This window comes from Plecotus auritus (assembly GCF_963455305.1).
Source record: "Plecotus auritus genome assembly, chromosome: 11".
Classification (NCBI taxonomy): domain Eukaryota; kingdom Metazoa; phylum Chordata; class Mammalia; order Chiroptera; family Vespertilionidae; genus Plecotus; species Plecotus auritus.
Window position 1 is genome coordinate 26,962,402 of NC_137777.1, and position 130,649 is coordinate 27,093,050.

General features: G+C 39.7%; 1 protein-coding gene across 1 annotated transcript; it reads right to left on the bottom strand.

Annotated features, from left to right (window-relative positions):
* Window positions 1-1,334: 1,334 nt before the first annotated feature.
* ENPP2 (ectonucleotide pyrophosphatase/phosphodiesterase 2) lies at window positions 1,335-107,388 on the bottom strand (the record flags this gene model as incomplete). The annotated part of the gene is given in 28 exon segments (XM_080646927.1): window positions 1,335-1,628; window positions 6,416-6,572; window positions 8,571-8,703; window positions 12,343-12,420; window positions 13,418-13,553; window positions 14,739-14,875; window positions 16,206-16,280; window positions 23,122-23,173; window positions 26,748-26,920; window positions 27,967-28,054; window positions 28,199-28,286; window positions 30,454-30,581; window positions 31,278-31,309; window positions 34,629-34,754; window positions 38,235-38,343; window positions 44,887-44,959; window positions 45,767-45,832; window positions 51,536-51,591; window positions 58,675-58,794; window positions 59,762-59,841; window positions 60,067-60,164; window positions 62,605-62,665; window positions 65,074-65,199; window positions 69,262-69,417; window positions 79,103-79,205; window positions 107,145-107,287; window positions 107,290-107,331; window positions 107,334-107,388. Coding segments are annotated over 28 exon segments (2,862 nt in total). The 3' UTR covers window positions 1,335-1,457.
* Between the last annotated feature and the right edge of the window lie 23,261 nt (window positions 107,389-130,649).

A 130,649-nucleotide genomic window follows, 5' to 3' on the forward strand; every position in this document is an offset into this window, starting at 1 on the left:
TCTGAGCTTCTCACCTTTCAGTGTTTGGAGACAAGGCATATGAAGTGCTAGACATGCCTGGGACATAATGGCATCTCAATAAACATAGCTATCATTAGTATTACCATGCTTTCTCCTCCCAAAGTACTTCTGTAGCTGTATCCCAAACATCAGTTTTTCTCTTACCACTTACATGATTTCTCTCATATCCCTGTACCAACTGTTCTACTTTTGTTGTAATGCATTTTTGACACAATGTCTTCCTTCTTACATTTTTATAGAATTTTAAAGCCCATTTCACTGATCATAAAAGGGGAAACTATAAAAATTAACACAATGTAAATAAAACAATATGCTGTTCTATTTTTTTAAAAAAAATGGGGATTAGAACTGTTATAGAAAAGGCAACACTGTGAGTCTTCCCCATGACACAATCAGGACTGAAAATGTTTGAATGACTTCATTACTCTGTCATTCATTATTATTGAAAGGCATGAATGTTCATTTAAAATCACCCCACCTACCATTTGGACCCTTCTGTCATTGTGTATTGATATTATTATTAGAACTTTTTACTTGGCACTTATTAGTATCTACCTTGGATGGTCAATTATACTTTTATGTCTGTATCTCATCCCACTCTCTTAATTCTCTTCATATCCTCTATGATTAAGTTGGCACCTTATATAGAATATATGCTTAATACAGTCTCAGTTGAGTCTAATACTTAGAACCAACTTGACCAAAAAAGAACCTATTCTTCCAAACTTCAATGTATTTTAAAAAGAGGTAAGTGAGAAAGGGTATTAAGGAATTTTTCTGGTTTCCTTTTCCCTCTTCCCTTCTGCTTTTCCATAGATATGCACCTAAACTATCTTATCCAGGCCACTGTAACTGAACATCAAGCATGCCCCTTTGACTGTGTGAACTACATCCAACTAGAAAAAGGGCCCACCCAATGCAAGAAATGTATACCTTTCATGCATGAACATACCTGCAGCAAACACTCTAGTTCATAAGTAGAATAAAGGCCAAATAAAACCAGAAAAAAACCCTGAATGTGTGATTTATTATATTTAAGATTGGTTTATAAGGTTTAAATATGTCTGTTATCATCAACAGAAATAAATGCAACTTTACAAAATCAGTGTTTCAATACAGTACAGGACTAAATGTAGCAACTGTGCATTGGAAAATCAATATTTCCTCAATGCATGTATCAAATTTGCAGCACCATTTAGAAGCTTCCACTAAAAATCTCTAGCTGCAGTATTTCTTACAAGCTCTACGCAGCATACAAGTCTACCTAAATCAAGCATTAGAGAAAAACAGTGGAGTCATTCAGGCGTAATATGTAAGATTTGGTATAGGATTAAAATACTAACATTTTTTTAATGTCCTGGTTTCAAATTAATAAATACAAAACAATATAAAAATATACACCAGTTGATAAGACGGCACTGCAGATGATCAAAAAGTTAAATCTCGCTCTCATATGTATGCAGGTATGTCTTTAGTGCCAGGATTTCTGAATAGCTGCGGCTGGTCTTTCGGAAGAAATCCAGACTGGTGAGATGTTCAATGTCCCGCACCCGAGCTGTGTGCATCTTGATGAGTTCTTCTACCCATCTCGACTCGTCCTCTGAGCTCTGCAATGGAAATAGTATACAATCAGAGTCAGAATTTTCCAGAGGAGGTTCTTCAAATGGTCAGTTTGTTCCAAGTCCACGAATGACCTCTACGCACTCCTGCACCCAGAGCCAGTGTGTTATTCCTTCCTGGCCTCCCCGCCACTCTACCACATTCCTGTCAGTAATGCGCCACAAATACTTGCCCTTGGCTATAAACATTCTCAACAGCAATTAGCTGCACTAAATAAACGAAACATGTGGTATGAAAGGGCATTTGACTCAATAGGTTTTCAGAACATAAATCAAAATGAGGAAAACCAAAGGTCTTGGAGAATTCAGTAATTTGTCCCCCCCCCCGCCCCCTCCCCGTCAAATTACAGTGTTGAGCACAGAGCACAAGTGATTGGAATGCTCCTCTGCCTCCCCAGGAAAGTAAGAACTTTGTGTCCAATGCACAACATTATGTGCGTGCATTCCCAGTCTTTCAGAAGAACTCGCTGCATCAGCTACATCATCTATTAGACTCTAATGAATTGACATTTGAATAATGAGTTTGACTGGAAGCAGCTCAGTTGATACACCTGGCACTCTGGGGCCCAAGAGACCTAGGTTGGAATTGTGGCTGTATCACTTCCCGGCTGGGAGACTTTGGTTAAACTAGTTGATCTCTCTAGTCCTTAGTTTCTCCCTTGGTTCACAAGGAGAAATGCTTACCTCAGCAGCTCCCTGGGGGGTAGGAAGAAGAGGAAGGAAGAAAGGGTGGGGAGAGAGTAAGAAAGCAGTGCCATGGAAAAAAGAAAGAAAATCTCTCTGTGTCTTAACTACTTGCCTACAATAGCCCCGCCAGCACATATTTCAGAAGAAGGACAGTCAGATGTCTCACACCAATCAATTTATTTCATGTCTAAGTTGAAACCAAAAAGCAATTCAGGAGAAGCAGTACTTTACATTTTAAAAACAACTTATTTCACTTTTGAGAGCAAGAATGAAATCTGAGAGCTCTGAGGATTATGAAGAAATGCCTTCATTGGTAGACACGAAGCAGAAGAACCTTGGCAAATAATTTCATTCCCAAATGCCCCAGAAGTGCAATGGCTCCCAAGAGTCTTTCTACAAGTTGAAGGGTGGCTGTGTGTCCCAGGGCTGAGAATGTTCAGACCTGCCCTCGCCCAACTCTTTTACTGCTAGTGGGATCAATGAACCAAAGCCCAAGAACCTGCAATGGGTTTTCTCGAAAAGCTCCAACCCACAGCGACCTGGACAGGGAGCTAGAGCAGCTTGTGCCAGTGCTAAATATGTACCATGAGGGTGTTGGTTCAGGAAACTGATGCCCGGCCATCCCAGGCAAAATGAAGAAATAGGAAGAAATTGCTTTGCAGACTGGAGGAGTAAAGATTTTAACACTCCATGCCCCACCCTCCTAACCCAAGCTAACCATGATCTCTGAGATTCACAGGAAAGACCTAAATATAACTCTACCCACAACGGTACTGACCAGTCCTCAGTGCGACCATATAATTAACGAAGTAGGAGGTCTCCAAACCCTGCAGGACCCCCTCCGAGTAAGCAGAGTAAGCATGAAGCTATATTTTGGGAGAATTTTCATATTCAACTCATTTATTTGATTTTCAATGGTCAGTAAGTCTACTTGTTTCTTTGTAAATACAGCCATTTGAATGTGTGGACATGGGTGAAAAGGTTTTTCCTAATTTGAATTTATAAGAATTCAGGGAAAAAATCTGTGTTTTGCTATTTCTTCCCTTGGGAAGTGATTTGCCAAATTCATCTGACAGACATTCTCTTCTGGTTCTAACATGCTAAAATCTAGCCTCCAATTAATCATTAGAAAATACTAGCTATGCTAAACATGAAAAAAAAATGTCTCCTACCTAATGTTAGCAGGCAATCTACAGAAGCATTTGCAGAGGGAGAATCTAGTGTGAAATGCAAAACGAATAAAACTCAAATAAAAGTTCATGTGTACCGAGGGAGGGAAGGAAATGAAAACTTTAAGAATAAATAACTTAGAACACTAATTCAACCAAAAGCACAATCCATGAATTTGCTTATTGTCTCTATTACATGAAAATTTATTGTTCACCTGCCTGTTCTCCCTGATTTTATCCCAACTGAGTTTGAATTCAAGCCCTGGCAGTTTTAAGGTGAACCTCAAAGCAAGGACAGTTTTCAAAAAAAAAAAAAGAAGACATATGTACTACTATTTGTAATACTTCAAACAATTAAAAAAAAAAAAAAGCAAGGCCAGTTTTCTATGTGGATAGGGGGTTCTTAAATAAGAAGCTTGCTGGCCATGAACTCTAGAGGAAATCCCTCTAAGCTCTATGCAGAGCCAGGAACCAAGAAGAGAAAGACCTATGAGAACGTTAGTGGGTTTCATTTGTCAGATGAAAAATTTGCAGTAACTAAAGACCTGCTTTGACCTGAATTTAAAATAACATTTTCAAATTCTCCCATCATCAAATTCCTCTACTGACAGAGGAACTTGAACATGTATTCCCTAGGAACCTATGAATACCTTAAGTAGCCTATTAGTAGTCTTAAATGTTCTTTTTAGTTTCCACTTTATCTTAAAAATGCATGGCAATTTTGAATTTCACTCCACAATATGTGTATGTTTGTTTTTTGCAAAAAATTTACCTCCCCACAACAAATTTTTTGTAAATTTGCAGTTCAAAGAAAGCATATCCTGTTATACACTCTTCCGGTGGACCACTAGCTACTCTTGTGGTTCTAAACAATCAAAATTGAGATCTAGCCAATATGTTGATGAGAACTGGCCTCTCTTACAGTTCTCTTGCTTCTCCACTTCCCATCCAATAATTTATAAGATCTTAATGATCCTTTCAGTATAATATTGCTGCCTTCACCCTTCTTTTTCAATTTCTAAGGTCACAACCCCAGTTTAAGTTATTATCTCAATCCCATGAAATGAATCTTGCCAAACGCTATTGAGTACCATGCTTGACACCCTTTCATTCAAATTTATCTCCCTAAAGCAGAGCCTACAATGTTTCTCCTATGCTTAAACATTTTACATTGCTTTTTAATGCCTATGCAGTAAGAAAAATTTCTAAGGTCCCAAGGTTCCACCATGAAAATTTGATCAATTTGAAAGAGGATGGGCATTTGGAGTCAGAGGTCTTGATTCTAAAGTCCTGCTCTCCTATTGACTAAACAGGTTACCATCTAACATACTTTTCCTTTATTAGCTCTAGGTTTCTCAATAGTTAATAAAAGGGGCTAGGGGAGAGCATATATATCTGCCTCACAGGGTAATTAGATCATTAGAAATAATATATATAAAGGGCTTGCACAGGACTTGGATGGTCACATGTACTCAATAAACAGTACAGCTACTACTGATGGTAATGTGACTATTGTTACTATTTCTTTTATTTTAAATTTGATTTCAAGCAAGTTTTAAAACCAGATTGGCAGTTATAAAAATGGTCACAAGACTATAACGTAAAGTGTAGGGAATATAGTCCATAAATTGCAACGAATAGGTATTGTGTCAGAGGGGCACTAGACTTACTGGGATGATCCCTTCATAACGTATATAAATGTGTAATCACTATGTTGTACAGCTGAAACTAATGTAGTATTGGCTGTCAACTTAATTGAAAAATTTAAAAAAACAAACCTTACCTCCTACTATTACTCTTAGTTCCAATATTCCATCTGAACTTAATTAGCTTTCTTGGCCATCATTTCAATTTTCTTTCTTTTTTCCTGAATCCCTTATTTTGCTTTGGATATTCATAGCCTCAATCTTCTCCTATAGTTGAAACCATTGTCCAAAAGCCACCTTGGCCATGGAGCTGATAATCTCTGTTGAAGCTATTCTATGGCACTGTCCCTTTTACTGTAGCAATTTCTGTACCCGTTTCATTTATTCTCCCCATTTCATTTGCTCTCTCCCACTGAAGGCTGCCTAGGGTAGTGACTGTTTAATAGACTACTGTTTCTCCCAGAGTATCTTACTTAAGTTAGGAATTTGAATCCTGCTTGATGACAAAAAATCCTCTTGAGTAGGTTTTATCCCTGCTCTTTATATTACATGAAACCAAAGCATAAAGACTATTACTTCTAAAGTCAGCCTTGGAGCACAGACACTCAATCACATTAGTGAGACCTGGAATAGCTGTTATTTATCCCTGAGTGTAGAATTAGTTCAGGGCCAAGAGCATACAGCATGGCTCATGTCTACCTCCCTGGGGAGTTTTCAACATGCCATCCTGCCTCTACATGGAAATAAGAGAGTCAGGGGTCCCCTGTGCTATTTGAAAATGGGGTGACCCCCTCCCATAACTAGTAGCAAATGAATTCTGATTTGTAAAGAATATATTCCCATGTATCTTTTAAAAATGTTTTTATTATGGAAATTTTCAAACACCCATCAAAGTAGAGAGAACTCTTACCTAGTTTCAAAAATTATCAAAATTTCACTACTTTCCTCGTTCTTTTTATAAAATCTGAATATCTTTTGCAAAACTTAAAGCATTTGGGCACTTTTATCATCTGTCAAACTCAAATACATAAATAGAACTTCATTAAAGCACACACGCACATACACCCACACTCTTACACTGAAAAATAAAAAGCCATTAGAACACAGTTCCCAAGTGTTAAGCAAAGTTTTTTTGGATCCTTTCTTCTTTCCACTTGGTTGCATAGTCCAAGTGTCTTATAATAAGTATGTTCTGGTTCAACAGTGGAGATATAGATTGAGAAGTAAAGATGAATTATGTAACCACATCCTAAAGAGCTCTCTTTGAACTCACATTGCAGCTCTCCTCATTTTCAGGTCTGTGAGGAAGAATGAAGGAGGAGACAGAGAGGGGGCCATCACACTTGTCTGCAGGCTGAGTGAAATCCAGGCAGCTGGTAAGGATGCTGTAGTAGTGAGTTGGAACGGGAATGGAACTGCCTTCCACGTACCTGAAATAGGAAGATATTTACAACTGATGAATTGCTTTCCAAGTGGTGTAATACCCGTTTATTGCCTTGGTCACTAAAAATATTTCCCACTTAATTGAATTATTTTTTTCTTCTAAGGATTAGCCCACTTCTTTATCTCTGAACATAATGTTTTAGCTGCCTCAACTCTCCCTCTTTCAACTTGGCAGAGTAAAAAAGATATTCCAGGAAAATAAAACAGCTTGAATCAAGACTTGATTCTGGACATGATGAATAGACCAATATAGTAGAAAAGTGAGGCTGGAAGGGTCAACATATTTCAAATTATGAAGGGTTCTGAGTGCCAAGTTGTGGAGTTTGTGTTAAAAAGGATATATGAAATCTTATGCTAACTAACAAAATAACCTTCTTGATTAAGTAAAATATACTGAACAATGCTTCTCTCCAAATCAGGGAATAGGGTGTATGCCTTCAAAAAAACAATGCCTGATTAGTCATGCCTGCAATAAATCGCTAACAGCCTTTTGAGCATATTACAGGAACTAGCTTCAGGGAAGGAGGCTGACTCCAGCAACCAGACGTTCTGGCTCTAGGAGACTTGCTCTCAACCATAAAAAGCTTGACCAGTTTTAATATAATAATTGAAATGGATTCTTCTGACTTAGGTGTAAAGAACTTTCAACCTTCCCTCCCCCTAATTTCTTTGTTCTACTTTCCCTCTCCCTCCTGATAAAAATCCCTGCCGGCACTGAGATGTTAAAATTGGCTTTGGGATGACAGTCCTCCATTTTCTAAGGTTGCTGGCACTTAAATAAACCACTTTACTTTTTACCAGCACCTGTTTCATGATTTTAGATTTTGTTGTGACAAGCAGCCAAAACTGCATTCGGTTACATTATGGCATTATTGTTTAGGCAGTAACACAAGACTGAAGGTTTCTGTGCTAGGAATAGTCATTGTTAAATCCATGTTTCAGGGAGATAACTTTCATAGTTGTGTAAAATGGGCCAGAGAGAGGACACACTGAAGCTAGGGGTATAACAGTTCTTTCAAGCCACAATAAGATCCTGAACTGGGTACAGAAAACTTATTTACTAAAAAAAATACCAAGGACTGAGTGCTAGTGATAAACCTAGAGGTATTAAAAATCTTTTCCAGTAGAATGAAGTATACAAATCACAATCCCTTACCTGATATTCTATTATCTTAATTTTAATCATTTTCAAAATATTGAAAATTATCATTGAACTGATAACATAATTTTGGCTAAAAACTATAACAACAATCAACAATGAAGTAATTGTACAGTTATGATGAAATATAATGAATGACTGGAAAGGGAGTAAGATAACCTCTAATTTATTAATTGTCTATGTAAAAAATAGCATTTTCTCTAATTATCTGTAAATCACAATTAAACCTTCTTAATTTTTGTGCTGCTCTGATTATTTCATAATGAATTTAATTCTGATTATTTCATAAATGAATTTAATTTAACATATGAATTGTTCTATTTGTATCTTCTTACCTTCACCAACAGATTATAAGTTCCTTGTGAGCAGAGTATTCTGCATATCCTATTATGTCCCCAATAACACCACAGAAGGTAGAAACTAGATTCAATGAAAGTCTATATGCAATTTCCTACTGAGATGTACTAACTTGGAAAATCTAAGAAATTTTAAAAGTCCCCCAAATAATGAAGATATGTGAAAATTATCATTTTCCCACAGAAGAGTTGTTGAAGAGTAAGTGACAAAAAATTTTAAATCTTCAGATACATTTTCTTTCCTAGAATGGAAAAGTGCATTTATTTGCCACAAAACCCAATTTCATTCCAACCACCAATGCCATGCTTAATCAAAGGTCCACAAGAACTAAAGAAATCACAAGGAGATTCAAAGAGCAAAATATTTAAGGGGTATTAGCTCTTCTCCAGTACGTGATTCTTTGAAGAATAGTCGAGTGATATACGAGAATTAGAAAAAAACACACACCAAGTGGAAATGAAAAGCTTACTGTTTGATTTTGTCCTGTGTGTCATGTAAGCCATCGTAGTCATAGTCGAAAATGGGTCCACTTATCACGTTAACTCCATTCCTTTCTGAAGCATATTTCTTCACCAATACCCTTTGGAAATAATTCCAGACTCCTGTGCAAAGACAAAATCGGTACTTCATGAATAAAGCTCCTTGCTTTGGCTAAATTCTCTCTAGAGTACATTCTATAAGCCAAATGTCACAAACCAAGAGAAAATAGAGCTGGGAAGAATCCATCCTAAAGCATTAGCTGTGTGTGTGTCATTTATGGACCAGCAAAGAGAAAGATATGGAGACACTGGTAGGGGAGTTAGCCCAATAACTCAGGGAAGAATTTGTAGATGAAGTGGTTACTGAGTTGAGATCTGAAGGACAAGTGGATATTTCCTAGGCAAAGAGGTGGTGACAGGACATTCTGGGCAGAGGGAATAGTATGTACAAAAGAAGAAGTATAATACTTGTGAGAAATGGAAAAAAGGCTTTACTCTATAATCTATTCCTTCATAATCTCATAGGTATGCTAGCTCCCCTGTTTAGGTCTCCAGCCCTAAACAGAGCTTCAGACATGCTATCCAACTACCCATCTCATGGTCCACTTGAAAATCTAATAATCATGTAGATCAAAAATGTAACCAAACAGAATTCTTGATTTTCCTATCCAATCTTGCCCCAATTCTTATCTTCTCCATCATAGTTAATGGCACTCACACCCAGATGTTCAAGTCAAAATCCTCAGAGTCATCACTGGCTTCTCTCCTTAGTTCGTATACATGTGAACAAGATCCAACTGCGCTATCTCTAAAATACATCCCAGTCATCCAATCTAACCACTTCTCACCATTTTCACCCCATCCACCCTGGTCTAAGTTACTATCCTTGCTACTACAAAAGACTACTTCCTGGGCTCTCTGTAAGAAACTCTCACTTTCCTGTAGCCCATTCTCTATATAGACAGATTCTTTTACACCATAAATAGGCTGCATCAACTATCCCAACACACATTTCTAACACTCCAGATGATTTCTCACTGTATATAATTAGAATAAAATCCCAACTTTCCACTGTAGACCCCGCCTCCCTCCATGGCTTTGCTTCCTACCCCTTTCCCCTGAGGTACATGGCTTTCTTCCTGTCCCCAATCTTGCCAACTTGTTTCCAACTAAACTTTTGCCTTTGATCTTCTTTTTGCCTGGAAAAGTCATTCCCTGATCCGTGCAAGTCAGATTTCTTCTCCATTACTCATTTCTTGGTTTCAAGGTCACACGCTAGAGAGGACTTAATTGTCCACTCTAGCTCCATTTTGCATTACTAGGGGCAGGAAAGGAGAAGGCAAAAGAAGGAAATAAAAGAAGAAAACAGGAAAGGCAAACGATGCATTGGTTCTGAAAAGTTGGATTCAACTTGCTATGCTCTATTCCACACGGAGGTGATAAGGTGCAAGCTGTTATCATTCTTACCATTCCCATTCAAAAGTACTTGGCCATTTTGCCCATAGTACTTCTACTGCATATGATATCTCCTGATGCTCTGAGTGGTAAAGAGCAGGCCCCCAGAGCCACAGCACTACAGATAATCATTTGCAATAAAGAAAGGAGGACAGTAGGAGAGAAGTTCAAATGTTAACTTAAGCATAAAAACTGGAGAGGCAAATAGGGAAAGAAATAACAATGAGAACAGTCTAAAGGCCAAACCCGCAGAATTGTGGCATAAGAGAAAACCATTCCCCAGTGAAGAACAGTGAGCCCTCTGTGAAAGGCCGCCTGTCATGCCAGCTTCAGGGTGGTACCGAGTGTTTCCTTTATTACTTTGAATCCAACTTTTCAGAACCAATGCATTGTTTGCCTTTCCTGTTTTCTTCTTTTATTTCCTTCTTTTGCCTTCTCCTTTCCTACCCCTAGTAATGCAAAATGGAGTTGCTTGGTCAAAAGGCATCAGTAAGAATAAAGAAATCCAGTGAACCCTGATTTTTGGAAATTAAATGAAGCTGCATTTCATGTAATATTATGACATGTATCAAAATGGGTTTCTGAAACATTTCTCAGTTGGGTTGGAGAACAAACCAGGAAATCTTTGAAGAGCATACTTTAATTTTTCATGCATAAGCAGTGGATTTCACCTTTAAATACACCTTCATTTAATAACCTAGGCAGTGGTCGGCAAACTCATTAGTCAACAGAGCCAAATATCAACAGTGCAATGATTGAAATTTCTTTTGAGAGCCAAATTTTTTAAACTTAAACTTCTTCTAACACCACTTCTTCAAAATAGACTCGCCCAGGCCGTGGTATTTTGTGGAAGAGCCACACTCAAGGGGCCAAAGAGCTGCATGTGGCTCACGAACCACAGTTTGCCGACCACTGACCTAGGGCATCAAATAAATATTTTTCCCTCTAAACCATGTTGGCCATTTCACCAAAGTCAAGTTGGGGAGGCCTGCCCCTGTCAATGATACTCAATAAATCATTTGTCCCTATGGGTCCTATTTTGAGACTTTATTTCAGCCCTGAGAGTCCTGTAACACAGCCCAATGCTCCTGTACCAAGTAGGGAGAGACACCTCCTTTTCCTATCTTTCCTGTAAGCATATAGATCTGTTCACTGTAAATGAACTGAACGGAGGTAAAAGCTACTCTACACTGCTTTCTCTATGTTTGAATACATGCATGGATAAGCAAATGGATGGATAAATGAGAAAATGAATGAATTCTTTGTTATCAGAAATAGAAAATGGATTGTTTTGGCCAATTAAGCCATAAATCTATATATAAACCATAGAGACCATGCAATTAAATCTCTTAATTTTACAAATCAGATGTTAAATGACATCTATATGATCACATAGTTAGAGTTCACCCTTCTGGGACTAGAACCCAGTTTCTGGCCCAGGGCTTATTGTGATTTATCAGTCATATCACTATCATCCACAAATATTTATGCCATGTGCAAAGAAATAATGAGTGTTCAGAGAAACTAAGATAATTTGCAGAGCTCCAAAAGACATCTGAATTCAATACTCTGATGATTCAGAAGACAATTGAGCTCTTACTATGTTTCAGCGTCAACATTCAAAATACATTGTCACCATCATCCTGAAGGAGAGAGGTACTACCGTAGTAGCTTTTACTGGAGCATTCAATAAATACACATTAGATGCTGTTGAATGTCAAGTAGCTTCCAAAATACAGAGAATCCCCCCTTTTAATCAGCCATATAATCAGCACTGAAGCAGAAAGAACACCAGGTCAAAATGAAAACATGAGCTTGGTTTAGTTCAGCTTCTACCATTCATGATCTGGGTCACTTTTTTAAAAAGATATATTTTTTTATTGATTTCAGAAAGGAAGGGAGAGGAAGAGAGAAATAGCAACATTAATGATGAGAGAGAAAATAATCAATCGGCTGCCTCCTGTATGATCCCTCCTGGGGATCGAGCCCGAAACCCAGGCATGTGCCCTGACTGAGAATCGAACCGTGACCTTCTGGTTCATAGGTCGATGCTCAACCACTGAGCCACACCAGGTGATCTGGGTCACTTCTTGTGACTCAATTTCTTCATTTTAAACAATGGATAAAGAATCTGCTTACCGCTGTTACAGATTCATATTTTGGATTAATGGTAGAGAATTTACATGAAATGTCTTCAAATGTTGCAAAGCTAAACATAAAAGGTAATACAGAGGTAGAAAAGTTAAGTGGTAAATTTGAAAATATTTTTTCATAAATAATAGTTTACTAGGTAAATATTGGACTTACGTTTGAAAGCAGGATACATTGGAACCATATTGGTTACAAGGAATGTATCATATTTAGCTTCTGTTGAAGAGCTCAGATCTAAACATTAGAAAAACGAACAGTGTCCATTACTTACCAAAACCTATATCAATTTAAAAAATCAATCCTCTAAAATAATCCAAACAGCCGGAAGTGGATGAATCTACTCTTTTATTCCTACTCAATCCTTACTTTATATAGAATTTCCTACTTCCCACCCCCCACTGAATCTCTTTCCTTCAGTCAGAAGCTCTCTCTCAAAAAATTTTTATAATATTTTTTCTTCCTACCTAGTCTTGGGTCTCTTAAATATTGTGGAAAGAAGTCCTTGATTTCACTAGTGTAATTTGGACTTTAAAAAAATGTCATCAAGCTAATGAGAGATAATTAAAGGGCTTCATGTTATTTTTAAGAGATCACCTCTATACTATTATTTAAATAACTAGAGGTCCAGTGCACAACATCATGCACTGGTGGGGGGGGTTCCCTCAGCCCAGTCTGTACCCTTTAGTAGCCCTCGGGGGATGTCTGACACCCTTAGCGCTGCCACAGAGGCAGGAGAGGCTCCCACCACCACCACTGAGCTCACCAGCCGTCAGCCCGGCTTCTGGCTGAGTGGCGCTCCCCCTATGGAAGCACACTGACCACCAGGGGGCAGCTCCTGCATTGAGCATCTACCCCACTAGTGGTCAGTGCGCGTCATAGTAACCGGTCATTCGGCCGTTTGGTCGATTTACATATTACCCTTTTATTATACAGGATAATGTCTTAATGATTTACTATTTCACTTTCAGATTCCCATTTAATGATATGAGGAGGCACACAGAATATTCCCTTGCAGTTTAGAATTCCCCTGGAGAATAGGATTTGTGAAAGCTGGTCTCTTTTCTGGCCAGTTTTGGAAGGATCCCATAGAAGGTCATCCCTTCAGTCTCTTGAGCAGCTCTCCTGAAGAAAAGCTGAAACCGCTGAAGTCTTAAATACCAAGTTGCACACTCCAGACTCCACAAAATTACACCCCTCTAGGACGGTCAGATCCTGATACTTTGTAACTTACAAGGAGGGAAGAGGAATCCATAAGACATCTGTTTATCATTTTTGTAGGCCAAACAGCTCTGACTGAAACTTGGAGAAACACGAACATCAGGCCGGACACAATTGGTCAGATGCTCAGGGATGCTGGAGACCTCCGCCTGCATGGTGAGTCAGAGGTGGTCAGTAATGCCATCACAAAGACAACATCCAACTGACAGTGCCATGCTGAAACCAGTCTATTCTGTTGCAGCATCCAAACCCATCTAGCTTTTATTGTAACTCATATTCTGATATACTGACTCCTTAAAAATAAAAAAGACCTCAGTTCAAATATAGTAAGCCAGTAATTTTCAAACACTTATCTATTTAGCAGCAGAACTCTCTTGATAAAATCTTAAGTAAAACAATATATACAGCAGGAGTCCCACTGTTGAAATAATAAATGGGATGCCACAGAAGATAGTTAAAAAATAATACTCTGAGAAATAATGTAAACTTGGTCTCTATGAAAAGAAAGACTGTACATGCATATTGTACGCCGGAGCAGTACACACACACACAGTACAAATTAACAAGAAGCTGTGTTTGGGGTAAGTGGAAGTGCTCAGTTGTATTTAGAAATTAAAAACATATCTTCAACTGTCAAATAAAAGTGTCTAATTCCTGATATCAACTTATCTTCATCACAACTGAAACTCCAATATAAAACTTTTATTAACAAACAAATAGGGCCTGACCAGCAGGCTCAGTGGTTGAGCGTCGACCTATGAACCAGGAGGTCACAGTTTGATTGCCGGTCAAGGCATATGCCAAGGTTCCAGGCTTGATCACCAGTAGGGTGATCTCATCATTGATGTTTCTATCTCTCTTTCCCTTTCCCTTCCTCTCTGAAATCATTAAAAATATATTTTTTAAAAAAAACAAATAGGATGTTGATAGTGGGGAGGCTGTGTGTATGTAAGGGTGTAGATATATGGGAACTCTCTGTCTTTTCCACTCCATTTTGCTATAAACCTAAAACTACACTAAAAAATAAAGTCTATGAAAACAAACAAATCTTGGTGACTTCTGTAACTACTGGGCAATGACAAGCATAGTAAAAGTAACAAAAATAATTAGTATGTCCCCTTTAATATTTAACATATTACCAAGACATTATTAGAACATTGCATAAAGTCCAGTTCAAAATATCTTGCAATAGATTCAACATAGGATGTTTTTTCCATAAGAAAAAAATTTAAAATCTTTCCTAAGGCAAAATTCTGTTAAGCAAGCAATTATAATATGAATGCAAGGTATGTAATCACATGAAGAATTGTATAAAACCCAATTTTCTCAATGACCTGTTTGGAAACAGTGTATGATGTCCAGAGTGGCATTTGGAATATCTCACTATAACCGCTTTCAAAATCTGTATGATATAAGATATCATATCTAGTCCGATAAAGCACTGCAGGGCGTCCATAGAGGAGGTGTCTCTCTAGAAAAAAAAAATAAACTGTGTTAAACACAAATTAAACTTTACATCAAATGTTAAAGAAACATTGGAAGAGTCCAGTTATCCAAAATTTGCTTGCTTACTTATTAATAATGTAGAGCTCCTTCTCCTTAATTGAATCAAGTACTTTCCTAACACTTTGTGGTTTATCTGATTACCTAAGTATGGGTCAAGGCTTACAGTTATCAAAACTATTATGCAAGTGCCATATTTACTTTCATGCTTTTTTTCGGTTGTAAAGGATTTTCATCTGTATAGGAAGGAAACGTGGTTAGCGAATTTTGAAATGATTCAGCAGAATGAGCAGTCAATAGGATTGATTTTGGTGGAATTAATTCATTTGACCCCTGAAAAGGCTCATCAAATTAACCAATGATTTAATTAAGAGGAAGGCACCCTTTGATCATTAGTTGCAAACAGCAACTCAAATATGCATTATTTCGGCATAAACAGTGAGTAGTAATGAGCATTTAAAGTAAGCAGCTTCATCACATGGAGGAAAACTCTTTAGGTAAGAACTTAAAGAAACATGTATAGATAAAATAAGTGGGCATTTAGAAGCATCCTTTCAATACAGAAGAGGGGAGGTCATCAGTGACGAAAGAACTTGGTGAAGACCCCAGAATATAGATTCAGACCTCCAAGGGAAAGCTCTTCTCTTAGGGAAAAATAAGGTCTGAAATCTCACTCTTCCAGGAAGAGATAGCAGTTTCGTGTGCAAACTTTCATTCCACACCAGCAATAGCTGCCTGGAGCTTGATCTGCCCAGTTTGGATGGGCTGAAGTCAGCACTTCCATAGATTCTTGGAAATTGGGGTCTTACAGACCGAAATATTTAAAGATTGAGGTATTGAGTTTTAGGCAATTCACAATTCCCTAAGTGATCATCAAAAAAGTATATTTATGCTTATTTTTATTAGAGAAAATCAGTTCTGGCAGTCACTTATTAAATTATTTATACATGTTGCTTTAATTAAAGTATTGCCCATCTATGCAAGTAACAGAGGAAACTTTTCCTAGAATACTTTGCAAGACCCTCCCCAAGTAAAACTGCTGATTTGAGGCAAAGCGGCCCACACTGTTACAGCACAAGCCCGTTCTGCGTAGTCTGGTTTCAGCACTGCAGTAAATGTAGGAGCTTTGGTTAAGCAGCTAAATTTGGGGACCCATCCGGAAGAATTAGGACATAATATGATCATATTATATAAATGAAATATAATGAACAATTACAACAAAAAAGCCAGCAAATCATAACAGTAGTACTTGGGGGCAGTAAACAAAGTCAGACTTTCCTTCAAAACTCAAACCAAACCTTTTCTAGGTTCAAAATTTCCATTAACGTTTTCCTTGTTTTCACTTTTGTTGCCTCTGAATTTCCTGGTTTCAGCTGGAAGCAGAAGTATCAAAATTCTTTGAGAAGCTATTATTTTTTTTATCATTCAAATTTTAATGCTTACCAAACACATTCTTCCAAATTCAAATGTAAACCTAGCGTTCGGTCTATTCCATTAAGGGGTGGCAGCAGCCCTGTCTCTCCATGGAACACCCCTCCTTAGAGCAGCCACCAAATAATAGTTTGGGACAATCAATAGACTCTACCAACTCTGCCCCCCCACCCCCCACCAGTCCTCATCACCTATCGCCATTTTTCACCATGATACTCCATTCCACAAAGGCTGATTCATTTGCAACACTCAGCTCATAATCATTAGGAACGCTATGCTTTTATACATGTGAGCCCTTTCTCTCTACCAGGAATAATTTCTCCACCAATCCTGTCATCTATCTACCTTCACATTTTTCATTAATATATTCCCTCTCATCAATGCGTACATTTTTTGTGCCAGCCCTCGGGCTATAGAATAGAAATACTAGGCAAAGATAATTAAGATAGAGCTCTTACCCTCAAAAAGCTCACAGTTCAAGGGGAGAGACCAACATGGCACTCCATATTACAGATATCTACAGAGCGTAATGGGAACACAAAGCGTGATGAATGCCGTGGATGGGGGTGAGGTGGCATCAGTACAGTCCTCACAGAACATAGGAAGCTAAGCCAGGTTGACCCCACATCCCAGTTTATGCCATTGCCTTGGCATAATTGTTAATAGTGCTTCTTTCCATACTCAAAAGTGGATGACAAATAATATGGTCACATTGTTCAGCCCTCATGGAAAAGACATGAGAAAGGGGGGTGAGGGAGGAGGGGAAGAGGCATCTTAAGATTCACTTTCTCCTGAAAGATTTCCTCAGTTAAGTTACTCCATCTCTTCTGCTCCACATGTAGATTCAATTTTCTTCAGAAATGTGTGCTTCAGAGCTTCCAAACTATGCACAACTGCGATTTTTGGCACACAGCTGAAGCACAGATATATCATATGGACTACTTTTTTCTCAGTTGTTAACTGGGCAAATATGTCATGAAGAAAAAAAACAATGTGGTGGTTTCAGCGTTTTCTAAAATCCAACCAAGAAACACAAACTTTGAAATCCAGAATCAAAATTTAGATTTTCCTTTTCCAGTTTATCAGAGTTTCAAATAACCACAGATTCTTGGTCACAGCCTGACTGCTACTCTGTATGACATCACAACCTGACTCTGCTACTCTGGTAAGCCACCCATTGCATTTCTGTTTAGCAAATGTCCCTACCGTGAGCCATAAAGAGTGTGACTGAATCTCAGTCTGTGGACACATAAACTCTTTATCTTGAGACCAGTTACCTGGAGACACGTCCGAGAGTCTCTGCTTTGGAAATATATTTGTTGTGATTTCTTGATAGGGACCTAACACAGTCCATATCTTCCTAGTTAGGTCTCTACTCCATGAAATTTCAGATAGAGCCTTCATACCACACCCCAGTTCCCTGTTTACAATAGTCTCTGGCATTTGGGGTACATGCCAAGGTTCTCCCTCAGATACCACACTTGGCAAAATACTATGAGTCAAATCTTTTTAAGTGGTGTGGACTTCCCCAATGCTCATTCTTCATGTCTCCCAAAATTTGGCCACCTAGATTTGAGCTTGTGTTTCTCTTCCCTCCTCAGCTTCTTGATTCATAGTCTCAGACATTAGCTGGCTAATGTAAGAACCACATGAAAATTCATCCTTTTTGTGATTTTTAAAATGTCCACAATAATGTACTCTTACATTTTACCACAAAATCTCTACCCACGATCTTTCTTTTTCCTGCCTCCCTTTCTCCTCCTTGCCTTGCAAGTGCCTACTATCATTTACTACCATGTCAACCTCCTCTGGAATTAGATTCAATGCCTCTATTCATGTCTTCTTCTTGCTTACCTCAACCCTTAAGACACTACATTGTAATTCCTTAACTGGCTATATCTCACAATAAAATAAGAAGAAGAACAAGAATATCATTTTATTTATTTTATTTATTATCTCTCTAACTCCAATAATATCAACCACATACTATCTTCTTGGTAAATACTTGTTGGATAAATATCTACTTGGTAAATACTTGTTGAATGCTTGTTTTGTTTTTTAAAATACTATTCTTTATGACTCTAAAGAAGTAGATTTCTAATATGACCTGCCAAACATAACCCCAAGAGATAGACTAAGCAGATGAATTCATCTCCATTTTACTGAGAAAGAACTAGAGATGAATGATTTGCATAAAATAATTCAACTACATAACAATACCCAGATTCTCTCCCGACATAGTCTCTTAGAGTAAGGAGTTTTCACAAAACAGTACAGGGCCTTTAGTGTCATGTAGAACTAGAGTTAAAACCCATCTCAGCTCCTAATAGCTTTGTGATTCTGTAATTTAACCTCCCAAGGTCTCATCTCTTCCAGGGGTGTTGCACTGTTTGGAGACAAATATGTAAAGCTAGTCTTGACCCAAAGTAGTTGTAGTTGTAGTAGTTAGAGTTGCAGTTAAAGAAATATTGGTGGGTAAAGGTTATTAAAATTCAATGCTTATTCCATCTGATTCACCTTTGAATCCTACTATAATTCATAAACAATTATACTATATAATGATTTATCCCAACTCTTCCCCAAAACACACACAAGGATACACACACACACAGAAACACTTTAGCACAAGTAACAGAGACTCCCTCTCTAGTCATATTTAGACTATGCTTTAAAGTTAACAAGAATTACCAACGTGGAATTCAAAGTTCTGCGACTCAAATGTAGATTTCAATAAAAAAAAAATGAGATTTGACATAAAAAAAAAAGAATTACCAACGTGTAAGTCATTTATCTTATCCAAATGAATTGCTATTCTGTGTGACAGAGAGCCAAACATATATAGGTATAATTATTTTTAATTCCTTTTTTCACAAAGATAAGAGTGTATGTCAAACTGACTGAGAAAATATAAAACATTTTCATAGCAATGTAAGTAGAGAAAGATTAAGGTAAAAATAAATAGTGCAATTCTTTTTACAGTGAAAATTTACCTCGCTCGAGTGCCAGATTGCTTGCTGGGAGATTTTAAATTTCCATTTTGTCCATTCATTCATCCATTGATTCAATCTCTCAAACAAGTGAGTTTTCATTGCACAGTAAGTTTGCCAAGACATTAAGTACATGTGATTCAGAAACAACAGTCATCTAATTAAGATCCAGAATTCACCACATGTCTAGAAATATTAAGGCTTTAGCAAGCAGTTAAGATGACTGTTTTTTGAAGATTATGTATTCTTCCTCTTCATTTTTAGTAAAGGACTTTATTCTGTGATAGTTTAAAGATTTATAGCAAAATATTTATGGCAAAATATTGCCTAAGGTTAATCTACTATACCTTTCTTTTGTTACCTCAAATAGAACTCCTGGGTTGTTTCACTACTGTTACGTACAGTTTTTACACGTGGGTATTGTATACTAGATGTATATTTTTTTGGCAGATGACATTAAAATAGCCACATATGAATGTTACAAATGGAATGTGCATAGCACATCATTCATTCTGAAAAAAAATCAGCTACATACAGGTGTGTTTAAAAAAACTAGGAGTAAAAGTAATAAAACTTGATATTTGGATAGAACTTTAGGTCTGAAAAATGCCTAAAGGTTTCAATATATATTCACAGATATACAGAAAGGGGAAGCAATTACTCCTACCATGTACATGTACTCTCACACACACTGACTTGAATTCATGAGCTTCTACTCTAGTGGAGCAGACATTGAATACTTCAGGAGGGAGACTAGATTTAGGACCCAGGAAACACCATGAAGATGAGAAAGAACTCAGATCACGAAAAATGTCACTTTGCTGCTGAAGAAATGATGGAGGTAGGATCCTTAAGAAGACAGACAAAGACCAAGAGACAGAGAAACAGAAAGAGACAAGAAAGGGACTACTGAGGCTTATATACATTCTAGACACTAAATTAGGACATGCTTTGCACATAGTAAGAAAGGAAATATAATTATTTTTATTGCATGTGAGTTTTAAAGTCTCTCTTGTATCAATAAAGGCTATCCCAATAGGCCATGAACAGACAAAGGAGATGTGCCACTAGGATCCTCCCCTAATATTTTCGGTCACCAATGTGAAGTCATATCTAACTGAGATGACACAACGGACGGGAACCAGACGTTTCAGAGAAATTAGTTTCCAACCCACGGTGAGAACTCTACAAATGCCCTTGAGGGCCCATTTGCATGAACGTATATACATTTTAAGCTCCAGTGATGTAAAATCATCTTGAAATAAGACACTTAGGCTCACCTCTGAGCAGGGGGATGGATGGGTGAGGTCTAACTATAGTTCCGCCAGCTCTGAAAGGTAGTGACTCACCTTGAGACACACCTCTGGTTTTCACACTCAGAAGTCTGAGGCTACTGAGCATGAGTTGTGGGGCTGGTCTTGTCACATGAGCACACTGCCACCAACAAACTAAATGCAGATTTTTTCCCCCCCAGATGGAAATGTTTTAGTGCCAGGAAGAGCCAGAACTTGAATCAGCAAAAACAGGGGATTCAATTTAAAGTTATCATAATTCCCTGTTTCATTAGTGACTTTGGGAGAGAAACATCTCAGTATTATTTCTCTGTCTTGGTGATGGTATATTGAAAGACTCAAATCGTGAGCTTCCACACCCCTTGACCCTGGCAACATTCCAATACAGTGGAACCTTGGGTTTCGAACTTAATTCATTCCTGAAGGCTGTTAGAGAAGCGATATGTTTGAAAACTGAATCATATTTTCCCATTAGAAATAATGTAAATTTAATTAATCTCCTCCAGACCCCCAAATAATTCCATTTTAACTTTTCTTATATACAGTACATGTTTAATGTACTGTTTAATCTATAAATAAACAATTCCTTCCTTAAATTGATAGAGCCACCCCCTACAAGCCTTAAAGGAATCACCTTCAGCCCTTGTTGGGGGCGGGGGTGTCTTTCAGATCAGGATGCAGCATCTTTACTTGTTCTTGTATGGCTGTCACTGGCTAACAGCTTTTTGTTTATTCAAATAAACAACAGTTTTTCTACCTCTTCAATTGCCTGTGATCATTGTTTTTTTCACACCCTTAGCAACATTAGCACTCTCGATGGCCTCTTTATGTTTTAAAATTGTGCTAATCATTGACTTTACCAGCAACGAAAGCATTCTCTCCTTTGTTTGTTGCCTAAGAGACAATTTTTGTTGTGCTGAGGTATCAGCATGAAAGGGTTGTCAGGTCGAAACAAGTTTGGCTAAATAACCCAGACATTTTTTCTGTGAATAACTTGGTAAAGAACAGAACTGTTCGAGATGGGAGACATTTGAGACTGAGAGGTTTGACTGTATTTCTAATTATAATGACACTGAAGTGCACTAGGGGTTAGATGTCAAACATTTCAAATGACTTCTAGAATGTGTGAAGGATCTGTGTACCTTCCACCAACCAAACCCTATCTTCAAAGCTGTTTTCTTCCAATTATATGTCAGAGTCTGTGTTCTATGATCAAAGAAGAAGGGGGGCGGAAGGGGATGATGCAGAAAGGGAAGAAGAAACAAGATGAAGATCTTTATAAAGAGGGAAAATAAGTAAATAAAATCTTCTACTGGTTTCCTTAACCTTGACTTCATCAGATTGGAAACAGCACATGTGATAAACAGAACCACATGTCAGCTAATAACTCAAGTACTGCTCTCAGGAGACAGTGACTCCGCATCTTTACTGCATGACTGGGGGCTGCTGTGCTTAAGTTCCACTTACTTTTTAATAGACTTTTAGTCATTTCCTCGCTGTTACAAGATACTAACCCATCTACTGCAATAAACTGCATGGAAGTATTTTCCTCCCCTTCTGATTTCTTCTAATTTTCTGGAATTTCAAAACCAGATAAAAGGGCTTGTGGGGTAGATGCGTTATTGTCCTTAATTATTACTTCTGCCCACTGCCATGTGACTTCAGGACCATATCTCCATCAACAGAATATACTTATTCACTCCACTGTTTTCATGTGCCCTGCTTTTGCCAGTGAACTGTGAAGTTAACAAATGCCTCATAATGGCAGAAGTCTGAGACCCGTTCCATGGTTCTGTCATTCCTCCTTCCTTCAGCCATGAAAAGGGCACCTCTCAGCTAGGGGCTACTCCTTCTGCCTGGATTCCAGAATAATGAGGCAGACCCACACTTAGCCTATAGTCAACATGCTGAAATGTGAGCACAAAATACAGCTTTCTTGGTATAAATCACTGAAGTTATTTTTTTATCACAAGCTTGCAAAAGTTGACTAACACATGTGTATTAACATTAGACATAAAATAAGAGAATAAGTTAGGGCTCAATGTGATCCTTGTGTGAAAAGGGAGTTCTGATTTGGTTCCTTCTGTCTATCTCTCCCCACCACAACAGACACACTTGACTCTCCATGAACCAGGTAAGTGAGCTACAATATAGGTACCAGCGGCTACTATTTGTAATTGTGACTTTCAGTCCCTTCATCGAAGTTCCCATCAGCACCTTCTTTAACTTATGACCCATCAGCTACACAACTGTATGTTTGTTTTTTAAAGGGCTGAAAAGTTATTGAAGAAAAAATATATAATGCAATTTTTCTATTACACAGCTGGCATCTGTGTACATAGAATAAACCAATACCCTTTGCCAGATGGATATTGAAATCATTTTGCAATCCAAATTTGAATTTAAAAAATATTGTGCTTACACTATGAAGTAAAGAAGTCTCTTAAATTTTTGAAAACTAGAAAACAAAACGTATCTGATTGCTTTTTCCATCAACCCCTTACCTTCTGTGGACCCTTTTATATTAAGGCGTTTGTTGAGCTCATCCAATTTGTTCTTCATGTGTGAAATACAGAAAAAGGAAAGAGAAAAGAAAGCAAATCAGAAATATTCCTTCTTTTCTGCATCTTTGTCTCTACTTAATAGCTTGCTAAATTCAAATCAAGATCCTAAATCCTATCAATATGATAAACTCTGTAGAGGAATTACAATTTTATCTCAAGCCGAAACCGGTTTGGCTCAGTGGATAGAGCGTCGGCCTGTGGACTGAAGGGTCCCGGGTTCGATTCCGGTCAAGGGCATGTACCTTGGCTGCGGGCACATCCCCAGTGGGGGGTGTGCAGGAGGCAGCTGATCGATGTTTCTCTCTCATCAATGTTTCTAGCTTTCTATCCCTCTCCCTCTCTGTAAAAATATCAATAAAATATATTTTTAAAAAAAAACAAAAAACAATTTTATCTCAAATTGACATCCACTTCCTTGAAGTTCTATGGTCATGGGCATCTTCTGTAATCTCTCCATGACTTTGGTTTTTCCTTTTATTAAACTGAATAATCATGGTACCAACCTTCCATGCTGGTAATAATGATTATTTGGGCACAGGTAGGTAAATTAATTCAAATAGTGCCTAAATATTTCATATTAATCCCTAGGTACATTAAAGTGATTCCTCAACTAATTTATGGAATTGCTTTTTCAAAAGCTGAAAAGATAATGCCTCAGCAATTCTGAAAAGAAATGGCTCAGCAACTCTCTCCTTCACTATATATCTGAAAGATATATCTAGCATATGTGTACAAGAGGACTTTGCAATAATGTCTATTGTAGCATTATTGGAGGAGCTAACAATTGGAGATTACCAAATGTTCTCAAATAGAAAAATGAATAAAATCACTATGACATATTTTTCCAATTAAAAATTAACTACTAAAAGTAGAAGTGAGCCCTGGCTGGTGTAGCTCAGTTGGTTGGGCGTTGTCCCATGCACGGAAAGGTTGCCAGTTTATTCCGTTAGGTCACATACCCAGGTTGTGGGCTCAATTCCCAGTGGGGAGCCTGCAGGAGGTAGCCAATTGATGTTTCACTCTCACATCAATGTTTCTCTCTCTCTCTCTGTCCCTCTCCCTTCTTCTCTCTTTAAAAATCAATTAAAATATTTTTAAAAATAATCTATATATATAAAAGCCTAAGTGACTGTTTGACCATTAGTTATGACGTGCACTGACCACCAGGGGGCAGACGCTCAATGCACAGGCATGGAAACATGGAACAGACTGACGAATCTCAGAGGGAAGAGGGGAGGGTGGGGAGAGATTAACCAAAGATCTTATATGCATACTAGAGGCCCAGAGCATGGATTCATGCACCGGTGGGATCCCTTGGCCTGGTCTGTGGGGATTGGGTCAAAACTGGCAGTCTGACATCCCCTGAGGGGTCCCGGATTGTGAGAAGGCACAGGCCAGGCCAAGGGACCCCACCAGTGCACAAATCTGTGCACTGGGCCTCTAGTAATAAATAAAAGTAAAACTGAATTAGCTAAAACTTCATGTATTGACATGTATAAATCTCAAAAAAACACGATAATGAACAAATTTCAGAACACATAGTTTAACAGCACTTACATAAAAATTATAATATGCAAAACTCTACTATAAGTTATTTTAGGGAAATATGCTGAAGATTAATTAATATATCAATTAAGAGATGCATGTGTATAAAGTAAAAGTATAGATACCTGCATGACAATTATACACTATATTCAGAATACTAGTTACCTTTGGAATAGGCCAAAAGTGGGATTGGGGGGAGGGCAGGTACACAAGGAGCTTCCACTGAATCTGTAATGTTTTCTTTCTCATGATGTATGTATTGAGGTAGTCATTTTATTAATCTCTATACCTTTTCAATATGTCTGTGGTGTTGTTGTTTTTTAAATATATATTTTTATTGATTTCAGAGAGGAAGGGAAAGGGAAAGAGAGATAGAAACATCAATGATGATTTACCACCTGTATGCCCCCTACTGGGGATCAAGCCCACAACTCGGGCATGTGCCCTTGACCAGATCGAACCCAGGACCCTCCAGTCCGCAGGCCAACGCTCGATCCACTGAACCAAACCAGCTTGGACTGTTGTTGTGTTTTAAGAAAAGGAAGGTAGTCTTTTGGGGAAACCCATAGACAAAATAAAGACAATTCATTATTCCTCTAATATGGCTTAAGATAACATATCCAAAATATGTATTGTTCTCTACAAGAAAGTTAATTCGGAAAACAAGATTCAACTAATAGATTCCTCTAAGGTTATAACTGGATTCCACTTCCAAAACCACTTCCTGTTGACTTTGGCAATGCAACTTCTCCAGCTGAGGTCTGAGAGTAATTACCCTCATTGGTTCTTGTCAGGAGCAAAAATTAAGAACAACAAAAAAGGAGATGGGTGATAAAGGACAAATTGAATTCCTCCAGTGGTAAAATCTCAAACTGTGGCTCCTAAGCCTGTAGGGATTCTGGGAAATAACAAATGGTAGGGGGTGGGATGGGGCACTAGAAGAACTAGTTTACATTTCTTTGAGGTATAATAGAAAGATCACAGATTTACCCATAATAAAATCACACATGCAAAAATAACCCATTTCTTTGCTTTGTGTTGGAATCACATCAACTCAGTGTGGCAACACCATAGTTTCTTACTGTCAGAAGCACTGATTGGCAAATATAAAGGTCTTTGATAAATACAAAACTCAACTAATTATTGTTAACACTAGTAGTTTGGTATTCAAAACTGTCCAAACACGATGTGCTGAGTAGTCTCTATTTGCACCACCACCAGCACCATCACCATCCAGGTTGTACCTTTCCCTTCTCTTCTCTGTGCCTTGAGAAACTGACCTCTCAGAATAGATCAGAAGAGCAAGCTTGTTCTCTGGCATCTTGTTGGGCTTTACCAATAGGAGGCACAAGCAGGGGATTAAAGGAAAGACAACAGGGGTATGTATTCCCCAACTTTACTCCCTACAAGGTTATAGTAGGCTGCACCTATCTACCAAATTCCATAGTTCCTTCCTATAAGCTCTCACTCCATGTTTCTTAACTGCTCCGCCTCTAATTGTTCAGGCCTAGGACTGGTCCCCTGTTGGCCCCAGGGTTCTTCACTATCCCTTAATGACATCCCTCTATACTGCTCAGCCTTGAAATAGACCCTTTAAACTCTTAAAAACCCCTTTTGCATGGGCCATCTATTTCCTATTGGGACATGACTAATAGACACATGATCCAGGTTGAAAAAAAGAAAATTCCAAGTCATTCATTGGGAATTCTGAACCCACAAAATAGCTTAACAAATTTTACTTTTTGCCCTTCACTTTCTATACCTATAGTGGTACAGAAATGTGGTCCAATATGGTAGGCATAAGTCACATATGGCTCTTTCAACATAAATAATTAAATTAAGCAAAATTAAAAATTTCATTCCAAGTGCTCAAAAGCCACATCTGGCCAGTGGCTACCATTATGGACAGCACAGATATAGACCATTTACATATTACAGACAGTTCTAGTGGACAACACTGCTCTATACCCAACAACCTCCTCCACGATAAACATAACTATTATTTCTACCTTTGGCTCTACCTTATCATCACAGGTGCAGCCCAGGTCAAAATCAGACTGAAGATACATAATCCCTGGATAGCTGGGCCTGGTGACTTCCTCTGGAATGGTTGGCCTGAAGGTATTAGTACGCAGGAGATGATTCAAACTTCCATGGGTCCCATTGTTAGGAGCTGGCCTCAATCCCAAGAGATCTGATGAGAAGAAAAAAAGCCAGGGGCTTTGTAAATATTTTTGGATGAGATATGGTGGAAGCCAAAACCATTCACCTTCCAAGAGTCTGAAAACTCTGAACATAAATCAAAATGGGATAAAACTAAATTTAGATAGTAGACACTCCGTTCTTACTCTCTGAATCATTCTAGCCTGGCACGTCTTGCCACAGCTTTCTGAAACAGCATGTTCACTGCGTGGTCATAGACAGACATTCCCAAAAAGAAAAAGTGAAGAAACCCAAAGACTATCAGTGTCATGCTGTTCTGCATCTCTATGAAACTTTGTATCCCAAATGTTGAAATGAGTCTTATAATCAATAAATAACCTCTGGCCTGCCCTGTAATGCACTCCACAGAAGTACAGGGACAAGAGGAGGCTTTGGCCCTAGGCCTTGAAGTGTCACTGTGAAATGAACAGACTGACTTCATTGCAAGTGAATGGGTGCCAAGCAGGCACACAGTGACTTGCCTAAGCTGAGAGGCAGAGAGGGAGAGCTAGCAGCCAAGTTGGGAAAAGAACCCAGGAGACCCGACTTTCAGACTCCCCCTTTAACCACCAGACTGGCACTCCCTTACTAAATAGGAAAAGTTGTCCTCATTCAGCAACTAGAAGTTCAAGGAAGAAAAATAATTAGGAGTACATAAATAGCTGGCCAGGATGCAGGCTGGCAAAATTTTAACTGAACTGCAATACGATAGATGGAGGTGGGAGAGAGCTCTGTGCAGAACTCTTGCTTCACTAGGTCTCTGACCGGTGGTGTCAAACTGTAATGCTATGTTGGATCAGCCAAAGGCTGCCAACAGCAACATGATGAAAACCCCTCATTAGTCAACTGGTGGAGGAAGACAGAAGCCATAGTAGGGAATGGTATTCTGTCCTTCAAACCAATGGGCAGTATTATTTTTGCAGGGGGATGAGGTGGTCCCAAAAAAGAAGTCACCTCATTTCTTTCTCTGACTTTGAGGACATTCATATGTTAACTCAAGATTGCTTCATTGGCTTTGATTAATAGTAAGTGACTTACCACACATAACATTGTAAAGTTCAATGTTTTCAAATGGAGGCACTTTGGTCTTGTACTTAAATGTTGGACCATAACCTACAAAAACCGTCTTCCAAAGATAAGAAAAGAACAATTAGACATTGCTAATATCCAGTAGTAACTCTTCCCCTACTTATGAATACCGTGTACCTTCACTCACACCTCCATTCCCCATCATTCCTGAAAATCACCAATACCAGTTCTTTGCTCATACCTGCATGCTGTTGACCTTGTTATCAAAGCCATGGTCTCCCTGGAAAACACATTTTCCCGATGGTTTCTTATAAACATCCAAAGGTTTCCTACATCAAAATAATTGCACCATCAGTCAGGATTTCACATAAAATCACTCTGATAAAAAGCCAAGTTCAGTGCTCAAAGAATCTCTAAGAAGAGATGTTCCAAGCATATTTATCTCTATTTTAATTGCATCATCCCTGTGGTGATAAAAAGGCAATGCTGTTTGTTTCTCCCACATGCCTTTGCTTTGACAATCAGTCCAGGACAAATGTGTACCTCTGAACCGAAGTCACGGTGCCCTCCTTGTTGTACCTTGTGCTTTGTACATTGTGGACGAAGCAAAGCACCTGTCACAGGCAATGTTCTGTCTGCCTATGTGCTTCAGCTCAGAGATCATAAGATTCTCCAGTCTAGGACCATGTTTTCCAGCTCACTTCTCTATACTCGTCACTAGGCTCAATGCTAAACACATGGTAGGCACTTTTAAATATGTGATGTTTAATCAATGAATGAAGATCTGTGTTCTATAAAAATGTTTGCATTCAACTTTACCTATGATATAATACAACTAAAGAGTATAACTGAGTGGTAATAGTGACATATGTAACAAAAGCCCAGCCTCACCTATATAATTATCTCAATACAGAAACAGAAAATGAAAAACATCATTCTGTATACATCAAAACCATTTGACTTTCTTTGTGACAAGAAGACTCCTTTTGCTTAAGTGTCATGTAGCACTTTTCCAAAGAACTTTCATTTTTAAAAAATATTTTTATTGACTTCTTAGAGACAGAGAAAAGGAGAGAGAGAGAGAAACAACGATGTGAGAGCAAAACATCAATGGGCTGCCTCCTGCACGCTCCTTACCTGGGATGGAGCCCGCAACCCAGACATTCACCCTGACCAGGAATCAAACCATCAACTAACCTTTCAGTGCATGGAATGACTCCCACTGACCAGAGCTCATGTTTATTAATACAAATATTTGCTAAGTACATCACACTGAACTAAAATGCTTAGGGGAAAATAAAGAAATTAAGCATTTGGATCTCCACCCTTAAGAAAAATGCTTTCAGCTTAGGTTAATAAGATATGAACATATAATAACACAACAATGCAAGAGTTAAAAAATTTGCTGCTAATTAAAATGTCTGGCTTTAGTGCTAATTTGCTTAACTGTCATCATCTTTCATTCAACTTCCACTCAACAACCACATTTACTTCATATAAATCTATCAAGTGTGCCAAATTTGCTCTCTCTTCTAAGCCACCCATACATAAATGGTCCTGCAGAGGACATACTCAGCCAAGCCATTTGGTCATATCTTTGTCACTTTTCCATGAAGACTCCCCATGTCTGCCCTAAATTATTTCAATTATTTCTGGTCTTCATACATCTCTCTGCATATTCTTACATATTTAACTCTATGTACCCCCCTGACAGTCACAATGGACTATGATGTCATGTGTCTCTCCATGTGTTCCATATTGATGTAAGTTCCTAGAGAATACACATTTTCTCCTTATCTTCTCTCCCTCAGAAACTCATTAAAGAGCTCTGCTACAGTGCATATAGAAGCTGTTTAGTCATTACTACAGATTGATTCTCAGCACTTTTTTAAAAGGAGAAAGTCAGAATAAGAGTGAGTGGGAAGGGGCTGCTGTCAGGTTTGGGTGGAAAATGGATAAACTTTAAATGCTTAACTCTTTGGAAATGGTTAGAGCTTCCGGAAGGCACGTTTTACAAAAGATTCAAGAGCAGGAAATGGACTCTTCAATATTGGAATCTTTGGTAGTTCAAAAAAGATAAACAACTGAAAATTTTTAAGCTCAAATAAAACATGTCCACAGTAACAGAGGTTTTAAGATTAACAACATGTTCTGAACTCCTCTATAAACATTGCTATGGGCTAAGTCTTGCCAACTGAGACCAAATCTGTTCAGTGTGGCAAAGCAGTGCCCCAGTCACACTTTTCACTTACTCAAGTAATAAGAATAGAGGCTAGAATGTAAATTCAAAAATTGAAAAGGAGAGAAACACTGAGATGCTGAGACCCAAAAAATAGAAATGTATTATTATCTCAGCACGAATTTTTTATTTAGCATAGAAAACCCTTTGAAAAGGGTCAGAGTTCCTCTTAGGATGGCTGAGGACCTTATAGGCACTCCAGTTGCCAAAGAGCTGGTTATGCAGATAAGAAATTGGGCCAGCCAAGCCCACGTTACCTTGCAACATGCCATCTGCGCTCCACCAATAAATGGATGTCCTCAATTCTTCTGTTGTTGGCATAGTGCAATCGTTTGGGAAGGTGCTGCTTCATGTAAGGCTTAAAGTGCTGATCTGGTTTTTTACACTGAAATGTAAATGAAAACTGGACTTTAGATGGAGTGTCTTCTAGAAAAAGGTGTGGATAGTCTCTCTCTAGCAAGCTGAAGGAAGTTTTAAGCCAAAGAAAAGGTTAGTGAGTAAATGGGATTTGTTACCTTCTTTCAAATAATATAAACTGGAAAAAAAATAGGTTAAAAGAGGATCAGGTAACTTTGGAGATGGAAGGCTATTGTCAGAGGGGAGTAAGGCATTTTTAAGATACATTCCTGACTCACTAAGAGCAATTCAAGCTCCAAGGCCTTTCCCAGCAGCTTCAATCAAGGGTGGGAGGTGGAAAGAAAGGGAGGTGGACACATGTTGAAGACCATGTGATTACATCCTCATGTGCTTTTAAGGTCTCTATCCTGGATGGGGGAGTGATGGAACCGGGTGGTGGGCAGATCTGGTTCAGAGAGAGTAAGGATTTGTTTAATCTTGAATGAATACTGTTCAGTACTAATGAGGAAAGATCAAATACTGTCTGTTTGTATCATTGCCAAGACCATTAGGGAGCCTGCAGCTGTCCACAGGCCAGGAGTTTTGAAAGCTCTAAGGAGAACAAATATACAGGATGCAGGGCAATGGGGAAAGTGCTCCTCCCGCCCCACAGGGGAGGTGAACACAGGAGATGAGCATGTGGAAGCTGCTCTAATAGCAGAGGCCTGGTCACATCAGTACTTACCGTGAGATTGGCAATAATGGCTTTAGGGTCATCTGTTCAAAGAGAGAAGAAAAATGTCAAAAAGAGATGACAAGAATCAACGAGAGAAATCATTTTTGCAGCAAGAGACTCCATTCTTTTTTACCCCACTCCAGAAGGGCCGTCCCTTTAGTGTTTTGTTTAAAATATATTTACATTGCGTGTGGGTACTGAATATTTCAGTAAGTGAAAAGCAGTTAAATAAGTGGCACAATTCATACAGTGAACTTCCCTGCTGGGTCTGGGTCTCCTCTTCCACAAGGGAATTGCTCCTTCCAGAGCATCCAGAGGCTAAGTAATTGCTTCTTTAAGGTACTCCAAATGGTCCAAAATGGTCCCTCTGGAGCCTAGATTTAGTTTATTTGCAATTTAACATCAGGAACTAAACTGGGCATTTGGGGCTTTTCCTATAGCTTCCTATTTATCTGCGGATCTTTGAAACAAGCTATCATCCACTTTGAGATGAATGTCTAATCCACTGAGTTATGTTTTTTAAAGGGGATTTGGTTTCCTTGGTAATATCATGGGTCTAATTACATAGGTAGTGGCCCCTTCCAGCCACAGACACACACATGGATGCACCTCCTTTATTTTCACTACCAGCAAACAAAGGATATTTTAGTCAATACCCCGAACTAGCTAAAAGCAAAACTATGTAAATGACGGCTGTGTATAAACTGTGGACAGGATTATATTATCTGAAGGCCCCCTTTAGGGGGGTGCGGGGAGAAACAGGAGATTGTAGGTTGGTTGGACTTTGTTTTGTTTTCAAAAAATCTGCCTTAGTGTGTTATTATAGAATCAGCAGAAAAGGAAAACAGAGTTCAGAAGAGGTACCGACTATCACGACACAGCCCTCCCTGGAATATAAGCATCAGTGGGACAGGTCATGTCCGTGTCCTTTCCTGCTGTATCTCCAGGGCCTGTGCACAGTAGGCACTCCATAAACATTTAATGATAGATATAAATAAATATTTGTGGAAAATGCATAAATAAGCTTGCCTTGTGATATAAACATATACAATCAAAGACAGTGTTCAGAATCATAGTTCTAAAGCTATGAAATCCAAAGCTAAAAAGTAGGATTCCATTCTACTTAAATGGGGCTAAATTTTACTTGCATATTTTCATGGAAAGCAAATACAGTTATATGCTGTGTAACGATGTTTCAGTCAACGATGGACCGCATATACAACAGTGGTATGACGCTGGTGTGCCATACAGCCCCGGTGTGTAGTAAGCTAAGTGCAGTCTATGATGGCTGCATAATGATGAAACCACCTAACGGTGGATTTCAGAGTAGGTATCCCTGTTGTTAAGCAGTGTGTAACTGTAATGAGGGTAGCAATAATGGTTAACCCAAATTGTGTCCAAACCATGTGCACTCTGTCTGTAAGACTCTGTAGACACTTTCTCTCTGATCATTCATGACAACTCTGGGAGGTAAGTGCTAGAACTCTCACTAAACCAGTGGGCATTTAGAAGGTAGAGGGAGGGGCTTACATACTGGGACCCTAGCACTGACTGAGTAAGCCATGCTTTGAACCTCTTTACTCTGTGGCCTCATGAACCACAGTCCTCAGCAGGACCAGAGTAAGTTCATGTTCTTTGATAATGAAAGAAAACAAACAGCATGGAAAGTAACAAATGCCCGAGGCCACATTTGGGACACAAATCCATCATTTCCGAAGTAGTTGGTCCTCTCATGCTAGCAGTTCTCACATTGTGTGAGTAGAAGAGGTTCCCAGCTCAGGACAGTGGTTAAGAATCAGAGAATCTTGGTTTAAATCTTGGCTCTGCCACTTACTGTCATACTCTAAGCCCATTTCTTCACCTCTCTATGAGCCTTGATTTCTACTGTTTCTAAAAGCGGACAATAATACTTATCACACAGGGCCATTGGGAGGATTAAATAAGATGGTGCATATACTTAGCTAAAAGAGTGATGCCACCAAGACATCATTGTCATAGCTAACATTTATTTAGTTGGACTGCATGCTAAACACGAATCTAAGTGAGATGTAATCTTTCATTTACTCTTCCCAACAATCCGTATGTTGTAGATGAGGAAACTGAGGCAGAGAGGGTTTAAGCAGCCCGCCCAAGGTCCCAGTGAGCTGGTGGCAGAGCAGGGATTTGAGCTAGGACATCCTGTCACCATTGTCTGTGCTCTTAACCACCACTCCAATGTCTCTCATAAAATGAAATCACATGTACAAAACAATTATTTGGTAGTTATTGTTTCTTCCCCCCATAACAACCTCCCCATTACATTTACTGAGGTCTGAGATAGCTTTCAAAAATAGATAAAAGCTTTTGTGCATAAGAGCTACAAGGCAAATACTAACTCAAGGGTTGCCCTAGTGACTTGTATCCTGTCTCTGGAGAGGCCCTGCCCATCTCAAGTGGGCAGAGAAGGCAGGATGTGGAGGGCAGAAAGGACATTAAAAAGAGAGGGCAGAAACACTGATGTTTTGTTGATTTCACAACATTGCCTGCAGCTGACCTTGGAACAGTTCCCATTTGTGTTCACTCAAGAACATAGTTTGAGAAAAACTTAATTTTCCAAAGCTTTACTCTTGGTGCCAATGGTTTCTTATCCCCAAGGCTAAAAACTCTAAAAGTATTTTCCCCCCACTCCCCCGCCCCACAATGCAGCATGTCTCCAGTAAAACTATGGACTTCCCAAAAACTAGGTGGGCAGCATCTAAAACATCTTAGTTCATAAGTTAAAGTTCTTGTCGGTGGTATCTCAGAACCTGAATGTGCAGGACATAAGTGATAAGATTATTCCTGTTCATTTCTAATCTTTCAAAGCAGCAGCCACTTCTCAAGGGTGTAATAGTTTTCCCTCCTGGATTCTGTCAACCACTTTTATTAAGATAAAGACTCCTCTACAACCGGACTTGCAGGAATGCTTAGGGTCTCCATAATCTTGTCTTGGGCTCCCTAACTCCAGCTCAAGAGCAAGCCTGAACCTCTTACTGAAGAGTTATTTTCTTGTAAACAGAAGTTTATGGTTATACACATGCCTCAAAATGAAATGTATTTCTACATAATAAAAACAAGAGCAAATATTTATATAATGCTCCCATGTGCCAGCAACCACTCTAAGTGACATGCATAGATTCATTTTCACAGCATCCCCAGGTGATAGCTGTTATTATCATCCCCATTGTTCAGATGCAAAACTGAGGCTTAGAGTTTAAATGACTTATTCATTTAAATTCATTCTAAATCTTTGCAGAGCCAGGATTTTTACCCAAGTATTCAGAGAACAAGCCCTTACAATATTACTGCTCTAACAACTTAGTATTTTAAGGATCGACTTACATTTGGCATTATTGCTAAATTTGGGTCGAATTCTTCCTAGAGTTCCAGGCACTAAAGTAATATCATCCACATTAGTCAGGTAATTGCTCAAGAACTCGGTTCTATCACATGTGACATCTTCCATTCCTACGGGGACCGAAAAAAAAAAAAAATAAAAAGATTTTCAGGCAATCTTAAAATTAAAATCTTAACACAGCCACATCTTAATAACATCCAGGCATCTATTTAATTAGTTTTTAACAGCTACATGCAAGGATCTCTTCTTTTGAGATTTTTTAATTGACTTTACATTTTTTGATGCTTCTTTGTATAATTTTTGCATCAGGCTTTGATTTAATATTATCTTGCAGCGCTAGATGGTTAAAAATGCATCATCTCAATTACCATCTTATGTCATTCAGCAAGAACAGCAAGGAAAAGGAAGTAACCATAATCTTAAAAAAAAAAAAACACAAAAAACTATTTACACAATCCTTATGAAAAAGATCTTATTCTCCCCCCCCCCCCCCACCGCCCCGCGCTAGGGGTGGTGTAAATAACTAGAATATATAGTTCCAAGTCTCTTTTACAAAATGTCATTTTCCAACCCTCTCTCTCTCTAATATATCTCCTGACTTGAGTACATAATCACCAGTCCTTACTCTGTCTCCACTGGTGGCCTTGGATGGAACTGACAAAACAATACTGGCAACAACAGATGAGAAAGAAAAATGTCAGCCCCAGTGACCACCCAAACCGAAGAACAAAATAACACTGAAAAGCAAAATAAGACTGAAAACAAGTGGTAAATAATGTAATCAGTCAAAACTGAAAGTTAGCAACTAGAAGACAAAAGGGTCTAGGTAGGGAATTTTTTTCACCAACAAATATCCCCCCAGACCCAAGATTTGTTTCCTGCCTCGACAAGAATAATTTCTTGACCAATGTTTAAAATATATAAATAAAAACAAACTCAAGTCTTAGAATCATAGACCATGGAAGCTGGTAGAGAACTTTATTGTCATTTCAGAATGTATGAGATGACATGGAACTGCGAAAGTTTAATACATTGCTTTGCACAGTCCATTAGGTGCATATTCTCTAAGAGGGGGAAATAAGTGATTCTATAAAGAATGTCCTAAGGTTTTTGTAATAAACAATTATAACCCAAAGTGGCCTGGATCTAATAAAATTCAAATTATCACCTTCTGGGATCCCAGATCCAGACCTTTCTATTTTATAAACAAATTGAAATGAAGAGAGAAGAAAACAACATATCCCAATATAGCACAAGGGTTCTATAACTTGCTTTTTAACAAGAAGAAAAATAAAAACAATAAACAGCTGCTATGTTCTGGTACAATGTTAACCGAGGAAGGGGAAATCTACAAAAACATATTAATGGAAGATTGGAAGGCTCTTCCATTTGTTACATTTCTAGGAAGTCACCTACCCCACCTTAGTAGTGAACCATCTCTCTCACTTTCAAAAACCATATGGAAAGTGCTTCCGAATTACCATAACCCTTCACCCTCCAGACTAATCCCACGTAGGTGGTGTTAGTGTTTCCATTCTACAGACGAGGAGGCTAAGACTTCGAGAGGTCACATAACATCTACCACATCAAATGGCTCTTAAGTGGTGCAGTGCAATTTGAACACCAATGAAACACATTCTTATTCCAAAGCCCAGATTCTGAAACACTAGACCAATGGTCGGCAAACTCATTGGTCAACAGAACCAAATATCAACAGTACAACGATTGAAATTTCTTTTGAGAGCCGAAAACCGACTTCTGCGCATGGGCCACGAAGTTTCAATCGCCCGCACGTGGTATTTTGTGGAAGAGCCACACTCAAGGGGCCAAAGAGTCGCGTGTGGCTCACGAGCCGCAGTTTGTCGACCAATGCACTAGACCATACTACCTTTTATGTAAGAGATGCTGTGGCTTCCCCAAACCAAAGCAATCTACTCATCTCAGAAGCCTAAACCTGGCAACACAAGGTTTAATCTACCCAAGACCTTTACAATGCTCCATCAGGACCCATCTACTTCTACATCTGGCTCCAACCAACATGTAACCAAATGCTCTTGACCCCTCTGGGCAACTTCAATTGAATCAACTGTGTCCCATGCTCCAAAGTCTCTGTTCTATCTGAAGCTTTCCACAAAGTTAAACTTGTGGAGCATGATTTTGCAGAGGTTCACATTTAGTCCCTGCAAAAGAGCAAGTTAGTCCCACTGCCTTTTTTTAAAAAACTTTCTCATAGATCATCTAGAACAGTGGTTCTCAACCTTTCTAATGCCGCGACCCTTTAATACAGTTCCTCATGTTGTGGTGACCCCCAACCATAAAATTATTTTCGTTGCTACTTCATAACTGTAATTTTGCTACTGTTATGAATCGTAATGTAAATATCTGTGTTTTCCGATGGTCTTAGGCGACCCTGCTAGCGACCCACAGGTTGAAAACCGCTAGCAGGGTCGCCTAAGACCATCGGAAAACACAGATATTTACATTACGATTCATAACAGTAGCAAAATTACAGTTATGAAGTAGCAACGAAAATAATTTTATGGTTGGGGGTCACCACAACATGAGGAACTGTATTAAAGGGTCGCGGCATTAGAAAGGTTGAGAACCACTGATCTAGAGCATTCTAGAAAGAAAATTTCAGGCCCAGAGCAGAGCTGTTTACTAGGGAAATTTGCCTGTCATTCATTCTTAAACTATTAAATAGTCAACCAATGTTTCAGTTCCAGAAGAATGCAGCCGCATATTCCAGGGTCACTGTTTCAATTTAAGAGTTCTGGAATGTAGTTCCGGAACTCAATCTGAGCACTTGTGAAATAAGAAGGCTCTCTGAGGACCCCCTCCAGTCAGCCCTATAATCACGTAATGTTTATGACATTCTTGATCACCTCAAAAAAGGGGTCATGAATTTTTCTACTTTACACTGTGATTTAGAAAAACTGCCTCTTCCTCTCTTTCAACTGTCTTCTCCAATAGAGCAGCGTCCTCTGGTTTTGCCTTGAATCCCCTCAGTGGATGCAGAGACATATTTTTACTTATATACCACTTTGACAAGAATCTTAAGTCTCGCCTCCTTATCATGTTTGGATTTATCTTTTAGTCTCATAAACCCTGTGGACTCCTTTTGGGGATATGGCTATCAGAGATGGGGTATTATTGTCTAAAACATCACATTCACAGAGGAAGATATTAACATAACAAGCAAATTGCCTGCAACGTCTTAATAAGAGAAAGATTTCTGTAGAAAGGCTTTTCCTACAGAAAATAGGTAGATAGAGGAAGTGCCTGGTTTTGATCAAAATGAACTTGGGGTCACCTCAGGTCATCTCCTAGTTTGAGTCATGGTTTGATATCTTTCCCCATCCTGATGAAATGGGCAAGAGGTGAAGAACCCAACCTGGGATTCTGAGGGAAAGGATTCCTTCCTTTCCTCTACACCAGTGGTTGGCAAACTCATCAGTCAACAGAGCGGCAAACCGCGGCTCATGAGTCGCATGTGGCTCGTGAGCCGCAGTTTGCCGACCACTGCTCTACACCATCAGAAACTAGTTATCAATGACTATCCTAGTAACAAAGAAGAAACAAAGCTTTACCATGATCTCCAACGAAGATGACATTCACACAGCGATGCAGCTTCAGTTGTTTCAGGCCATCCATTAATTGCCCCACTGTTTTGTCAATTTCCCTCAGAGGATTTGTCATCTGGAAAATAGAGCAAATTAGTCCTTGCAAGTTTTTTTTTTTTTTTCCTTTCAGTTTCTCATAGATCTTCTACTCCTAGAACATTCTGGAAAGAAAACTTCAGGCCCAGAGGCAGAGCTTTGTCTAGGGGGATTTGCCTGCCATTCTTGATGGAAATCTGGTCTAAGCACTTTATTTGTATTCTTTCAGGAGCACAAAATCTCCTCTCATCCAATCCCTTTAAAGATACTTTGATATAAAAAATATATAAGAAATATTAAGGGAACTTGTTTTTTTAGAGATAAGATGCCTTTCTAAAATGTAACTATTTAAATACAAGAATTTTGAGAGTGAGCAGAAAGTCAGATGATTGTTTCAGTCTCTGGGTGAAGTCACATTAGGCGTTGAACTACAGCAAGAAGATTTAGGCTTTGAACCACTGCAAGAAGATAAAGGCTAAGTGAATCAAAAGCAATTCTGAGGTTAAAGGTAATCTTCACTGGATGCTAAATTAGAACATCATTAACACAATGCAATCTATCTAATGTTCCAAGTAACTGTCAATTTCTGAGAATAATAGGTTCTTAATAGAAGAACCTCTTCTGCATATCAATTTAGTCCCTTTCAAGCTGATTTTGAGTAAAATAAGAATCTACAAGAGTGCTAGCACACAAAAGTAAACCACTGATCTTATTTAGCCTAACAAAAACCCAAAAACTTAGTTCTCTGAAGAACATTTCCAAAGTCTAAGAAACATAATCCATCCCTTATGTTCTTGCTTCAAATGAAAGTGTCTAACAGTATGAATGCTCCCACATACTAGTGGCCTCTCCTTCACTTTCATCTCTGCAACAAAAAGATTTTCAAGAACCATAACATCAGACAAAGACTCGACAGTACTTTAGATGAATTTTAAAATTTAGCTACAATTATACACATGCACTCAAAATGACTAAGATAAGAACAGAAGGGATCTACATATCATTTTTCATCCCAACACACAATATTATCTTCCATTAGCATCTTGTCAGATGACTCAAGACCTTTCCTCATATCATGTCACTGGTAAAGTCAGTTGTTAACTTGTTTTTCTTCATGATGGGAGTCAATATTTCAAATTGTCCCAAGGAGGAAGTCACAAGTGAAGATTTCAGAATGACAGATGCATAATCTGAAGGGACTAAGATGGGGGATTGAGTGGTATTTGCTTCTGAGAACACGATGCTCTACTCTAAGATCTTTGCCTAGACAAAGAAATACTAAATATACAACATACATCAACCTTGACAATTACTTACTTTCCTTTATTAAACAAGACAACTTAAATAAAATCCAGAATCTACTTCTTAGTGATCAGTTCAGACCATCATAAATGTGCCTTGGAGGTAACTGAAGGTTTTGAGAATATGAACCTCTAGGTTGTTATGAATATACTAAAAAGACTAGACATTACTTATTATCCCTATGTTAAAACACACACCATTTTATCTACCCATTATTTCCTCTTTCTTTCTGTCTCAGCTATTCTCTTGTCCATAACCTAAGACCTTTTTAGAATTCTGAAAGAACAGACCACACATCTAAACCAATTTTCTATTGAGCACTAATCTACATTATCTTTGAGGAGTCCCTCAGACACCGTTGCTGGGTTGTTTTCAAGAACCATTGTAACAACTCTGTGAATAAGTGGAAGCAAAGCCAGTAGCCTTCTTAACATTCACAGAAGCCTCAATGTAAATACTAGTTTTAGGGCAACTAACTCTAAAGAAAGTAGAAGGCTCTTTTTTCCTGCCTTGCTGAAAGTTTAGGAGGTCTTCACATCAGTGTTAACCTCTGCAGTACCCGTTTCTTCTGGACTCAAAGCAAAGGCTGATGCACCAGAGTTTTTCTGAAACTTATTCAGCTGAGTTTCAAGCCAAGGTACTGAAGGAAACCTTCAACTCAGACCTACCCGCCACAAAGCTTTGGAACAATAGATAAACTTACTTTGTCCTGACGCGTTTCCACAGCATAATGATCCATCCTATGTAATTTTCTTCTTCTTTTCTTTGGAGGAGCAACTGGTCTTTCCTGCCTCCTCTTAGGGATAACCTTCCTCTTAGGTCTCTTAGCCGGAGTAAGAGGTGAGCCATAACTACTCTCCTGTACTGGCGGATAGAGATGTCTGGACTCAGAAGTCGTCTGTCCCTCTGGGTCAGATAATAAAGCTCACACTTTGCCATCTGAGGTCAGTAGAGTCTTAGTTAGAAGAACTAAGGCTCCTTAAGTGAGAAAAAGTTGGTATGAAGGATTATTCGGGGATCTCTATCAAGAGAAACCCCCAAAATTGACCTTGATGCTGCTATCACAGCTTCTTCACTGAGAGCAAGCATATAATTTAAGAGCATCTCACCATGTAAATGTCTTATGGCCGAGGAGCCTACTGATAGGCGTGGATACACCTGACGGTGACCTAGAATTCTACGTTTCAAAACTCCTGCTTTATTGAGAGACTGGATCTTGGTTATGAAGAGCTCTCCATCTAAAAAGTACTAGCTGAAAACTAAATAGAATATTAGTCACATGGTTATTTCAAGGTGACAGTGGGATTCATGTAGGTGGTTCCAGTTCAGAATCTGATAGTTACCTGTTCACACCACCAACTATATCAAAGCAAGTGTTCTTGGCAAGGAACAGAAAAAATTTCAAAACCAAGGATAAACTAAAACATAAATAATAAGCAATCCTCCTTGGTTATGAATCTACTTGCATGAATCAGGACTTTCAGCAGGAGAGAGAACTTGTCACTGATAATTTAGGTTTCTAATACAGAGAACCTCCAAGCCATGAGCTAACCATAAATAGAACTGTCTTTTTAAAAAAAAATTCTCTTGTATAATTAGATAAAATGTAAAAAGTCATCAATATCTCTTCAGCTTAGTACACATATCAAGAAAGTAAACTTATACTCTTTCTATCAGAAACCCATTTTGGGGGGAGTAGCAGTACTATGCATCTTGTTTTGAAAATCTAGAGAGCAATAAATGCTAACGCATAAACTGAATAAGGAACATAACCTTTTGGGACTTCCCAGATGCTGGAGAAAACCAGGCCCCTGATTTGCTGATGGTGCAAAGGTGAATTAAAGCAGCAAGCTCTGCTGTTTACCTAGCTGATTTCTCTCGGTAGGACTGTCCAGAGACTCATTCAGATGCAAGAAGGGGCAGAAGGAGGAACAATGTTAGTGTATCCACAGAGGAGGCCATCTGCCATGCGATTTCACTGTTTCCAGAGCAAGCAACTGCAAAGGCACTTCCATTTCTGTCCCATCCTCGCTCTCCAACAGAGCGATTGAAAGACACAGCCCCACAGACTCTGGTTGAGTTTGGTATTTTTTTTAAATGCTTCTAGTTTTAGGCAATTCTCCATGAGAAGAGAAGCAAAGGAAAAAGAGGGTCTCTCATTTCATGGTCACCAAATACATTCAGCTAGAGCTCAAGTCTGCCTATCAGACACCCGGCCATTTTGCAAGAGACCTCAACATTCCGAAGACGCTGAAGGCGGGCCCTTCCGATTGCAGCGGGTTAGAGGAGCAGCGGGAGGAACAGGATTTAGTCAAAATGAGTTTTCATCCAGTGATTATATTGCATGTATTTCCTTCTTCGAATGTTAGAGGTAGACGGAAGCTACTTTTTAGTCTGACTTGAGAAGACTTAGCCTGAGGTTATTAAGAGGACGGGAGGGAGAGGGGCAAATTTCCCTGCTTTTCAGGATCCTTTGCCATCTTAAGGTAGTCACTAGCCAGCCAAAGCTCTGCCTCTAGGCCTGGAAGAGCAGCCGAACAAGGGGTCACAGAGGAAGCATAGAAGGTCAAAGAGAAAAAGGTTGCGCCAATAATCAAAAGCAAGCATATTTCTGAACATTCACCATTACACTATGAAACCAGGAGCAATAATACACCATTTCTTGAAACTATTAGCCCAATGTTTGGTCATCTAATTGAATAGCCTTTGAGAATTGTCCTGAAAAAAAAGTATACTCAATTAAGCAAGAAAGTACAAACTTCAATTGTGTACAGCACAAACCATTTTGCTAGATTGAATCATTTCAATGAAATTTCAAATGCAAGATATTTTCTCATTGATGAAAAAGAAAGCACGTACCTGATTTTAAAAACAATACTGCAGCTAATATAATCTTTACATGCACAATAAATGTATATGATGGATGTGTAGGTATATAAAACAATTTAGTCTGTAACAGAAGAGAGATTTTGCTGGCTTGCTTTGGTTTTGTGTTTTAAAGTATAAACTGTCTTTTTTTTCTTTCAGTTAAAAATAAGATCCCTAGAACCAAATAAAAAATAGTGACATCTGGAAATATCCTTTGTATTAAGAGAAGAAAGTGACCAGGTTACCAGGTTATCATAACTGAAAACATATTCTAATAGATCTAATTCAGACGGTTATACCCAGTAAATATGTGAGAATATCCTAGTTATAAGAAATATTAATACTAAAAAGAACATAGCATTCCTGAATACTTCCAACTCTTAATTTAAAAAATGGTACAAGAAAAATCTGTTTGTAAATTAATGAGCAAAATGAGCATAGATCCATCATTACAGCAAATTAAAACATCCTATATTATGCTTCATTTATCATTGCTCGGTACTTCAAAAAACTTTTTAGTTTATTTCTTAATTAAAGCATACACACATACACTAAAGTATGAAACCATAACTGAACTACACATATTAGAAATCCAGGGAGGTACACTAAAAAAGAATGTTTATTACTAACCCATACAACTTTTAAGAATATGAGGATTACAAGAGCTTACTGTAAAAAGCCAAGTTCTGACATAAAATGTCTTGTATAATTTGAACATAGTTATTAACTGACCACTCTGCTTATCTCCTGGACTGAAGGAGGGTTAAATGATTTCAAGGGAAGAACCCTGGTCTGGGAGTTGGAAGTTCTGAGGTTCTCTCTCTAAGGTCACTTATCAGCCATGCAACTTGAGCAACGCTAAACCTCTTTAAGTTTCAGCCTCATGCTTTTAAAAGCATGGTTATACCAAGTGGCTCCCCAAATCCCTATTTTGCCTATGCCACAGGGTCTTTCAGGGGATATCATTATCTATTTAAAGTCGGACCTTTAAATAGGGCACATGGAACTGCTTAGAGGTTATTTTTTTTTAACATTTTAATAAAATGTGGTTCCATTTGTTCACTTTAATCTCAAAGAAAGACATCCTAAAGATAAAACAGCCAGGCTTGCTCTGGCAAAAATAAGTTTGTGTTTCATGCATGCAGATGTTTATCTCATTTTATCATTTGTGTTTCATAATCATGCAACACTGGTTGCACATCAAAGGGATAGGAAAAAGAGCATCAGACTTATATGACTTCAATGATTTAAGGCAAACTAAGAATGGTTTTAAATAGCCATTAGTTTCCAGTGCTTAAAAAATCACCACTAACGTAATATGAATGCACTCAGAAATACTTATGGCTCTCTGGTATTTACTGTCTTTGCTTAAACATGCTGCATTTTGCTCAAAAATATTTAAAACAAGTATTATCCGTATTACAGTTATCCTATTCATTCTTATGCTGAACACAATGAACTTAATTATAGCCAACAGTGTTGTCATGGCCTAACAGGGAATTGAAGGCAATTTCCATTAACAATGTTTTTAAATGATTTCTCGACCAGAATCAAGTTTTATTATGTTGGTGTAGTCCTCATCACTCTAAGAATGAGTAGTGGGAAATATTGAAAATCTTAAAAGGTTTAGCTTTGCAAATGTCATGGAATTTTTAAACGATCATTGCTGAAACACTGGAAGATTACCATCTCTAGATGAAAGAGGAACATAATAAAACATCCCATCCTCTTCCCCTCCTGAATTTGAAGTTATACTGGCTACTACCTTAGATTGTCTTCTACCACATATTAGTGTTTGATAAAGGGTGTCACATTGCTCTGCTAAGTAGATTCATTCAACAGTATTTTTCTCCATTAAGAACTTATTTCACTTTTGGAGGTGATGGACATGTTCATACTCTCGATCGTGGTGATGGTTTCACAGGTATATGCCAATGTCAAAATTTATCAAATAAAAAGTTTACAAAGCTATAACATATGCCTGGTTGATTGTAGCTGATGTACCCCATCTGAACTGCATAATAATTTTAATGGAGTTGAAAGTCAGGGGCAGTGTTTTATGCTGCAGGTTTTATCTCCAGATTCCTTTTCATTCCTGTCCCAGTGATGGAAAATGCCAGCCCTTCCCCATCCTTCACCTTTGACTAATGCCTGCAAGGACGGACTATACCCCTCCCATCAACTCCAAGTTTAAAATCTATTTGAATATGAAATCAATCTGAAGTGAAATCCCTGCAAGAGAAACAAGTATGTTGAAGATTTTTAAAAATGATTTGTCTCATAATTCTTTGACTATGTATAAACCTTTCAGGTACGTACACCCCGAGAGACTTTGTACAAATCATGAAATAAGGTCATAGATCAGGTAGCCCAGGGACACAGGTTCCTTGCAGGCAGATGGTAAGCTACTAACCTCAGGGCCAAAAGGGCCATATTTGTGTCCAGATAAATCAGGTTGCTCTGAATAGAAGGCATAGACTGAAGGCCTAGAGGAAAACAGGAAGGTTCAGAATCTCCCGCAAACCACATATAACAAAGAACATCCAACATTCCTACACATTTAAAAAAAAAAAAAATCCTCTCATATCAGGTTAATCTCCCAAACACTATTAATCTTACCATGGAAAACATCACGTTCTTGTTTTTTGTTTTATTTTGTTTTCTATTGCTTCCATATCCACCACTCCCAACACCCACACACACACACCAACACCACCAACACCACCACCACCACCACCGTGATGAAAGAGGAACATAATAAAACATCACCATCCCTTTGATTGCTGAAGGCAGTAACTGCCTGGTACCGGCTTCAGGAATCAAAATTCCCAAAGGAAAAAAAAAGTCACAGAGGAAAATCTGAACACACACTCAGGTCTTTGATCCTCAAGATAATACAGCCCAATGACAATTCCCAGGGGCCACGCAATCAGCAGCTCCATTAAAGGGAAAAGTCAGTCTTACTGCTTCCCCAATCCTTGGAATGCAGTTGGTCCATTTATCCAAGACAGGAACTCCCTTAAAATATGTGGTAGAGGCCAGGATTAATAGCTGTAGTAATCCATGTAATTAAATGCTCCCCAATAACCTACTCTATTGTATCTTCTTAGGGAAGTAAGGCTTAAGGCTAAGAACCACAAAACTTAATAATACCAAACCTTGGCTGTGCTTCTATTTCACAGCCTGTTTGTTGTTGTTGTTGTTTTCTTTTGTTTGTTTTTACCCAATTCTAACCTAAGATTAAAATATACTGAGGAAAGGGAAAGAAAAATCAGTAAGAGGGGAACAGATACCTTTCGTTGTCTGGCAGGGTGAGCCACTGCAGTATGGTTAATATTCTCCGCTCGTGAGGGATGACCCTGGAAAGTAAAGCAAGCAAAGCATGATGGGAGTTTTGTACGATAATAACCAAAACACATGGGAGTTTTGTAGGGTATTAACAAGAAAGCATGATGGGAGTTTTGTAGGGTAATAACAAGCAAAGCATGATGGGAGATTGCGTGTCAACAAGCTCCAGCCTGTTGAGCACTTGCTCTTGCACCCAGGCCAAGTGCTCTCTAATTACCACCATCTGTTTTCACTTCGTTGTCGTAAAAGAGCCTCATTCAAATCAGTGTTTGAACTTCCATTTCCATTTGCAACATATTACATTGCTCAACCACAAAGGAGACTGGAAACTGATTCACAGTCAAATGAGGAACCTGCCTTGCTGATCAGAGACTAGGCTGCAGGCAGAAAGGACCCAGGGCTCAGAATCTTTGCCATTTAGTGGGTAAAGCTGTTAGCTGTGGCCACAGAGGGACCAGGATTTACATCCTCAATCTGCCTTTTTTTTTTTTTTTTAATTGATTTTGGAGAGAGAGAGAAACATCAATTTGTTGTTCCACTTATTTATAAATTCATTGGTTGATTTTTATATGTGCCCTGGCAGGGGATCAAACGCACAACCTTGGGATATCGGGATGAGCTCTAACCAACTGAGCTACCAGGCCAGGTCCAATCTGCCTGTGGAAGGTGGTGTGACTTTTCTTGACTTCTAAGCCTCTTTGACCTCTTTTGGCCTCAGTTTACTTATCAGTAAAATAAAGATAATAGCAAAACACCCTACGCTAGCTGGCTGTAAAAATGAAATGAGACAAGACAGGCAAAGGGCATTTACAGTTTCTAGCCCCTAGTAAGTATTAAAAAGAAGCCTTATTTTTATTCATGATCAGAATTAGTTATCGTACTATCTCTAAACATATATATGCCTTTAGAAACATGATTTAACCTGAAACTTTACGTTCCTCCTCTACAAATAAGGGGTTTAGAAAGGCATTCTTGAGATTCTCTTCGGGCTCTATAAAAATCTATCAGGAATGGGCACATATAATTACGAGACTGACAAAAAGGGTATAATCTTTATCCACAATGACTTTTGTGTTTTAGGTCTCATTCTTCTGTTGAAATATAATTACCCTAAATCTGGCACTCGCCTAAAGAGTTCTTGGCTAACATGACAGCAATGCATCCTTGGGAGAGTTTCCTTCAGATGCTCACAAGCTGAGTGATGTCTTTATTCATAGGGAAATGTGCTTATTCTTTCCTAACAAGGAGCACAGCATGCTTTTCTGCTCAGCCATCCAACACTGGGCATTAGAGTATGTTTATGATGAATTCAAACTAAAGCTCAAGTTTAACTGTGGTTAGTAAAAATCACTGTGGCCAAGAGTGAGCCATAGTGTAAATTACGGTCTCTGGGTGATAATGATGTGTCGATGCGGACTCATCACTCGTAATAAATGTACCACTCTGGTGAAGGATGTTGATAATGGGAAAGACTATGCATGTGTGGGGGCAGAGGGTATACAGGAAATCTCTGTACCAACGCTCAATCTTTCTGTGAACCTAAAGCTTTTCTTAAAACTATTAAAAATGTATCCTGGAATGTTGGGTGAGCCATTTAAACATTTACTCCTTGTGGATATGAGCATGAGAGAACATGGAGAAAGACAAATTTTCAGAGCCATGGTAGAAGGCTGGGGTTGGCAGGATCTCTAAATAAGCAAGCCTCCCCCATCCCCACCCTCACCCACTCCAGCTTTCTTGGATAGACTAGGGATTTTTACTTCTCAAGGGGTCTCTCTGTCTAAACCAGTGGTCGGCAAACTGTGGCTCGCGAGTTTTGCTGCTCTGTTGACTAATGAGTTTGCCGACCACTGACCTAGACTCTCGATTCCAATAATTACAGGCTGTTGTTGTTCCTTGTGATTAAGCCCCTATCCCAGTGGTCGGCAAACTCATTAGTCAACAGAGCGGCAAACTGCGGCTCGCGAGCCGCATGTGGCTTGGGAGCCGCAGTTTGCTGACCACTGGTCTAAACCATCCTACCCAGAAAATCATGTTTACCATAAAATGAGTCCTCATTTAATCAAATTCCAATTGAATAAATGTGACCCTGTTTATTATATCTTATAATTGAATTAGAAATAGGCATAGCAAAGTCAGGTTAATCATATAAGATATTTAATTTGTCAGCCTTAGAAATCCCCTGAACAAAATAATTACATATTTTGAATTCTTTCCTAATTAAAAAAAACAAACCAAATGCCTTTTCATCTTATCTTACTTCACTACCTACGTACAAGCTGCTTTATTTTATGTAATCGGCGTTAAGTCATAAAAATGGACTTTGATGAACTCATTTGATGCTAATGGAAAAATACAAACTGTTAGAATTTGTGTCCAGTTCAGAATGCTCTCACCCTTTAAGGTTTTCATTGGACAGGGTGCTTGACCAGTAGGGGGCAGGGAATAAAACATCAACTCAGAGGCCAGAATGTCTGGGTTTGAATCCCGACTCCACATGTGATGGTGATGAGACTGGCAAGTTACCTACCCCTTCTGTGCCTTTATAACATGATGGTAATAATATTACCAGACTGTTATAGGGTTTAAAAGACATAATATATATAAAGCATTTAGAACAGTGCCTGGCACATAGAAAGAATCTAGAAAAATGTTAGCTTTTACGATTATGTACTGGATTCACAGGTCCTAAGATATTATATACTCATTCAGAAAATATTTGTTAAAAGCTTATTATTCAAGGCATTTGTGGGAATAAAATTAAAGATAAAAGATACTACTACCAAAAAAAAAAAAACAACAACAACAACAACAAAAAAAGAACACATACACGCACACACACACAAAACTCTTACAGAGGAGTTACCGTTCTCTGCTTAGAAAAATAAGCAGGTCATTATGATTTCCTGGGCAGGACTGAGTGTATGTGTGTGTGTGTGTGTGTGTGTGTGTGTGTGTGTGTGTGTGTTAAGAGTGTAAGATGACAACATTGGAGGCCTGAATATTTATTCTAAGTATGACCTCGAGCACAACATTTTACCTCTCTAAGCCTTAGTATTCCAATCTCAAAAAATGAGGTAGTGGGCAAAGTGGTGTCTAAATTTCCTAGGAGTTCTAGATTATCTTTATGAAATAACCACAGACCAAAACAACATGGCCCTTACCCATTAGTGTTTAAAATACAATTCAGAGTCAACACAAACATATCTGACAAAGGAAGAATGTATGTCCACACAGAAATGAAAATAGGGTTCATGCTGTTGTCGTGACCATCACTGATTGATACAGAATTTGTCATGAGACCTCATACACTGGACATGGTCAGAAAAAAAAAGAGGAATGCAAAATAAAGGACTAGATAAGGTATTTAGTGATAAAGGAAAACAAATTACCTTAGGATATAGATAGCCATTGTCTGGTCATGTTAAAGAGATAATGTAAAAAAGAAAAATAGCATTTATTGGTTATTCTCTATGTGCTAACTATCCTACTGAGCACTTTAAATAAGTTAACTCATTCTATTTTCACAATACCCTATGATGAAGGCACTACCATTTCCATTCAAAGATGAGGACATGGGTTTAGTGAAAGATTACATCACTTGTTCAAGGTCAACAATCTATTAAGTGGCAGAGCTGTCATTAGAATCAATCTAAATACTTATATGTCAAAGGAATCGCTGCCCTTGGACATGAATTGACATTTTTAAAAAATTCAACAGTATCAGCTGAGGATGATTTTGAAATGAAATACTATCACTTAAAAGGCAAGAATTATCTAGGTTGCAGCACAGAATCATGTTAAAAAGATGGCCTTCTAAGTCTATTGCTTGAATCAGGTTTTAAATTAAATTTTTTTCTAAAGGCACTATGTGTAGATTTCCTTGACACATATTCCATTAAATAACTGGAAATATGACCATGTTTTTATTAAGTTACAAAAAGGTATTTTAAAAAGAAAACAAAAAATGAATCCAAATCATTTTCAAGATATAGATACAGGAAGAATGGCCTGAGAAGCACAACAAAACCACAGACATCTTCGGAGCACTCAAAAACCACATTCTTAAAGAGGTTGGAAATGGGTGGAGAAAATGGCCATTCAGAACTGGACACTGGGCCTTCTCAATAAAGCTTTACAGCAGTTTGGGGGGGGGGTAAGGGCAGGGACTAAGTATTTATTACATTGTTGGCTTCTCTCCATTTTGCCAGGCAAATATGTTGTCCAACAGAAAAAATCACTTCTATAAGCATCTATGACAGTCAAGGGTCAAAGAAAAAGTAATGCGTAGGATTAAGCTAGATCAACATGCCATTTACGTAAAGTGTCTGACGTGCCCGTGTATATTTCACAACTCAGAAAACCTCTTTTTAAAAAAAGGGAAAAAAGACTTTTAAAGGAGTCCTCTGTCTTTACTTCAAATCACCAAACCCAATTACAACTTAACCATTCAAATCTGAAAAAGGTACTTTTATTCCTGAATTTGGAGAATATAGACAGTACTACTCTGGATTAATTTAAACCTGTGATTGCTGTCAGCACACTACTATTCTAGAATAGTCAGATTTTTGTTAAGGAATATGGGGCAAACATGGAAACAGCTTAGGTGGTTTAAAAAAAAAAAAAAGATGGAAAGAACATCTCAGGAAGAACAAAATCCCCATGAAAGTCAAAACAGATTCCTTTTCTTACCAAGGGCTTAAAAATAATCAACATGTTGGCACTTTTATTAGGTAAGTTTCTTCTATTTTATGAACATTAACTACTAATCTCCCCATCACCTGGGGGGGGGGGGTAAGTGGTTCCATTTTCCTAATTAGGGAAATCGTGGGGTTCAGTAGGAAAATGGGGTGAAAATCGAGGCTTCCCCTGCCTCCTGTCTGGAATATCCACTATCTACATCACTATATCAGCCTGAGCTCACACTACATTTTTAAAGTTGTGAGCCAAAATAAATATAGAAGGTTAGAATATCTATATATATAAAAGCCTCAGTGACCATTCAACCATTCGACCAGTAGCTATGATGCACACTGACCACCAGGGGGCAGAATCTCAATGCACAGGCATGGAAACATAGAACAGACTGATGAATCTCAGAGGGAATGGGGAGGGGAAGGGTGGAAAGAGATTAACCAAAGATCTTATACGCATACTGGAGGCTCGGTGCATGGATTCGTGTACTGGTGGGGTCCCTCAGCCTGGCCTGCAGGGACTGGGCTGAAACCAACAACCCGACATCCCCCAAGGGGTCCCGGATTGTGAGAGGGCACGGGCCAGGCCGAGGGACCCCACCGGTGCACGAATCCGTGCACTGGGCCTCTAGTATTTATAGAAAATGATAATATAAACCACAGCAATAAACAAAGACAAATACACATTCTCTGGGTGGCAAGTTATCAAAAACCTATGAAAGGGGACAGAAATTTAAGGAATGACTAGAAGAGGAAGAGAAAATCTTCCTTACATTTGATTAAGAAAAGATGGGATAAAAGAGAGATAGAAGAGGAAGAGAGGGTGGGAGGAGGAGGTGGAAGGGGGGATGGAGAGATGATCTCTGGGAAAAATAACTGGAAGGCTATTTTGAATCAGAAAATTTTTGTAAGTTCATGCACTTTTCCATTTAACTGAAATGAAATAAAATTGAATCAATGTTTCACAAACTCAGTCATCACTGTAATTTTACAAACATTGACAAAATAAAGGTAACTTACACAGACCAGAAGAATGTCCCAGCTTTCACCCCTTGCTTGGTGGCTGTGATCCATAGCTAATGAGGAAAAATAAGAGCCTTATAACATGTTCTGAGCTTTGGTCAAGGAAGGAAAAAAAAAGTTTTAAAGCATTGATCAGCTGTCTGATACTTTACCCACACCATAAATTTCACATTATTTGCAATGATTTTTTTTCACATCTGGAAATCAGAATCATTATTTCCATAAATGTTATTTGATCTGTTCTCTGCAACAGCTTTCAAAAGCTCTGCCCTGATTCTAGTGGCATTTTTAAAAACTCTTATTTCATCTCAAAAGTCTCTTCTGTACCTTTCTCGTCTGATCATTGTTCTGAATATCGCACGTATATGGCAGAATTCTGATCATCAAAGGACCCAGGAGTGGACCATATGTTTCCTTTACTATTGAAAGCCTACAGAGGAGAAGCCCAATTTGGCACACAGATGTCAGGATCTCGAAACCTAGCTTTGTCTCGTTTTGTTTTAAACTAAGTGAATGAAGAGGAAGGGAAAGGTTATTTATTTATTTTTATTCTGGATTTTCCTTTGTATCTTTTACTTAGCCTGTTAGGAAATGGAATTTTCGGAATAAGTTCCTGAAATAAGTTAGGCGAACCAAGCATTTTATTAAGGTTTTTAAAATATTCTTTCCAGCCCATGCGGTTGTCAGGCAGAAGATAGGGCTGGTAAGAACCTGAGCTCTGCAGCTAGGTGGCTGGATTTTAACCCTTTTCCCTGTCATTTACCAGCCTGCAATCCTCCAGCAAGTTACTTAAGCTCCCTGTGCTTCAGTTTCCTTTAAAATATAGGTAATATTCCCTAGCACATAGGCTTATTCTAAGCTGTAAGGACATAATACATTTAAAGGCCTTAAAACAGTGTCTTAGCATTTGGTAAACACTTGATTAATTTTAATCTTAATTATTATGCAATAATGGAAAGAAATATAATCCAGTTATTCTAGGAACGTTAAAAACAGCTTAGGATGTGTCCCACTGAAGAGCAGTCTGTGAGAAGAAACCCACTCACTTTAGGAGGCAAACAGGAAGGAGAAGAGTGGCTTGTTTGTTATAAGACCGAAGCAAAAAATGGTCTAGGAATCGTAACCTCTCCCTTTTCTGGTTTCATTGCATCCAGACTTTGAGAGTGTATCTTACTGACTCCAGCGAAAACCTTTGTTTTTTGTGATCAAAGCGGTAATTAGGAGATGTAAGGCATGGAGGAGCTTGGTTTCAGAAGGCCATGGTTTGAGATGGCTGGCCTGGGAGAGTACTGCAGATTCCCAGTTCCTTGGGGGGTGGGGGAGGAATGCAAAAATCCTCAGCCCCCCCAAATTGCAGCTGTTGCAATTGGCAAGCAAGGGATGGGGCAGGAGAGCATATGCACCCTGTCAGATCCCGGATGTTTTCAGCCTGGCAGAGGTGGGGTCCCATGGGGATGGATCTGAGAGATAAGGATCTCAGATTGCTCCAAGCCGTGTTCCAGGGTTTGGTCCAGAGTATATTTCCACCTTATGTATAAACTCTGGCATGCCCGGGTGCCCCAGCCCAACCAGGATTCAAACTGTGCCCTGGACTTTCATTCATTCATGTTCCAGCACCTCCATGAGCAAGTAGATGCACTCAAACTAAGTGCCAGACACTCAACACCACATCAGATCCCGGAGAGACCAGTTAAGTGATCAGTTTGCATACTTAATTTTATTTCAGGGACACAGCTTGGAGTATTCATTTCCAAACAACTTTCTTGAAAATTGAGTGGCTTGCTATTTTCAAGAAAGCTGTACTAGGCAATATTTGGCAGATATGAAATGTAAGACCAATATGGGGTTTTCTAATGGATTTTTTTTTAATGCAGTGTTGTCAAATGATGACCCTGCACTTTCAAATGTTGGTATTGTGGAACACATGCTGATGTTGGCATTATCTTGGCAACAGGAAGCCCTATAAATAACTTTCAGTCAGTAACACTCAAGGGACAAGATCACCAGAAGCGGGCTTTGCGGGGGTGCAAGGAGAGAGCACTGGGAGAAAAGACACAAGAGGGGGTGCTAAACATATCCCGATGGCAAAACCAAGATCGTTTGTTCTTTATACTTTTCTGAACTTTCCCAAATTCTTACAGTGACAAGTAACATCTTCGTAATCAGGAAAAAAACAATTGTATAAAGAGCAATGTGAATGATTAAGACAATGTCAAAGTTCAAAATGTTTATTCTCAAAAAAAAAAAAAAAAAAAAGAAGCAAAGTATTTCTCCCTGCTTTCTGGGAGAATTTTTCTAAAAGGAATTTGGCAGCATGGTTAGAAAAATGCAAAAAGAGAACAAGTAAGAACGAATACTTAAAATTTTAAAAACACATTTAAAAATCTCAAACAAACAAATTCCAGCAGCAATGAAGCCGGCCTGTCAAGGGTTGGCCAATGGCACCAGACTGAAATATAGAGAGTGCTTAAGTTACGGCAGATCATAAGCAGCCAGAAAAGTTCCTTTGCAGGTCATATGTATTTAAAGTTAAATCTAGTAGTTACAGAGAAAAAAAGGCACTATATCACTGGCCCAAAAGAAGAAAAGTGAAGTAGAGCCCCTAGGGCCATAAAAGAGAGAAATGAGAGACAAATTCCTAGTTCCTTGATAATTTAGAGAAGTGGAATTATGATTTCCCTGAATATAAATGCAATGTAAATTTCCTCAGTGGTTGGTAAAACAACACAGCTTTTAAAAAAATGAGCTGAGAAGACAATGGGTTTAGACACACCTGCCTTTAATCCCAATATTTCTTCCATTTCCCTGCTTTATCAAGAGACACAGTTTTCAACATTTGTGTCCTAGATATTAGAGTTTGAAAAAGAGACAAGTGGGAATAATATTGTACCCTCTTGATACTTTATCATGGGAGGGGGGGTGCGGGGGGGGGAGCTTTCCCACTGCAACCAGAAGGATTTAAATGTGAAATCGAACACTTTCTCAAATTAAGTAAAGGATGCAGCTGTGGGAGAAGGCGAGGAGTTTTGAAAAAGAAAATAAGCAAAACACATTTTTCAAAAACATGAATCACTGTTGTAGTCTTTCTAAGCAGTTCTTTGCAGAGAAATGACTCCTTTGCATTCAAAGGCACAGACCTGGGATACATTGAATTCCGGGAGACCTGAGGGAAGGGTGGGGGTCTGGTACCAGCAGGAGTAAACCAGTCATTGAGATTAGACTCAGAACAAACTAAGGATGTGAAGTCTGTGGGATGATCCAGCAGAAGAGACTATGGACCAGTGTGGCTCTTTCCAGGTGGTTAGGGTCAAAGAAGGTGAGTGATGAAGAAGAGGAAGGAAGTACAGGCAAATGGGGGTACAAAACATATCTATTCAAAACGCAGAAGTGGGACACCTACATGTGTCAGGCTGTGGGTTAGGTCCTGAGAATAATAAAATAAAGAAATCAAGACCCTAAAGCAGACATGTGAATCATTTCAAAATGATATGGTCAAATTTATTATAGAAATCATATGAAAACCCAAAGGAGGGTCCCTGAGCTTAGCTGGGGATGGGGGAGCTTAGCCAGGGCTACTTGGGGGCAGATATTTCAACTGCAATTTGAAAGATAAATTAGAGCCTATAGCAAGGGGTCAGGTGAGCAGAGTCCATCCTAAGCATGTGAAGATATAGTCGAAAGAGAAAGAAATACAGATTTCTGGCAGTATATGGGAAAGAAACAACAGAATAAAGAAAAGATAAAATTTTCCTGAAAAGAAAGCAAAGCCTCCCACTAGCAGGATAATGAAAGAGACAAAAAGAGACATCAAGTCAATCCCTTTAACTGGGAAGTTCACTCTATTCCAATGTCATTCTTCTCTTTGCTGTCTCTTTCTTGAGCTCACCATCTTTCCTGCATTTTTATATTACAGTGACTGTTGAGGATGGCCTCAAGTCCAGCTCATTGTATTACAATACTGGCAGAAAAGGGCAGTGGGCCTTAGCAACTGGAGAAGTGATGATAATGTTATCTGCTCCTCTTAGAAAGGCCTTACTCCAGAAATGAGGGCTTTAAAAGACTGCACATCTGGTGGGGTGTTGGCCTTGTTTCTCAGATCCCCACGTGTAGTGGCCCCCTTGGAGTCTCATTCCTTCTCCACCTTGCTCACGTCCAGATTTAAACTGAACAGGGAATTGCCCAGACTTATCTCAGTATGAGAAATTGCAGGATCACAGCAGAGAGATTTTTCAAACAAACACACTTTAAAAAAAACTCCATTAAGAGTACCAAATATTTGTAATGAGAAAAAAGTAAATAAATCTTAAAACAACAAAAGAAATTCCATTAAAATATGTATGAGAAATGTAGGATCATAGAGTGAGTGACAACTTTTAACAGCGCATTCTAAAGATGGACAAATTAAAAGCAGACTCAACTTTTGCTGAAGTGGCTATATCAAGATTTTTAAAAAGATGAAATTAAATTATAGAAATTATTTTGGGGAGCCTAATGGTGATATTCAAATTTTCAAATAGACGCCTCATCCCATCTATTAGATTTTAAACTAGATTAAGAGTGATTTTTTTTTAAATATATTTTATTGATGTTTTACAGAGAGGAAGGGAGAGGGATAGAGAGCTAGAAACATCGATGAGAGAGAGACATCGATCAGCTGCCTCCTGCACACCTCCCACTGGGGATGTGCCCGCAACCAAGGTACATGCCCTTGACCGGAATCGAACCCGGGACCCTTGAGTCCGCAGGCCAACGCTCTATCCACTGAGCCAAACCGGTTTCGGCAAGAGTGATTTTTATTCACCATTTAATCTGACCTCTATATTATTTAGCCAAATGACTTTCCTGGTTTCATCACTCCATAAAAGTAATTTGAGTTTAACTTAATTATCTAAGATTTTTATTTTTTATAAAGATTTTAATTATATTTTTATAAATATTCTATTCCAATTATTTTTTCACTGGTGATTTTATGAAATGTACAAGCCTCTGAGAGGAGGATATAAATGTTTAAGAAGTATTTATTAAGTTGTAACTCTTCTTATGCTATTTATAGTATCTTATACTCTTATACTGTAGTTTTTTATAGTTTCTGCCCATATGTTTTTCCTATAGGCCAAATTTCAATAAAATAGGTTTTTAAATTACAGCTACTATGTTCCTTGGAATTCTTATGGTGGTGTCTTGTTCAAGAAGATAGAAGCAAAATCAGTTTCACCACAAATCTTGGTCAGCATTAGGAGAGGACTAAACTTGGTCAAATGTGTCAACTTTGAGCGTCATTAAGGAAACAGGCAAACACAGTCGAGACAGAGGCTTCACTTCACTGGGCCAGTTAACAGCGATCCCTCTGCTCCGTTTCTGCAGAAGTTAATGAATGTGTGGACTCATCTTCTGAGTCATGTCAACCCTGAGGAAACCTAATGTCAACATTTGGTGTAAGGCAATCCAATTTGATAAAATTACTATTTATCTCTATATCCTTTGTGGTTCCAGGCACGTCTGCTTCCATGACAAAATTAATGTAAAAGACCAACTAGCAACAGCTTGATGGAGTTCTAATTTCAATCATTTTATTTACACATACACTGTTTCTCTATCATAAACTCTGTGTGTGAAAGCCACCCTGTAAACAAATTTCACAATGTTCACAACCTAGCTCATCATAGACTTCTGGGAGTCCAGCCTGAATAAAAACAGCAGAATCAGGCCTTCTACTATAAAGAAACACTTCTACAGACATACGGGAAGTCTTCCAATATTTATTTTTTTAATGAAAAGTCCGTATTTAGCCTTGTATGCTGACTTATTATGCGATACGAATATTTTTTCACCGTGACCTTTTCTCATAGAGCAATACCATTTTTTCTTCTTACTTCATATTCTCTATTTTGCCCACAGATAGCAGCAAACATTTCCAGGTATGAGATCATTTCAGAATGGTAAACACACGGATGTGTGCAGCCCCTGTCCACTCTTCTTGCCATGGTGATCCCACAGAGGTCTGCCAGCCCTCTTTCCTAACCAGTACCCCAGGGAGACACAGCCCCCAATCACAGTTGACAAGAGATGGAACCATCTGCCACTCTTCTTCCACAGGTTTCTGATTGACTATGTGTACCGGGTTATGTTCCTGTGGGGGTTCTGATCCTTCTACCCTCAGTCAGTTCTGTACTTTCAACAACCATTGCCCTGTGTTGCTGCTTTGCTCATGTCTGACCAAAGCAACTGCCTAACCAAGCACATAGTCACAAGAAAAATATTATGTGGAAAGCCATCTACACCCCTTTTTACTTTCTGCCCAACCATTTAATCTGAAGTAAATAGGATGATTTCTTTCAAAGTATTAATTTTCTGGTCCAGCAGCAAAGTAGGATTCCACATATTATATGGAACTTACAAGACTTTGAAAACATTGGGTTAAACAAACAAAAAAAATTAAATTACTGTGGGTTTCATTGAGTTCCCTTTTTTCAGCAAGTTTCCCTATTTCTGTTCACATGTCACCTGGGCCAAAATTTTGGGGTAGTTATAGTCATTCACTCCTTTTTCTCATTGTACCCCCAAATCTATTAAATCATTAAGATCTGGCTATTCCTTCTTCAAAATGTTTCTGAAATTCATCCCTATATCAGCATTTCCACCACTATCACCCTAATGAAGATACTTTTCATCTCACTCTTTTATAATCATAACCGCACATAAACGTACACACATAGACACATAAATATCTGTATATATACATTATAAATGCACATGTATATACATGCCTATAGAAATACATCATACATGTATAAATACAGATACACATACATATTATATATATGTACAGGGTGGGGCAAAAGTAGGCTTACAGTTGTGAGTACACAAAATACAGTTTCTTCTAGTATTATTTTTATTAATTATATTATTTTACATACAAAAAATAATGCAAGAATAAATTATTTATGTACTCACAAACTTACTTTTGCCCCACCCTGTATATTATGTACACACATACACCTACAGATATATACATAATAACAAAAGAAAGAAACATTGCTAAGTGTGAGAAAATTATATGCACCTCTTTTGTTGGTAACAATTTGGGGATGAAATGTTTCGATGCATAGACACACATCCCAAAATGCAAAACTTACCGGTTGACCTCCCCACCATCGATGATTAAATTTCTCTCGCCCCCGAAGATGGAAAGTGGCATCAAATACAGGATCATACATTGAATTGCCAACAATTCCATGTGATTCTGGATACAGCCCCTTTGAGTAAAAGGAAAGTTATCACTAAAGTAACAATAATCCACCCACATTAGTTCTATTATAAATTTTCTTATCATAAAAAATCTGAAGAACAGAATGGACTGGTGAATATAATAGAATCAGGGACATAGAAAGGGAGTGGAGTGACAATTCTCAGGGGGGAGGGGGTGTGAGGGGTGCGGGAAGAGACTGGACAAAAAGCTTACACCTATGGATGAAGACAGTGGCGGGGGGTGAGGGCATGGGGTGGGGTGGGGAATCAGGTGGAGGGGAGCTATGGGGGAAAAAAAAGAGGAACACCTGTAATAATCTGAACAATAAAGATTTATTTAAAAAAAATAAATTTTCTTATCAAAGAAGGTTTTATAGAAACAATTTCTAAAAGTATATGTGTCTGAGCAAACATAAATATTACCTATGGACTGATTTTAAGTCATCTGATAAACATGACATTATTATAAAGAAATTTAATATTTGGCAACTATTGCAATTTAATAACATGGCAACAATTTTTATTATGCCAAATTAATCTTTAATTGAAACTTACTTATGTACCTCCAAAAACATTTTTATATCTACATACATTTTTCCTTTTTCTAAGTTCTATTTCTACCCCAAACAAAAAATAATTAAAATAATTAAGGATGTTTTTAAAGAAGAAAGCAAGGTAGAAATGGAAGTATCTGAAAATTAAAACATAGCAGCCCTTAAGTCAACATTTTTATTTAAAAATTCAGAGGTTTAATGTGTGTGTTCAGAGAGAACTGTACCTAAAAAATTGTTTGTTTTAAAGTTACATTGACATTGCGTTGTAAAAGGCATTTACTGTGAACAGCTGAGGCAGATAAGATGGGAACAGAAATATTTTCTTTGAACACTAAGGAACATGTTTTAAAAAAATCTCCCTTTAAGTCATTTCAGGAAGAAATCAGACCTTTAAATTTATATCATTTGAAAAAATACTTACAGTGGCCAAAGTGTATAAGTTGGGGAAAGTTTTCGTCGGGTACACAGGCCTCATGTAGGGAGAATGTGTGCCACAAGACCCTGGAAACAGAAGTTAAGATCAGAACAAAAGAACTGGCAGGAATCACTTCATGCATAGAAACCCATTCTATAAACCATCAAAGGCACGTGTTAATCTTTACTTTTATATTTCCAATAACAAAATACATTTCCAGCCATGTGTCCACAGATCTCAAAGCCCATAGCTGAGCAATTACTTTGCAGATCATGGATTACAGATGAGAACACAGTATGAAAATGACTTACTTAGTTTTTCAATGTTAGGCATGACCTTGCTGCCTTTTTTCATGTATGAGGCACGGAAACCATCCACAGAGAAGATAATTAATGGAGGACGAACAAACCTGAAATGTAACACATTAAGCTTTAGAAAAATGATTGCCACAGAATTTCCATTATGCTGAGTCATTCTCAATAATTGGGACCAATGATTTCCAAGATGAAACCAAAGATACCTATACACTGCTGGGCTTCCAGCCACATAGCATTTGTGGCACCTGAAGTCCAGAGTTAAATGGCCAAAGTCATAAAATAGCCAGTGAAGGGACCAATATCCCCTAATGTACTTCCTCCATGGCTGCCTCTCACATTGCAAACAAGGTTTTTCACAATGTAAAAAGCTGTTATATTTGCCTAGAATATGCATTCTCTCATTTGCTATCTGGAAAACTTCTAATTTCCTCTTTAAAACCCAGCTCAAAATTTCCTCTTATATAATATTAGTTGCTTACACTTCTGAATTCCTTTAAGATATTAATTCATACCTCTTTTATCATTTATACTAGAGGCCCGGTGCACAAAAATCCGTGCACTGGGGGAAGGGGGGTCCCTCAGCCCTGCCTGCACCCTCTCACAGTCCAGGAGTCCTTAGGGGATGTCCTACTGATGGCTTAGGCCTGCTCAGGGGACAGTGCTGCCCCCATCACCCCACTGCAGCCACCACTGGCCTCCCTGTGCAGGAGGCAACTAGATAGGCTGATCAGAGGATGGTGTAGGCTCTCCCCATTGTCCCTCCACTGCCGTTGGTTGCCGCCCCCCCCTCCCAATCGCCGTTCCCTCCCTCTGCCCACTGGCAAGCGCCTTGGCTGGCCTGGCACTGCCTGCTCACTGTCCCCGTCCCCCAAAAATGGTGGTTCCGCCATTCGGTTGATTTGCATATTATGCTTTTATTATATAGGATTATTATATAGGATATATTACATTATAGTATAATGATCTGTTAAAGTGTTTTAGCTTCTTCACTAGTTTCAAAGCACAGTTTGTGTGTTATTCATCTTTCTATTTTCTGGACCCACAGTAGGGCTTCAATAAATATTTATCATATACCTACATGAATGAATGAATGGATGGATATAAAATTAATAGCAGTAGCACTCCTGTCACTAGAACTAAGCACTAATAAAAATTTATTTTAGGTTTAATTATAAAACAATTGCAAAAATAATTTAAATTATTGAAGATCTCTAAAACTTAATCAGTAAAGGATTGGACTATACATCTAACTAGGGCAGGATCTTATAAAATAGGCCCTTTGTTATATTCTAAATATTCAATTATTCAATCAGACTTGAGAATACTAACTATAAGCAAAACTTTCTGATAATTTAGCTAATATAGGCTTGAGATTATTTGAAGCCACATAATAAAAAGGCATATTTTAAATGAGTCACATATAAAGCATTTAGAGCAATACTATGTGAGAGTTCATTATTATCATTACTATTATCAGTTAACAAGGCTTCTACCACTTAGACTGGTTTTTCCTCAAAAATAACTGAACACATTTTAAACAGTCAGAAATCATTGCCATCCCATTCTAACAATCCAAAGACATTCAGGTGGCCCATTAGAGATTAAAAGGAGGCCAGAATCAAGACAAAATCTAAATATTTGGATTTGACTCTAGCTGGTTTTGCTCAGCGGGTAGCGTGTCAGCAGTGACTGAAGGGTCGGGGTTCGATTCTGGTCAAGGGCACATGCCCAGGTTTCGGTATCGATCCCCAGTAGGGGGCATATGGGAGGCAACCAATCAAAGATTCTCTATCATCATTAATGTTTCTATCTCTCTCACCCTCTCCCTTCCTCTGAAATCAATAAAAATATATTTTAAAAAAATAAATTTTAAATAAATAAATACTTGGATTTGGTGTCCCAAGCTATGCTTAAAACAAACAAACAAACAAACAAAACACATTCCAACAAATACATTTATGAACACACATTTGTTGAAAAGTTATTTTCTGACTGGCATTTTAAGGGACCATGAATTTTCAACCATTTCCTGAAAAGTATAATAAGTGCCTTCTGCTGGTCCCACTTGGGTATTGGGGTGTCACTCTGCTTTGGTGGGAGGTCAAGTTTCTACATCATCTTATATATGTTACCATCTCAGATGATATTTTTGAGTTCTAGAGTCTTCCCTCCACCCCCCAAAAAAGGCAAAAGAAGCACTTTAGGGGGAAACAAAACACACCAAAAAAACAAGTCTCTGCAGAAATGTTTCTTTCCTCCTTCAGTGACATTTAGATACACTTTGTAAAATCTCCAGCTAAATCGGAGAATAGAGAATACTAGTCTCTGATATGTCAGAAGTGTTAGGAAAAATATTTCTGTGAATTTCTCTACTTCAAGATGCATATTGTAGCTTTTGACTTATTATTCATAAATTCGCCTGTATAAGTGTATTTCAGGTTTACATCCTTTTTAAGCATTTGTCCATCTATATCCTGTGATAGTTCATCAATTAATACATAAAATTTCATACTATTCATAAAATACACTTACCCTGCTGGACATTCTGGCGTCTTTATTTCCTCACAGTCATCATCTACCCAATGTGACTCTCCTGAAAGGAAAATGGGTCAATGTCTTGGTGAATCAAATTATAAGTGCCATCCAGAGCCTTGAAGAGTACAATTCCAGGACCTGTGTCCTGGCTGATATTTCTTGCTTATGGGACACCATCTAAAAAGAAACTAAAAAATAAAGCCTGGTGTCTGGTTTGGCTTTCTAAAGCACACCCATACACAATGGGAAATCTAAGGTTTAATAACCCCGAGTGCTGTTTATGCGAACCTTCGGAGTCTAAATGGTTTCTAGATAAAAACACCAGTGGCGTCAGTGAATAACATTTCATGTTTGTTTCCCTCCAGAAATAAACTGTTTGGTCATTAGATGGAACATCCCCCGCTCCTCCCCCCCAAACTTCTCAAAGCCAGAGACAGCATGGCACCACTTTTCTTAGGTTGGGAGGAAAAGCTTAGAATATGCAGGGACGATAGCTGGAAGACTGCAATAGATTATTTGCCAGTGGATCTGTGTATAGCCCTTGAATTTAGGAATAAAAATCAATGCTTTCTTTCACTTTTATCTTCCACCAAGATCTCAGAGCATGAACTACATCTTCTAAGAACAGAGAAGAGAAAGAACTCAGATTTTTTTAAAAAAAATGTGGCCTCCTTCAGAGAAAATAAAAATTATCAAAATAATTTACCTTAAATTGTTGTAAAACAAACAAAAATCACAGTCTTAAACGTGAGTAAAATTTGTGACCAAGACTTTGGAGAAATTGCTCCCATGTAAATAACATTGGAAATCTCCCTGGTCAACAAGAATCTAAGTACTAACAACTGTGTAAGTAAGTACCATGCTCCTTCAAATGTAATAACCCAGGGTGGACACATGGGCCTCACAAAAGTACTGAAACTAGAATTTTAAACCAGCAAAAGCTGGTTTAATGATTCAATGACCAATGATACCTCGGACTTTTTCTTTATTTTCTCATCTAATAGCTTTGTGGCTTATTGGTACATTTACTACACAGGGAAGTAAAAGGGAAGAAGAAACAGATTTTCAATCAAAGTTATGCTTTATCGACAGAGACAGTGATTATTTGGATAGGGGGAATTTTCCTAATTTAATATTAATGTAATACCTTCTTGCCACAACCGAATACTACACATGTTTCAGAACTGATCTGCTTTTTCCCTCAAATTTTTTCTTTAACTTTTATTTTTAGTATTTTAAAATTTGCAATTACAGTTGACATACAATATTATATTAGCTTCAGGTGTACAACATAGTGATTAGACATTTATTTATATAATTTCTGAAATGATCACCCCGATAATTCCAGTACCCATCTGAAACCATACATAGTTACTACAATGTTATTGTCTAGATTTCCTATGCTTATCAGAAACTCTTCTTGAATATTCCATGCCACAGCTAGGAAGAAGGACTTAAGTCAGACACTAAAAAGTGACTTGCAAACTTTACATAAAGATTCTTGGATCTTTCCATTAACTTCTATAAGTGGATGCCATGGCAACTGAAAATCCTTAAAGACAGAAACTGCATCTTTTATATTTCTGGTAGTCCACTAACTATTAATTATTGGACGAAAACCATCATATTATACCATCAAGCATCCAAAGTCAGTGCACATGCATGCATGGCTTTGGGGTAGGGCAGGAGCTGTTGATGCCCTGACCTTCTTTACCAACCTTCTTTAACCTCAGACTGCTGCTAGTGCCTGGGCTTACAACTGTCAGGACCCCTAGCCTCAGGGTAAGAACTCAGATTTACCTTCCTGACTCTGCAGTAGAGCAGCCCAAGGTGAAACTTTACCTGGGACCACATCCTTGCTTGCCTCCCTCTACACCTACTTCCCTTACTCTCTCATATGGGTTTTTCTGCAGAATATTCCCTCAATAAATTCCATGTATGGCATTCCTTTCTCAGGCTCTGCTTCTAGGAAACCCACTAAGGCAGGAACTTTAACCATCTCTTCATTACTGTGGTTCTAGCTAAATACAAAATTTGGGGTTATATCCTTGTTATTTCAGATCAATAAGATGCAGGGAAGCAAAACCAAGAAGGAAGCATGAGAAATGTAAAGGCACATCTCATTTCCTCCTCCAGAGGCCATAGCCAAGGCATTATATCCCCAATAGCCAGGATGTCTTGGAGTATCTTCAGTTTTTACTCTTTTGTTTTTATTTTTTATATGTTTATTTTTATTGATTTCAGAGAGAGAAAGGGAAAGGGAGAGATAGAAACATCAGTAATGAGACAGAATCATTGATTGGCTGCATCCTGCACGGTCCCTACTAGGGATGGAGCCCAAAACCCGGGCATGTGCCCTGACTGGGAATCTAACCGTGATCTCCTGGTTCATGGGCTGAGCTCAACCACTGAGCCACACCAGTTTTTATTCTTTTAAAGCTCAAGCCAATCCAAGAAAACATGTACCTTTGCAAACCACTTGGTAGTTGGTACAGCAGTCTCCTCTGGCCAAGCAGTCCTCTGAGCAGTGACAAGCATGGTCTTCATTTCTTACTTCTCCGCATCTGTCCTTGGTACACTCCCAGCCACCAGCTGAAATCAGCACAAGAAAACACTTTCGCTGCTTCACGCAAACCAAATGAAAGAGGCCACAATTGCTTGCAAGGGTTGCCAACAAAAAGAGCTAAAAACTCCACATCATTTCATCTGCTTGTGAAATTAGAGTTGGCCTGAAGCCCAGATGATATTTGGAGGACTTACACATAGAATGAATGCCTGATTTTTAAATCAGAGTACAAAGCCAAACATGATCAGGCTCCTTAGGGAAAAAAAAATGGAACCCTTAATGATTGCAAACTCTCCTAAAAGACCCAATAAAATGTATGGGACCTGAGTTTTGTAATAGGGGGTGTACTAGTATACCATTGTAGGCATAGTCACTATAGCTCAGCTCTTAATTTCCAAAGTAGCTTTACTTAACTTTAATCAGCTTGATTTATATATAAATGATAGTGTAACTAAATGCCCTCTATCTACTTCTAGATGCACTGGATGTTAAAGTCCTAAAAGGAGTATAAAGGGTTATTAAAAACACTCACAGTTCCAATCATTGACCAAAGTGGAGCGCTACCTACAATGAGAGAGGTCAGAGTCCCTATATTCATGAAGGCCAGGAGGCCAGTTATGGATTTCTGTCGGAGCATACTTGATTGAGAGCTCACGATTCAACTCTCCCCAGAGGATATTTTCAGAAAAGTAATATTTTCATTTTAAAGAGAGTGTTTTATTTTTTGTTTTGGCTTTTTTGTCCATTAGACTGTAAGTTCCAAGGCAGGAAAATACCCTCCCCCCTTTTTCACCATTCTACCTCCAGTGCCTGAGACAGTGCCTAGCGCACGTACGGTATTTCATGAACATCTATTCCATCCCATTGAAAACTACCATGAAAATAAAATATGACTCTTTAAATTCATGATTGCCATATTGAGACATTTCATAGTAAATTCATTTCTTCAATAAATACTTCTATGTTTTCCATGTTCTAGGTGTGAAGAAGAAGGAAGACCCGATCCTGTCTGCATGGAGCTTACTTTTCAATTGGGATAGACAGACCATAAGCAAGGAAACAAGAAAACAGGATAATGTCAGCTTGTGCTGAGCGCTAGGAAAGAAACAGCAGGAGGCACTGACAGACAGTGGCAGGGTGGGGGCTCTGGTTGAGGTAGAATGGTCAAGAAAGCTTCTAATGAGCTAAAAGACACGTCAAGTCTTCATCTCCTAAAATATATGCTAAGGGGAAGGCAATGATTTTAGAAATCCATGCTGTTCCTTATTATAGTCTACTAAGCCACACCATTGTTAAGTGAATAAATAGATAAAGAGATATTAGTTGCCATTCTAGGGAATCATGCCATTACTGTCTCATTTCCATTCTTTTAGAGTGACCTTTGCATCCTGATTCCATTTTCTGATTTCATTCTCCTATCTCCACTGCCTTCTCTTCCCAAGAAGATTAAATGCTTGGAATTCCTTTATCCAGACCTTCTAGTCTCATCGGTCAGCCATTTTCCACGGTTACTTTGACTGATAGAGATCATGGGATTTTTTCCCCCCAATTCAAGGATAATTCTACCCTCTAACATACTTTTATTCCTCCCAAAATTCCATAAGGAAATCCATTTGCTTGCAAAACAGCATCACTATTAACAAGTTTGATTTATTGAGGAACTACTTACTTCATAGAATAATTAAGTTTTTAAAAATTCAGGGTTCAGAGTGAACTATAATGCAAGGTATGAGTCAATCAACTGCCTAATTTTCAAAGCAAGCATGGGAATAAACATAAAAGCATTTAACCTTACTGGATGATAAGAAAGTTACCTATTAGATCTGAAAAAAAGACTTTAAAAATGAGGATATCCATTTTAAAAATGAGAACTGCTGAAAAGAGAGTAGTAGCTCTTGGGCCCTTGGAGAGGAATATAAACTTTGAGAGTGTAATTTTTATAATATATATTTAATTTTTAAAATGCATATACATTTTTATCCCACTCATAGGAATTTATCTTAAGGAAAATAGACAAAAATATGAATAAGCATGAATAATGTTCAATGATACATTAATAATAGTAAAAATTGAGAGAAATATAAATGCTGATCAATTTCTCAATGAAGTAGGTTATATCTGTTCAATGGACTACTATGCAAGCATTCGAAGGATGGTGTATATAAAGATATATATATACAGATACACCCTCACAAGACATATATATACACACTTGTATAAATACAGAAACACACAAAATATTCAGAATTTACACTGAAATATTGATTGTGCTTATCTCCAGAGAGTGCTTCTATCAGCAAAGTAGAATTGCAAAGACTGTTTTCTTTAGCCTTTTGTGGATATTTGATATTTGATTGATATTTGACTCTTCCACATTTGGCATATGTTATCTTTATGCATGGAGAATAAATGACTTTAAAAATGTTATTGCAGTCCACATTTATTAAACATGGGAAGAAAGGCATGAGCTACATTCAGAAAAGGCTAAGCTAGCATCAGGAGATCCATTAAACTTTGCAAGGAGCTCTGAGATCAGGAATCCAGATGGCTGCCATGACGTCAGGGATAAGATACTCAACATAGAGAGGAAACGTAAAATGTTAGTTAGTTCCTCACTGCCAAGCAAAAACCGGCTGCTGGTTTGAAATAATGTCTTAAAGCCAAAGGACTCTGCTGAAACATCTGTTCCATCCATATGTATAGTTTACAAGGTTCTCAGCATTTAGGTTTGCAGACTCACAACCAAGGAACTGGGAAGAGTTCCAAAGGAAAGTAACCCCCTCCCCTCCCTCCCCAAAATGTTTGGAAAATGTATTGTGCAAAAATACCCAAAAAATAACCTAATAAAACATTTCTTATTTGGAGGGAAACAAACAAATAAGAACTACTAAATGAGTTGATGTCAGTTTTCATATAAATTAAGGACTATTTCCTTAGTAGAGGAGAATAATGTCTCTAACGATATTATTAGAAAGATCAGAGAAAAATCAATGATAATAGAATTAGATTTTTTAAAGAATCAGCTCATCATAGAAGTCCAAAAGCAAATAATAACTTGGCCACGGAGCTGTGGAATCTCTGCACCTAGTGGTCTGAAGTGCAGGGTTGAGTGTCATCTTTCTCAGAGAGTTTGTATGTGATGGGCAGCCAACAAAGTATCGTCCAAGTCCTACATAAAGTACTGGGCTTTGGAAACAGAACAGGTGGGATGGCAAAAGTCTCCAAAAGTGTTTCAGAAGCCTGTCTATTCTACTGACTCTTCTAGTATAGAATAAATATGCCAGAAAGTGATTTTATAGCCACCCTGAGTAAGTGATCCCAAGTAGAATTCCAGAGCAATTTTCCACTTGCACAGAGAACGGGGAATAAAATCAGGGTAGACCATAGTCACTCACTATATGATACGATGAAATAAACAAATGCCAGAAACTGTGCAAAATAGATAGATAGATAGATGATAGATAGATAGATAGATAGATAGATAGATAGATAGATAGATGCAAATAAAAAAAAACAATAATTTATGAACATGCACAATTTCAGTCCAGGTGCCCTGGCAGTGAATGCAGAAATTGACAGTAAGAGACAGAAATGATGAAGATTAAAGACAAAAAAAAAAAAAGCCCAACCACAAATATTTCCAAAATCAGGTAATGACTGTAGCTAAGAACCTTCTTTTTTTTTCTTAAACTTTTTGTAAGGAAAATATATTTTATTGATTTTTTACAGAGAGGAAGGGAGAGAGATAGAGAGTTAGAAACATCGATAAGAGAGAAACATCAATCAGCTGCCTCCTACACACCCCTACTGGGTATGTGCCTGCAACCAAGGTACATGCCCTTGACCAGAATTGAACCTGGGACCCTTCAGTCTGCAGGCCAATGCTCTATCCACCAAGCCAAACCGGCTAGGGCTAAGAACCTTCTTGTATGGAAACAAGAGTCACACTGGGTGTATTCATCATACAATTGACAGTCATTCAAGAAACAAAACTCAAACCCAGAGTTTGGTTTGGCAAAAGCAGGATGTACAACAGTAGGGGTTGGTAAGCCATCTAATCGAGGCTAGAGGACCCAAAGGTTGCATACCTGTCTTCAGACAAAGCTCATCAAAGTCATGGCAGCAACTGCTGTAGCTCTTACACAGGTTGTCACACCGACAATCAGGAGGTCCAACTTCTTCAAGTTCAAAGCATCTGCCCTTACAAGATCCGGAGGTGTTGGTCCAGGGGGAGTCTGATAACGCTACAAGATACAAGAGACAAAAGAAGTGAGTCATGTCACCATGGAGGGGTGGCCCTGGGAAGCAGTGCACTGTGGTGATGCAGTCAGACTCTGGCTGAGCAGCATGGCTCTGTCACCTGCTGGCAGGTTGTTGCTTTCTTGTGCCAGTTTCCCCATCTGTAAAGTGAGGAGATTAATGAAAGTAACTCAAGGTTATAAAGAGAATTAAAGGAAACAATCCATGCAAACACTTACCAGATGGTCAGACATAAAGAAAATGTAAAAAGTGTTGGTTATTGGGTTTATGCTTTTTACAATTATTATGACTACAAATCTGTGAGAGTTAGTGTCTCTGCGGATGTGAATGATGTCAGGACAGACGAGAACTTTGACCTATGTACTGAGAGACAAGAGCTCTTTTCCCTATTTGAAAATCCATAGCTTTTTTTGTAAGGAAAATTGAGACTACATGTTCTGAGAACAATCTGACCATATGGGATTGAAATAGAGATTTAAGATCTCTTCCAGCCACAAAAACTATACCTGTAACTAGAGTTACACAAACACAAATTCCACAATCTCAGCTTGTCAAAAATACGTTCCCATTCGTTATTTTCATATGATCATTGCATAGCTAGAAATCCTAAGAACCAACTAAAAGTTAAATGGAAGTTCAATTCATCATACTACTTAAAAGATAAAATATCTGGGAATAAATGTAATAGGACCCGTGTAGAATCTACATGAAGAACACATTAAAACTTTATATAAGGATATTTTAAAAGACTTAATTAAATGGAAAGACATACCATCTTGGAGGTAAAAAGATCCACATTATAAAAATATCAGTTCTTCCTAAATAAACCTAAAGATTCAGTGCATTCACAATAAAAATAGAAAGAGAATTACTTGAAACTTGAAAGAATATTAAATGTTTATAAAAATATAGAAAAAATAGAAAAGAAAGAGTAGGTTGATGAAGAGTAGATGGTAAAATATAATATGAAGTTAAATAATTAGCATAGATTGATTGGTACTAGAAAGTAAGTAGATCAGTATTGGGGTTGGGGAGAGGAAATAGGACCAAATATCTGAGAATTTATTTTATAATGCAAGTAACATTTTAATTTTTAAAAAATTTTAAATTACAGTTTACATTCAATATTATTTTGTATTATAAAGGTAACATTTTAAATCAAAGGAAGAATGAAAACTTAATCAGTAAGTGAAAGAAGGATTAATCAGTAAATTATTTCAGCACAACAGGCTGTCTGAAAAAAAAATTAAGCTGGATCTTCACCCTAGCTTACAAAATAATTCCCTTCTTTTGAACAGAATGTATAAGCAGTGTCTACCTGTTGCTAGAGAAAAATACTTTTGTAAAATACAATACAATTCAGAAATATCTATCAGTTCTTAAAATGCATATGAGTCTTTCATCCAGAAATTCCATTACTAGGAATTTACCTCTCATACATATTTGCAAAAATTTGCTAAGATATATGTTCAAGAATCACTCTAGCCATAAATGAAATATTGCCCAGTCCTTAAAAGAATGAGCAGATCTGTGTAGGCTAATATGGAAAGATCTACAAAATGTCTAAACAATTTCTTTTTTAAGATCAAAGTACAGCCCTGGACAGTGTGGCGAAGTGGTTAGAGTGTCAGCTGGCAGGTGGATTCCAGGTCATGGGCATGTACCTTGGTCACAGGTTCATTCCCCACCCTGGTCAAAGAGCATGTAGGAGGCAACCAATTGATGTGTCTCTCTCCCTCTCTCTCTCTCCTCACTCCCCCTCCCGGTCTCCCTTTCACTCTCTCTAAAAATCAATGGAAAAAATATCCTCTTGTGAAGATTAACAATAACAACAACAAAAAGATCAAAGTACAAAACAGTGTTATAATATTATGTAGTACATATAACTGAAATAAAAAGAGCAATAAAGAAAATGATCAAAAATAAAAACAGCCAGAGCTAGCTAGCGATGAGGGAGAGGGATAGGGTGGGGGCAGATGCATGAAGAAAAAGTGCAAGTATGCATAACTTTTTAAAAATAAACTTTTTGTTCCTGTAATGAAATATTTACAGAAATTACATTTGGGGAAAATGACTAACAAAGAGGGAGACAAAGAGACTTTTTATATTTTTGTTTGTTTATTTATATACTTCTGTCTCTCATGTGTGTATGTATATATATAAAATATTTATTACATAATATGTATTACATGTAAATATCCTAATAAGTGTTATTTATGCCATGCTATTTGTAATTTTATTTCCTTATTTACATGTTTATGATCTTTTAATTTTTATAATCAATATGCATTTCTTTTAAAATCAAGAAAACAGAGGCACAGGGGAGAACAGATGCTAAATGACATTTCTAGGTTCAGCGAAGCCATTTATCTGAACATCCTGTTCATCCTTTACTCCTCTGTCCTCTTTGAAGTCAGAATCACCCTATTTTAGCCTTTATGGCATCAGATCAGTTCAGCTAAAGCAAACAGATTCACTAGACCATGAGATGTGAAACGCTTTTGCATGGTTGACTGTGGGATGTTGAAATGCATACAAACCAAGCCAGTTCCATTTAGGAACTAATGTCAGGTTTCCAAAGCAATGCCTTCCCTCTGGTTCATAAACCACATTTTTCTATTGACTTTGGCCAACCTATCAACAGTGCATGCTGGACCATAAGAAACTGGGGCGGGTGGAGGGGAAAGATAAGACAGGGGGGACTGAGATGTGAAAAAAGGAAAACTAGAGGAAGTCTTATAATAAAAATAAAGAGAAGAAAAATACTTATGATTGAATTATTTGTTTTTAAGAGTACTGCTTCGACAGAATCTTTCCAACAGTCATCTAAAAATTTTGAGTAGCATTCATTCCCATGAGCTGCATACATTAATATGCTTCACTGTGCTTATAGCTGAGATTATAAGAGATCTCAAAATACATTGTTTACAGTTGTTTACTTGCCCCATCTCCTCTTCTTTATGGTGTCCCAGCATGCATTTGAAATTTCTTCTATTCATGTCCTTTGCTTTTCCTTCATCTAATCTCTTCACTATCTCTTTCTTTACTTCCAAAATACCTAATGAATTTAACCATTTTTAAACTTTCTTCATTCTATCAACGTGACTTTTTCTATTTTCTTAATCATTCTCTAAATTTATCCTGCACTTTGTTTTTGAAAATAATTGAATCTCATTCAATAGCTGGTGCCTATCAATTACAATACTCCTTTCCAACCCTTAAACTGAAGACAGCTTTGTTAAGAAAGCTGTCCTTACACTCATAATGGCAAAATCTATCTCCTAAAAAATATTGTACCCAAGACTGGGTTACCACCAGCTTTTGGATCGGAGTTAATTCCTGGGTGTGTATGGATGTGGGACACAGGTGTCAAAATTCATTCGTGGCTGACGTGGATTCAGGTGACAAAGGCAAGAAAAGAAGTGGGAAGATGGACTGAGCCATGTAGTACTTCGAATCCAATAACCCCAAGAATTTGAACTGCTGCACCTTTTTGAATAATATAAAGTGATAGAGTAGAACAGAATGAACTTTGCCTTTGCAGGGCCTGCTTCTTCTGTCATAACAAGCTCCTGCCCTTTCTTTCTTTGTAGTTTGCAAGTCATCCTCTATGCTCTGACTTTTTCATGCTATGCCCAGGTCCCCTATCCTTCTCCCCACTCCAGGTTAATAACAGATTTTAGGACTTCTCTTTTTATTGTACCTGATTCAATGGCCAAATATGGAAAGATTCCCTGCCTTACTACAAATTTGAATTCAAACATCTGTAAAGCCTTCCTTTATCTAACCTAAAAACCAAGAGAATATGGACATGAGCACTTTGGCTCTATAATTTACTGAAAGGTGTAATAAAAACTAAAGGATCAATAAACTTGTAATATCCCATAATTTTTATCTTAGATTATTACTGAGATGTCCATAAAAGCTCAGAACTAACAAGGAACTTAGAGAAAAAACAACAACAAAACCATAAAAGAAAAAAACCCTCAAAAGGATCAAATCAGAAATGTGTGTAAGTAGGAGGGAGGTTTGGAATTTTGTATGAGGCATTTGTCAATACTTTTATGAGATTAAATGTCTACTGCTGCCTTTTTAATGACATGCTTAAATGACGTTACTTTACTTCAAAGATACAAGTCAATTCCAGAATCTTAAAATATAAAGGTTACAGGTCTCTAGCGACACTTTTTGTTTTTATATGGGACTTCAAATTTTAAAACCTGCATATATGTTCATATATGATATGCATAAAAACAATGTTCTGCTTCCCTTATTTTTCACAGTAGCATGACTTTGAAAAACACCAATGTGAAACATGATTTATTTCCTCCAAATTCATAATTCTGAGAAAACCAAGTAAAATTATTTTTACTTTGTTAAATAAGACCTCAATTCTGAAGCACTCCATCTTACCATATATATACAGAGGTAGTGCTGTAGAATTCTGGTGCTATCTATACAGGTAAAAATACTATTGATAAGAACCTAATTGGAAAGAACCTAATTCATGACAAGAGTTGTGACCTAGCCCTAACCGGTTTGGCTCAGTGGATAGAGCATCGGCCTGCAGACTGAAGGGTCCCAGGTTCGATTCCGGTCAGGGGCATGTACCTGGGTTGCGGGCACATACCCAGTAGAAGGTGTGCAGGAGGCAGCTGATCGATGATTCTCTCTCATCGATGTTTCTAACTCTCTATCCCTCTCCCTTCCTCTCTGTAAAAAAAATCAATAAAATATATTTTAAAAAAAGGAGTTGTGACCTGAACATTACTTTCTCCTGGACTCCCAATCATATTTCCCTCCAAATCTCCCTGCAAAACAGAAACTTCCAGATTTTGATGATGGCCGATGAGAGAGGCAGTATTTAAGCTTGAAAACAGTTAGCTCTGCCCAAAGCTAGATGATTCTTCTTTCTAAGTTTTGTCTGGCCCTGGGAGCAGAGTTTGAGATATGGCACCCTATCTGTTCCTCCCGTTTCCCATGGTTCTCAGCTGGAGTGTTTCCTGAAAGTTGAGAGCAACTACAGCTTTGTACCGGCTCACAGACTGCTATGCTGCCTCCTTTTCTAAGAGCATTGAAACGTAACGGTTCCCCTGTGTCCGCCCGCCCCATCTGAAGTACAAAAGGCAGGGAAAGGTGGCAGGGGACATGTATGACATTTGAGATGTCACCCAACGCTAGAATGTAATACTGTCTATGCCTCTTCAGGATCATGTGACTCATTCTTCCTGGTCATACTTTCTTGCATTGAAGTTGCCGTTTTCCCTTGGTATTTTTTACCTTGTATCTTAGCAAGCAGCACCCTCATACAGGCCTGTTTCCCAAATTCACCACTGTTTGTAAATACCCATTTTTGCCAGCACCACTGTTCCCTCCTCTGACAGGTGCTGAGTCAGAGTTCACAGACAACGTGTTAAATAAATAAGTCCACCTGGGACGTTTCGAACACCTGCCCTTTCAGTGTGTAGATAAATGCAACGTCCTCACGTTGAAAGACCTCATAAGCTGCAACAAAACAGAGTTCTATAAACTTCAATCTTAAAAATCAAAAATGTGAATTTAATTTCTAAACCACTCCGATCACATTTGTGATGGTAGTCAGTAGTGTAATTCTGAATGATCTGCAAAGCTGCTGCAAGACAGTGAAACACTGTCCTTTTTTAATCACAAGTATTATCAAATTGACGAGATAAAAATTTAAACACTGGCCTTCAAACATAATTGAAGGTCAATTAAATATATCATCAAATACTCAACATCTTGTATTGTCATTAGCATTAATACGGCATTTTGTTTTCAAAACTCTTTTCTGATAGAGAGGCAACATTATCCCACTTTTCTGGTTGGAAAATCTGATCTCTAGGCCTACTTTGAGCTAGCAAAGGCCTGGCTAACATTTTAGATCATCTGAATATAACTACAGTACTGTTTTCATTAACAAAGGATTTTTCACATTTTGTACATAGGCTCTGAATTATCTAAATTATGTTCTTTTTAAGACATGATTTTGGTAGAATTGATACTTTTTGTTGACTCAAGATTCTATGTTGAACTTTATTGAGGACTGAAATTTCTGTTTTTGCAAACAAGATAGGGGATTCTATATAGTTTTAAGATAAATGAAAAATCACTGCATCAAAGCTCCATGTAACAAAGAACTGAAATATCTGTGCTCTCCTTAGATTTGAATTCAGGTCTTTTCAGTCCATTGACTAAAACCCCTGATTTCTATACTAGGTTTAACACAAAGCCCCATGACATCATGAAATTGTTTTCCTTACAGAGGAGGGTTGATATATCTGCCAGCTTTGTAGTTTCCTACATGCTACTAGCCCATCTTTTAAATAGCTTTTCCTTCTCCTTGTAAAAAGAGATTCTTAAAGTTATCAAATGAACATGAACAACCTCATTCCTCTTATTATTGTCTGATTTCTCTATGATTCACAAAGAAAAGCTTTGCTCATAAAGTTGTTAGAGAAATTCATTTCATATTTATATCGCTGAATTTCATTCTCACTCACAAACTTTTAACTTTCATGCCACTAAAAATGATAATAAATTGAACTGAGCTTTCAAGTTTATTAGTCAGCCATTCACAAGCTTACAATTTCCCTTCATCTTTCAAGTATTAAGTTGCTTATACTTCAGAGGATATCCCATTTTTCACCTGGAGACTGAAAGAATATCTATCACAAACTTTAGTAAAATAGACTCCACCACAACACCATAAACACACAGGGATGCACATGTACATGAGTGCACACACATCTATATACACATAAATTCTCTTGCCGTCTTAAAGGTGAATCAAACTGGCTGCATCAGATGTAGGTATGGGATAAAGATGTCAAGCTAAATTGCATTTATCACTTACATTTTCTTTGAAAATGTATCTCAGCCATCTCATTTACCTGATTGCCCATTATATTTACCCAACAGAATTATAACTGGCTCTGCTCATTTCACATCTTCTGATACATCTATAGATCTTTTATGATCTGGTAGAAGACACCCTATTCCACCATGACTTCCAATAGATCACCAGGTCCCAACAATAAATCCAGCTAACAAATGTGCTAGTTAATTAATTATAACAGTCTGTTTGCACTGCAACAGCCTTGAAACTAGCAGCCCAGTCCATAGTACAGCAGCTGCATGTGTGTAGGACGTCCTCAGCTATTGCTGAGAGCTCTGAGGAATGACATTTACCAAACAAGGCACTGTGTGCTTCTGAATGGGGGATCGTGCTCTGATCAGTCTGAAGCTGGCCATGTATTAATACCCTTTGTGTTCCTTCTATTTTGTGAAACAACCTGGAAGCACTGAGCTTCCCAGATTTCGGTAAACATCAAAGTGTTGCTGAACACAGGCATGGCTGTCTTTCTTCCCAGTATCTTGTTCTAATATGTATAGAAAAGTTCACCCAGTGTTTCCTGATGTGAAATCTTTGCTGACAGAATAACCAGCCACATGTGTTAATTGAGGGAGGCCCTTTCTAGGCACATATTGCCTTTAATAAGATTAAAATGCTTCAAGTCTCTGCACGATGCCTTCACCCATTTTCCAAAGTGCATCTCTGGTCTTGCCTAAACAGCAGATAAGCTCCATCAATAGAAAAATAAAAAAGTGTGCCAGCATACCAAAATCCTAACACTCAGATTTACTAGTAAATGGCATTATATCTCAAGACTAAGCTTCATATAGATAGACTTTTCATTAATAAATTATTCTAGAAGATACCATAGAGGCCTAAAATAATAGCTGATTTCCTCAAATAATTCAAGAAGCAAATATTTTGTAGTATAGATCACTTAGATTTATTTGAATATAGATCATATTATTTTCCCAGAAGTAGCATTATTTTATTAGTTCTTATAGCTGTTTCTTATAGGGTAGGGAAATAGTTTGTTATACACAAAATATGTTCCATGATTAATAACTGTGGCCTACACTTTCCAAGTTCTCCAGTAAAGAGCACATACAGTAAGAGGCAATGGCACAGAATACATAGAATCATGGGCTTTTATTTTTTTAATCCAGTAGAAAAATTAGAAATCATCTAGATCTGCTCCTCATTGTACAGCTAAGGAAACAGACAGACTTCACAAGTGACTTGTCCAAGACCACACAGCAAGTTATATGAATTCAGGCTGTCAAGTCCAGGACTTTCATGACTGTTTTTCCAAAAATAATGAGTGGCTGGATTTTACACATTCATTAAGGAAACAGCTCCTAATTATCAGTTTCAGCCAAAGTGATATATTAATACAAAACCGGAGAAAGTTCCCTGTAGGGTGCATTGGAAAGATCCAGCAGTGGGCTGCTGAGCTGCTAGCTTGCCCACTCGGCCATCCTAAGGATCAGCTAGACCACCCTCCTCCCCGCTCTCCAGTCTGTGCAGTTACAGTTGGTGTTAATGAGAGTTATACTTGTCTGGAACAAGAAAAAGAAGTCTTTGAAGAGAGCATTTGTTACCAATAAAAACGGGATTCTCCAGCCCAGTGATCCACTCTTCTCTCCCCTCACTCCCCAACAGAAGACAACTCATTGTGTCCATTTGGTTCCCTGGGGGTGCAATTTTTATTATTTGTTTTCTCACTTTTCACCCCAACCACACCCCACTTCAACTCACTAAACTACTTCTCATATAATTCTGGCAAAACACACAAAAGTAACTTCTCAGTATAAGGAAGACTTAGTAATCCAACAATATATGTATATAACATGGTGAATACAAGCTCATGCTAGCTAACCAGAGACAGGTGATAGCCTTTTATAGCAGTCAGGTCAAGAAATACAGAGAAATGCAAAATGCACAGGAAGGCAGACAAAAACATGCTGAGATGTCAGGCAAAGTCAAGAAAATATTGCCCCCTAGAGTACGCATTACTTAATATGTAATTTTTATTTATAAAACCATCAGCAGCTCCAATTTCCAGGAAATTAACCAACTCATTACTTAAGACCTGGTCAGTTAAGCCCCCTCCATCTGCACAAGGAGCTCCTTTATAAGAACTCCCACACTGCTTAGGGCGCAGTGTATTGTAAAAGGAAATGCTTTCACTTCGGTTCTATTAGCTGAGTCTAGGTACACTGTTAAAACTTACCTTTCTCTACGCCAAAAGAAAAAACAATGAGCTCAAATTTGAAGCACCTCCTTTTTAAAAAATCTTTTTCCTATTTTAGGTAAATCTTACTCTGCTAGTCCTAAATTTCTGAAGTTTCTTGAAGTCAGCTCACTGCCTTTTTTACTCCCACTCCTCTTTGCCCCTAGGTCAGAACTTTCTGGAGGTAAGCACTATATCCAGCGCCACCAGATAATCAATCCAATTGACGTATCTCCAATATTATAGCAGCACCTGCTCTCACCACTTCTAGTTAAGCCTTGTCTATTAACAAGACTTCTAATTTTGTCTTAACATGTATGAATTGCAGTGTAGAAAGAATTAAATGGCTAGTTATCATGAAGACATCATAAATGTTCTCTAATTAAAACCACGTTCTCTCACCTGATTGATACACAAAGCTGCTTTTATTTTGGAGAAACCAAGGACTAAATTAGTTATACTGCAAAATTATTTAAAGATGTCTTTCTCACTGAGCTTCTATTGATGACCTAGTGTATAACACTTTTAAAAGGTTGAAAATGCAGGTAGTTGCAACACTTACCTGTAGGAGGGCCTTCATCCCAGTCTTCTGCCCTCTTGATTCGATTTGCTGTGAATCCCAAGCAGATATTGGCTCCAATAGCAAAAGTGAACAGGGACATCACCTAAGGGAATAAAGAGATGGAGTTGTCAAATACAGCTAGACAAGACTGCATCAAATTCTAGGAAGGCAAATGCAAATGACTTCAACGTCACCACCCAATCCCACAGCTTCCAAAATGCACCATCAAGCACTGTCTTCATTTCTCAAAACAACAAAAAGAAAAACAAAATCTGGAGCTGCTTCTGAAGACCAAGCCCTTCCATTCCACCTTCCTCCTACCTGCCGCGCCTGGGACACGCTGCTCCTTGCCATGGCAGAGGGTTCTTGGAAAGCCTTTTGCAGTGTGTTCTCTTTGCCCACACTGAATGCACTGCTTTTTGGGGCTCTGAGCTCAGTCTATTAACTGCATGTAATCCCACCTGGGAGGTTGACAGGCTGCTCTGATTTGTCCAAAGCTCGATTGCATCACAGTCTGTTCACAAATCACAGCCCTGAGCTTAAGAGGCTGGAAACATCACCCTCCTTTTCTCCACCCCCTTATCGGCCCCTCCCCTAACACACACACTTTCATGTGGTTTCCTCTGCTAACATGAGGGTTTCTTGGGTTGCTGGGGCCAATAACAGCTCATGTTCATTTTCCTTCCCTCACAAAAACATGGTCTTTCAAAAAGAAACCAAATGTGTTTTATCCGATAAAAATGAAACAGAACTGGCAAGGGGATTCTACCAGCTTTAAGCTTTGAAGGTATACAATGTAGTTAGTTATAAGGGATCGTCAACCTCACGGCATTATTTAAAAAGAAAAAAAAAAAAAACAGGAAAGTTTTATCATTTATAAACCTAATTGCTTCCCCTTCTCTGTCTCGTGTATTTATTTTTTTTGGCCGTTGAAATGACCTGTTCCTGTTGCCACATTCGCAGCTACTCCTGACTCCTCAAGTATTTCTCAGGACCAAGTCTCCCCAGATTGTAACTAACACAAGAGAAAGCATTATTTTCCCCCTGTTGTGAGAGTTTAGAGAAGTAACTTTTATCACAACACTGGGAATGCCAGCTAAGCAGCAGAAAGTCCTCTGCCCTGGAGGAGGGGGGAAATAATTTGTTTCTGCCTCTTCTTCCCGAAAAACTGTCAGCTTGGTGTGTGTTTGTCAGGGGTGGGAGAGTGGGGCGGCGGGTGGTGGATGGGGAAGCTTTATTAGTGATTGAATTTAGGAAGGAAATCTCAGTGGTGCAAGAATTTATCTTTGAAGAACTGTTTCTCTAGTTATTTCCCGATTAAATGATCATCCAGCCCTCTCCCCCGCCCCCCACCCTGCCCCAAATTGTGTCCTTTGAGGCTATTGTGAGCATTAAAGTTTCTTTATTAAGCTATTTGGCATCCAGGAGCCATTGAAAAGAAATCGAGTCATCTAAATCTGAAAGTTATTTAAATTTTGTATGCTTTTAGGATTCAAATGAGGGAAGAAGGTTCGACCTTGGTTTTTCTCTCCCCAGGCCCAGCGACCATCATTCTCCCACAGCGAACATGCATGTATATAAACAAATACACCACTCACCATGCAACGGAGCAGTGGCTTTGCTTAAATAAAACAGGATAGCACAAAAGCAAGAACTTGTTTATTATAGTGGGCTGCACAGTAGGCCTGGGCGGCATTATATATTCTAGGACTTAGTAACAGCTCATTGAAAAAAAGAAAACACTGGCAAACATTACGTTGCCTTTCTAAAACCTCTTTAGTTGTGCACTCTGGTGAGAGGGCTGGCTCATGAATTTTTCTCTAGAAGTCTCTTACTTTAATCTGTGTGCCATACTGAAATGATTTGGAGTGGGGTATTCAGCAGGGCTTAAAAAAAACAAAAAACCCGTGTAAGATTTTTCTCCTACTTATATTCAATTTCAAGATGCAGGCCAGTTTTTACAGAGACACACTACAAACCAAAAAGGAAAACATCGAGGCAGCCTTTGATGGCATCCTATGCCACGATATTCCCAATGTCCTTCAAACCCTGCCTCCCTGCCCCTCTAACCTCCCCAGCCCCTGCCGGACTCCAGCAACTTTAGATTCTGTCTGACGTTTGATCGTGGAAACTCAGTTTGAGAATGATGAAGGCTCCCCTTGAAAAAAAATTAGACTCAGGAGCTGAACACCATCTCTTAATTTTTTTGACATGCAGAGTAGCTGTGCAAAGAGAAAAGCCGTAAGTATAATGGCCAAGTTGATCCATAATTGGCTTCTGTACAGCACTTGTTACCAATTATCTAAGAGGATTGAGCTCAGTCACTATTTCTGTTCATCATTCTGCCAAAGAACTTTATCTTCTACCAGGTCATTGTGCATATGGAGTTCATTAACAGACACATACACATAAGTGCACATGTGCACGCACACACACACGCAACACCATCTACCATAGCTAACCAGAATTTTACTATAAGACATCATTATATATTAATTCTCAGGAAGATGACCAAAATCCCTACCTTGGGCATCAAATCAATTACAAAATATAATTATCTCTCAAAAAAAAAATACAACTCTCGTTGTCCAAAACTGAGAAAACCAAAAAGTCTGATAATGCATAGACTCAACTAAAGTGACTGACATACAGTCCAAAATATTCTATAACAAAACCAAATTAAGAAAGTTCACCTACTCTGGAGTTTATAAGATTTTTATATAAGGTCATCCATGGTTGGGTCAGTAATCAAGAAAATGTGAGAAAGACTGAAATTAACTTCCAGGATGCTTTACTAATCTAGCTGTACGTCAGAAAACACTGCCCCCTGGCAGAAGAAAACCCAGAACTATAAACAAATCTTTGAAAGTCTCAGGCCCTAAAAATCACTCTGTGGTTCTCAAGCTTTATTAAGCAAAAGAACACCTTGGGAGCTTGTTTAAAGTGTTGATGCCTATGGCCTACTCCCCAAGATTCTGATGTATTAGGTCTAAGGGGTGGGGACAAGGAAGGAGGGTTAGGGACCAGACAAGAACTGGCACAATAGACTATTCTGATGTGAGTAATGTAAAGACCACATTTAGAGAAACAGAGCATTAGAATAAATTACTCTGAGTTCATTTGTTTATGCCCTGAAAGTTGACTGCTCGATCTAATTCATAATGTAATTTTAATATATTATTAATAGCATTTACTGTGGATTGGACATTAAAGTTCAGATCTCTTGGTGACAAACCATGGCTTCTCCTCCATGGAAATCATCCCCAAGCTGTAAGCAGCAGAATGGTCTTTTATTTACCTTGCTGGTGGCACAAAGCAGCAGTGTGTGTGTTGCTTAATTGCAATACAGTAGTTGCATTTATACAAATGCACAGTCTACCTTTTCATGAAATGGCTCTGTGAATCCTTGTTTCCAAGCTCTGATTAAGGTAAGAGGGCTTGAGGTTAACAGTGAGATCTGAGAGAGATGTAATTGAGGGTTGTTACTCTTGCCTCCTGCAGTAATTATGACATTTTCATGAACTGCTTCAAACTTTATCTATATCCAGTTTCTCATTATGCAGAATTAGCATGCCTTGACTTTAACACCATTCCCAGAATACTTCTAACACTAGGATGCTAGAAAATTCACTGACCACCTGATTTTCAGTGGTATCAGTTAGCAATAACTACAGCACATGCACTATGAAAGTAAGAAGACAAATTCCAGGTATATTCTTCAGAGTCTATTTTTAAACTTTTTAAGTCTTGGTTTTCAATTCTGATGTGGTGGAGGGCTGTTAGAAAAGTCAGAATAAAAACAGGCTAGCAGTCCTTTGCCAATCTAAATTGAGCAAGACATTCTAACAGCTAATAGAGAAACAAGCTGGCTCAATTGGCTCCTGCAATCCAGGACTGCAAATGTGTACCAAGTAGACACCACTTAAGATTCTAAACCACAGATGCAAAGTTTTATGAGTAATCTATGTCCCCAGGGGGTTCTCCAGTGGAGAAATAGCATATGCCTATTCAAATGCAAACAGGGCTTGTGCTATTGGTTATTACACAATTGAGAGCGGAAATCAACACTGTCACATCTTTCAAGGGCTTCAATTTATATCATAAACTTCCATGCATTTCATTTACTGCCAATGAAATCTAAGCATAAGCCCCTCCACCAGAACAATCTCAACTAAGAATATTCAATCATTGCACAAATATTCATTAGCTCCTAGCCGTGGTTCTTAACCTTTCTAATGCCGCGACCCTTTAATACAGTTCCCCATGTTGTGGTGACCCCCAACCATAAAATTATTTTCGTTGCTACTTCAATAACTGTAATTTTGCTACTGTTAATGAATCGTAATGTAAATATCTGTGTTTTCCGATGGTCTTAGGCGACCCTGCTAGCGGTTCTCGACCCACAGGTTGAGAACCACTGCTGTAGAGCCTAAAACCAAAAGTTAGCGTGGAATGAAATGAGACTGGAGAGGTTAATAGAGGCCAGTTCACGTGGGGCCTCAATGGTCATGTTAGGTGGTGTTGTCTTTATACTAAAAGCCATGGAAAGGCTTAAAAGGGCTTAAACAGGTGGAAGTTTAATCAGATTTTGAGGTATTAATCTCTGTTCTATGTGGATAAGAATTGGAGGGAGTCAGAAATGAATACAATAGATAAGTTTGGAAACAATGTCAGTGATTCAGGCGAAAGATAGTGATATCTCCCACCCAAAAGGTTATGGGAGTAGTGGAGAGGTAGAAACCCAAGTGAGTCAGGATAAAGACTTGTTAATGAATTGGGTATGGGGGTTGAGGGGCAGAAAGGTGTTAAGTATGACTCCTGAGTTAATGAATATTCAACCATTATGATGACCAAATACATTTTCAGTAGAATCACTTCTTAACTTTTAATTGGCTTATAAGAAAGACATCCATTTGCTAACATTCTAGAATTACATAGTTAAAATAAGGGATAGGCTAGTAGCTTTAAATCATTGGCCAGTAGTTTTAAAAATCAACTGAGAAAGTTGATTTAAAGTAAAGTTATATCTGACTTTAAACACTGAGAATACATTGGTTCATGATTGAGTTTTAAAAAGAATTACCACAACAAAATAATGCAGCTTTGTCCCTAACTCTAGCTTGTAATAAAACATTTTAAAACTCAAAACTCAGTTTAAGTCTACGTCTTTTCAGCTGCCCTGAAACCTGCATGCGAAACATCCAGGTGAATGGAAGAAGGCTGTCACCATTTGGCCAGATGGCACACCAGCATGTGTGTGAACCTCTTGAAAGTTTTCATCTTGAGCCTCCTTTGTAATGTGGATTGTGGAATATCTGAGCACGAGTGGGTGGGTGTATATAACCAGAGAAAAGTGTTTTTTACCCCAAGGTTCACCACAGGGTTGAAGACTCTCATCCATTACCTTCCAGTCTTACATAGGCAGGCTGCGAAGCTGTTCTTAACTCCACTTGTAGGTGAAGAAATGGAGGTTCAAAGAGTGCGTGTCATCTCCTAAGTGGTGTATAAGTGATTGAGCCAAGACTAGAATCCAAGTCCCCTCAGCCAGCTTAGTCCTCTTCACTCTATAACATGGAGTCTCTCTTGCACCCCACAAGGGCCTCAACTCGACACATCTAAGATGCAGCTACCCAAACAACACATTCACCCGCCCCTCTTCATTTCTACTCAAGGAAACTTTAAAACTACTTTTTCTTCTACAACCATTCTTTCATCTAGCTGCTAAATCAGACACTCTACCCAGAGGTTCTATTTATTAATTATAATAATTACCATCGTTTATCAGAGCTTTCTGAATGCTATTAGTACCTAAATTATTTTCCTTTCCCTTTTAGACTCATCCCTTCATCTTCATGCTTATGGATGGGTATTAGAAGTTCATCTCTTAACTGCTCTTCCTTATGTCCTCTCTGCCCCCTTCAAACACCAGTTCATTGAGTTCTCTCTTATTCAACCTGTAATTAATTCCCATTCCTTGACCAGAGAGCCCTACATAAAATGCAAATCTGATGATTTTCCTCGCAAACTTGAAACCTTCTAATGGCTGTCCATCACAGTCATTCTCAAAGTGTGATCCTTGAACTAGCAGGGTTGGAATCACCTAGAAACTTGCCAGAAATTCAAATCCTTTTCAGACCTACAGAATCAGAAACTCCAGGGGTGATAGAACCCAGGATCCAGGTTTTAACAAGCCCACCAGGTGATTCTGATACAAGTTTGAGAACCACTGACCAAGAGGATAAATCCAAACTGCCTACCAAAGTACAAAGGACTCTCAAGGTGACATTAAGCCCCCTGGGTTCGGATCCCAGCTCTACCACTGTTTAACTGTGAGACCTTGCATGACCCTTCTCCATCCTAAGACTTGGTTTTCTCATCAGTTTCCAGCTCATAGGATTCTTAAGAGTATTAGATGAAATAATCCATGCAAATTGCCTAGCACAATGAGTGGCACAGAAGAATGCTTAATAAATGGTAAGTTTTCTTAATTAGAAAAATATTTGCTATTCCTTAATTGTACTACACCTTCATTCCTTATTATATGTTGTTTCTTTGGCCTAGAATGCCCTTCTCCACCAAATCTCCCTGAAAAACTCCAACATAGTCATGAAGATTCAGGTCCAGTGTCACTCCTCTGCAAACCCTCCCCACTCCCTGCTTATACCCTTCCCATGAAAAGCAATGGGGTCCTTTTCTCTGCTCCCACATTATCTGTAATCTCTTTTTAGGCACCTCTACCCCTTGTGATCTCTCTTCAAATGCAGGGACCAGTTATCCTTGCACTCCACAGAGCTTTGCATCTTTCCTGGGAGACAACAGCCAGACAATAAATGTTTGTTGAATGAAGTTACTTGGCATTGAGACTTGACTTGGAACTTGAATTCTTGATCTCTTACTAACTGACTTTGTCACTTCAAGCCCACGTTTCTTCATCTGTAAAGCAGAATTATTGGCTAACTCTGTGCTTTGTAACCCTTTTTTAAGCACTAAAACCCTATTTTCAAGTAAAATCTCAAAAGGAATACCAACATCTAAATTTAGAGTGGCTGTACTTTAACGGGGTGGGAGCCTGGATTCCAGATAACCAGACACCTCCCTTCTCCCAACAGCACCTTCACAGAAACCTGGAAATTCAAAAAGTGCAATTTGTGAAAACAAAACAACAAATATCTAAGTTAAGTCCACTACTTAAATACTTTTCTAAATCCAACCCTGTGTTGTGGTATACACATCCCAAAATCTGACCCAAATTGTCTCAAGTCAGATCTTTCATTGATGAGCCATGGATATTCTCATTCCTGTCAAGCTATTCTCCCCCAAGGAGTCCAGGCTCATTTCTGCATCCACACTTCTCCTCATGCTGATTCTTAGCCCTGAAGTCCTCCTCTTTCCAATGCACTCATCCAATTCTTAGTCAATCCATAGCCTTCCTCAGGGCTCAGCATCTTCACAATATTCCCCCTCTTAACTGCAGCACCCACTGCATCATCCTCAGTTCAAGAACACCTAAATTCTACCCAAAGACGTTTGTCTCTTGTATCTCTAGGCTTCCCTGTTTTATCTGAGTATTTCTTGTCTTAACAATAAGAGCATAAATGCCCAAAGAACAGGAGAAAGAAACCACTTGATATAGAGACTAAGAACCTGGATTCTAGAGCCTGACTAACCTGGGTCTGCCACTTTCAAGCATGAGACCTTGCTTAAGTTCTCTAACATTTGGGTGACTTTTAACAACAACTATAAAATGATAGTCACCCAGGGTTGATATGAAGACCAAATTACATAATGCATGTTAAGCAAGTAGCTCAGTGCCTGAAACATAGAAAACACACAAATATTAGCCATTATTATATACAGGGGGATAAAGACTGCATCTGCTATCATGTTCTCAGCATTCAGCAAAGCGCTGGGCACATAATAGGTGTTTAGTAGTGACATGGGTTCTAGGAAAATTCCTTTTTACTTATGGTGAGATTATATGTAAATTAAAATTAGAAATGCTATGAATCACTCTTTCTGCATCCTCACTAACCTCAGGAGAAAATGAGCAGCACTTACTTGGCAAAGGGTAGGATGACTCTGGAGGCAGCTTTCAACTACAGGTTTCAACTACAATAATAAAGACCCTCTATTTGGATTGGAAAGCCACAAGAATTTGAGTTACAACTCAAGACATTTGTTTGAACTCAAACCTAAAAGGAAGTGTATGCTTGCTACTGGAATGGAATAATCACATGCTCAGCAGCACAATGATTTCCTCTTGGGGAGGAAGCAAAACTGCCATTTCTGTGATTCCCGTTGCAATTGAACAATAGCTACAGACTTTCACAAATTAGAAATAAAAGGGAACTTCCCCCACTTGATAAAAGACTTTACAAAAAACTCACAGCTAACATTATACATAACAGTAAAAGATTAAATGTTTCCCCCTAAGATCAGGACCAAGACAAGCATGTCTTCTCTCACCACTTTTATGCAGTATTGCATTTCTAGCTAGGGCAATTAGGCAATAAAAACAATTAAAAGGTATTCAAATAAAAAAGGAATAAAACTATCTATATTCATAGATGACATGACCCTGTATATAGAAAATTCTATTGAATATATAAAAAAGCTACTAGAACTAATAAGTAAGTTCTAGAAAGTTGCATAATACAAGATAAACAATTAAAAATCAGTTATAGTTCTACACATTAGCAATGGACAATCTGAAACGAAATTAAGAAAACAATTGTAGTTATAATAGTATCAAAAACATCTAAAATACTTGGGGATCAATTTAACAAAAGAAGTATGAAACTTGTACATGGAAAACAAGAGAGGATCACTGAAATAATTATAGTATAAAGGACCTAAAGAAGTGAGAAGACATTCACATTCATGGATTGGAAGACATAAAATTTGCTAAGAAGGTAAAAGGACCTACAGAATGGGAGAAAAATTTGATAAATATTTTCTGATAAAGGTCTAGTGACTAGCATATATAAAGAACTCTTACAACTCAGCAATAAAAAAGACACACAACCCAATTTTTTAAATGGTCAAAGGATTGGAACAGGCATTTCTCAAAAGAAGACATAAATGGATAATAAGTACATGAAATGATGCTCAACATCATTAGTCATTAGGGACATGCAAATCAAAACTACAACGAGATACAACTTCATACCCACTAGAATGGCTAAAATTAAAAAAATAATAATGAGTATTGGAAAGGATGAGAAAAAATTGAAATCCTCAGACATGATTGGTAGGATTGTAAAATGGTGCAGCCAATTTGGGAAAGTTTGGCTGTTTCTCAAAATGTGAAAATTGAGTTACCATATGACCCAGCAATTTCATTCTCAGATATAAATCCAGAGAACTAACAATTTATGTTTACACAAAACCTTGGGCATAAATATTCATAGCAGAATTATCAACTAATAAATAAACAAAGTAAAATATATTCATGCAATAAAATATTACTCAGCAATAAAAAGGAATGAAGTTCTGATACATGCTATAACATGAATGAACATTGAAAAACATCATGCTAAGTGAAAATAGCCAGACATAAAGGTCACATATTGTATGATTCCATTTATATGAAACATCTAGAATAGGTAAATCCAAGAGAAACAAAGAGTAGTGGTTGTCAGGTGATGCAGGAGTGACTGCTTTTGGGTATGAAGTTTTGTTTGGTGTAATGAAAACATTCTAACATTACATAGTGGTGATATTTGCACATCCCTGAGAATGTACTAAAACCCACCGAAATGTACAGCTTAAAAGGATGGACTTTATGGTTTAAGAAACATACCTCAAAAAGAGGAGAGGCCGAAACCGGTTTGGCTCAGTGGATAGAGTGTCGGCCTGCGGACTGAAGGGTCCCGGGTTCGATTCCGGTCAAGGGCATGTACCTTGGTTGCGGGCACATCCCCAGCGGGGAGTGTGCAGGAGGCAGCTGATCGATGTTTCTCTCTCATCGATGTTTCTAGCTCTCTATCCCTCTCCCTTCCTCTCTGTAAAATATCAATAAAATATATTTAAAAAAAAAAAAAAAAAGAGGAGAGGAAGGGGACTAAAAAGGGCGGGGGAGGGGGGCGGTGGGCAGAACTAGTGAAATTATCACTGCATGGAAGCAAATTCCAACGCCTCTGAACTCACAGAAAAGGAACATTAACCTTGGCCTTTGGCTCTCAGGTCAGTGCTTTCAAAGCTGTCTCCAGAGTCACCTCAGTTGCCCTCTGAACCTACCAACAGGAAGAAGCATTTGATTCGTGGTATGGACCTATTTTAACCAGCCTCTGTGTATGATGAAACCAGAACATTCCTAGAAATAGAAGGATTTCCAGGGGCTTTCTCAGGGCACGTCAGGCCCTCTGCCATACCACTTTCATCGGGTGTCCCATTTCATTTTATTTTCAAATAAAATAGCTTAAGAAGAGAACCCAGTTCGCACCTACAGATCTCAAGGGGTTTGAATCTTAATGGCAAAAAACTGTAATCAGAATTTGTGGGACAGTTGTGGGAATTTAAGAGCAATGCCTTGAAACAACCTGGATGAACCTTGAAGGCAATATGCTAAGCTAAGTAAGTCAGACAGAGAAAGACAAATACCATATGATCTCACATGTGGAATCTAAAAACAAACAACAACATAACCAAGCTCATAGATACAGAAAACAGATTGGCGCTTACCAGAGGTAGGGAGTGAGTGTAGGTGGAATTGAAAAACTGGATCAAAAGGTACAAACTTAAAATTCACGGAGATGCAATGTGCAGCATAATTATAGTTAACTAGAGGCTCGGTGCACGAATCTGTACACAGGTCGGGTTCCTTGGCCTGTCCAGCAATCGGGGTCCATCGGGGCCAGCCAGCCGGGAGGAGGGATCGCAGAAGGTTGGCTGATGGCAGGAGGTTGGCTGTCAGAGTGCACTGACCACCAGGGGGTAGCTCCTGCATTGAGCATCTGCCCCCTGGTGGTCAGTGTGTGTCATAACGACTGGTCAACCGGTTGTAATGGTCACTTAGGCCTCTATATATATAGATAGTACCATATCGCATATTTGAAAGTTGCCAAAAGAGCGATCTTAAAAGTTCCCATCACGTGAAAAAAAAATGTTACTATGTATAGTGATGGATGTTAACTAAAATTACTGTGGTGATCATTTTGCAATATATACAAATATTGAATCATTATGTTGTTCACCTGAAAGTAAATAATATTATATGTCAATTATATCTCAATTTAAAAAAAGAACAACGCCTTGCATTTGAAGAACATTTCTTTAGAAACAAAAAAACAAAACAGCCTTGTAAGTCAGAAGAATCAAGGCTACGTGCCCATGTTCAAATACCTATTAATTGGGGAACCATCTTTTTCTCCCTGATTTCCCAATGAGGATTACAAAACTGGCAAGATGTAAAAGGAATGGAAATTTCAACTATTTGCTAGAAGAAATTTGAATCTATTTAAAGTATAGAATGTGATTAATGTTTGATAAGTCTTGAACACTTGATAATGTTTCCTAATTCAGAGTATATCAGAAGCCACAGATAAACTTCTACTCTAGGCTGACCTTGTTCTGACCTCCAAAAAAGAAGAATTGGCTAATAATGAGGAAATGATCAGAACCATGGGTGTCATAGCCATGTCATTTCAAAACTCCTAAGAGATAAAAGAAAATGCTGGACATTGTGAGACAACTGCCCTAAACTTTGAAAATCCAGAATTTTACAAATTCATATAATATTGGATCAACGCAAATTTAGTAAGTACTAACTACATTAGCTAATGCTAATTGAAAGCTTACTTTGGGCCACGTACTACTTGCTATCAGGGATATTGAGATAAAAAGCATACTTTAATGGGGAGATTGGGAAGTCCATAGTTTGTTAAAACATGCTATCCTATCATTCACCTATGCAATGGGTATGTGTGGAGGATCTGGAGAACCGGCTCACTCAATCTCTATTCCACCCCACCTCCATGGGCCCTCCTGTCTTTGGGTTTTCTTTTATCTTTATTGTTCAGATTATTACAGCTGTTCCTCTTTTTTCTCCTCCCATAGTTCCCCTCCACCGGTTCCCACCCCACTCCAGGCCTTCCCCTGCCCCCCAACCCCCGCCCCACTGACCTCGTCCATAGGTGTAAGCTCTTTGTTGAATCTCTTCCCACACCCCCCACAACCCCTTCCCCCTCCGAGAATTGTCAGTCTGCTCCCTTTCCATGCCCCTGATTCTATTACATTCACCAGTCTGTTCTGTTCATCAGGTTTTTTATTCATTTGATTTTTAGGTTCACTTGTTGATAGATACGTATTTGTTATCACTTTGTTGTTCATAATTTTTTATCTTTACCTTTTTCTTCTTCTTCCTCTTCTTAGAGAATACCCTTCAGCATTTCATATAATACTAGTTTGGTGGTGATGAACTCCTTTAGCTTTTTCTTGTCTGTGAAGCTTTTTATCTGACCTTCAATTCTAAATGATAGCTTTGCTGGGTAGAGTAATTTTGGTTGTAGGTTCTTGCTATTCATCACTTTGAGTATTTCTTGCCACTCCCTTCTGGCCTGCATAGTTTCTGTTGAGAAATCAGCTGACAGTCGTATGGGTACTCCCTTGTAGGTAACTAACTGTTTTTCTCTTGCTACTTTTAATATTCTCTCTTTGTCTTTTGCCCTTGGCATTTTAATTATGATGTGTCTTGGTGTGGTCCTCTTTGGTTTCCTCTTGTTTGGGGTTCTCTGCGCTTCCTAGACTTGTAAGTCTATTTCTTTCACCAGGTAGAGGAAGTTTTCTGTCATTATTTCTTCAAATAGGTTTTTAGTACCTTGCTCTCTCTCTTCTTCTGGCACCCCCATAATTCGGATGTTGGTACACTTGAAGTTGTCCCAGAGGCTCCTTACACTATCTTCATATTTTTGGATTATTTTTTCTTTTTGCTTTTCTGGTTGGGTGTTTTCTTGTTTCTTTGTATTTCAAATCTTTGACTTGATTCTTGGGATCCTCTAGTCTGCTGTTGAATCTCTGTATATTATTCTTTATTTCAGTCAGTGTATGCTTAATTTCTGATTGGTCCTTTTTCATATCCTTGAGGATCTCACTAAATTTCTCAGAGGTTTCTAGAAGATTCTTGAGTAACCTTATAACCATGGTTTTGAACTCTGTATCAGTATTTTGCTTTCATCCATTTCTTTCATTTGTGACTTGTTTCTTTGTCTCTGCATTTTGGCTGCTTCCCTGTGTTTGTTTCTATGTATTGGGTAGCTGCTAAGTCTCCTTGAGTTGATAGAGTGGCCTTGTGTGGTAGGTGTACTGTAGGGCCCAGTGGCTCAGCCTCCCCAGTCACCTGAGGTGGATGCTCTTGGTGCCCCCCTTTGTGGGCTGTTTTGCACAGTCCTGTTGTAGTTAACCCTTGATTGCTGTTGGTATCACTAGGAGGAATTGACCTCCAGGCCAATAGGCTGTGAGGACCAGCTGTGTCTATACTGGAAGAACTGTTGCCCAGGAGACACCCTTATGGGACAGGACTTGCTTCAGTGGGGCTTTGGTGCTCACTGAGTCTGCCCCTTGAGTGTGTCTCTTATGGATGTAAAGAATTGTAATCCAGTATGGTCTCACTCTGATCACTGGGTACACTGGCTCTTGGATCTCAAAGGAGGTGCAAGGTCGGCCATTGTCTGGGGCACCCAGCAGGAGCTACAGAGACATCTGCAGATTCCTCCTCTTTGTATGGGGTTTGGAAGTGCCCAGATGAGGCCCAGCTGTGAAGCAAGGCAGGCTGCTGCTGCCAGGCTTTTGGAAGCTCTGGGGCTCTCTGACCAGCTGTAGTTTGACAGGTTTTAGGCAGAAAAAGGACAGGCCATTCATATACAAAAGCCGATGTACACAGCTTGGGTGGGGTTGTAAATTGGGTGGAGCGGGGTCTCTGGGAATCACCAGGGCAGAGCAAATAGCAATGGCTGCCAGTCAGCCCTGCACTGGAGAGATCCCTGGGTCTCCGCATCCCGTGCCCCCATGCAGGAACAATGATCGCTGGGAGCACCTCTGAGAGAAAGCCGCCCTCGCGTTCCTGTCCTGATACCAAACAGTCCAGTTTCTCCCCGTATGTGTCTGGGTCCCCCAGAGTCTTGCCTGGAACTGGAGTTCAGAGAAGCGGAAGCTTGTATCTCTCGCCCGATTAAAAGAGCAGCACATACAGGTGCAGCTCTTTCTGCGCCTCCATACCTCTTACCAGTCTCACTGTGCTTTCTTCACCTCTCTAGTTGTGGAACTTCCACTCAGCCAGCTTTCCCACGGTTCTGGGTGGTAGTTGTTCTGCCTTTTAGTTGTAATTTTGATGTGGTTGTGAGAGGCAGCAAGTATAGGTGTTTACCTATGCCGCCATCTTGGTTCTCCTGTCCTGTCTTACAGTTTTTTTGTAGAATGAGTTATACATACAGTTTATAGACTCTGCCAATTATGCCCCTGACATTGTCATTATGTGCAAGAGGAGATCTGTATGCAGAATTGAGACAGGATCCATCATTCTACCCCTGTTAGTGGTTTCTCTGGGAAAATAAGACTGTGGAATGGGAGGTTTTCTGCACTATTATTTTCATGTCCATTCTTCAGCTTTCTAAGCATCAGGAGATATCTGTGGAGGTGACATACATGGTAGTAGCTTCCTGATTTCTGAATCAAGGATGTGGAGGGTATGTTCTTGAACTCAATATTCCAGTGACAGATAACTGCCATGTACTATGTACCATGGACTGACTCAAAATTCAGAAATACCTTGACAGGTTGAAATCAAAAGTTGAAAAAAAGTGGAGAGAGAACCAGATCAATCTATCTGGAATAACATCCTTGAAAAAGAATACTAGGAGAGTCCAGAATTGACAACAATTCTTGTAAAAGAAACCTGGGAGTTTTTGTTACCTACAAGTTCTGTAGAAACCCATTCTTTTTCTTTCTTTCTTTTTTTAAAATATATTTTATTGATTTTTTTTACAGAGAGGAAGGGAGAGGGATAGAAAGTTAGAAACATCGATGAGAGAGAAACATCAATCAACTGCCTCCTGCACACCCCCTACTGGGGATGTGCCTGCAACCAAGGTACATGCCCTTGACTGGAATCGAACCTGGGACCCTTGAGTTCGCAGGCCGACACTCTATCCACTGAGCCAAACCGGTTAGGGCTAGAAGCCCATTCTTGACCAGAACTCTAAATGACCTCATTTTAGCTTAGGTTCGTTTAATAAACAATCATTACCCAGATACAGGAGAGAGAAGTTCAGCAGAGCCTCGTACTGTCTGGACTCCATCTGGGTTGTGTTCACCTCTGGGTGTTTCATTTTAGGACAACCCTACTAGACAGCATCGAGAGGGGCATGATCAGAATGATGAGGAGTCCATAGTACCCAATTCAGTCATTGATCACTCATTTGTTTATTTATTCAACAAAATTTTATTAAGCACCAACAGCCGTGGGCAAACTACGGCCCGCGGGCCGGATCCGGCTGTTCTATCCGGTTCTCTTGCTCTCCCCTCCGCTCCTTTACTTTGAATTTATATTAGTTCACACAACTCCATCCATGCTTTTGTTCCGGCCCTCTGGTCCAGTTTAAGAACCCATTATGGCCCTCGAGTCAAAAAGTTTGCCCACCCCTGAGTCCTAGGATGTTTCAGGCATTGGAGATACAAAGTGAGCAGAATAAAAGCTCTGTTCCATGGTCCCCCATTCTAGTGGGAGAAGAAGTATAATGTCAGGTAGTTGAAAAATGATAAGAAAAACAAAGCAGAGCAAGAGAACAGAGGTAATGGGAAGAGCTATTTTCAATTAGGTGGCACTGAGGTCTCTCTGAAGAGATTATATCTGAACACAAATGTGGATGGAAGAACCAGATGTCTTCAGGAGTAGCAAGTGGAAGGCCCTGAGATAGCAGTAGCCCTGTGTGTGATCAGGAAGGCCAATGTGGCTGGAGTGGAGGGAGAGATGGGGCAAGGAATAGCAGATGATGTCAAAGAGGTGATGGGGGCTGCTGGCTCATGCAGGACCTCAAAAGTCATAGTGGAACCTTTGGGTTTCCTTTTAGGTGTGATGAGAGGCTACTGGAAGGATCTGAACCAGGCAGGCAGTGACATAATCCAATTTGTGTTTCAAAAGGCTCACTCTCACTGGTATTGAGAGAATGGATATTTAATGAGCTCCCCTTCTGGCAAGTGGTTAAGGACCCTGTGACCTTGCAACCTGGGTGCCCTGCATGAATGGTGGGAGATGGTGGGTGTGGCTGTCTTTCTTTAATATTCAAAGGGGCAATGCAAGGCATATGAGTTTTATTGTATTTATCTCCTTAGGCAAAACTAAAAGTTACAGGAAGCATGCCTCATCTCATAATAAGAGGAACTTTCTAACAATCAGTGCTGTCAGCGTTCTCTTACAAAAAAATAAAAATAAAATAAAATTCCCAGTCACTATTCAAGGAAAGGCTGGGTGCTGCTGGTCAGGAATTCTTATAAAGTCTTTAAACTCAGAGGAAGATTGGCTATACAATATGTAAAGTCCTTTCCAACTCTGAGCATCTATTATTTTCCTCTTCTTAAAACTCTTAGGGAGCTGAATTCTCACTCTGTAACTACCACCAAAGAGCTACTCAAATGATTAAACAACCAGAATTCAGTTCTGTTTTCTGGATAAACCAAAAGGAAAGGGAAGGATCCTTACACACATCTTGTTCTTACTCTTTTGTCTCTTGAAGGAAATATACAGATCGATATAGCTAGGTATGGACTGATACAAAATTAGTGTGTGCAATTTAATTAATGCAAGTAAATGGAACACTGGCCAGGGTTAAGGAGAAAGAAACACCTTTCACAAAATAATTTGATAGACTTAAGCAAGAGATGAAGTAACATACTTTTGGGTTGACCTAGAAGATGGGCCTAAGACAAGCTGGCCTTATATTGCCTCTCCCAGCTTTATAGGCCTCTCATAATCCTTTGTGAACACAGAGCCACTTCAAAGTTGAAATCCAATAACCCCAGCTTGCCACTAGAGTATTATGCAAGAAAATCAGAAGTAAGTTCTGGCCCTCACATTGTCCTGCTAAGCTTCTGATACTCTTAGAAGAGATGTTATACAACTTGTTAATTATAAAATCCTGGGCTACTGGGCTTGGTTACTAGCTGTGGGCCTTGGAGTTAGGAACCCACTCTGGACCTCCAGTTCCTCGTATGTAAAAAGGGAGTCATCCCAGTGCCTTCCTCAGCGGGTTGTTGTGGGGATTAAATAAAATAATCCATGTGGGGTTCATTGTCGATAACCACAGCTGCCATCTGCTGAGCTAGAATGTGCCAGACATCCTACAGAAATGATCTCACTGAATTCTCAACAATCTTGCACAGCACATATTGCTTTTTCTTTTTCAGACACTCACAGAAGTTTAAGGTATTTGCCCACGTTTACAAAGGTTCATTTAAACTCGGATCTACCTACCTAACCAGAGTCCCACTTCTAAGCATTTCTTGCTATAGTCCACACCATTGTGGTACATTTAGTTTCCTTACTTTTATTTTTTTTAATCTTTACTGTTGAAAGTATTACATTTGTCCCCTTTCCCTCCCCCCCCCCCGACCTCTTCAAGCCTGCCCCCACCCCCTGTCAAGGCCTTCACCACCCTATTGTCTGTGTCCTTACTTTTAAAACAACGTCCTCCAATCTCAAGTTTGGAGGCCAGTGGAAAGAGTTTTCTCTAGTGCCTTTCACAGTTCAGAAACAGAAGAGATTCTGTCAAGTTTTTCATGTGGGCACCCACTGGAGGTTGGAGCCGTTATACCCACATACTCTTTTGTGTCATCTGAGCAATGCAGCTGGTTTTGCACGCCTTTAGGTTTGGGGCTGGTTAAGTCTCGGTCACAGATGTATATAGCCTGTAGCCTCATGTGATAAAATATTTTGCAAAAGATGCTATTTTCTCCTTTGCCCAGTCTTCCCTCCCTTTCTGCAGCTGTTTCCACTTCTTCCTGAGAATGGATAAAAAAAAATTCTGAAACTTATTTTTGCTTAGTCTCATGTGACCTTACTATTGACAATGACCTGATTGTTTCAGCCCAACTACAGCACAGTGCATGAGATGCCAGCGCTAAGAACAAAGATCATCACCTGACGGAGCTGACAGCAATCTCTGTATTGATTCCTCTGGCGACACACATCATATTCTAATCATAATGACACTAAGCACAGGAAAAGCTACTGTGGGCTGGGAGCCTCCACTTACTAAACATATAACAGAGGATTTGGCATTCATTCATTTGCTTATTCATCCATTTATGCAGCAAATATTTTATTGAGAACCTAATGTGTTCCAGGTACTCTTTTAGGCCCAAAAGACACCAGCAACTAACAAGAGAGCCTAAATACCTGCTTGTGGAGCTTACATTTTATTGGATGGAAAAAGACACAAAATATATAACTATATCAATTAGTGCTGAGCAATGAATAAAGAATATATAGGGAGGTGTGAATGATGAAAGAATGCCGTTAGCTCTTGAGCCACACAAATAAGACTATTAGAATAATCCTATTTAGGAGAAGAGTTGGAATAATATGCCCAAAGTCAGCCAGTCTGTATTAGAATAGGGATTGGCCATATTCTAATAATAACATTAGTAAATACAGCAACAATAATAACATCTTAAGGTGATTATATAAGTGCATGAATTACTTATCAAATCCCAGTTTATGAGTAAAGAAACCAAGACTCAGAAAGATGAAATCATTTGCTCCAGGCTACAGGGCAAGTGGTGGGGATGGGGAAAGGATTTGAACGAAGTCTGAGTGGTTCAAAGTCCCTGATCTTTCCGCCATACCTTGCCCTGGCTATTGAGTTTGACTGGTCAGAATTTGTTCTTACTAAGCTGAAGGTTCCTCAAGGGCAAGGATTGCATCTCCATTGTCTCCTGCAAGTTATAGAACATCTTTTACAGAAAGTGTTAAACTTTCTGCATCTGGACCAGCTGCCTTCCCCACACAGACAGAAATCTAAATACCCAAGAAAGGTGGCTGCCCATTCTATGTCTCAGACCTTCTTAACTTCCCTTGGCAGAGGTTTGCAGTGTGTAATTAGCATGGAGGGCAGTACTACCCTTGAACCCCAGAGTGCCGCATGTCTCTCAGAGTTCAGGATGCAATGGCAACCTGCTAGCATTAGCTCAACCTCCCTGAAACACCCGCCTTTCCACGCGGACTTGTGACTTGGACAGACTTATTTGCTTCTTTATTAGATTTGTGTTTGTCTAAGAATGAAAGGAATAAACAAGTGGGATTCACACGCCCTGCATTGTAATCAAGATCACGATCCCAGAGGGTAAAGGGAGCATTGTGATGCATCTGAAGAGGGGGCAGACTCTTAATGCATCACCCAGCTCCAGCCCAACAATACTCTCTCCACACTCCTCAGCAGTGGCGCGTGCTGCTGTACTTGGCACTTACCAGCACATTGTGACCAACCCAGAATGGCTGAATGGTTTTTCTCCTCATTGTTGCTCAAATTGTTTCGTGGGAGTACAACACAGCTAAACGGAAACATTCTGAGAACAAGTATAACTTTTTTCTCTTTTTGGTTAAGAATCAGTGAAAAATAGATAGTTTTTAAAGTCAGGCAAATGTAGGCTCAAACTTCAGTCCTGCCACTTACTGGTTGGCTGAGTTTGGAAACTGTGACTCATTGGACTTCTCAGTTCTCAGTGCAGAGAACTTCCCTGACCACACTGCCTCCCCACCCAGGTATGCTCTTTCTCACTCCATCCTTCTGTCTTGCAACACTTAACCCTAATTCCTGGCATACGTGCCCCTCCCACTGGACTGTAAGCTCCACACGTCTATGTCCCTTCCCATGTATCCCCAGAGCCTAGTACAGTGCTTGGCACACAGGAACATTCAATAAATAGGGGTTGAGTAAATTAACAAAGGAAGATAATGGTAAAGAAAGAGGAAAGAAAATGTAACCAGAGTGTCGATGTTGAGGGTTGAGGCAGGAGAGAAAAGGGATCAGGCAATTGTCCTGCAGTTTTACTCTGTGAAATTTGTAGCAGTGTCGCTGGGGCCTGCTCCCTCCATTTCTCCTTAGCCAGGCCCCAGTTCTCAAGAATTCTCTAGATTCTAGAAGAATGCTAAGCCCCAACCCTAGAAAATGATGCCACTTTCTGGCCCATTGTCCCCTGTACCCAAAACATGCTGGAAACATTGTAAAACCCTGTTGATGATGTCCACATCATCATATTCATGCTGCTTCTCTTTAACAAAGACTGCAGACATCTTGGCCACCATATCGACTAGTCATGAATTGTTTGTTACAATGTTGAACATTTGTCCAATCTTTTCAAGGCCTCCACTCCCTTTCTTCTCAGGGAACAAACTTATCTTCTTATCTCCTCAAAAGATCAAGGCTATTCTAATCTGCTTAATATGCACTTTATACAGATTTTTAAAAAAGATTTTAAAATTGATTTTTAGAGAGAGAGGGAGGGAGAGGGGGAGAGAAACATCAATGTCAGAGCAAAACATCAGTGTGCTGCCTTCTGCATGCCCCCTAATGGGGATCGAACTCAAAACCTGGGCATATGCCCTACCGGGGAATCAAACTGGCAACCTTCAGGTGCATGGGACAACGCTCCAACCAACGGAGCCACACCAGCCAGGGCAATACAGAGTTTATTCCTAGTGAATCCATACACAAAATATGCTTTGGAGGATGAGGAATACTGGTAAAAACTGATTTCCCCCCTTGTATTTTGCCTTGGGATCAAGTTATAGATTGAGGTATTGCTGAGGAAAAAGGCTTGCCTTGTGCTATTTGGTAAGGCCATTCTCTGGCAGCCTGGCTACATTTGTAGTCAATCTGGAGCCATTGGGAGTGGAAATTAGAACTATAAATATCAGAGGCAACAGTTCAGGGTCCAGCAAAAACGGGATGAACATCCTGTAACATCTCACAACAAAACTTCCAAAGCAAACGTAGCCGGCCCAGGACTAACAGATGTACTCAGGCCAAGACCTCTCTCACAAAGAAGCTGGAAAAGCACCTGCAATAGCTGTCACCTGACAAGCAGGGCCACCATGCTCTGTGAGCTTCCTGTTGAAGTGTCTGTCATCCGACCACTGTCAGTGCTCCCGACCTTTGCAAACGCTACTTTGACCCTACTTGGAAATAATGCTTATTTGAAATAGAAATAACAAGTGTTTTGTGGATCACCTGTCAGGTACTCTTCTAATTGCTCTTTAGACATCATCTCATTAAACTCCAGCCACAATCATCCAAATAGGTATAATTATTATCTGTAATTCATGGGGGTAAGGGGTGCGGGGAGGGGGGGTTGAGGTACAGAGAAACTGTTGACTTCACTGGGGCTTCAACAGTGTGGCCCCAGGGACTCAGCACTTAACCAACACACCATCCCGTCTGCTTTGTCTTTCAGGTGGATGCTTTTAATAAGAAGTCACGAATCAGTTTCCCCATTGTTAAAGCCATTTAAGACAAATGCAATTGACAATGACCTTCAGGTCAGCTGTAGTAAGAGCAGAAGTTTTGCAATTCAACAGACCTTGGTTTGAATTCTAAGAACTATGAGACCTTGCCCAGTTAAACCTCTTCAGGCCTTCATTTTTCATTCTAAAAACGGAAATAACAGTTACTCCTTCAGAGGGTGGTTTTGTAAAGGGCTATATAATAAATATTGTAGGTCTTGAGGGCCATCCACAATCACTGTATCACAACTCTTCAGCTTGCTAGCGTGAAAGCAGCCACAAATGGGGGTGGCTGTGTTCCAATAAAATTTAATTTTAAAAAACAGGTGGTGACCAGATTTGACCTGCAGGCTGTAGTTTGCCAGCCCCTGGTTTTGAAGATTACATGAGATAATGTATGTGCTTTGCATGATTCTTAGAATACATCAAGTCATCAAAAATGGTAGCTTAATTCTGGTGCCAGCATGAGACGGTCTGAAGCCTTCTTGGTTAAATGTATAATTTTCATAGACTTTTGAAAAATTATCAACACTTTAACCCCCCCTCCCCCATATGGCCTTATAGGCAGGGTTGCCAGAGATAATATTTTTTCTAGTATTTTTAATCTTTGGGACATATTTATACTAAAAACATACTCACTGATTATTTGAAATTGAAACTTAACTGGCAGATCCTGAGTTTGTTTATGTTATTGTTGTCTGTTTTGTTTTGTTGTCTGTTTGTTTGTTTTTTTCAAAATGTGGCAACCCTACCTATAGACCTCTAAAAATTTGGGAACCATTGGTTTTATTTATAACAAGAATAACCGAACACAAGCAACATTTTGTTCTTTTGGGGAGAAAAGATTACATTCTTAGGGAATTATCCCCAAGATTCAAAAGTAATAAGTCCCCTGGGTAGGAGCCACCGAAACACTCTGAGATGGCCAGGGCTCTGCACTCGCAGGTGCCAAGAACAGGCTTAGGTCACCCAAGGAAAAGCGCAATAATCTTGCATTTGTTCCTGCTGATTCAAGTCAAGCAGCTTCCTGGAAAATGTGAGGTGCCCCTCATGTCACTATGTTGAATTAATAGTGGAGCCATATTAATGATGGAAAAATTCAATTCTATCCAACGGCTCCAACATTTTGCAGTTAGATGTGTCGGTAATCAAACTGTAGACTGAGAAAGCCCATTTTGTCAGTAAACAGAACTTCCGAGTGGAGAAGAAATATTCTGTGCACATAAAGACAGGCGCCTAAATTCCCGATAAATATTTGATAATTAAGATGGGGATGGAGTCAGTACCTTCAGGTAGCAGATATTTTCCAACAAGTAGGATGATAAAATCATTTTTAAGGGATTTGGTGTGGGGGGAAAGAGTTCAGCATGCCGCAAACCAGTTCTTTTTAAACTTTAAAGAAGAAAGATGGTATGTGACATGTCCATGAAGGTGAAAGGTGTCGTGTTTTAATTCATTAAAATAGCACAGTATTTAGTATCAAAAGGCCCATGCTGTGTAACCTTGAATAATTCACTTAATCTCTCTGAATCTGTCCCTAAAACAGAGATATAAGAAGCCCCATCTCTCATGCTTCAGTCAGGGTCAACGGAGATAATGGATATGAAAATGCTTTGCTGAGAAACAGCAATTCACTGTCATCTATCATTCCATGAACAACAACAGCAAAATCTCTGGTGATTGAAGAGCAAAATAATGTTGTATGGCGTGTTACCAGCAGAAACCATGCTAAGGGGATTATGTTCTCATAAAATCTGTATTAATTTGCTAGGGCTGCCATAGCAAAATATCACAAACAGTGCAACTTACAAAACAGAAATTTATTGTCTCATAGTGCTGGAGGCTAGACGTCCAACATTGAGGCTTGGCAAGATGGGCTTCCTCTGAGGGCTGTGGGGGAAGGATCTGTTCCAGGCCTCTCTTCTTGGCTGGTAGTCAGCCGTCTTTTCCCTGTGTCTCTTCACTTCATCTTTCCTCCACGTGTGTCTGTGTCAAATTTCCCCTTTTTATAAGGACACGAGTCATATTGGATTAGAGCCCACCCTGATGACCTCACTTCATTTTGATAACCTCTGTAAAGACTCTGCAATGGTGAATTTGATGTGTCAATTGGATTGGGCGTAGGGATGCGGTAAACATTTCTGAGTGTGTCTGCGAGGGTGATTCTGGAAGAGCTACAGGGGTGGGCAAACTTTTTGACTCGAGGGCCACAATGGGTTCTTAAACTGGACCGGAGGGCTGGAACAAAAGCATGGATAGAGTGTTTGTGTGAACTAATATAAATTCAAAGTAAAGGAGCGGAGGGGAGAGCAAGAGAACCGAATAGAACAGCCGGATCCGGCCCGCGGGCCGTAGTTTGCCCACGCTGGTAGCATCTAAATCAGTTGAGTGAGGAAGACGGCCCTCACAAGTGCAGGTGGGCATCATCCAATTCACTAAGGGTCTGATGGAACAAAAAGGCAGAGGAAGGGTGAATCTGCTCTTCCACGTGAGCTGGGACATCCATCTTCCTCTGCCCTTGGACATTGGCACTCCTGGTTCTCAGTCCTTTGGACTCAGACTGGAACTTACACCACCAGCTCCCAAGTTCTTTGGACTTTAACTGAATTACACCAGCAATTTTTCTGGCTCTTCAGCTTGCAGATGACAGATTCTGGGACTTCGCTGCCTCTGTAAGCCAATTTCTATTCTCTCTCTCTCTTTCTCTACTCCTCTTTCTCTCTACCTCTCACTGCCTCCCCCTCCTTCCCCCTCATACAAACACATACCCAATAATTTGCAACTGACTTTTAGGACCCAATGCCAATACACACTCCTCCAAAAATAAAAACTCAAAATAGACTACAACTAATTGATAGCTTTTGGACTCCTAATTCCTATGTCTTTTCTCTGAGCAAATGTGATCAGTGTATTATGCCTCCATGGATGTCAATGATATTTAATAAAATAGGAATGAAAACAAAGCCCAGTAGCATACCACCAAAGATATCCGTTAATCATCTCTCCTTTATTTAATACATTCAACCAGCCATTAATTCAGCCCACATACACCCTTCTAATTCAGAAAAATATCACAAGATCTGGGCCCTTCCTGTAATCAATGTTTTAAATTGGTTAATGTGAGTTGAGTATAACCATGTTCCAGGTGCTTCCACATCGTTTATTTTAGCTAAAATTCCCAACATCTGTTATCCCTTTAAATAGATAATAAAACTATCACTCAGAGAGAAAGTAAACTTATAACTAGTAAATACCAGAGCAGGGACATGAAATCAGATCCTGTGACTCCAAGTTCATGGTCAATACCACACATTCCACTGGGATCCTCTCAAAAGAGAGAATATACATCAGTGGACTTATGATGGCTCCTACTCATCACTGTCCAAAGTATCTATTGAACCAATCCTTTGCTCAGAGATTCTTACCCTGAGGTTTATGACAACTCAAGAGGGCCCAAGGGTAGACGTATATGAACCCCCTAAAAGTTTGTGAAAAGGGCCATGCATTATATATCATGCATTTTTTCCCCCTGAGATTAACGTACATCCAAATCTCCAAAAGAACCATGGCTTTAAACAAGAACAACTTGCAATTTAAACAACTCTCTATAGAACTTAATCATCACTCACTTCTCTGTATGTAGTTTTAGGATGCACAGAAAATAAAAACTGAATTTTCTCATCTCTAATCTCTCAAAACCTCTCCCAAAGTCTCCATCGTTCTCTAGAAGCCCTTTGAAATCTCACCTGCTTGTCCCTTTGAAGGTCCCTGGACATCTTCTCTGGTATCAAAAAATACCAGCATCTACCTTTGACAGACAGGGTCTCTTAGCTTACCAAAGGGCTCTCTTAGAAGCCGCCTTTCTTGACCTTTATTACCTTCCTCCCATGCCAGTTTGTAGCCTGAAAAGGATCCCTTTACCTTCACAAAGTCAAAGCAAAATTGCAAAGGCCTTTCATGCAGTTTTTCAGCAAGGTTAGGATAGGTACAGATAGCAATAGGAGAAACCCATCCACGGAGATGTGAATTGGACAGGGACCTGGTAAACACGAAGACTTGGGGCATTATCTCAAAAACCTTTCCTTTGTTAAATTAGTGGAAGATTGTGACTTTTCCTGATAATCATGGTTGATCTTCATTCTTTTTTCTTAACCATGTCGTATTATAGATGATAATTTCCAGATATGCTTTTGTATTTTTGCCATCCTATTCAATGCCTGACATTGACAAGAATTGTGCAAGAATTCACAAGACCTCATTGAACATCCCAATTGAGTCCAGGTTCTAAGGATTCTAAGACAAAAAGAGCTGATTCCTGCTCTTGAGTTTACAGACCAGTGAGGGACAGAAAAGTAGATCGTTGCAATAAAGAATGGTAGATACTCTTAGAATAAAGGAAGCTCTGGAAGCATGTTGGATATCCATTCTAGAAGATAAGGAGCAGATGGTCTACTCTAGGTCATTTCTAAGAGAAAATGGCTCTTAGCTGAGTCTTTAAGGAAATATAAAGTTAGACATAGACATAAGAGAAGGGTGAGGAGGACAGTTGCGTTTAGTAACTAGTTTATTATGCCTAAACTTGCACACAATGTGCCTAGCATGTGCATTAAAATGTGGAGAGACAGTGAATGACAAAGAGATGAGATTGAAGAGGAAAGTAAAAAGCATTTGACACAATATAGCAACAAGAGAGGGGGTCTGGGAGTGGACAGCACTGGCTCCAAATGGGGCTAATGGGAAGTTGTGAGCAGAATAGAATTTAGGGTGGTACTGACTTCAACTAAAACAGTAGCAGGAGAGATGGAGGGAGACACAGGTATGTGCATGAATTGCATTAAGCAGGAAGAATAGATAGGATTTGATGACTGATAAGGTGCCACGGATGATAGAGAGGAAGTGACCTAGGATGTTTCTGGTGTCTGGCTTGGACAACTGGCAATGGAAGAGAAAAAGCTAGTCTGGGAGAAGGAGGAAGAAGACAAATTTCTTTTTGAATATGGAGACTTTAAGGTGCTCCATGAGACATCAAAGTGGAGATGTTCTGTATAAAAGGAGAAAAATAGGATAGGCTATAGAATTGTATATCGTGGCCAAAGCCACGGAGTGGATGAGATTATCCAGGAAGACTGCAGGTGGAAAAGGGAGGAGAGTCAAGGAATAGTGGGACACACCAACATTGATGAAAGGAAGTCCTTTAAAGCAATTAAACAGTAACTCAAAAGGTCAGAGAGAAACCAGAAAAGCATGGTATCATGGAATCTGGGACAGAGAAAATAAAACACACACACACACACACATGAAAACTAGAGAGGGAATAACCAACAATTCAAAATGACACGGAGAAGACCGGAGGGCAAGGTTTAGCTATCAAGGTTCAGGCATCAAGGTCTTTGCTGGCCCTGACCAAGGTGTGTCTTCAGAAACGAAGGCAGATGTCTGGTAACTGGGTGGAGTAATTGGGTAGTGAGGACATGGAGATTGACATTGCTAAGAAATTTGATGGGAAAGAGGAGATGGCAGCTGATGGGGGCGGGGGTAAAAGGGGGAACAGAGGCTCAAAAAAATCTAATGAATGGAAATGTGGAAAACTTCCTATCCTCTGTGGAACTGGGTATGTGATAAACACATAAACACCGGAGCCTGCTTCCCTCTCGTCCTGCTGAGCCTTAGAAAGGCTTTTGTTCTCATTGTCTTTATCAGCGAGACCAGGCTCTGGGCTTAACCTGTTAAAGTGAAACCGGAGCGAGGCAGGGCAGCCATCCCGGAAAGCCTTTGACCCGCCGCTCCTGCCCACTGCCCCTTCCGACTCTCCCCACCTGCTCTGTTTGCCCTGGGAGATCTCCAAGTCCAGATCAAAAGCCCCCCTACTCTGCTGAGACTCCAGGCTCCTTCAACTCTTATCCAAAATTAGCAGTTGATTTGAAAGGCTTATTCAAATAGTTAAGTAACAAATGCCCCAGAGGCTGGCCGCCGGCTTTGCGCCTGGGAATCCCCTTTACTTTGTGGAGCCGGCGAGGAGACCCTGCGCGCTGAAGGGGCTCCCTCCATCTGCGCGATCATTCCATTGCCTCTGGATCCCAGAGAACATACTAACACAGATAGATGGCTTTAAACCTCCCGCCCCCCACCGCCATCCTTCTTGCAAAAAGCCCATGTCCAACAGGTAATAAGCCCAACGCGCCTGGCGGGCCCGGGAGGACAGGGTTCACAGGATGCAACCGATGTGCCCATGCGAACTCCCACTGGCCCCGGGTTTGGGGACTCGTCCACGGCCCCTGTCTGCAAGTTCTACCGGCTCGTTTTGCAGACACGAGACACAGATTTACAAACTCAAACACTCTCTGGCAACAAACACAAGGAATGAGTTAAGCTCTCTGCGTTGAGCGCTTGGAAACTGTTCCAGCTGAGTGCACGGGAACGCAATCCAACGGGGGACCGCTTTCCTGAAAATCCGGAGGCCCTTTGCAAGGCTGCTGGGCTGACAGGACAGCAGCTCGGACCCGGGAGCCCAAGCCATGGAGGACGGGAAGAGAGAGGCGCCTACCGTACCCGATCGGCGCGGCGGGTCATGCTGCGGGCGTCTGGGTGTTTGGTCGGGGCCTCGGAGCTGCGGACGCGGCCTCTGTTGCGGCTGTGGACCTGTGAGCTCTGCCCCGGGAAGGCTGCCCCGGCTGATCTTGTTTGCACTGGCCGTTTGCTTTTGGGATTTCTCCAATGCAGATGTGGTCAGGGGGCCGCTGTCCCGAGGGACAATGATTCCATTGGAAGCTGGCCTTTGACAAGACTCACGCATGACCTTTGACTAAAATGGCTTTGGGGAAGGAAAGTGTCCCTAGGCTGAAGACGGGGCATCCAGGGCAGCGGCCCACATTCCCACCCCCTACAGTGCCAAGTTAATTTTTCATCGCTCAGTCTTTCAAGGAGAGTCTCTGGGAGGTTTATTTGCCATTTCTCCCTCATTCTGTAGATTTCCCTCGTTTACAGAAGGGTTTCGGCTGCAGAAGATTCCTGCTGTATTGCTTAGGAGTTCCCGGAATTAGCACTTCCAGGTTAACCGTGGGCAGGCCTATATTGTATAAATTCCTCTCACACTCTCAGGAATAATACCACCATTATTTTATTTTCTTCCTAGAATGTGCTACAGTTTACAAAGGGCTTTTCACAAGCGTGCTGTCATTTGGCCTCCGGGACAATGCCAGGAGGCTCTGCTGTTACTGCATTTTTACAACATAAACAAACAGAAGCTCCAGCAAAATATGATACCTGCCCAATTGCCCAACCAGAAAGTGAAATCTGGGCCCTCAACCACCTTCCTGTCCACAGGCACAGACCACTCACGTCCCTGCTGGGTGACCAGCCACACTAACTTAATTATAGCACAACCTACTTACAGCACAACAAAGAACTATAATGCATAATATACAGCAACCGTTGCTATCATTATTTCAATTAAATGACTGTAAGAAGTTGTTTCAATATAAGAGCTGTTTTGCTTATTGATACCCACAGATTTTTTGAATTTATTCACTACAATTTTTTTTTTTTTTACTGTCTAAATTTTTGTCTTTACCAGCCACTAAAAGGAAGTCATGGGGACCAGCCTGGCCACTCTGAGAGGTGATACAAGCCAGGGACTCCTGAGGCTGCTACCAGAATCCATCAGAGTCCATCCCTAGCCACCCTCATAACCTTTCCCCTTTGTTTGCTGGGTCCTTCCCGATGGTGAAGGCTAAACAAAAGGGAACGGGGCTGTGGGATGGTAAAGAGAACTCTGAATTTTAGTGTGATGAGGAGACATGTGATGGAGGTCTGCAAGATGCCCAAGGCCACCTGGGGTGTCAGGTGGTATCCTCATTTTTTATTTAATTTTTCAGTTTGGAGGAAGGGAAAGGAGGTTATATACTCAGTTTACAAGAACTAGAAGTCTGTCAGGAGGAGAAGGATTATCACCAACCCAGACAAAATTATGCACAAAAGTTGTCCTTGTGCCTTGGGCGACCTGAAAATAGTCCTTGCAGGTGGGAGCACAGGGCGAGGGAAGCTGCGTCCAGAGAAGAGGGTGTGGGTTTGGACTCTGACCAGCCTCCTGTGTCGCTTTAGGGAATGTGGAATTCATCCTGCAGTGCAGGTGGGTTAATGTAACTGTTAATATAATATCAACTCACATGAAAATGATACAGGAGTCATATGTTGTTCTACAATAAGAAAAAGATAGGTAAGTAGATAGATAGATAGATAGATAATCAACCTAGGTCAGTGGTCAGGCACATTCACTTCGACAGGTATAGTTGTATTCATCTTTCTACCTACAAAATGTGAGCAATATATTTAACCTCATGAAGCCCCAGTTTTCTTATCAGTGAAATGAGGATTATGGGCTATGCTATGAAGATTAAGTGAAATTATTTAGGTAAAACCCTTTGCCTTTCCTCTGACATACAGTAGTACTCAATCAAAGGTAGCTATTAGATTTTACAGTAATTAAATGTGTGTGGTGCGTACATGGAGTAACAAGGAACTCCCTCTGTTTTTCCACTTTTCTCACTCTTTTCTTCCTACCATACTTCTGGCTTTTGACTCATTAGAGTTTGTCCTTTGTTCCTTCCATGTATTGTCCAGCTTCTTCAAGACATTGCTTCCTTTATGTCCCAGTTTAGACTTTCACATGGGTTTCCATCCTTCTCTCCTCCCAGCTCAGTTTATTCATTTCCTGTCCTACCACTGCCATAGACCCCTGTAAAGCCCCGGCCCAGGAGGTAGCTATCTGCTAGAGCTGCACATCATCACACAACCGTGTCCGTTGTCACTACCCTTTACGTGTGGTCTGCAGCCTCGGCTGGGTGCCCAGCACCACTGTATTCCGTACAAGTGTCCCTGGGCAGCCGCCTCTGCAGTTACACAAAGTCACTGTTACCCCCTCTTCAGAACACTGAGCCCACTCCCAGCCTCCCAGCTGGCCTTGTTTCAGCAAGCAACCTCACTCTCCCCAGCAGAAAGCACAGTGACCATCAGAAGGGAACGTCGCTTCCTGCCCTGCAGGAAAACTTACTTCCAGTCTCTGTTCCTTCCCGCTCAGCTCAGGGTGCCCCTCCTTCTGTGTGCTATGGACTTTGAACAATCTTTCATCAACCATCCCCCTGTCTTTCCATTTCTTCTCTACTGATTTCATTAGTTCATTAATTCAGTTAACATTTATAAAATAACCATATACGGTCAGTATCTTGGATTCTGGGCATAAAAGGACAAATAAAACACTACAACCTACAAACACATTGTAGTCTCTCCCATACAATGAGCTTCATTTTTGCAGCTGCCCCTTGTAATACACGCCACATGTATCCACTGCCTGAAACATATTTCCCATGGGTTTTCAAGGCTGGTTCCTTCCTTTAGAACCTGCCTTAAAATAACCTCAAAGAGACCCTTCCCAGACCAGCTAATCTGAAGAACTATCCTCTCCCTTGATGTTATCTGTTAACCAACTCTGTTTCCATCATATCATTTGTCCCCTGTTGTAATGAGAGACCCCTCTGTAGGCTTACTTCCTATTTTCTGTTGCTTCTGCCAGTCGGAACCTTCACGAGGTCTGGGACTCTTCTCTTTTACTCGCTGCTGTATTCCCATTGCCCAGGGTATACCTAGTAGGCTCTCAGAAGACATTTGTTGATTGTAAATTCCCAAGTATTGGGACAATCTTTGCTTTAATCCTTTTTTGCCCCCATCTCCATCATATAGCCTACTGGTTTTCTACATTGACTATGAAGAGAATTGCCCCCAGGAACTTTGAAAATTCCTGATGCCCAAGTCACCCTCAGGCCAGTTGTCTGTGGGGTGAGACCGAGGTATCAGTTTTTGTAAGCTTTCCAGGCAATTCTAAAAGCCAAGCTTAAGACCCCCGACCTAATCTGACACACAGGGGATGCTTGATAGAGAAATGAAAGGATGAATGAATGATTAAAGGCAGGAAGTCATTTATCTCCTGCTTACCTTCTAATCCTTCTCTTTGTGGTCCTTCCACATGTAGAGCATGTCATCCAGGCATGCAAACACTAAACAAGCCAAGTACTCTCATTTCTTCATATTTTGCTAGCTCTACCAAAACCCCAGGACCCCATCTCGGCTACCTAAGGAGTCTCCTGTTGGACTGCCGAGTGAAATATGGGTGTGGGCTTAATACCATCTCCTCTACCAGATCTTTCCCAGGTCCCAAGGGCTCTTGGCCTCCTCTCTCCTTGCACATGACCCTGTTAAGAGTACTCCTGCTGCCACCTGCTGCTGTGTCATGACTGTTCTTGTCCGTTTGTACACCCATGTGCTGCAGACTGCCTGGCCAGAGATGGCATTCTGCAGATGCTATGGAATGAACTCACTAATTAATAGATAAATACATTGAATGAATTATTTTTATTGATTTCAGAGAGGAAGGGAGAGGGAGAGAAAGAAACATCAATGAATAGAGAAAATCATTGATTGGTTGCCTCCTGCACACCCCCTACTGGGGATTGAGCCCTGACCAGTAATTAAACCAGTGACCTCTTGGTTCCTGGGTCTACACTGAACCACTGAGCCATGTGGGCCAGGAGAATGAATTTTTTTAATTGACTTCCAGAGGCAGAGGAAGGGGGGGAGAGAGAGAGAGAGAGACAGAGAGAGATATGAAAGAGAAACACTGACTAGCCACCTCCTGTATGTGCCCTGACCAGGGATCGAACCAGTAACCCCCTAGTGAACAGGACAATGCTCAACCGACTGAGCCACACCGCCAGGACATACATTGCATGAATTTTTAAAGAGATGCTCTACCGTTTCTTTGTTTTGTTTGTTTGGTTGGTTGGTTTGGTTTTTTTTGTGTGTTTTTTTTTTTTCCATTTAACAGCTTTATGGAGCTATAAATCACATAACATAAAATTCCTCTCTTTAAACTGTACAATTCAATAGTTTATAGGATATTCACAGTTAATCATCACCACAATCAATTCTAGTACATTTTCATCACTCCGAAAAGAAACCCACTAACAGTCACTCCCCATGTGTCCCCAGGCTCCCAGCCTAGGTAACCACTAATCTACTTTCTGTCCCTATATATTTGCTTACTCCTGGCATTTAATGTAAGTGGAATCATATAATAACTGTGTGTTTTGTGTGATTGGCATTTAGGTCCACTTTTGAAGGCTCATTTGGCTATAAGCACCTGTTTCACACTGAGACTATGTGACAGAGTGTGGGCTCTGGCAGAGATCTTGGAGGACAAACCAAGGCAGTACTTCTTAGACAATATTTACACAGAAACCTGGTAAATTATCTAAATTCTTGAGCTAGGGGAAGGGAGATAGAGAAGCTTAGCTACACTTGCTACCACAGAATAAGGGGAGAGAAGATGGATTCCAGAATGGTTCAGCTCTGCCTCATTGCAGTAGGGCTGTTGGGGCAGGACCTCCTATGCCATAAGGAACTCCCACTGAGGGGAAACCAGCTGGGCCAGACTCCAGGTTTGCCACATATTAGTTGAAACTGTTTATTCCTGGCTTCCTCGTCTCTAAAAAGTGGATAAAAATAATTCCTGCCTCTCAAGTACCACATCATCACATTATTATAAAGATTAAATAAAGAAGGGATGTCTATCAAGTACATAGCACAACACCTGGGACATTATAAAAGCCTGCTGAATATTTATGCTGTTGTTAATGCTGAAGTTTGACCACAGCTGTTTATATATTATTATTCTAAGTAAAATTTAATATGAAAAGGGAGTTCTGGTGTTTTAAAAAAATAAGACAAGCAGTTATAGAAAAATGTCACACACCATGCTGGTATCTACTGACAGAGGGTCATCTGTGTTCTGCTTGACAGTAAGGGCGGTGGCAAGATTTAGCAGAAGCTGAAGAGCAATTGTTAATGAAAAGTGTGGGGAGGAGGTGGGTTAGGACGATTCTTGGCATAAAAGCTGATGGAAAGAATCTAGTTTTCCCACCAAATGCTCATCAGTGCTACCCTACCCGGTTTGGCTCAGAGAATAGAGCATTGACCTGTGGACTGAAGGGTCCCAGGTTTGATTATGGTCAAGGGCACATGCCCAGGTTGCAGACTTGATCCCTGGTGGGGGAGGCATGCAGGAGGCAGCCAATCAATGATTCTCTCATCATTGATGTTTCTCTCTCTCCCTCTCCCTTGCTCTCTCTCTCTCTCTTTTTTTTAATGCTCATTAGTGTCACTAATAGGAAGAAAATGTTGGCTCTATGGACCTTGGGTCTCATCTGTTTACCTGCACTTCTCTCCAGCAATTTCTTTCTTTTCCTTCTACTATTCTTACCTGGCAGACCTGCCTGGAGCATCCTCTGCTAAGCCCACCTGGGGTGTCTCTTAAGAGCATCTGAATTCAGAACTTGGGAAGATAATTCAATGATCAGACACACCATTGCTAGCAAGTGGCCACAGGAAATACTGATTTTGCTACCAACTGATCAGACAGTTATCCTGCCGGTTCTAGGGGAGCTGTTCTTGCATGGAAGCACGGAGTGTCTATTTTGAGTAATGGGGAGTAATTAATGGGCTTGCATCTGATTTCCACTGCTTTGAAAGGACTTTCATGCACATCCGGTAAACCCCGGTTTCGAGTTAGCTCAGCTGTCTCTCTTTCTTTGCTTCCTCACTTCTGCAATCCCACAGGTCCCTGAACATGTCTGTGAGACAGTGTCCAGTTGTCACCTGTATATATGACCAGCTCCTCTGCTGGACTGTGAACAAGTCAAACATAAGGGCCTTCTTCATTTATTTCTGTGTCTCCCATTAATAGCCCTGGGCTAGCACACAATGCTCATTACTCCAATTTTACAGACATATATTGAGAGCCTACTGTGTGCTGACACTTCAGAAGCATGGGATTTTTATGTCTGAAATGAATTTTGAGAGAGGAAATGAGGCCCAGAGAAGATTTTTTATCAAGTTCCCCAAGGCCCGAGAAGGGAAGATATTGGGGTTAGAATCCAACTCTTCTGACATCTTGTTCTTTTATGGCAGGGATTTTTCTTTTGGTTGAAATAATAGATTTTTTTAACATGGTTAGGAAACTAGAGAAAATGTGAACGAGTATTTTGTTCATTAATGGTTTTCCAGCTCAAGCACTAGCCCTTGAAGGCTCCCTGAGTTGGTGACTGAAGATATAAATACAGACCAACCCAAATCTGCAATGTGGCTATTCCACTGTTGTCTGACTGTCTGTACTAATTACATCCCCGTGCGCTGGCTCACATCTTGCCCACGCCAGGTCAAGCAAGGGCCTGTAAAAAATTAACTTGATGCAATTGCACAACCATGGAAAGCTTGAGTTGCTTCTTGGGGTAATGAATGAGATTCTTCAATTGCTTTGTGAGAACATTTCCAGTGGGAGGAAAAACAGAACGAGTTGTCACAAATATGGATGTTCCCATCAGGCTCAGGTGAGGTTATGATACAACTAAAGGACCTATGGGACACTTATTTGGGCCAGGTTGGGGCACAAACAAAATCTTGTTCTGTTTTTGTCCTTACTCCTTTGTTGAATATCTATTATTAAAAACCTTTTGAAGGTGATGGATATTTGTTACATTGACTGGTATATGCATGTGTCCACTTCATCAAATTAGATACATCAGATGTGTGTGGCTTTTTAAAATATTAATTATACCTCAATATATGTGTTTTTAAAAAAAGAACCAGTTTCACTCAGCTAGTGTGGCTCAGTGGTTGAGTATCAACCCATGAACCAGGAGATCGAGGTTCGATTCCCCATCAGGGCACATACCAGGTTGCAGGCTCAATCCCCAGTAGGGGGAGTGCAGGAGGTAGCCAATCGATGTTTCTATCTCATCATTAATGTTTCTATCTCCCTCTCCCTTCCTCTATATGAAATCAATGCAAACATATACATATATATGTATATTATATGTATATTTGTATGTTTTTTTTAAAAAAAAAAAAAAAAACAGTTTCCTCATTGAGTCAAAATCACAGTCCAGCAAGCCTCAGTGTTCTGTGTCTCTCACAAAGGCAGACTTTTGGTAAGAAAGAGCAAGACTATGATTCCTGCCTAGCTCCTTGAAGGCTACTGCTGAGTTTCTCTTAAGTGCTCATGATGGCACTAATGCCAACAAATGCCACAGGTCAGGCCAACATCATCTCTCATCTGGACCACTGAGAGTCACCCAACCATCCTTCTTGACTCCAATTTGAAGTCTTCTAACACATCTTCCATGCTTCAAACACAGAGATAGTCCAAAAATGCTAACCTGACCATCCACTTCGTCTGCTTAATACCCTGCAGGGTTTCCCGATTGTACAAAAGATAAAGCATTAAATCCTTCAAATAGTTTAGCAATAACCTGGTCAAGACAAAGGTCCACAGGTAAGGAGTTGCATGAGCTGGAACCCAGTCCATGTTCTACATGCCAAGCCATGAAACCTAGCATGGGTCTACTTCTGCCTCAGACCCCAAAAAGGCTACAGGTATATCCTGGAGGGCCTATCACTTCTTGCTGTAGGCTCATATCTAATCCCCCTATACCTGCTTCCATCCTAACCTAAGCACTACAATCCCACCATGTTGGCATCTCAAAATTCTCCCTCTGTCCTGCTTCTGACACTTGGCCCATGTTCTCTTCCACTTGAACTTCTTTTCATTCCCCTCTTCCCCTGGACAACTCACATTCTTCTTTCTGCTATCCACTTAAGTGTCATCTTCTCTGGCCCTCTTGGACTGGGTTAGTGCTCCTAATATGTGTTCTCAAAGCACCGTGTGTTTTTCATAACAGAGTGCTTATTCTACAGTTTTATAACTGCCCAATTCTCTGTCCTTTCTTGAAAGCAGGGACTGTACCATGGTTCTTTGTAACGTCAATGAGGTATTCAATAAATATCTGTTGATCAAAGAAATAAATGACTAAATGGATGGATACATGAATATGTTAAAAAAAAAAAACCACTTGAACTTATGTATCCAATGAACATCACATTTTGACTACTAGTAAAAGAGCTCCACAAGCTTTTACATACTGTCCTATAAAGTCATCCCCCCTATCTGTGATTTCACTTTCCACAGTTTGAATTATCTGCCATCAACTATAGTCCAAAAATATTAAATGAAAAATTCCAAAAATAATTTATAAGATTTAAACTGTGTGCCATTCTGAGTAGGGTGATGAAATCTTGTGCAGTTCTGCTCCGTCCCACTTGGGATGTGACGTATTCCTTTGTCCAGCATATCCAGGCTGTATACCCTTCCCACCCACTAGTAACTTAGTAGTCATGTAGGTTATCAGATCTACTGTTGTAGCACCCCAGTACTTGTGTCCAAGTCACCCTTATTTGACTTAATAATGGTCCCAAAGTGCAAGACTAGTGGTGCATTTGATTAAGCATGGTTGTAAAGGAGGGAGAAGAAATCAGGGATGATTCCAGGGTTTCTGACATCAGCAACTGGATTGCTGATGGTGCCATCATCTGAGCTCAGGACTGTAAAGATAGTAAGTTCACTTTAAGACATGTCCAGTTTAAGTTACAGACTTTAGGAAATAAAGGCAGAGACATCTCTGTATGCCCAGTCTCTGGCATCCCTGTAGTAGGTGCTCAAAATGTTTCTTGAACTGAACTGAATTCTATAGGTACATGCTACCTATAGAATTTTCAATATCTAATTTCAACTGTGTCTTCTGTTAAATTCCATGCAAAGACCAATACAAACATACTGCTCTAGTATTAACATATGATTTACCCATATGACAAGTTAAGAAATTTCAACCCCCTGGAAAGTATGACTAAGTAATTTTACTGCAATAATTTTCACTACGGGGTGGAAGGAGTCAGGAAAGGGGCTAGTTATTAGAGCAACCACAAATTGGTCCAGGGTTACACTTGGCTTTCAATTTCACTATAAATTTCAGAAAAGCCATAAAAGATTCAAGTGCAATCTGGTTCATTGATTAGAAACATTTGAAGGAACTCCAGGCAGGCACGTGTTTCACATTTCCTGCCCCAAAGTTTGCCAACGATTAATCCTCCTCCACACTCTGTTATTCCAGAAAATCACTCCAGCTGGCCTTTGGAAGGACAGGACCTGGGTCAGGAGAACATCTGCAAATCCAGGACTTCCATAGACCGAGAGTTAGCAAGTCAGTGCCATGCAGAGGCAAGTTTGCCCCACTCAACTTTCCCCATCTTCCCCAACCCTCCATGCCCCCACCCTTAGCCCAGTCCATGTCCAACTCCACATCCCAAAAGAAGAGAGTTTGGGGATGAGCCTCTTAAGTGAGAACACTGTTGCTTCACTCAGAACCTCCCCTCCCTCTCTCCCTTCCCAGAACACAGATTTCAGAATGGAATAGGCACAGGCTTTAGTGCCAGAAAGTCCCAAATTTGAAACCAAAGTTCAACTCTTACTGTAATTTATTTCACCTCTTGAAGCCTCAGATGTCTTCATTTACAAAACAAGAATGATAAGACCTACTTTGAAGGGTGAAGACCAGATGAGGTAATGTATAGAAACACGTACGTGTGTGTGATATTAGCAGATATGCATGGAGCCTTCTTGACCCCTTCTTTCTGTAGGATGACCTGCCTGAGCAAGCGTGAAGCCCAAACTGTCACTGCACACAATCCCCACTCTCAGGAGTTCCAAGGGAATGGGTCTGATTCACCCCAAAATGGAGACCTGATAAGGGTGCTCTGTGAAGGGCTCAGATAGAGTCACCTCACCCTTCTGTCACTGGGTAGGTGAGATCACAACAAATCTGGCCTCCCTCAGATTGCTAAAAGAGCAAGGATGGAAGAGCTAATTCTGCCTGGAACAGTCATGTCAGATCTCATAGATGAGGCATCATTTAAACTGGCCCTTAATGAATACATAACATTTTCTAGGAGGGAGTCAGGGATATTTCATGCAAAAGGGGTAAGTGAATAAAGACACTGAGGCCATGATGTACTCAAGAAACTATAATTGGTTAGGCATGGCTAGAGGAAAGGCAAATGAGAGAAACGCTAGGAGACAGCTGGCCAGGGCAACTGGGTTAGTCTCCCAAGAGTTTGCCATGCGAGGCAGAGCTCTGGATTTAATCCTATAAATTACAGGTTCATTAAAGCAATTTGAAAATTCTTCTTTTGTATTTTATTGTACAAATACTCCTAGACTTATGATGAGGTTACATCTAATAAACCCACTTTAGTTGAAAATATCCTAAGTTGAAAGTGCATTTAATATAACCTACTTAAACTTGCTCAGAACACAATATCTAAAATATGTTGGCAACATGGTGCACTGTAGACAGTGGTGGTTTACCCTCAAGGTCTTGTGGCTAGCTGGGAGCTGGGGCTCTACCCAGCATCATGATAGAGTATCAGCCTATGGCTAGCTTGGGAAAAGATCAAAATTCAAAATTTGAAGTACAGTTTCTACTGCATTTGGTTTCAAATTTGGGACTTTCTAGTTTCTATCCCTTTTACAGCATCATAAAGTAAAAGAAAAATTTTAAGTTGGGGACCATCTGTATTTTGTTTTAATGTTTTCTATTCTTATGAAAACCACACACATAATAAAAAAAATTCAAACAGTACAAAAGGGTATAACAAAACCATGAATCCCTTTCTTTATCCCAGACTACTGGGTCTACTCATCAGTAGTAAACCTTTATTCCCTTTTCCTCCAGAAATTTTACATATTAATGCTCTTATAAATCTTCCTGTAAATGAATATTTATACACTCAATTGTAATTGCTTCTTTCTTGCTTTACAATGCATCTTAGAGATCTTTCCACTTCAGCCAATATAAAGTCACCTCAGTGTTTTAAATAGTATATGGCATACCACACTTTAGATTGTCGCATCATCCTTTAAATTCTTAATTCTTAGTTGATACATATTTAAATCATTCCCAATTGTTTATTATTACAAACAAGGCTTCACTCCTTGGAGTCATATCTTTGCAAATATGTGAATATTCCTATAGAAAAAGAAAGACTAAAAGCAGAATTGCTGAATCAAAGGATATGTGCTTTTAAAATCCGAGAGCTATTTTCAACTTGCCCATTTAAAAAAAGGTGCCTATATACTCCCAGCACCAGAGTATGACTGTATCTGCTTCCACATACCCTTGACATTACTCTGTTATCAAACTATGAAATCTTAGCCAATATAAGTTAACCTTTTAAAATTCCCTTGTCTTGACTTACATTCCTATAACTAAGTGAAGAAAAGTGACTGTTAATAAACCATTTGTACTTGTTTCTCTGAGAACAGCTTTTTTCTTTTCCTTGACAACTTTTCTATTAGTTTTCAGTCTTTTCCTTGCTCATTTATAAGAGCTCTTTATATATTAAGAAAATAAGTGAGTTGCCCTGGCCAGTTTGGCCCAGTGCATAGAGTGTCGGCCTGTGGACTGAAGGGTCCCAGGTTTGATTCTGGCCAAGGGCACATGCCTGGGTTGCGGGCTCGATCCCCAGTAGGGAGCATGCAGGAGGCAGCCAATCAATGATTCACTCTCATCATTGATGTTTTTATCTCTCTCTCTCCCTCTTCCTTCCTCTCTGAAAACAATAAAGAAATATATTTTTAAAAAAAGAAAGAAAGAAAGAAAATAGGTGAATCAACCACAATTTCATTTATGACTTCCGGGCCCTGGCCAGTTGTTAGAGATGTCTCTTCCGCTCCAATGTTATTTTTAAATGAACCCATGCTTTCTCTCATACTTTCATGACTTCCTATTTTATGTTTACATTTTCAATCAATCATGAGTTTATTTTGCTATAAGGTATCAGATGTGGCTTTTATTTTATTATTCATTCTTTGTGTCTTTTAACAGGTCATTTTAACCCCATTTAAATCTATTAACATGATAGATGTGTTTTTAGTTCCCTTCTCTTAGTTATGTGAAGGGTTCCAGTTCCTGGCTCTGTCTTCAATTCCCTGTGACCTCAGCAGACTGTCTCACATTTGTGAGCTGCAAATTCCTTAATTAATAATAATAATAAATTAACAACTTACTAATTACTTAAGTATAACAAGAGAGTTGGACTCATCATCCTCTAAGGTCCTATTTAGCACAAATGCTCTGTGACTCTATGGCTAGAATAAGCCCTAAATAGAAAATTAGAAAATGTTGAATTCATTTGTGTTGATGACCACAAGAGCGATATACATCGGCTAACCTCAGCTTCTTCACCTATAAGGGAGTTGAAATAGATGCCTTATAATATCTCATAGAACTCAACTATGCTATGTATGCTTTATGCAAAATTATTCTTTCTTGATGGAAACAAATCAAGTTAATAACATTATTAGATTTTAAATCTATAGGTTGTACTATTCTAAATAGCCCCAATCTAGCCCTAGCCAGTTTGGTTCAGTGGATAGAGCATTGGCCTGCGGACCAAAGGGTCCCAGGTTCAGTTCTGGTCAAGGGCATGTACCTTGGTTGCAGGCTTGTCCTTGGCCAGGCCCTCGTCAGGGCGCGTGCAGGAGGCAACCAATCAATGTGTTTCTCTCACATCAATGTTTCTCTCTGTCTTTCCCTCTCTCTAAAAGATCAATGGAAAAAATATCCTCAGGTGAAGGATTAACAAATAATAATAATAATAAATAAAAATAAAACTATAAAAAGGAAAAACAAAACAAAACAAAATAGCCCCATTCTAGTGTTCCATGCACAGAATAAGGATAGTTAAAAGAAAAAAAAGTTACCACCCTGTGGTAATAATAATATTGGCTCAGAGATGGAATTTTGCATTCTCTTTCATTATTTCACATAGGCTCTTACAGGTCACGATTAAGGTCATAAATGAAAATGTCCTCTATGGAAACAGAGGTATCTTTAAAAAGCATAGAGATTCTTGTTGATAAGCATATCCAACAATCTTAATATCATGTTATTCCCTTTGATGCCAAGTCAAATTTTTTTTCTCTTGTCCACATCTAAATAATTTATCTCTGTCCTTTGGAATGAAGTTGCTCAGCATCATCTTTCCCCTCTGTTGACACCCTTGCAATCCTTCTTTATACTAAAACTCAGCTCAAGCCAGCACAGTATCATGTTATTTCCTTTTAGAGCTTGTACAACGTGTACACATTTCCAGAGGAAGACATTCTACGTCAACTCCAGGCTGTAACTAAGGACTTAATAAACAAAACAGTCAGGGGTGGTTAACAGAGATTAGTGCCAAAAATGGGAAAATCACCATCTTCATCAAACAATGAAATCCTGAGTGAATGGAAAATTGTAATGCTTTGCCTTTTTCAGGCTGGTTTTCAATTTGCCAGAAGAACATATGTTTATTTACCTATCAAAGGTAAACTTTAATAAAAGAAACACCCCCAAGCCTCTCCCCTTCCTGAATTGAGGATGAAGGTGTGAAGCCTCATGCTATGGGATGATTTGTGTCCCCTCAAAATTCATATGTTGAAGTCCCCTACCACCTCAAGATGTGACTATATTTAGAGATAGGGCCTTTATTTATTTTAATATATCTTATTGATATTTTACAGAGAGGAAGGGAGAGGGATAGAGAGTTAGAAACATCGATGAGAGAGAAACATTGATCAGCTGCCTCCTGCACACTCCCTACTGGGGATGTGCCCGCAACCAAGGTACGTGCCCTTGACTGGAATCGAACCTGGGACCTTTCAGCCCGCAGGCTGACGCTCTATCCACTGAGCCAAACCGGTTTCAGCAAGATAGGGCCTTTAAAGAGGTAATTAAGCCCGGCTGGTGTTGCTCAGTGGTTGAGCATCGACCTATGAACCAGGAGGTCATGGTTTGATACCCGGTCAGGACATATGCCTACATTTCAGGCTCGATCCCGTGTGGGGAGTGTAGGAGGCAGCCAATCAATGATTCTCTCTCATTATTGATGTTTCTATTTTTCTGTCTCTCTCCCTTCCTCTCTGAAATCAATTTAAAAAAAACACACATTTAGACAAAAACAAAAAACACTTTCACATAAAGGAAAGGTGGACGTTCAAGGCAACCATGAGCATTTCAGCAGGAGGAGAAGGGAGACAACTGGGAGCTGAGCTCAGTAGCTAGGGAGACACCTGGGCATAAATCCTGCGGGTGCAGTCCCATCAAGCAGAACAGGTGAACACAGAGCCCACACGTGGTCTCTCAGTGGAGCCAGGCGCTGTGATCCTCCCAAGCAGTCTGGGTCCCAGGAACCCCGAGGGAGCCACTGTGCCCGGCCCTTTGGCCTGTCTTCCTATCTGTCCAGGAATCTCAAACTTCCCTTTCTTAACTCTCAGAACTTCTCAGGAGACTTAGCCCACCCTGAGGTTGTCTCCTATCCCATGTTCTACCTACTAAAGTTGTGACTCAGGCATGATTTGTTTGGCGTCACTGGTTATTGATTTCCTTTGTTGTTTTCTATTTTGCATTTTCCCAATGCAGAATATCACTGATCATCGGAAAGCCATGGAGAGTGAAAAAGGCAATACCTTCAGTTCTCTGCAGGATTTGCCTCCCAGCACTTGCCATGTGATGGGAAAGCTACCTAAGATGCCTTCTTCTGAACTGAAGATTTCTAACACATGCCTTGATGATTTGGACTGGACAAATGTGATTCATTTCTCTTTATTTTATTATTTTTTTATTTTTTAAATAAATCTTTATTCAGATTATTACAATTATTTCTCCTTTTTCCCCCCATAGCTCCCCTCCACCCCTTTCCCACCCCACCTTCTGCCCTTACCTCCCCCCCACTGTCCTTATCCATAGGTGTATGATTTTTGTCCATTCTCTTCATGAACCCCCCATACCCCTTTCCCCCTGAGAATTATCAGTCCACTCCCTTTCTATGCCCCTGATTCTATTATATTCCCCAGATTATTCTGCTCCTCAGGTTTTTAATTCACTTGATTTTTAGGTTCGCTTGTTGATAGATATGTATTTGTTGTTCATAATTTTTCTCTTTACTTTTTTCTTCTTCCTCTTCTTTAAGAATACCTTTCAGCATTTCATATAATACTGGTTTGGTGGTGATGAACTCCTTCAGCTTTTTCTTATCTGTGAAGCTCTTTATCTGCCCTTCAATTCTGAATGATAGCTTTACTGGGTAGAGTAATCTTGGTTGTAGGTTCTTGCTATTCATCACATTGAAAATTTCTTGCCACTCCCGTCTGGCCTGCATAGTTTCTGTTGAGAAATCAGCTGACAGTCGTATGGGTGCTCCCTTGTAGGTAACTAACTGTTTTTCTCTTGCTGCTTTTAATATTCTCTCTTTGTCTTTTGCTCTTGGCATTTTAATTATGATGTGTCTTGGTGTGGTCCTCTTTGGATTCCTTTTGTTTGGGGTTCTGTGGGCTTCCTGGACTTGTAAGTCTATTTCTTTCACCAGGTGGGGGAAGTTTTCGGTCATTATTTCTTCAAATAGGTTTTCAGTATCTTGCTCTCTCTCTTCTTCTGGCACCCCCATAATTCTGATGTTGGTACGCTTGAAGTTGTCCCAGAGTCTTCTTACATTATCTTCAACTTTTTGGATTTTTTTTTTTCTTTTTGCTTTTTCGGTTGAGTGTTTTTTGCTTCTTTGTATTTCAATTCTTTGACTTGATTCTTGTGTTCCTCTATTCTGTTTCTGGGTCTCTGTATAATATTTTTTATTTCAGTCAGTGTATGTTTAATTTCTAGTTGGTCCTTTTTCATATCTTCGAGGGTCTCGTTATATTTATCGGCCTTTTCTAGGATATTCTTAAAAAGTCTTATAATGGTGGTTTTGAATTCTATATCCAGTCGTTTGTTTTCCTCCATTTCTTTCGTTTGTGATCTGATTCTTTGACCCCGCATTTTCATTGATTCCCTGAGTTGGTAAGGTAGATATTTGTGCTAGGTTTCCAATATGGCCCAGTGGGTCTGCTTCCCCAGTTAACCTGAGGTGGACACTCTTGGTGCACCCCTTTGTGGACTGTATGTACAGCCTTGTTGTAATTAAGTCTTTATTGTTGTTGGTATCACTGGGAAGAATTGACCTCCGGGCCAGTTGGCTGTAAGGATCAGCTGTGTCTATGCTGGGAGAAGCCCGGTGCTGGAGACAGCCTTATAGGATTAGACTTGCCAAATTGCAATAGCCTCTGTGCTCAGCTTGGATGGGGTGGAGTCTCAGTCTTGGCTTCCTGTCAGCTCCGCCCCTGCGCGCATGTGCGCTTTCAGTCCTCCGCCTTCCCCAGCTCGAGTCTCCGCCTGAGAGTCCAGACTCCCCCCACAAGAGCGTGGGTCCCCAGGGGCTCGCCTGGAACCGGGGTTCACTGCAGTCAGAACTGGGGCACAGTGCCGTCAGGAGCCTCTGACTCCCCTCCACCAGGGAAAGCCCGCGGCAACCTCCGCAGCCCTTGTGCGCACTGGCGCGAGCGCGCTTTCAGTCCTCTGCCTTCCCCGGCTCCCGAGTCTCCGCCCGAGAGTCCAGACTCCCCCCACAAGAGCGTGGGTCCCCAGGGGCTCGCCTGGAACTGGGGTTCACTGCAGTCAGAACTGGGGCTCAGTGCAGTCAGAATCCTCTGACTCCCCTCCACTAGGGAAAGCCTGTGGCAACCCCCGCAGCCTTTGTGCGCACTGGCCCACGCGCGCCTTCAGACTTCTGCCTTTCCCAGCTCGAGTCTCCGCCCGAGAGTCCAGACTCCCCCCGTAAGAGCGTGGGTCCCCAGGGGTTCGCCCGGAACTGGGGTTCAGTGCAGTCAGAACTGGGGTTCAGTGCGGTCGGAGGCTTCCTTCCCCCTTCCGCCAGAGGAAGTCAGCCAGGGTCTCAGCCGCCCTTCCTCTCTGCGCGCACAAAGACCCTTTGCCGTACCTCCAATTCTCTGTGAGCTTTTCTCCTTCCTTCTAGTTGTAGAATTTTCACTCAGCCTGCTTTCCTGTGGTTCTGGATGGTGTCCGTTCTGTCTTTTAGTTGTAGTTTTGAAATTGTTGTGCGAGGCAGCAGTTTAGGTGTTTACCTATGCCGCCATCTTGGTTTCTCTCCTGTGATTCATTTCTTTTGCTCAAGACCATTAAGAGAGCAGAGGATGGTGATGGGCTGTTCAGAGCATCTGCTAATTTCCAGACACTAAGCTAAGTATTCAACACCCACTATGCAGTTTAAATCTCCTACCAGGCCTGCTCTGAGTAGAACATGTTACTACACCCATTTAACAGATGAAGAAAGAGAGATCCCAGGGGTTTAAGTGACTTGCTGAAGTCGCACACCTGGGGTGCAGAGTACTGAAATGTGTCCTTCTGGCTTCATCATCCTTCTTCTTACCATTACACACCATGCTGCCTCCCACCTTAAGCACATCAAAACTTATTTCATTATATGTGATTGATTTGCAAGTACCAAGGTCCTGAAATGATGGAGCGGACACTCTATAAAAGCATGGCTGCCCGGCTGGTGTGGCTCAGTGGTTGAGCATCGACCTATGAACCAGGAGGTCACAGTTTGATTCCTGGTCAGGGCACATGCCTGGGTTGTGGACTAGATCTCCAGTGGGGGGTGTACAGGAGGCAGCCAATCAATGATTCTCTTTCATCATTGGTGTTTCTGTCTCTCTCTCCCTCTCCCTTCATCTCTGAAATCAATAAAAAATTTTTTTCAAAAAATAAAATAAAAGCATGACCTTTGGGTACCGAAATCCCACACTTGTGGATATGACAGAGACCACATTTTCCCCTGAATTGTAAATATAATTTAATCCAAACCATACTGGACCCAACAGATATTCATAAAGTGTTTGACACTCTAGAGGAGGGTATACTGCAACATAATACCCTTCTGAGCAACATGCTTAAAACTGAATTTACAAACATCATTCTCTATTCAACTAGAGACAGGGTGGCTTTTTAATCCCAGGGCATTAGTTCAAATCTGTTCTAGATTTGAACTGACGGGAAATTGTTCCCTCCTGACAACCGTTCCGTGGTCCATGATCATTCTCGCTAAATTGGTGGTCCCAGGAGGCAGAGCTGCCTGTGCACAGACTCCGAAAGCCACTGGCCTCCACCGAACCACATGTCAGGGTGGGGGGACCCAAAGAAGAGGCCAACCTCCTTTAAAAACATTCCCTAAAGGGACCCCATGCTTAAGGCAAAACAGATGCTCCTGAGAAACAACATCAGGCTAAAGGGAAGCATGTGCCCTGCCACAAACCATCCCTTCATTCAAATCATCTCCTTGCCCAGGTCTCCCCTTTTTCTCTTCTTCTTTATGTCTTAGAAGCAGTGTATACACACACACACACACACACACACACACACACACACACACACAGGGACCAAAAGTCTTTGCACCAAACTAGTTGTGAGTGACCCTATCCAATAGCAACACAAACACTAAATGCACTAAATGTTAAGCACTAAATACACCAGGCCCTAGGCCAAGTGCTTCCTGTGGATGGATGTGTACATGAAGACATGGAGGCTTACAGAGTTATTATGTCCAAGATCATACATCTAGCAATGGTGGTCCTAGTACACTCAGGACCACTAGTCAGTCTGACCGTTCATCTAGCAAGCTAGACCACCTCCCTCATGCCCTCTGCGGTCCAAGCTGCCATCATCTCTCACTTGGATTATTGCATCCGCCTCCTGGATGACCTGTCTCCTTCACCTCCATCCTCCCTAGTCCATATATAGAGGTGGACCTTCCAAATGTTAGACCAATTCATTTCTCCACTCAAAATCCTACAATGACTTCTCATTTTACTCAGAATAAATTTCCAAGTCTTCATCACAACCTGCAAGTTCCTGCATGCACTTCTTCATCCATTCTTTTCTCACTTATTCGAAAGCAATGGTTCTCAAAGTGTGGTCCCTGACATGCTTTCAGGAGTCTAAAGATCAAAATTAATTTTATTCTAATATTCTAATTATGCTAATATTCTAATGTTTTCATGCCCATTTTCTCATGAGAGTACAGAGAAAACTTTATTGATATAGTTTCTGATTCCACATTGCAACTACCCTTTAAAAGACTACCAGTTGGTGAGTTTTGATGTAATATCAAAGAAGAATAACTACAAATGTCTGAAAAAGCTATTAAAACATTCTTCCATTTTTCAACCATGCATCTGAGTGAGGCCAGATTTTTTTCATATACTAAAACCAAAACATACTATAATGGATTGGATGCAGAAGCAGCTATGAGAATCCAGCTGAACTCCAGCAAGCCAGACATTGAAGAGATTTGTAAAAATGCAAAATAATGTTACCCTTCTCATTAAATTTATTTTGTTTTGGAAAATATAGTTATTTTTCATAAAAATATTACTTTTATTAATATGCAATGTGTTTATCATACTTTTTAATGAATCAATAAATATTTTAAAATTTTTTCAATTTATAACTTCTAATGTGACAAATATCGATAGAATCCTTATAATGAAGGCTCTTGGGGATCCTCAATAATTTTTTAAGAGTGCAAAGGGGCCCTGAGACCACACAGTTTGAGAACCACTGCTTGCCTTTCCATGCCCAAAAGACAGTTACTCTAAGGAATTGGCTCACGTGATTATGGAGGCTGAGAAGTCCAGGATCCACAGTGGGCAAGCCGGAGACTCAGGAGAGCTGATGGCATCAGTTCCAGGCCAAGTCCAGAGCTGAGAAAAACCGAGGTTCCCACTAGAAGAAAGCCAGGCAGAGAGAGAGAATTCTTTTCTTACTCAGGCTTTTGTTCGATTCAGGCCTTCAGTGAATTGAATGGAGCCTGCCCACATTGGGGCAGGCAATCTGCTCTACACAGTCTACTGATTCAAATGTGGATCCCCTCCAGAAATACCCTCACAGACACACACATAATGATTAACCAAACATCTGGGCATTCTGTGGCCCAGCCCAGCTGACAAAATTAACCATCACACCTTCCATTCATTCACATCCCTGCTCAAATATTTCATCAAAGAAGGTCTCTTCTATCACTCCATATAAAATCATACTAACAATCCCATATCATCTGTATCTCCTGAACCATGCATGCAACACCCTTTAAAAATTATATATCTCTTCTTTTATTTCTTCTTGTCCCACTGAAATGTAAGCTTTGACTATTGAACAGTTGAGTTCACTGTTGCAGTTCCAGTGCCTAGAACTGGCACATGGTAAGTCTCAATAAATATTTATTGACTAAATGAATAAATACATTCCACTATGTATATAGGCTCACAAACATAAGTAAGGTTTGAAGAAGTAAAGTTACTAGAAGAAAGCAGTGAATTTCCCAAAAGTAGACTGTGATGTGTATGTCAAAAATGGTGCTTCTAGAATCATTGATCAGCTGCCTCCTTCATTTTTCCAATAACGGATCAGGGCCCCGTTGTTCTCAGGCAAGGTAGGTATTTATTTCTCTTTCATTGAAAAGTTTGGAACTAGGCAGTCCAGGGAGGTATGGCAGCTTGACTTTACAAAGTCCTCAGGGACTCTCTGGTGTGGCCTTTGCTTCTTGGTCCAATATGGCACATACAAAGTCAGCCATCATCTCTTCACTTTCAAAAGAAAGGGAGGAAAAAACTAAGAAGAAAAGTGATGCAAAGGGTGCATAACAGCTCTTTTTAAAGAGAGATTTTCAGAAACTGTCACACAGCGATCCTACATGAATTCATTTACCAGATTTAGTCATATGGCCACATCTGGTTGCAAGTGAGCCTGAAATATATATATGCCTTTGTTCTCGGTGGACACATACATAGCTAAGACACTGGGGGTGGTTACTTAAAAGAAAAGGGAAAAATAGGTAAGAGAGGGACCCCTGGCATTCTCTGCTGTAGGTAACTATTGTTTTAGTCTGCCCTTTTCCTCTGGCAATGAAACCCAAGGCGGGTGGGGGCATGGGGTGGGGGTGGGGTTGAGTGGGAAAAGATAAACTGAAGAACTTGTATGCATATATGCATAACCCATGGACACAGACAATAGGGGTTGTGGAGACCTTGAGGGGAGCAGGGGTAGGCTAGAAGGGGTCAATGGAAGAAAGGGATATGTAATACTTTCAACAATAAAGATGTTTTCTAAAAGATCAGGAAAAACAAACAACAAAAAACTCTTCCTCAACTTACACCATCACTTGTGGTGCTGGTGATGTGGTCCACACAGTACTTCCTCTACAAGATGTGGGAATGTGACTTGGGCTGGGTAAATCATTATACCCTATGCTCTTGGCCCTACTGCTTGGTCCAAAGATGTGCACACAGCCCAAGCAAGTCCCGGAATGGGCAAGCATGGCCAGAGAAAACTTCCTTTGAGACTTACGTATAAACGGTAGAAGAGAAAAGCTTCCTTACTAAACTGAGAGTTAGTCCATCAGGGCTATGGCATCTATTTCACCTCAGCTGCAGGTAGTAAGTTCTACTTGCAATAGTAGCAAAGGAGGCCAACATACAAAGACAAGCAACAGAGGGTGGAGTGGGGACATCACTGGAGTTCTCTGATGCAAGCCTGCCTGAGCCTGGTGTCTCAGTAAATTCCCTCTTTCGCTTACATTGATTTTCATTGGATATCTGTCCCTTGAATTTGAAGTTCCTGCATAAAATGTGCATCGTTGGCATGTTTTCTTTAAAAATTGTTCTCAAATGCTCTTTACTGTTTAGTAAAGATCAATTTAGGATGTAAAAAGCACACAAAGTTTGTATGTTTCTGCCTCAAACACACATTTTTGAAGTCTGGGCTGCCTCCTCTGAGAAGCTCTGCCTGACTGAGATCCCCTGCCACGCTCCCTGCCCATGTTGCCTGTGCGGTGCCCTCCGCTCCATCACAGAGCGCCCAGGCTTCTGTCTAATACAATACTCAACACATTGCATTGGAATTCCTTGTTTCTAGGACAACCTGCCCCTTGAAATGACCATTTCCTTGAGGACAAGGGACTGTCCTCTCTTAATCACGTTCACATCTTCATATCTCCAGCATTGCTGGGTGTATAGTAATGATTATATTAAACCTCGTCTTGCAAATATATACACACAACTTTTTATCTCCACCTCGTGGTAGAGGGTCTAAATTACTCTTCCATTTTCTTTGGGATATATCAGTCAAATAAATAAAGTCCCCTTGGAAATGGAAACCACAAAACTAAAGTAATAAATGGAAGTACAACTACTGCTCAGCTGACTCAATCAGAATAAAATTCTCAAAAACAGGAAGTGCTGAAAGGTTTCTAAGAAAAAAGCATCCCCTCAATAGCAAACCAATGTCTTTAACTTTAAATCAATTGCAACAAAGATCAAATCATTGGAATATGCTTTAGTAGATAAAGCTTGATTTATAATTATAAAATTTATATTGTATCAAAGGATTTAAAAAAAAATCTGGTTCATGTTTACATAAAAATGGTTTGCGGTTGTAAACTTCCAGCAGTTTCTCTCCTTGAGGTGAAAAGCAAGGTCAGGTACAAGAGCAGTCTAAGCCACCAATGATTCCAAGCGGCTGCATTTCGGCATCAAAATAAGAGACCTGGGGAGGGATAGTAGCCCCTGGCCTTCTCAGCTTGCCTCTCCCGGCAGAAATCTTCAGCCTCTGAGTCAGCTGGGGAGAGGGGGATCAGGGCCCCATTATTCTCAGACTGCCATGCGTGGGGCAGAGCCTCCACCCTAGGAGGGGGGCTGGATGGAGAATACCCAAGCTCTTGGCTGCACTCACTAGGGACTTCCCCTCGGTAACTTAAAGGTGGAGGCGATTAGGAATGTTGTTGGCCTGTCCCTTGGCAAAATACCGTATCCTTCTATGAGGAACTGACAGGACCGGGAGCTCTTTTTCTATTTTAAAATGTATTTTAATTGATTTCAGAGAGGAAGAAAGAGAGAGAGAGAGACAAAGAGAGAGAGAGAGGGAGAGAGAGAGAGAAATAATGAGAATCATTGATCAGCTGCCTCCTTCATTTTTCCAAAAATCACAAGGTAAGTGGTTATGAACTCAGGCTTTAAGTCAGCCTTGTGGGGTCTGAATTCCAGTTCCACCGAAGGCTGTGTAAATCAGGCAAATTATTTAACATTGCTGGCCCTCAGTTTCCTCATCTGGAGATTGGAGAGAATAATGATATTTCCTGTAGCAGTCAGGAAGGTATTCAACTGCAAGTGACCTCGGTGGCTTTAAACTA